At 40.9% G+C, this 127,685-nt stretch overlaps 3 protein-coding genes and 1 non-coding gene across 5 annotated transcripts in view; 1 reads left to right on the top strand and 3 right to left on the bottom strand.

Moving 5' to 3' along the window:
* Window positions 1-6,825, bottom strand: part of Tmem230 (transmembrane protein 230) — a 10,669-nt gene extending 3,844 nt beyond the window's left edge. The window contains exons 1-4 of one of the 2 annotated variants that reach the window (XM_046433666.2): window positions 6,671-6,825; window positions 4,138-4,258; window positions 2,787-2,909; window positions 1-1,370 (exon numbers count right to left, since the gene is read on the bottom strand). The exon at window positions 1-1,370 is cut by the window's left edge and continues 3,844 nt beyond it. In XM_046433666.2, the coding sequence (XP_046289622.1) occupies window positions 1,230-1,370; window positions 2,787-2,909; window positions 4,138-4,236 (363 nt within the window). In that variant the 5' untranslated portion in view covers window positions 4,237-4,258; window positions 6,671-6,825 and the 3' untranslated portion in view covers window positions 1-1,229. Of the gene's footprint in view, window positions 1,371-2,786; window positions 2,910-3,697; window positions 3,777-4,137; window positions 4,264-6,670 lie in introns of those variants that run through there. The other variant, XM_046433665.2, reaches the window with a different exon arrangement.
* LOC124086008 (small nucleolar RNA U6-53/MBII-28) lies at window positions 2,580-2,689 on the bottom strand. The gene has a single exon (XR_006849682.1). It is a non-coding gene; the product is annotated as a small nucleolar RNA U6-53/MBII-28 (small nucleolar RNA).
* Window positions 6,826-7,698: 873 nt separating the features above from the next.
* On the bottom strand, window positions 7,699-12,956 carry Pcna (proliferating cell nuclear antigen). Its single transcript, XM_046433664.2, has 6 exons — window positions 12,534-12,956; window positions 11,340-11,437; window positions 11,115-11,182; window positions 10,135-10,329; window positions 8,167-8,290; window positions 7,699-8,079 (listed from the first exon to the last, which is right to left on the bottom strand). Exons 1-6 carry the CDS (start codon window positions 12,752-12,754, stop codon window positions 8,000-8,002), a joined length of 786 nt encoding a protein of 261 aa, XP_046289620.1. The 5' UTR covers window positions 12,755-12,956; the 3' UTR covers window positions 7,699-7,999.
* A 10,883-nt stretch (window positions 12,957-23,839) lies between these two features.
* Window positions 23,840-88,470, top strand: Cds2 (CDP-diacylglycerol synthase 2). The gene is made up of 13 exons (XM_046433663.2): window positions 23,840-24,169; window positions 66,446-66,582; window positions 67,820-67,916; window positions 68,781-68,878; window positions 70,926-71,065; window positions 72,292-72,350; window positions 73,177-73,259; window positions 75,514-75,601; window positions 77,566-77,634; window positions 78,520-78,672; window positions 80,237-80,356; window positions 80,849-80,952; window positions 81,199-88,470. Exons 1-13 carry the CDS (start codon window positions 24,113-24,115, stop codon window positions 81,329-81,331), a joined length of 1,338 nt encoding a protein of 445 aa, XP_046289619.1. The 5' UTR covers window positions 23,840-24,112; the 3' UTR covers window positions 81,332-88,470.
* The last annotated feature ends 39,215 nt before the right edge of the window (window positions 88,471-127,685 follow it).

Here is a 127,685-nt window from a genome sequence, read left to right as displayed (position 1 = left end):
TGCAACTAATGTCTCCACAGCACCACCTGGATGTCAAGGAGACATCTACATTTACATATCCAAAACCAAACTCATCTTTCCCCCCAAAATTGCCCTATAACAGCCTTCAAAATTTCAGTTGATGGTACATCCAAGCTTATAGTTGTTCAAATCTATTAACCTCAGAGTAAATGAATGACTAGAAAGTAGTCTAACTCATGATGCCAGTTACCCCAAAACAGTTATTCCTGGGTACTTTATAAAATCATTAAAATGTTTTCTGAATTATGTCTAAAGTTAACTCATGTTTAGTCCAGGATTTGGATTCTGACATTTTAATTTCTTTTGAATATAAGTCACTTTTTCAAGCAAAGAAATAGAATCAACCTAAGGATGTGGTCCTCTAGGGATCCAAGCCAAGTCTTGAGATCTTCAGCAGAATGACACTATAGTACCAGGTGCTACCAATAGAGTTATACACTCTAAATAGCAACCACTTATCTTCATTTTTTTTCATTAGGGAACAGCCAAAAGTTCAGTCTTTAAAGGCATGATATATAGAACATCTTGATCTACAAAGGATAGAATGACCCAAATTATATGCAGGCCATCCTATTGGGAAACAAGATCAGAGCTGGTCAAGGATTGGTTATCAGAGACAGTGCTTATACTTTGAAAACTTACTCTGTGGCTCAAAAAATTCCTGGTTCCTGTCACTAAGAAACAAAGCAAAAAATATTACAGATGGAGCCACACCAACATGTGGTTTTAGGGAGGTCTTCCACCAGAATGTGAAAGTAGAGTTAAGTGTAGGGGATAAGATCTTTTGATATTTTAAAAATAAATTACTTAGTAACTAAGAAATTAGACATACCACACTCTTCCATTTGCTACAATAACAAATTGACAAAGAAGACTATTTAAAAGAAATGCTCAATATAAAGAGGGTGGGAATGGTAACACTTTCCACTACAGGATAATCTCCTGTTTTCCCAATTAGCATTGCTATTCTTCCATGATACATGTGGAAAAACTTGTTGAGTTTTGCCACGGCCAGATGAAAAACAGCGTTTCCTAATTAGCTAATTAAGCTCAATGAACATTTTTAGGATGGAACCATAAACTCTGGCCATTGTTTTGTCAAACATCTGCAAACTGCATAATTCCTCAGCCCTTAGCCATAGTTTCTGTTCAATATCTTAAAGCTGAGTTTAGTTCCACTGTGATTTGTCTCAGGGCTGAAGTGAGTGTTAGTCATCAAAGTCTGGAATGTCATCATAGGAGTAACCCCGGTAGCCTTTAGACGCATAGTAGGCGATGCGCAGATGGTAAAATCCTGGCAGGAACACCAGAATGCCAATAATCAGGACAGGAACGGCCCGGTCTGCCCCCTGGTGGCAGAAGAAGGAAAACATCAGAATTATACAAGTTAATAAATTTTAAGTGAAAGACACAGGCATTGTATACTTTCCTGAACATTTTCTTTGAATAGGACACAAGGGAAAAGATTTACATTTACTTTCTTCCTGTTTATAAAGTGAAGGAAAGGCAGGGCATACTTGTAATCCTAGCTGCTCAGAAGGCTGAGGTAACTCAAGGCCAACCTAGGCTACATCAAGACCCCTTCTCAGTCATTCAATCAACTGAAAGAAAACTGCAAAGTACCAAAAATTATAAAAGAAAAACTATCCATTCTATTCCAGATATATGGCTCATTTCTTTCTTCTTTTTAAAAATATTTTTGTAGTTGTTGATAGACCTTTATTTGTGCTGAGAATTGAACCCAGTGCTTCACACATGCCAGGCAAGTGTGCTACCACTGAGCCCCAGCCCCTCCTTCTCCTTTTTAAAAGTTCTTAATTGTGGACACATCATATTCTCTGTCCTATTGTCTCTTTATAATAAGTATTTGTTATTATTATAACTCTTCATATATTTAAAATGTGTTAACACTCCACCAAAATGGACATATCATACTTTTACTCTGCTGTTCTTTGCATAGCTATTGGACATGCTGTGCCTTACTTTTTATAATTGTACAGAATACCACAATAAACCCCTGCTTTTCTCTGTGTGTGTTAACAGAATGGATGTGAATAATAGAATCAGTTCAGGACAACTATGTATTGAGGACAGCCTGCGAGAAAGAGCTACTAAATATCACTTTAGGTTTCTAAGGTATACTGAAACTTAATAGGAACTCCAACCAAACCCAACATAAAAAGGAACTAAACTGATGTATGGTTCAGTGGTACCAGACCTATACATTAACTGCTTCTCCCCACTCACCAGTAAATCTGTACTGCTGCAAAGCTACCATGACAGAATGCTGCTCTAGCTAGAGCCCCTTATCAAAAATGAATCTTGGAAGCTAGGTTCAGCTATGCATAATTTGTCATAGTTCCAAACTATGATAATGGGCAAATTGTTCAATATTTCAGTGACCAAGTTTGCCTACCCACCTCACAGGAAATATAGGAAAACTTTGTTGCTCAGAGGAAAACATGTTTTATTATTTTATATACATATGTTATATACATACACACACACACACACACACACCACACACACATATGTATTTTTTAATATTTTTTTAACATGTCCCTCAGGTTTCCATTTGAGAAGTTTTGTTAAACTCACTGGCACCCAAATCAGGGCAATACTGCCCTACCTGGTGGCTCAGTATTAGCATGGCAACTCATCATTGGGACTAAAAGAAAATCTTTTTCTTCTTTCTGCTGGAAACTACAGCTGTGGCTCTTGTCTTAAAGATCTCATGGCACATTCCCACATGCCCATCAGCTTACCCCTTTGCTAATGTAGCCTGACAGCAGGAGGGAGCCTATGATAATGAGAAAGGCGCCAATCAAAAACAGCACAGTGGCAAGTGCAATGGCCTTATAAGGGATCTTAGGAGGGCTTTTCTTAAACTGGAAGAGAAAACAAAAACAAAAAAGACAAAGAACATCATTATGAAAATACCAGGGCTACCAGGGCAAAAACACTTTAAAGCAGGGAGGATAATTAAGAACCAAAGTGGATACTTCAAGTGTGTTGAAATATGTCCTACCATCCAGTGCAACTCTGGGAGAGAAAGGGAAAGGACAGGTTACTCAAAGAAATTCCAATGAAATGTCATATTTTCTAGTTTTAACTAATTCCACACACCATTCACTGTACCTTAATTTTTTTTTCAAGAAATAAAAACAGGAACTACTTTATGGTTATTTGTTCATGAGACATACATTTATTAAATGCCTTGCACAGGTACTAACTTATAACATGCTAAGGAAAAGTAAAGAAGTTAAGAGATTTTTGGCATCCAAAGTTAAGTCTGTACACCCTGGAAGGTTTTTAGAAACAGAAAATTCCATTTTTTTGGTAAGGCATTACCACTCAAACAGTTCAATTCAAGCTTAAGATTCACACACAAACTTTCTAATGTTTGGCTCACAGTTGAATCTGAGCTAACTAGCTGGAAGCTTCCCAGATCTATTTTTATCTGTCCTTTAAGTATGGGTCCAGAGAGTACAAACAATAATTGATTTATTTATATTTAAAAGGATGGGTTCTTGTTATTTCTAGTTTTATCTAGAATATTCTACTTTAAGTGGAAGTGGGCAAAAAGAGATGATATGCTACTATTTTGTAGATAATGGTCAAGGTAGAATATAAACTTATCAATATTCTGTTTTACTTACTGTTTATCAAAGAATACCTTTAATAAATTGGATCTCATGACATCAGGAAAGAATGAAGATTCCCACAATCTGCTGGCTTCAGCAGTTAGTTTCTCCCTTAAAAGATGAACTGACTTTGACTAAAGAGTAAATAAACAATCCTTAACACAAATCCACTTAAAATCTGATTATTTTTGGACAAACTAAATAAAGTGTACAACTATAGGCAACTATAGGACTCTGGCATTACAATTACACTTTTTTTTTTTTTTAAAGAAATAGATAATGTTGGAATTGGTTTGAAACTGCCCTGCCAAGGTTTGCTTCAGCAAGCTAGGGCTAAGAGTTGCAGAAATGAGTTTACTTCTCACTGTTCATTCCAATCTTCAGGGATAATTAGCAAAACTTCCACCATGAAGGTCTTCCTGCTAACTCATCAGAATAGTCACCAACCTTGTCACTTCCCTTCTGCATTTACCTGAAGGTCAATGTAGCCATCATCTGTGCTGGAGAGCCTTGAGTATTTTACTTTACTACTGGGGATTCCAGTAGCCAGATTAGTACGAGACGGCATCATAACACACGGACACAGCTACAGTCTAAAACAACAAGGAAAAAAAGTGTTACCGTCTGTAGGTGATGATAATACATTAGAGCCAACTTCAGATTCTATCTACTGGAATTCAGGGCTGCCATATCATATTGCAACTGATGATTTAGGCTTCATTGCTCTTAAAACCTGATATTCCTTTGACAGAGTGCAAAAAACCTCAGTACGTATTTAATTTGGTTTGTCCTCATAGAATGAGAACCAGGACATTCACCAAGAACCAAATTCCAGTTTACCTTACCACCAGTGTTCCCTAATTCTTCCAAAGTCACCAGAGAGTAGCTGGAAGAGAGACTTAAATTCAGGTGCACTTGATGCTAAAGAAGTACTTCTTGCCCCCTACCCCAGCTTAGAAACATACACTCAAGTGATTTTCTTACTTACCAAGGAAGGAAAAGAGGGTGGGAAATGGAATACACTCACATCAGCATTTTGCTTATTTCCCCTTGTTGGATGATATCACCCTTTTAAGGCATTCTTATAAATTTAAATAACCTCTTGGTTATTAGTACTACACCAGTGCCTTTAATATACCTCTCTCTGTTCCATTCCAAACACTGATAAGTTGTGATTCCATTTTCTGGGCTGTGTGGCTACCTAAAAATACTGAATTAAACAAACAAACCTGAATTAAAAGTCTGGCTTATTGTCCAAAATATTTGAAGACGGCAGTAATGAAATCATTCCTATATTGTCTGTTTGAAAGTGGATAAGACTTAAAAGCAATGACATTTAAATTTTAAAAATCTGAAATCTGTACACTTTTCCTCCATAAAGTCACCAAGGTATGTGAACAAGTAAATTTAAATTCAAAAGCATCTGAGAAACTTACGTACTTCAACAAGGGCAACAGAACAGACTGGCCTTTCTCCATGTGACATTTAGTAAATCATGATTATAATTTATCATGTGGCAGTTACCATTTACTTAGCCTTGGTTAGGTGTCAGGCTCATCTCTAAATGCTGTATACATATTTGACCAAAACTTGACTAATTATTACAGTCGACTTAAAGTAACAGCATTATGAAAGAACTGGTGCTAATCCTGTCATTTTTATTAACACTAGTCCAATAATCAAGTATTGAAAAAAATAAAAGTAATGCTAACCCATATGCTTTTCTAAAAGGGTCAGAGGGATGGGGATGTACCTCAGTGTTAGCATGCCCACCTATCACATACTAGGCCCTGAATTCAATCCCAAGTAAGGGGGGTTGGAGTAATCAGGGGAGTTAGAACAAGGTGCATTAAATATTAGGTTATTAGTGTAGCGATTAATTAAAGTTAATTCTATAAAACTTAAAGTTCAAACTACCAATGTGTGTTAGTTTTTAGGGCATTTGACTATACCCGATTTGTATAATCCTTTCTTTAAAAAAAAATTATCCTCCATTAATTATTCACACACTTGCATATAACAAAAACACACAAGGTGTGAGAAGGAGAGGAGAGACAAATGCTTATGAAACCAGAGTTTTGAGATGAGACTCAATTGCCCACTTCACCAATTTCTTCTGGGTTCTTGTCTCCCAAATTTTGAAGACTAAAATCCACAATCACGGAAGGGAAGGGTAAACAGAGTAGGATCTATTTAAGCAACAAGAGATAGAACTCCCGCCAAGCCGGAGGGGGACTGATAACAGAAAAACATTTTGGTGTGCCAGCTTAGGAGTTTATATATTGTTTTGAGCAGAGCGTGGAACAAAATCTATGTAAAATAGACCATCCAGTTCACTTCCATTGTCCTTCCCATGAGCCATCCTTCTTTCTTCCTACTAACTTCATCTGTGCTCACCCTCATCTTCCATTCTCCACCTCTGGGACAAAGGAATTAGCTGGAGGTGTTCCCACAGATGAGCCTCAAGGTCTTTTACATTTGAAACAGGCTTTGAAGGTGCTGCTCATTAATAGGTCTACTAGTTAGTCTCCAGGTGTGGTTGAATGGTGCTCATCTTGGTCATTTTACTATCTATTCTAGCTTATTTTCATTCACTTATTCATGGTAAAGATAAAAAGAAAAAAGTTGACAGAATATTTTCAAAGTCTCAAAGTTTCTAACAGGCTTTTAACCATCTCCACCACAACCTCCAAATTCCCTCAGCCTCTGAAGTGTTAATAAGAGCATCAGTAAAGCCCAGTGCCTGACATTACACTCCTTTATATCCTTATTTTCCTGCCCGTCTCCGGACGTCGCCACGCAAGGAAAAGCCGACGCACATTTAGACCAAACGCAAACAAAACTAGTTTCTGGAAAGAGGCCAACCGTGCGAAGCAAGCGAACGCTTCACATCTAGGACTCCGGCAGAGAACTCCAGTTTGCTTCAGGCGGGAACACTGGCTTGTAGCGAGGGGGTGCGAAGCTCCCGCCCCGCCCCGCCCCGCCCCAACCCACGCATGTCTTACCCGAGCACCGCGTTAAGACTGGAGCTAGAGAGGAACTCGCCCACGGGTACCAGCCGAGGCGTCCCAGGCCTCATGGCACAGCCAACCTAACCGCCGACCTAGCTAATACCAGCTCGCCGCCGGAAGTGGCGTGCGTATGAAGGCGCGCCGGAAGTTGCGTCACCAAGAGCGACTTCTCACCCGCTTCCTGGGCGCGCCCAGGATAGCCCTTGGCGGGAGAAGTCGTCTTGCAACAAGCGCTGGGGCTTGTCCGGGCGTATCGTGGTGGTGTAGGAAGCTGCTGCGACCTGGTCAGCCCGCGGCCACCGTCAGAGTGGCAGGCTAGAGTACATAGGGCCCCGCCCACCTGGGTCATAGTAGGGGCCCGGATAAGGCTGCAGTGATTCCTTTCTTGACCCCCGGAGCCAGTGGAGTCCCCCAGGAGGGGTAAGCCCAGGACTTCAGTGTACCCAGATCTCAATTCAGTGCTCAAGGGACTCAGACTACCACTGCACTCTAAGCAGATCTATTCTTGTGCCCTTTCCCTCCCCAGGCCAGTAGCGCTTCGCCCTGGTAAATGGCCGGCCCACAAGGGACTTTTGCACCATGTGAAGCTTTTTGAAATAAGGCCTACTAACGTACAACTTACACATGGTGAAGTACAATTAGATGAATTCAGACAAATTTTACAGTCCTGGAACTGTGACCAGTCTAGTTAAATATTTCCACGCCCCCCCACCCCCGCCAAAGTTCCAGACACCTTTGCAGCCTATTTCCTTCCCCGTACTGGCAGAGTAGGTAGTGAATACCAACTAAATATGATGAGTTATTAATATCCAGAAAATGAACTCAGTGCAAGTACGATAGAAACTAGTCATTGAATCTACTAAACATAAAAGAAATATTTATTGCCATCTTCTTAATGTAATTATACCAGGATGCTGTAGACTCCAAAAAAAAAAAAAAAAAAAAAAAAGCCACATTTACATAAAATGGTAAGACATTTGCAGCCCATCATGGTTCAAATGAAGACACTTTCCTGTGACATCTGAAATTCGGATAACTTTATTTAAATCGAAAAACAATTCTTAAAACTGCATTTAAAGTCAAGAACTTTTTGTTATAAAAATCACCAGAAGTATTTCTACGTAAGGCAGAAAGAAGTTGACTTTGGATTTTATTCTTAAGCTGTAGAGGATGGAAAGGGAAAAATAGGTTATTTACAGAAAACATTATCTACATATGTACTCAGTTACAAATTTGGTGACAGAAAAGACTTTCAGTACATGATGGCATTTTAGAAGCAGTTCTCAAAGAGCTTAGTTTTATTTCCTCAGATTTTAAGAATGCCTAAGATCCTTCTTCATCCTCGATCTTGGGAGCCAAATAATACTTTAAATGTCCCATGTCAGCAATTTTATACTCTACAACTGAAAGACAAGAAAATAGTGAATTACTGAAGGGCAGTATCAAATATACTACCTACAAAACAAAGTTCAAATTTATTATCATCTTACCAAGGGGTACATCTGCAGACATACTGAGTGTTACTGTAGGAGAGAGTGGAGTGGCTTTCGTAAAGAAGTTCAGGTACCTCAGTGCAAAAGTTAGCTGAACTGGCTCATTCATCTCTATAGTAACCTACAGGAGAAAACAAGATTTGTCATGTTGAAAAACACCAAGAAAGTTGTAGGCCATAATAAACACCTCTATTGGTAACTTTAAAGAGTACTCTGAAGTGAATTTAAGGACTCCCCCCCAAAAAGTATTTGGCTTATCTTTCCTATATAAACCATCAACTAAAATGTAATAATGGGAAAACTTCTCTTAATGAAAATACTCCTAATAAACAAATCAGCTAATAAAGAAATAGGAGGAATGAAATAAACTATTATATTTCAGCTTTGCAAACCCTAATGACAACAACTCTAGATGATAGCTAACATTCCAAAAAAGACATCCATTCGCCTTGTGTCTCCTACTGAAGATACATACCACCATCTAAAGTATTCTGGCTCTCCCAACCTCAAAGCAAACAAGAGAACACTTTGAATGTCATCAAGCTTGAGACCTGTAGCTACTGATTTACAGAAAATACAGGGTGGACATACACATTAACTGACACACAGGGATACAACTGGCAAAATTCACACTTAAGAAAACTCTAAAACAAATAATCTAGTTTTAACTAAAAGATTGTAAATGGAGAGGGAAAAAAAGCTCAAGAGTTAACCAATAAGTAAAATGAAAGTTAAGGGCAATGTCAACAAATTTCAATGTATGAACCTTATTAAAATCCTGATTTGGGCCTGGGGCTCAGTGGTAGAGCACCTGCCTTGCATGTGTGAGGCCCTGGGTTTGATCCTCAGCATCACATAAAAATAAAGAAATATAGTGTGTCCATGTACAACTAAAAAAATACTTAAAATTCCAATTTAAACAAACTGTTCTGAAATAACCAGGGGAAGGTGAATGCTTAAAAATTCCTTATAATTATTTTCTTGTATATGATATGTAAGGCTTTTAAAAATGTTGGGGGGTGTGTGTGTGTAAACACACATTTACACATTTAAAAATGTTGTGTGTGTGTGTGTAAACACACATTTTTTTTTTCCTTTTTGTGGTGCTAGGAATTGATCCCAGAACTTGGTGCATATCAGGAAATTGCTGTACCACTGGACTAAGCCCTCAGACCTAGAGTTCTTTTTTTTTTTTTTTTAAATTTTCGGCGGACACAACATCTTTATTTGTATGTGGTGCCAAGGATCGAACCCGGGCTGCACGCATGCCAGGCGAGTGCGCTACCGCTTGAGCCACATCCCCAGAGTTCTTTATGTTTTGGTTAAATGAGGCTTCTCTAGGCACTCTCTCAAACTGGGGGAAAAAAAAAAAGCTTAAGTATTCAATGCTAATCAATATTCAGCATTTAACGCAGTTCTTTCCAAGTTTTATGAAGTGCATGTTCTGGCCTTAATGAGAAAAATACTCTCATTTAAGTTTGATTCTGACACCAGGTCACTTAGTCTAAATGGTCTCTTAATCTTGCGCTTTTTGCTTTTCTACCTTCAAAATGAGCTAACAACTGAACCTACAATACATACAACTAATAGTACTACTGGGGAGCTAGTAACAGCTGGACTTTCATCCCAATCATGCTTCTGTTGAGTTGCTATCCCAGCCTAATTTGAGAAATGCAGAGTAAGCATCTCCAGAAAGCTAAAGATTGTATCAATCCTAACTTTAGAGAATGTATGGTTTTTATCCACACCCCGTTATTTTGTGGTTTGTAAAAGTGCTGAATTTGCACTCCCTTTTCACAGATGTAATTTTAAATTAAATGGCACTTGCCAACAACAGTATCTTTCAGTTTTCACGAACTATTTAGTTTTTTTCCTTTAATTTTGGCAAATAAACTAGTGGTAAACAGTAAAAATTTCTTCAAAAATTTCTATTTACTTAAATAGAAATTTAATTTTATTACTTACAGCTTCCTCTTCTTTATCAACATTACTTGTTTGAGACAACTTAATGTTTCCATTTCCAAGTTCTCCACTTGCAGAAAATTTCACTCCATCTTTTGCACAGGATATGACAACAGCATCTCCAATATGACTGAGGTCTCGGCATATACGTGCAAATTCACCAGAAGGCATCTTTACTACACAACTGTACTCTTGTTCCTATGAGCAAAACAAAAAAATCTCAAAAGTTAGGGCTGAGACCTGGCTCAATGGTAGAGCACTACTTGCCTAGACATTTGAGGTTCTGGGTTTGATCCCCAGGCACTGCCAAAAAAAAAAGATAACATTAATGCTGTAAATGTAAAGACCTGGCATCCTCACTTTAAGATGTGATATTTTAAGAAAAGCTAAAGACTTTCTGATTACTTTGAAATATTACTCACTGTATAATTCCCATCCCTGCCCCCAGTGCTAGGAACTGAACTCAGGTGTGTTCTGCCAATGGGTCATATCCCTAGCCTTTTTATTAATGCTCAAAAATTTTTGAGACAATCTATAGGAGGCTGCTGTGCCCAGCTCATTGTAATTTCCTAATATATTCTACTATCCAATGAACAAGAACCCCCTCATGATCATCTTCCAGGCCTAAATCAAGAGAACATTACAAATCAGGATGCAGTGGCACATGCCTGTAATCCCAGCTAGGTTGAGGCAGGAGGTATGCAAGTAAAAAAAAAAAAAAAAACCACTATTTTATGACACAGAATTTAGTTGCATTCTAAAAGAAAGGAGAAAATAGTATATTAGACATTTTAAATATCCCAACATCTCTTCTCTCCTTTGATATTAATAAGGTTAATACTAAAATCTGGTTTGGACCATGAACCAGCTGATATGCTTCTATAAAAAGTTCTGTTAGGAAGTAGGCTTTAAATTATTATATTCATATTTTACATTAATTATCACGACTATATGGTACTCCATAATCAGAAACTGATACTCACTGGAATTCCAAGTTGTTCAACATCTAAGTCCATTAACTTCATTTCATAATCTGAAACTTTCTCTTGATCTAACAAAAGAAAGCAAATGTTACTGAAAAAAGTGTTCATAACTAGGATGTTATACTTTATAACCACTATAGACATTCTCAAAATATTCACAGCTTTGAGAATTACTGACATACCTGACAGTAATTTTGTATAATTCAGTAAAAAGGTACAACTTACTCGGTGCTTCAAATACTAGCGCCAATGTATCCGCATTATCTTCAGCCCTTAATGTAATAATGTCTTCATTGCCAGCACATTTTAGTATTTTGGACATGCTACAATACAAGACAAAAGACACAGGATTTAAAATCAATAACACCTGCTCAAGAATCAGATTTCTTGTCTAGATATACTGCTTTGTAGTGGAGACTTGTCTAACATGCATTAGGTGCTGAGTTTGACCCCAGTGCCTCAAACATCCTAACACCAGCAATTTCATCTGAGTATAAATCAGAGCATTTTCTGAATTATAAATCCTTTCAGTGGGTAAATTGTCAGACCACAATGATCATTAAAAATGATCTAGGGCCAGGTGTGGTGGTACATGCCTGCAATTCCAGCAACTTAGGAGGCCAAAACAGGAGGATCACAAATTCTAGGCCATCCTCGGCAACTTAATGAGATCCTGTGTCAAAAATATAATAGGGCTGGAGATGTAGCTCAATGGCAGTGCACCGGAGTTCAAGCCCCAGAAGGGAGGAGTGGGGATTAGCGTTGGGGGTGTAACTCAGTGGTAAGAATGCTTGCCTAGCACACGGCAAAGCCCTGTGTTTGATCCTCAACACAGCAAGGGGGGAAAAATCTAATAGACCTATTAAAATACTGCTTGTATTATAAGTCAATATTTCTCATAAATCTTCTCTAAATGAAAACATACATGTGTACTAGATAGGCACTACTCTGGATAAATTTTCCCACAAGTTCTGGAGCTGAAAATAGTCACTGCGACTTTAATAATAAAGAGTAGAAACAACCTATTGCCCCTATACAGAGTGACACATTTTCAGTAGGGCACGTTATAGGCGTTTAAAGTCAATCAGGACCTTAAATGTCCCATTCAAGGTTGCGGGAATTTAGTGAGCAGAGAACTTGAAACAGTCTTTTTTTCAGGCAATGGGGCAAAGATTGTCATTTTCCCGCCACCACCATGGCTTTGTGACTTTGGCGCGGAAAAAAGCCGGCTCGCTCGGCTGCCAGCGCGGGCTTTTCTGAACCGCGCGCTCCAGTGGGTCCCGCCTCCGGCATCACAGGCCAATGAGAAGTCGCAGATGGCCAACGCCATCCAATGAGGGCCCGATTTGGAGGCGCTCCCGCCAAGAGCAGGGGCTGCAGGAGAGCCAGGGCCCGATTCCCCGCGGCCCTGAAACTCACCTGGTGAGGTTCACACCCATGGCCAGGTTGCGGTCACAGCGGTAGGTGTCGAAGCCCTCGGAGCGCAGGGTGAGCTGCACCAACGAGACATGGGACGAGTCCATACTCTGAAGGTTTACACCACCAGAGCTGATGTCCCAGCAGGCCTCGTTGATGAGGTCCTTGAGCGCTTCGAGCACCTTCTTCAAGATGGACCCCTGGACCAGACGCGCCTCGAACATGGTGGCGAAGTCTACGACGCAGCTACAGCTAGGTGAAAATCAGTAAGGTCTAGTCGGAGTTTAGGCTTCCCGAGGCCCAGAGAGAGCGGGCAAACTCGGCGGCGTCTGAGACTAGAGAAGACAACGACCAATGCGCCGCGCCTGCAACCGTTTAATGCCGCCGCGTCCGCAAGCGCGCGCTCTCTGCTCCTGCGCCCCGCGTTGCGACGTCACCACGCTGCCCCGCCCAACTTCTGGGCGGGGAGACCCTAGGACCAATTGTATCTCGGATACGCTCAAACCCCACCCTCCCTAACCTCTGTTGGACAACATATGCGCAGGAGCCGGAGAGGAATGCTGCTCCCCTTTCGAGCGTCCTTTTGGAGGTTGGCTGAGCAGTCTAGCCTTTCTCTGTGCGTTTTGCCTGGTTGCTAAACTTGGGCACGAGACTAGTCCGTGCGTCCCGAGGGCCAGGTCTGGATCCGGATCAACCTAAGTCCCCCAACCCCCAAAGAGTGCACTTTAATTTTGCTACTACAGTGGTGATGCTATTCTCAAAATGTCAAGCAATAAGCAGATGCTCAGTTACCTTCATTATCCAGAGTTCCTAGGCTTCATATCTACCACTTCTCACTACCAACCTCATATAGTCAATCAGTTGTTTACACAGTCTGGTTTTTTTCTATAATTTTTTTAAAAAAAATACGTTTATACCGTAAACACTTCTGCAAAGTACTTAATTCATGTCATGTACATATGATCTATATTAGTATCCCTTTTTTTAATATTTATTTTTTAGTTATCATTGGACACAACATCTTTATTTATTTCTATGTGGTACTGAGGATCGAACTCAGGACTTTGCACGTGCTAGGTGAGCGCTCTGCCACTGAACCACACCACAGCCCCTATATTAGTATCTATATTAGTATTATGTATTCCATTCATAATACATTCCATACATAAAAGATACATAATATTCCATATATGTAACCTATTTAAAGATCCTGTCTCTAAATAAAATACAAAATAGGGCTGGGGATTTGGTTCAGTGGTAGAGTGTCTCTGAGTTCAATCCTCAGTACACCCCACCCCCCAAAAAAAGATTGTGTTGTAGGGCTTAGGATGTAGTTAGTGCTGGAGCACTGGTATAATACGCACAAGGTACCAGACTCATCCCAAACAAACACCTTGAGCATGTAAATACCTTTAATGAGATTAACACCTTGAAGTAGTATTGCTGAATGGAAGAACATAATTTTTTTTGGGGGGGGGACAATATTGGAGATGGAACCTAGGGTCTGCATGCTAGGCAAGCACTCTACCACTGAGCTATATTCCCAGCCCGTTCTTTCTTTCTTTCTTTCTTTATTTTTATAACAACTGTTTTTAAAACTTCCAAAACTTGAAGGCAAACTGGATGCCCACTGATAGGCAAATATATAACCGTGGTACACCTAGATAATAGAATATTATTCAGCTCTAAAAGGAATTGATTTGGGACATAGATGTAGATCAGTGGTAGAGCATTTGCCCAGAGTGTCCAAGGCCCTGGTTGTATCATCTGAACTGCCTCCCCCCAAAAAATATTATCAGAAATTGTTATAACAATAGCTGCACACCATGGTTTATGCCTATAATCCCAGTGAGTAGGGAGGCTGAGGCAGGAGGATCACAAGTTCAAAGTCAGCCTCAGCAATTTAGGGAGGCAACTTAGCAAGATCCTGTCTCAAAACAAAACATAAAAAGGGCTGAGTATATGGCTCAGTAGTGAAGCAAGCACTCCTGAATTCAAAATAAATAAATAAATAAATAAATAAAAACAAATAAAGAAAAAGGAAAAGAAAAAATAAAAGAACTTTATGAAATAAAATATGAAGACAGCACTTTCAAATACTCAAAGTAACCAAATCTGATCTGAAAAGTCTGTGTTTCATTGGATTCCATATATAGGCAAGACCTTTTTAAAATTTTATTTTGAGTCAGGGTTTTGCTAAATTGCCCAATCTGGCCTCCAATTTGCTATCCACCTGCCTCAGTCTCCTGAGTAGCTAGACTTCTAGTCAGGTGTGCATTACCACACCCAGCTAAACTGATGGGTCACTAAACTGACCTTTAAAAGATCATTATAGGAGCCTGGTGCAGCAGCTTGGGAGACTGAGATAGGAGAATTGCGAGTTCAAAGCCAGCCTCAGCAAAAGGGAGGCACTAAGCAACTCAGTGAGATCCTGTCTCTAAATAAAATACAAAATAGGGCTGGGGATTTGGTTCAGTGGTCGAGTGCCTCTGAGTTCAATCCTCAGTACACCCCACCCCCCAAAAAAAGATTGTGTTGTAGGGCTTAGGATGTAGTTAGTGCTGGGGCACTTGTATACTATGCACAAGGTACCAGACTCAATTCCCAATATTGAGGGCACAAAAAGATTTTAATTTGTAGTCCAGTCAATACTGTGTGTATGGGGCATGCCCATTTCCCTTTATCTTCCTAACTTTTAAGTATTAGTGATCTTGTTTTTATTTTATTTTATTTTATTTTTCTGTGTTGCTAGGGATTGAACCCAGGGCCTTGCTAATGCTAGATGAGTAGTCTAACCACTGAGTGATGCCCCCCCTACCAAAGTTGGGCATCTTTCATTCATATATATGTAATATATGTAGTATATATACATATTAGATATATATATGTACATATTGCATCCCTACTCTATTCTGTCCCTCTGGCATGTATCTATTTATATCACACATATCTATTCACTGAAGTTTATTAGATGTACCATTATTTTATGTAGCACAAGATATAAAACACCACCAAACTATGATCTAGTGCTTTATCATTTAAAATTTATATTTTATAATTATTAAAAGAATGTTTATACTTTAAAAAACATTATTGTCTTATAGCACTGTTGTACATACATTTAAAAGATACATGAGGGCAAAGGGTGTGCTCAATGGTAGAATGCTTGCCTAGCATGTGTGAGGGTCTGGGATTGATCTCTAACATCATAAATAGGTTAAGGCATTCATACTATTTATTTACATTCAGAACTTCCTACCCAGTTGCTTATACTGTTGTTTTTCTTTTTTAAATATTTAGTTTTTAGTTTTTTAGGTGGATACAATGTCTTTATTTTATTTTTATGTGGTGCTGAGGATCGAACCCAGTGCCTCACCCACGCTAGGGAAGCACTCTACCACTTGAGCCACAACTCCAGCCCTGTTGTTTTTCTATATACTATCATGCTCTCTGTTGCCAAGGGTGTTGATGATGTAGCATTTCTGAAAAGTGCTACTCTTTTGTCTCTTGAATTTCTTCCAAGACCCTGCCACTCATTTGTAAGTTTTGATGCTGGCATTTTCGTGCTTTATGTGTGATCAATTATTCTTTGTGATAGAATAGCATGGGCAAGGCCCTGGGTTTAATCCTTAGCATCAAAATCAACCCCTTCACAATAACATCATAAAACAGTTTCATCTATTTGTGGGAATTTTCCTTTTTTGGGTCCCTTAAAATAGCAATTCCTCCAACCTAGGTGCCTTAAACAGATGAATGGTTAAAGAAAATGTGGTATTTATACACAATGGAATATTACTCAGCCATAAAGAAGAATGAAATTATGGCCTTTGCCTGCAAGTGAATGGAACTGGAGACTATCAAGCTAAGTGAAATAAGCCAGTCCCAAAACACCAAAGGCTGAATGTTCTGATATGTGGATGCTAACACACAATAAGGGGGATGGGGAGGGAAGAACAGAAGTTCATTGGATTAGACAAAGGGGAATGAAGTTAAGGGGGGGATGGGAATAGAAAAGACAGGAATGAATCAGACATAACTTTCCTATGTTCATATATGAATATATGACCAGTGTAACTGCATGTCATGTACAACCCCAAGAAAGGGATCCTAGTTAGAACAAGTTATATTAGATGTATATAGAATATGTCAAAATACACTCTACTATCTAAAAAGAACAATTTTAAAAGAAAGATGAATAGCCACAGTTATTAAAAATAATATTAAACACATTCCTCCTACCAAAAACAAATAGTAGCTTCTTTGGAATACGTTCATTCTTCTAGGGAGAAACATTTGTTTCACTCATAATGAATTTATATTCTTTTGCTATTCTGTTTTAGTGTTCCGGATTTACACAATGTTTTGGTTTAATGCCATATCACAATCAGTCTGAATATTTTTTCTTTTTTAATGCTGAGAACTGAGCCCAGGGACTCACACATGCTGAGCACATGCTTTACCACTGAACTACACCTGCTCCCTGAAGACATTTTAAGTGACAAACTCCATTGTACCGACGATGCATATGAATCTATTAAAATGAGGACTTAAAAATGGCTATGACCTGTGGTCAAAGAAGGCCTCTCTGAGAAAGTAGATTTTATCAGAGAAGCTAGGAGAGTAAGAACAAGCATTCTAGGCAGAGAGAAAATCATGATTAAAAGGTGGATATTAAGGCTAGGAGTATAGTGCAGAGCCCTTGCCTAGCATAAACTAGGCCATAGGTTTGATCTCTAGCACTGAAAAAAAAAAAAAGAAAGAAAAAGAAAAATGTAGGCATGCTTAGAAGGTATGCAGTCAGTGGTGTGTTGTAGATTACAGAGGTTGATATATCCAGAGCATACTGAAACATAGGGAAGTAATGAAGGTGAGGTTGGCAAAGAAAAGCAAGATAGAGATCACACAGGACTTTGTAGGCTCTCTGTAAGTATAAGAAAAAAGTTCTCAAAAGAAGGTCTTTTACATGATCCCATTTGCATTTTAAAGGGGTCACTTTAACATTTAGTAAAAGTACTATTCAATCAACGGGAGAATGGATTAAGTACATTTTTATCAAATGATGGGTTGAAATTTTAGAAAAGAATAATAATGATTCATCAAATTCAAGTTAGTTTTAAAAATTCAAATAAATATAAGCCGAATAAGAATTGAAATTATATATTTAGTAAATATTTATGAGACCTTACAGTGAGTTTCTAAATGTAAAAGGAAAAACTCCATAAAACATAAGGAATGGATATAGAAGTTCAGTGTGTCTAGGAACACAGCACTGATGAATAGACGTTAGGTTTCAGTGTTAGAGGACATGACTCAAACTGATAAAAGTATTAAGATTTTGAGCTGGGCCTGTGCTGCATCCCTGTAATCCCAGTGACTAGGGGAACTGAGACAGGAAAATCTTAAGTTTGAAGCCAGCCTAAGCAACTTAGTGATACCCTGTGTCAAAAATCAAAACAAAACAAAAAACAAACATACAAAACTAAAACAAAACAAAAAAACTGGATTTTGTAAGAGGCCATGTATTTGGACCAGGCACCTGCTCAGGGCCCAACAAACCAAACCAATATAGAGTTTAATCATAGTAAGTAAGCTTTGGTTGGTTGCAGAAGATCAATGATCTAATTAAGCTGTAAACAATTAACTAGTTAAGTTATGACCAATTAAGTGATTGACTGACTAGGCCATAGTTAAGTACAAACCTGTGATCTTCCTGCTTTAGTCTTTTGAGTTGCTGGGATTATAGGTGTGTACCACCATGCCTGGCAGAAATGGGCACTTTTATTCAATGTGAGTAGGAATACAAATTGATGCAATTTTTTTGTTAGGAATTTGAAAATGTGTATCAAAAGTCTTAGAATTGTATTTTAAGATTTTATTCTTTTTTTTCAAATGTCGATGGACCTTTATTCATTATTTATATGTGGTGCTGAGAATTGAACCCAGTGCCTCACATGTGCTAGGCAAGCGCTCCACTACTGAGCCCCAGCCCTAACCCCATAAGATTTTATTCTTTTATGTAAATGTACACTTGTGTCTATTTCTTTTTTTTGATATAGAAATTAAATCTCTAGGACTTTTTCCTAAGGAAGTAATCAGAGGTAGTTCCCAAGATCAAGCATATTTAATAATGTTTCTTACATGATCATTAATCCGTCCAAATTGGAGATATCTTTAAAGATTAACAATTTCTCCTTATCTCCCTCCTCTTCCCGCTCCTCCCCCTTCCCCACCTCCAGCCCCAATACTGGGGATTGAACCCACAGGTGCTTTACCACTGAGCTACATCCAAAACCTTTTTTTTTTTTAATTTTGAGATAGGGTCTTGCTAAATTTTTGAGGCTGACCTTGTGCAATCATCCTGTCTCAGAATCCAAGTATCTGTGATTAGATGTAGGTGCCCCTGCACCCACATATATTTGCTTTTGTTAGCAGGTAAATCTGTAAGATGGAGTATTACCCAGCCTTTAAATTACCATTCTTAAAAAGCATTTAAGGATAAAGAGAAAATTCATGTTATAAAACAACATAAATAAAGGTCTTCTAATTTTCTGAAACTGTTATTATCTCTATATATGTACATAGAAAATGGAATGGAAAGGTAAGAATATAAATATTCAAAAAAATTTTAGTTGTAGATGGACACAATAGCTTTATTTATTTTTATGTGGTGCTGAGGATCAAACCCAGTGCCTCACACGTCAAGGCAGGTGCTCTACCACTGAGGTACAGCCCCAGCTCCAAGAATATAAATATTGACAGCAATTATCTATGGCTGATGATACTACAAATAATTTTAGTTTTTTTCCATTATGCTTTTCTGTATTTTCTACACTTTTAAAGTTTTATTTATTATTATTATTATTATTTTTGGTACCAGGGATTGAACCTAGGGGTACTTTACCAGTGAGTGACATCTGAAGCCTTTCTTATGATTTCTTATTATTTATTTATTTTTGGTACTGGGTATTGAGCCAGGGATGCTTAACTACCGAACATGCTTAGGGCCTTGGTAAATTGCTGAAGTTTGCCTGAAACCTATAATCCTTCTGCTTCAGACTCCCAAGCCACTGAGATCACAGTTGTGTGCCACTAAACCTGGCATATTTTCTACACTGTAGAAATATTAATGAATATTGGGAGAAAAATGCTGTAAACTATTTTATGTAGTTTCTTTCAAATTTCTTTTTTTTAAATATTTTTAGGTGGACACAGTATCTTTATTTTATTTTTATGTGGTGCTGAGGATGGAACCCAGTGCCTCATGCATGCTAGGCGAGCACTCTACCACTGAGCCACAACCCCAGCCCCTGTCAAATTTCTTTAAAAATTAAGATCATATAGTAGTCATTCTCAATCCTTATTAGACTTACCTAGGGGTGTTTTTCAAAAAGTCTATTCCCCTTTGGTCTCCAGAAATTCTCAAATTGAGCTGGGGTGGTCCTTCCAACAGTAATTTTTAGAAGCTGCCCAGGTAATCCTAATGAATAATCAGGATTAAAAAAACTACTATTATAGCCAGGCACTGTGGTTCATGCCTGTAATACCTGCAATTCAGGAGGCTGAAGCAGAAGAATGACAAGACCAGACTTGGCAATTTAGCAAGTCCCTGTCTCAAAAATTTAAAAAGTAGCTGGATGCCATGGCAAACACATGTAATCCCAGTGGCTGGGGAGGTTGAGGCAGGAGGATTGTGAGTTCAAGGTCAGCCTCAGCAACTTAGTGAGGCCCTAAGCAACTTTGAGAGACCCTGTCTCTAAACAAAATATAAAAATGGCTGGGGATGTGGCTCAGTGGTTAAGTACCTCTGGGATCAATCCCTGGTAACACACACACACACACACACACCAAAAAAAAAAAAAAAGAGAGAGAGAGAGAGAGAGAAAAGAAAATTTAAAAAATAAAACGGACTGGGGGTGTATCTCAGTGATAAAGTGCTCCTGGGTTCAATTACCAGTATCCCCCGCAAAAAGTACTCTTACAGCATTTGTGATAAATAGGTAAATATTTGTGCTTAGAGCCTCTAGACTTATTGGTTAGAAAAAGTAAAACCTTGCTTATTAGAGAGAAGACTAATACATAATATACAGTTACCTAATAATCTAGTAGGCTTGTAAGATCATGGAAGTACAGGATTTGTATTTTTTGAAGATTATTTTTTTCAGTGCTGTGAATGAACCCAGGGCCTTGAACATGCTAGATAAGTGCTCTATCACTGAACCACATCCCCAGTCCTGAAACCTTGACAATTCTGCCTATTCTCAATTCAATGTTGCATGTCATTTTATTAAATTGGATAAGTTTTAGTTATCTGAGAACACTTGTCAAACTGTGATAAATAAAAAGGCAATATGATAAGCTAGAAAAAGCAGGTTAAGGCTGTTTTGTTTTTCAACTTTTTTTTGTTTTTTTTGGAGTTGGTGGGGGACCTTGTGCATGTTAGAGAAGCGCTCTATCACTGAGTTATATCAATAGCCCTTTCCACAATTCTTAAATAAATGTACAGTTTAAAGAAATTATTTTTGATAAGTTTTCTCCTCTAAGAGAAATGATATCATTATTCTTGGAACTCAAGAATTTTCATGTCACTTGTACCATTGCAGTTTTCAGATATTAAGATGAGGGGAGTTGTTTTTATCATGAAATAAAATTAATTATAGCAATAGCTACCCATTTACAATCAGTCTGAACATTCTGGGGATTAGGAATCCCATGCTAGTTATTTTTGTTAACACAGTATTTAACAGTAATGGAACTAAACAAGGAGTATAATGAAATCACTGTGTACAAGATATGCCACAAACCTGGAAGAAATAACTTTCAAGAAAAGAGTTAATTTAAGGAACAGAAAAGAAATCAAATTTGGGGTATGTTGGTGTATGTTGTAGTCTCAAGTATTGGGGAGGCTAAGCACAAGGGTCCAAATTCAAGCCAGTCTGGACAAATTAGCAAGACCTGTCTCAAAATAAACATTTTTTTTTTTGTACTGGGGAGTGAACCCAGGAGTGGTTTACCGCTGAGCTGTATCCCCAGTCCTTTAATTTTTTTTTTTTTAATTTGGAGACAAGGTCTTGCTAAATTGCTTTGAGCCTCACTAAACTGCTGAGCCTAACTTCGAACTTGGAAATCTCCTGCTTCAGCCTCATGAGTCTCAAAACAAAACTTTTACAAAAAGGACTGAGGATGTAGCTCAGTGGCAGAGTGAACCTGGGTTTGATCCCAGTATAATAAACAGACAAACAAAACACTATTCTAGTAGTTGTGCAACGTTTTAAAATAGAAAACAAAGTTCAGAGTTCAGGGCACCTTCAAATTTGTTAAAAGCACTATTTCAAAAATTGGGGAATATACTCTTTTTAAAAAAATATTAATTTTGTTGTAGATGGATATACAGTATCTTTATTTATTTTTATGTGGTGCTGAGGGTCGAACTCAGTGCCTCACACTTTCAAGGCATGCACTTTACCACTGAGCTATAGCCTCAGCCCCTGGGGAATATACTCTTATGGCGATCAGGATATGTGATGGTTTTGGTGGCTCACGCCTGTAATACCATCTATGTGGGAGGCTGAGGCAGGAGGATTGCAAGTTGGAGGCCACTCTGGGCAATTCTGGAGCCCCTTTGTCAAAAAGAGAAAGGAAGTAGGGGAGGAGGGCTGGGGAAGGGGGAAGTAGCTCAGTGGTGGGGCTTTTGCCTGGTTTAATCTCCAGGAGGCAGGATGGGGGTAGAGGGGAAAGAAATCAGGATTATATAATGCCTTTTTCAGAATTCTCATTTTGTTACTGAAAATATGGAAAATCTTTATGGCATTGGAAAGAGACAACTGGCCCTTGGAAGTATATAGAAGTGCAAGGTTTATTCAGCACTGGTGTGGGCTCAGTGGAGTCTTTTTCAAGGCTGAAGACAGTTCTTTGTTCTCATTATCTTTTATACAGTACATCCTACCAGGTTTCAAGACTTCCCCATGCAAGTAGCCTTGATTTCCTTTCCCTCTTTCCAAGCAGCTGTGGTTCCTGCCACAGCTGCTGAGCAAGCATGAATACAGAAGCAAACTAGCAGGTTGCAGTTATTAACAGAGATAAAAAAGAAACATCTAGGAAGGAGTTACCACTTCAATTTCTTTCCCCAAAGGCCACACAGCTCAGGTCAAAATTATAAACAGGAAATTGCAACTTCTCTAAGGCAAGTTTTTCTCATTGTTAGATAACAATACGATTAAGGATAGAGAACTCGTGTTTTGCGTTGTTTGCAAAGAAGCAAGTAGGAAGCATAGAAGGTGATGCCCAAGCAACACAGCTATTCATGAATTCAGGCAGGCTGTATGTACATTGGTTAGCTTGTATTCTGAATTGTATTTCTTACTAGGCATTTTCTACCAGGTAGGCCTTGGTTAAGTCATTTTCCTTCATAAGTTTTAATTCCACTCAAAAAATATTTAGGGGGCTGGGGTTGTGGCTCAGTGGAAAAGCACTTGTCTTGCATATGTGAGGTACTGGGTTCGATTCTCAGCACCGGATATAAATAAATGAATTAAACAAAGGTCCATTAACAATTTAAAAAAAAAATGGAAGTATTTAGGATGTGTCAGGTACATAGGAGACCCTCAGTTAAAAAAAAAAAAGGCAGCATTCCTGTTCCCAAACTCGTCTTAACAACAATCCAGTGGCTGAGGGGATAGCTCAATAATATTGCCCAAGTTTAACATTCAGTAGGCCCTGTGTTCAATCCCCAGGACCAAAACCAAAACCAAAACCTCATAAGAAATTTGAAACACTGAAGATGATCTTATTTGTAAAATGAAAATCACATCCGTTGCCAAGTGACGTGTGGCTTAAACAAGATAAACCAACTATAGCCCACTCAGCTCTATGCATACCTAGAGACTGCTTGGCAATGCACAACAGACTTCAGTTTGGGTTTCACTTTATTTTCACGTGATTCCCTCCTCGTAACCAGGTTGGCTCACGGAGCCTCACCACTTAAGGTCTGACAAATGGGTTCTTAAGTCAGCCTGGAACCCCAGCGCAGTGAATTCTTGCAGGCTAGACCCCCTGGGGGGCGCTTCTTGCCCTCAATAACCATTTACTTTCAGGACCTAGAACGCCGGAACCGGTACATTCGCGGTTAGGCGGGAGTTTCCATTGGCTAATCTCGCTCTGAAAGGCACGTTTTCCCCGCCCCCTTGTGGTGCTGTCCAATGCGCGTCTCTCTGCTCTGTTCCGCTCCGCCCCGCCCCGTTGCCCCGCCTGCCTAGTGTATTCCCGCTATTGGCGGATCTCCCGGGCCGAGATGGCGGCTGTGCGCGTGCGCGCTCTCTCCGAAACTCTTCCCTGGAGGAGGAGCGATTGGGAAGGCCGGGTCCTCTCGGCTCCGGTGGAAGAGCAGCGGAGAAGCTGGGCGGAGCTCCAGGGCTGGCGACCGGGCTGCGGAGGGGCCTGCGAGCCGCTGCTGAGCTGCGGAGTGCTCCGGCGGGCGAGCGAGCGAAGTTGGCCGAAGGAGTCCGCCCGTGTTCGAGCTGAGCTGAGCTGCACGCTCCGGCGGCTGCGCTGCTCGCCAGTGGCTACGTCGCGCCGGGGTCTCCAGCATGACGGAGCTGAGGCAGAGAGCGGTTCGCGAGCCGGACTCACCGCCCGAGGACAAGGTAGCGGCAGCGTCCGGGTGGGCGCGGCCCGGGCAGCGGAGGCCCGCGGGGAGCGCGCGCAGCGGGGTGGTCTGGCTCTCTGACCCTTTGTCGCGGCCGAGAGCATTGGGCCTGGGCAGCACTGAAGGTCCTCCAGGGCCACTGCAGGGCACGGCTGTGGATCGGGTTGGGGATGGTACCCTGGGGGCGTAAGGAGGAGCGCGCGGACATTGCGCACGGCTGCCTGCTTCGCAGGGCTGGTTGGGGCATCCCCCACCTCCCTGAGGCCTTCCTGGGTGAGAAGACTCGAGACCCCGCAGAGCCTTCTCCGACTTCAGGCTCATTGCTCTTGTTAAAAATGTTATTTTGGGGTGGGGAAATCGAGACAAGGCCATAGGATTTGTCTTCTGGGGGATTTAAATCCCTTCTTAAAAGTTAAATCCGTTGGCTTTGATCAGAGAGGTGTCTTGACTCACGCAGTGAACCAGCCGGTTAGCAAGTGTTGGAAGGTCTACTTCCAAAGGGTTGTTTCCTGAGCCAAATGTGGGCTTTGATGGGGTAAAGAAGGAGGCCATCTTGGCGGGGATACAACCGGTTGGGGGGTGAGATGGAAGTGGGGTGGACTCCTTTGATTTAAATGTAAGGTTTGCGTAGGGAAGTTGAAGGTGAAGGATAGTTGTGTTACTGTGAACGTTGAATGACGACAAGAAGATTTGGGATTTTTGCGGTAATATTTATGCTTTTCAAGTTAGTAGTGGTCAGGAGCAAAAAGAAATTGTTTCCCTCCAGTGTCTGGGGATGGAACCCAGGACTTTACACGTTAGGCAAGCACTCTACCACTGGGCTACATCCGCAGCCCAGGAGCAGTGTGCTTGGAAAATGATCATTCAGTGATGTGTAGAATAGACAGGGGGAGCCTGAATCAGAATGATGGAGACTGGTTAAGTCGGGGGTCAGGGATTGTCTGTGGGTGACCTGCAGATGTTTTCTTTGACCAACATGTTCTCTTAAAAATCAGAAGATCTCTCCTAACAATCAGAATTTCTTTCTCTTTTTGGATTATTGGAGAATGTGCTATCACGTTCTCACCTGATTAATTGTTGTCTGGAGCTGAGGGTCATCTATTCCTTAGCAATCCCTGTTGCCTTAAACTAGCTCCATAGCACCCACTCATGTAGCCTGTACTTTTTGATTACTGAAGGAAAGGGAAATCAGGAAGGAAGTGATTATATGATTTGGTGACAGGATGTCAATAGAATAGTTTTACAAGGAGGAATGCTCTCATGAAAAAAAAAAATTTTAAAAACGACTCTCTTGTTATTGTGTAGAGTGGATCATCCAAGGAGACTGTCCATTTTGATGTTTAGGATATATTGGAGAAAATTTAGGGCTCGGGATACAGATTCAGGAGTTCATTGCAAAGATAAGGTACTTTGTAGTTTACTCCTTCAGATGAATATCCTGGTTTAGTCCCAAACAACTCTGTACTCATCCTGGTTGGTGAGTGTTCATGTGTTTGAAGGTACTGTACCCTTGTTTAAGGATGAGCTCATGCTTGGTGTTAAAGGAATTCTGTGGACCAAGAAGGTGTGAGAAGAGGGAGAAGGATGATAGCTGGCGAGGCTGTATTTTTGAAAAGCTAACTGTAATAACAAGATATGGTAAAGCAAAACAAAAACAGTCCAGGGATTATGAGGTGAAACAAAAATTTTACCCTCTCCACTCCTTGGATCCATCCTCCAAAGATAAAGTGCCAGTTGATTCTTAATTTTTCACATTCATGTTTTAGGTAGGGAGGACTCCAGGAGCTGTCCAGCTAAAGGTGCCTTAATAATTACAACTGTACTTGGAACTACTTATATAATGAAAGGACGCCTGGGTCATGAGGTCCACTAGGTGCTTACCATTCTCTAAAATGCAGCAGCAGCAGTTATGCCTTCTGTTAAAAGCCCGATGTAGTGCTGGGGCTATAGCTGAGTGGAAGAGTGCTTGCCTAGCATGTGTGAGGTACTGGGTTTGATCCACAGCACCACATAAAAATAAACAAATAAAGTAAAGGTATTCTGTCCATCTATAATTACAAAAGAAAGAAAGAGAAAGAAAGAGCTAGTCCATTACCCAGAGCAAAACAGTTTCTCTCCCCATCATTATTTCTGAATTATCACATATGGGATTTTAAAATAAGGGTACATTTTTTTGACTTTGGTGAGTGTATAAAGTGTTTTTAAAAGTTGCATTTGTTCTGTTTCATAACTTGGAAAAAAAAAACTACCGGTATCCTTGTGTTATAATCCAAGGACATTAGAAATAATAAAATAAGGGTGTCTTTCTAGAGAAATGAATTGTAAAATCGGAACTTTCTTATTTCATAGAAAAATCCAGAGAACAGTTTTTCAGGTCACTTCTTTAAAAGAGCTAGAACAAGTTTGAAAGATTCCTCAAAATGCTACAGTTGCGGGCTGGGGATGTGGCTCAAGCGGTAGCGCGCTCACCTGGCATGCGTGCGGCCCGGGTTCGATCCTCAGCACCACATGCAAACAAAGATGTTGTGTCCGCCGAAAACTAAAAAATAAACACTAAAAAAAAAAAAAAAAAAAAAATGCTACAGTTGCTTAATTGTTGTGGCAAAGCTATCTTGTAAATAGAAAATCACTAGTATCAAAATAATTTGAAGAATGTGTTTATAAAAGTCAGGAGGGGTATTGTTATATTTAGCATCCCAGAATGGAAGTTTCAAAGCCAATTGCTAATAAAGGAAATGTTCTCCTCTGAAATCTGTGCTTATAATTTTAAGGTCCCAAAGCACAGTATAGTTATAGTTGCCAAGCACAGAAACTTGGAATTTAAGCTTTGGGAATGATTTTTTTCCTCTCCAACTTTTTTTTTTCCCAGTGGAGCTTAGGAAAAAAAAAAAAGGATGAAATATGGGGCAAAAAATTGACATCACAAAATTTATTGTTGGATTGGCATTTCAGGAGATTTTGAAATTAAAGTTTTAGGTTTTCTTCTTTAAGTAGATGTTGAAATGCTATTAAAATTAGAACTTTACTTGTTTCAAGTCTTCCTTTCTCAATAAAGGAAACCAATATGAAGTAAACGACATCATGTAGAAAGGGGAGTTTATACTTTAGCTGAAGATAGTTATGGTTAAGAGCAGGGGATTATAAAGAATGAAATTGTGGCATTTGCTGGTAAATGGATGGAACTAGAAAGTATCACATAAGTGAAATAAGCCAGACTCAGAAAGCCAAAGGTTGAATGTTTTCTCTGATATGTGGAGGCTAGTACAAAATAAGGAGTGGGGGTGGGGGAGAGGGAATGGGGTGGAGAATTCCATCAAAAAAGAAGGAAGACCAGTGGGCTAAATGAAAGGGACTGAGGGGGAGGAAGAAGAGATGAGATAAGAAAAGAACAGAGGAATGAATTAACCTAACCTTTTTGTATACTGTGAATATACCACAGTAAATCTCACCATCATCTATACCCACAAGACACTAACAAAAAAGAAAAAAAAGTCTAGAAGTAAATATCAGAAAGATCAGTAGAGTTGAGGGAAGGGAACAAGAAAAGGGAAGAGGGGAGAGAAAGGGGATATAATGGGGACTGAATTTGAGCAATTTATATTCCATGCTTTTTAAATTATGTCAAAATGAATTCTAATGTTATGTATAACCAAAAAGAAGCAAACAAAAAAGAGCAGGGGCTTAAGTGTCAGCTAGATCTGTCTTGAGCCTGGACCCTGCCACTTAGCAGCTGTGTAACTTTGAGCTAATCATTGAACTTGTAAAAGTCTCAAATTTGTTCATCCCTAAAATGGGAGTGATAAAATTTCCCATGCTCATAGAACAATTGAATGGAATTCAGTGAGTAATTATGTTTCATACCCAGGGCAGAGCTTGACACATTGTAATGACATGTCAGCTATTGTTGCTGCGGGTAAAATAGTTTTTTAATAGGAAAAAACTTTCAGTCTTAGAAGGTGATTAAATCTTAAAGTTATTAGTGTTTGGAATAATCTACTTACAGTCATCACTTTCAAGTTTTATAGAAAGAGTTTGGACTGCTGGGCATGGAGGTGCTTACTGTAATCCCAGTGACTTGAGAGGCTGAGGCAGGAAGATTGCAAGTTCAAAGTCAGTCTCAGCAATTTAGTGAGACCCTATCTCAAAAAGGACTGGAGATGTGCCTCAGTGATTAAGTGCCTGTAGATTCAATCCCTGGTTATCCCTCCCAACCTCTGTGCTTCCTCCAAAAGGAATTTTTTGGTACTCATATCATAGTCAGGCCTTAAGTATAGAAGAAGCACTGGGCATTGCTGTATGCGGTTATTTTCTTTCTTTCAGAACTACTGAGGACTCTAGTGAGTAATTAAAATGGTTTTCTGGTGGAGTTTGAGAATGAACTATTGAAATAAAATTTAAGAGCTATAACTTATTTTAGATGTAGGAGGATTCCCCCCCCCCCCCCATATCAGGGATTGAATTCAGGGGCATTTAACCACTGAGCTACATCCTCAGCCTTTTTATTTTTTATTTAAAGATAGGGTCTCGATAGGTTGCTTAGGCTGGCTTTGAACTTGCAATCCTCCTGCCTCAGCCTCCCAAACTGCTGGGATTATGGACATGTGCCGCCGTGCCCAGGGAGAAATGCATTCTTTAAATATATATTTGTACATATAGACGTGTGTGTGTGTGTGTGTGTATGTGTGTATATATGTATTTGTTTATTTTTTTGGTTCTGGGGAACTAGCCCAGGGCTTCATATGCAAGCTAAGCAAATACTCTTCCACTAAGCTAAACCTTCAGCCTTTTTTCTTTTTCTTTTTTACATTGGAAAGTGATTTGGGAATCGGAAAAGCAATCTCTGGTGCATTGTGGTATACACCTGTAATTCCAGCTACTTGGGAAACTGAGGCAGGAGAATCACAAGTTTGAGGCTGTCCTTAGTAATTTAGTGAGACCTTGTCTCTAAGTTAAAAATGAAAAGGACAGGGTATATAGCTTGGTGGTAAAGTGCCCCTGAGTTCAATCCCTTGTACCAAAAATAAATAAGAAAGAAAGAGAGAAAAAGGAAAAATAAAAATAGAAAAAGTAGTAAACTCTAACTATGGTTTCTAAGCTTCACTAGGGAAAAGAGGTGAAAGATTGCTTTGTCATATCACCCGTTATTCTAGGTTTCTAGTTTATGTTGATCAAACAGTATAATTTCATTTTAAAAGTTCGATTACTTCTCAATTTACAACTGTTAAAATTCATTTTTTTTCTTTTTTAAAATTTTTATTTATTTAATTTTTAGTCATACACGACAGTAGAATGCATTTTGATATATAATACACACATGGAATGTACATACATCAATCATATTGTCTATTTTATTCTGCTGCCCTTCCTATCCTCCCTACTCCTCCCCTCCTTTCATTTTTTTTCCAAAAACCTAATTTTGTTTAAAATGTTTTGTGATTGCACAGGTTAATATATTTCATTAGAAGAATTAGTATCTTTTAAAAATGTTAAATCACTCATCATATGTTAGTAGAAAGGACCTTAGAGGTTATTATTTTATAGGAGAGAATACCATAATCCATAGAATTGAAGTTTTTGTTCAAGTTTACATAGTTGATTTGATACAGAGTTGTTAGTAGTATGAAGGGCTTCTAATTCCTTTTTATTTCCCCAGCATTATGCTACATAATGCTTTCTTCAAGAATATAGAATTAATTTACAGACTTTAAAAGCATCTCCATTAACTTTGAAAAGATGCCTGAATATCACCTATTTTTCTTATGTGACTTTAAATCTGAAAAATAGCCAAATAAGTCTTTGTAAAGGACATATATAAAAATAAAAATAAGCTGGATGTGGTGGCACACACCTGCAATCCCAGCAACTCAGGAGACTGAGGCAGGAGGATTGCAAGTTCAAAGTTAGCTAGCTTTAGCAACTTAGCAAGACTGTGTCTTAAAATAAAAATAATAAAAGGGCAAGGGAATATGGCCGTGGGTTCAATCCTCAGTACCTAAATAAATAAATAAAAGTCTCAGTAAGTGTGGAGATTTTATAGAAAAGCATTTTTTTTTTTTTTTTTTGGATAGAGAATATTGATTAGATCAGGTTTTCCCAGTTATTGGGTGACTGGTGGTTTATATATTTTGAAGCCCTTTCCTGGGAGTGGCCACTGGAGTTCTTGAAAGGAACTCCCAGAGTGATGCTCGGAGACCACAAGACTACACCCAGAACAACTTAGGTGAGGCTGCCTGGAAGAGTACTTTCTGGTTGATAGCTTTTAGTACCAGAACCATTTGTTCTGGCAACATTCAGTCTTTCAGTATTCAGCACTTCTCATTTGCTGGCTCCAGTATGCTGTATTCAGTGTCAGTGCTCATGAGGATGCTACCCAGGATTTTATACTAATTTTGATTCTCAATAATCCATTCTTTTTCTTTTTTTGCTTATTTATTTATTTATTGCTTATTTAAAGGAATCATTCATTTATTTTGCATGGTACTGGGATTGAATCCACACATACCATATAAGTGCTCTATCACTGAGTTGCCCCTCATCCATCAAGTAGAAATAATGAGAAGATCTTTGTTTATGTTATTGGTACTGGGGATTAAATCCAGGGATGTTGAGCTATATCCACAGTTCTTTTTTTGTTTTTTTATTTTGAGACAGGATTTCACTAAGTTGCTGAGTAACTGTTTGAAAAAGTTTGTGTCAGTGTTTTCAATTTTCCCATCTTTTCTGGGATCTACATAGGGAGAATGTATTTCTCCACCTGGTGTTAACTTAATACATGTCATGTGTTGTGGAGTCTCCCAGACCTCCTTTACTGGTGCTGGAAGCTGTTGGGAAAAAGTACAACCATTCCTCTGGTTTATAAGAGAACAGACACCGACTCTCAACTATTAATTTTGCTAGGGTCTTGTTGAATGAATACTGATTGGATCCTGGCATTGAGCAGAGTTCCTGCCTTCCAAGTTTTGTCACATGGTGACCAGTTGGTTGGGGGAGTAATGAGATGCCCCTACAGAATCCCTATTAGCCAGCTTTTCATGCCAGTCACTGATCTTTGTCCTATGTTGTTTGCCTGGTAGTGGGAATGGCATCGGGCCTGCTAAGTTGAGTGACCTTCTAAAGAAAGTTTAACTTTGTTATGTTATTTTAACTAGGCAGTGCCTGGTTCAGAATTTGAAAGGAATGAAGAGTACTCCTTCCTCACTCACTTTTCCCCAGAGACCTCCCCATGCCAGGTAGTAGTCCTCATAAGTGCTGTTGCCTGTGTGGAAGGACCTGACCTGTCCTGCCAACATCAGACATCCTTTTGATTTGCTGCTTCTGGCATTAGCTCCTTTGTATCAGGTTCCCCCAAGCACTAGTTTGGGGCTTCTTTGTGAAGACTTTGCTGTGTTTTTTTGGGGTGGGGTGGGTGAGTACTAGGGATTGAACCTGTGGGCGCCTAACCACTAAGCCACATCCCCTGTCCTTTTTTGTATTTTATATAGAAACACGGTCTCACTGAATTGCTGAGTGCCTTGCTAAGTTGCTGAAGCTGGCTTTGAACTTGCAATCTTCCTGCCTCAGCCTCCCAAGCATCTGGGATTACAGGCGTGTGCCACTGTGGCTCTTGACTGAGTTTTTGAAAGAGCAACACTTTCTGTTCTTGAGTTTCTGGCATTGAGAGGATGTTTGTCATGAATCCTGGACCCCTCAGTGGGTGACTTTTAGAGTTTTGGCCCCACAGTCTTATGTCCTGCTGGTCTGTTCCTATACTTTCGGTGGTCTACAAGCATTCTTAGGTTCTTTAGTCATCACAGACGGACTTCCTCACAAGTTTGACTTCTGTTGCTCTCCACACTGACCCTCATTCTCCAGTTTCCTCTGTAAATAGAACCACAGATTCTTTAGTTACTTTGGCTCTAAATCTGTTAGTCCTGTGTGTTTCCTCTGCTTCCTGCCTAGTCCTGAATATAGGTTCTAACCAGGTATTAACTGTATTCCTTTTCGTTGCTCTTGCACATTTCATATCGTTTCAGACTTGATGCCTGCCTGGTAGTTAAACTTTCCTATTGAGCATTCTCTGCACTTCAGGATTTGCTCTCAGCACCTTCCATTCATGTGCATGCCTTCTATGAAGTCTGTATATTAATCCCTGTGTGTCTACCAGGAAAGTGTTATCTGGGCAGGGTTTGCATTAGCATGTGGACTTGATCTCATTCTCTCCCCTTCTGTCTTGTAGAACACATCACCTCCTCCCCAAGGGACCAGCATGAAGCCCAGGTAACTAGCCATTGTGTACAACTCAAAGTTCAGCATCACAGTTTGATGCCAGTAGTCTCCTTCCTGGATCAGGTGATTGTGCACTACAGGGTTATCTGTTCGTTCTCTCTGTTCTAAGTGGAATTGTAGAAGAGGGGGCAGGATGGAGGGGGCAGGATAACCTTTTCTGACTAGGAATGGGAGACACACAGCAGTGTCTTGGCTTACTTCTCCCCTTAGTGGAAATTTAACTTGTTTATGTTTAGGTAGAGTCTGTTGCCTGAGGGGCTTCATTTAGGTTGAGTAGATGGGGCCAGAATCCTCCAAATCCCAGAATGAGGAGAATTCTCTGTGCTGTAGCCATTAATTCACACTATAAGCTTAAATTAACCCATATGGTATATTTGGTTTACTGAAACCTTCTGGGTTTTAGACTTGGGGGATGGCCAGGTTCTCTGTAGATGAGTCTGGGGGTGGAGCAGTTGTTTCAGGTATACAGACCTTCAGTTTCTCTTACAGTCCCTACTTGTTCTGTCATTCCATATGTCAAACATTGGTCCAGGTCTTCTAGGATTCAGAGGGCAGAACGTTTCCATTTCCCCTTGAGCTTTCCTGAAGCGCTTAGTTGGCCACATGTTATTTCATCCATTTTAGCTCTTTCAGTACCAGGAATTTAACCCAGGGGTGCTTTACCATTGAGGCACATCCCCAGCCCTTTTTATTTTTTATTTTGACACAGGGTCTCGTTAAGTTGCTTAGGGCCTCGATAAGTTGCTGAGGCTGGCCTTGATCTCATTCTCCTGCCTCAGCCTCCAGTTGCTGGGATTACAGGCGTGTACCAGTATGCCCGGCTCTTTAGTCTTTTTTGTTATCTGAAAATTTGTACAACTCTCATATCCACTGATGATCCCTTACCCCTACCATTTCTGTCCAAAGCCATACTTTCATTTCTTACTGTACTCATTAACGTTTATTTTAGTGGGTTATTGGGGCCAAAGGTGTGTGTATGGGGTGGGGGTCGTTTACTTTCTTCAACAGGAAATTGAATTTAGAGAAATTGAGCTGGTATGACAACAGAGAAGCAGGTAGTTGCAACACTTTTTATCTTTTTTGGGGGGTTTAGTTTTGTTGTGAAGGATAAAGGTGGTTCCTGTTGACTGATGACACTTGTGAATTCTGGGCTTGGTCAAGAGCAAGTGCCTGTGTTTGGTTGGAGGTGGGTGATGGAAGAGGAGAAGCCAGGCAAGTGTTGTGTGCTTTGAAGTTTGAAGGAAGCTTTTGAGAGATGGAAAAGGACAGTGCCAAGTGCCATGGATGTGTCAAGTAGAATAGGAGTAGACACGATTAACCTCACTCGTGTGTTTTTCAGAGTGGCTCAGTATTCATTTTACAGAAGACGCTGTCCATCTCAGAAGATAATGGGACCTAAGTTTTTTTAAAAATTTTTTTGTAGATGAATACGTTTATTGTTTTTTTAATATTTATTTTTAGTTGTAGTTGGACATAATACCTTTATTTTATTTATTTATTTTTATGTGGTGCTGAGGATAAAATCTAGGGCCTTGCACATGCTAGGCGAGTGCTCTACTGCTGAGCCACAACCCCAGCCTAATACCTTTATTTTTACTTACTTATTCTTATGTGGTGCTGAGGATTGAACCCAGTGCCTTACCAGCTATTAGGAAAGTGCTTCACCACTGGGACCTAAGTTTTTTGAGCAGCAAACCTTTATACATGCATTTGCCTTTTTGTGTGTGTGTGGTGCTGAGGATTGAACCCAGGATTTCATACGTGCCAGGCAATCGCTCTACTACTGAGCTGCGTTGCCAGCCCATGCATTTGCCAATTTATGGATTTTGCTAAGCTCTTATTTATATTTCTTAGCTTCTATTCCCTTATGAAATAACTAGTCCTATGTATTAATAGCATGTTTCTTTAAACATTGCAGCAAAATCTCAGGCTTCTATACCAAAAGTAGTCCATGCCCTGTTTAACCGCAAGTAATTAAAAACTCAAAATCGTAAACAAGTTAGAAGTATTTTTTTTTTTTTTCAAGTAAAAGAAGTCCTGGAGGTTGGCATTCTGGCATTTTTACAGTGTGAAGGATTCGGATTTCTCTAACTTTTTCTCCTACCATTCTGCGATGTGGCTTTTACCTTAAGTTTCGGGGGGCTGCTGGAATTCCTACCATTGACATCCATATTTCAGTAAGTAGGAATAAGGAAGGAGAAAGAAACGTGTTGTTTTTCTGTAAGGCTACTTCCTAAAAATGCACTATCTCTACCCATAATTTTGTAACCTAAAATGATAATCTTGAATTCTTAAGAAATTATGTGGAAATGCTCTGTTGAAGAGAACCAGAGATGGTTCTGCTTTAACAGGTTGACTTGTGATACAAGTTATCCACAGGCACCTCCTTCCTGGCTTGCAGAAGAAATATGTGTTTCCTGGATGATGAAACAGAAACTTGATAAAGATTTTACAGGTACCTTCAGGGTTGGGTTTGAAACCCTGGTGTCCTACTTGCTATCTGAGGGTCTAATGTTGATGCCACCATGGCTAGCTCTTAACAGCTTGCTGGGACAGTTCTCTCTGGGAACTCTCTCTTCCTTAAAATTATGAAAGTTTTGAAATTATTAAATTTCATGCATAAATGCATCTTAGTAGACAGCCTTCAAAATAAGAGTTTTTTCATGGAAAAATAGTGAAAGGATAAAGTTGAGAAATAGATCTGGCCTCATTTTGTTGTGTATGGAAACTGACTCAAGGGGACAGGCCAGCCAGCTAGAGTGCTGATTGTCTCTGGCCAGTTTTTTCCCCATGGGATTAACTCTGAAGGCATAAATCATACACTGTCTCTGTTCCCTTCAACTGTAGGTTGATATTGTCCCATGTTACTTTGAGTGTGAAGATAGCTTGAGGATGAACAATGGCCCTCTTGATTGCTAATCTTTTGGCTCCTTTGAGTACAGTCTCTCCTTACAGTCTGGTCTGTGCTGTGTTTGGGCTGCTGTCTGTCTTCTGTCATCTTGGGAGAGCAAAAACCTTGTGAGTTTTGTTATCACATATACATGTCAGCCAGACACTCAGATTTCTCTTGGAACAGTTGCCATTTCTATCTTCTCCATTCCTTGGAATTCTCTGTATAGAGAATTTTCAATTTGCACATAGTGGTCTTTTGAAAATGTGTCACTGGGGAAAAGCTATTTTGAGACCTCTGACCAAGAACCATTTCTTTCAGAGATGGCAGCATCTCCTAGGGACTTTTCATCTGGCAAGTGAGATCTTATTGTTATGAGAATCCTGTTTAGTTATTGGGAGCAGGGCTTTAAAGACATATTGTTTCTTAGATTTCAGGGAAGAATTATCTGATTTATTGGGACTAGTGTCTAACGTATGACTCTCATATTTCTCAGTGGTCTCTAAATATCCAAACGCTAGAACGAACCAGCAATTTAGCAATCCCTTGTCTCAATATAAAAGTTAAAAAGACTGGAGATGTAGCTCAGTGGTAAAAATGCAATCCTTAGTGTCAAAAACAAAAAACAAAAAACAAAAAAAAACTTTCAAAAGATCCAAAAAGGGGCTGGTGTTGTTGCTCAGTGGTTGAGTGCTTGCCTCGCATGTGTGAGGCACTGGGTTCAATCCGCAGCACCACATAAAAAAATAAATAAAAGATATTGTGTCTCTCTACAACTAAATAATAATAAAAAAAGGATCAAAAAGGGGGTGCTGGTGTGAGCATTCTTCATGGCTATTAATAAAAAATAAATATTTAAAAAAAGAACCTAGGGCCTTACACATGCTAGGCAAGCGCTCCACTGCTGAGCCACAACTCCAGCCCCTCATGGCCCTTTATTTTCAGGGAAATCTGGCTCAGAATTTCCAGCCTTCATCACTTTACTTTATCACTAATCTCTCACCAGTTAGATGAATTTTTTCAGTGTTGCTCATGTGGTTGTGGAAGTTGACCTTGGGGACTTATTTTTCTGGTTGCTTTGAAGAATGTCTTGTTGCCTCACTATTCATTTGTGTGTGACTGACTTTAAGGCCTACCTGGGGTTGTATTAAGCTGGAGGATAAGAATGAATATGATTTGAAGAGTGGACAGAGAATGAGACAGCAGTCCTGAAATGTGATGGGGGACCTTGAAGACTATGTCAGCACCTACGAAGGTGTCTGCATTGAGGATGATATTTTGTCTTCCTTAAAATTATGAAAGTTTTGAAATTATTAAATTTCATGGAAATATATGTACATATTTTTTGGTACAGGGATTTAACCCTGAGGCACTTTACCACTGAGCTACAACCAAACCCTTTTTTTAAAAAATATGTTTTTAGTTGTAGTTGGACATAGTATCTTTATTTATTTTTATGTAGTGCTGAGGATTGAACCCAGTGCCTTACATGTGCACGGCGGGAGCTCAACCACTGAGCTACAGCCCCAGCCCCATCCAAGCCCTTTTTATTTTTTATTTTAAGACAGGATCTCACTAAGTTGCTTAGGGCCTAACTAAAGTTGCTGAGGCTGGCCTTGAATTTGTTGGTGGTCCTTCTGCCTCAACCTCTAGGTCCGCTGAGATTATAGGTGTGGTTCACTGAGCCTGGCTAGAAATAAATTTTTGTGGAAAATAATGGAGGTAAAAGGAAAGTATAGAAAAAATTTACATTACCTTTAATTTCACAATCCAGAATGTAACTACTGTTAATTTTTTTTTTGGTGCATGTCCTAGATAATCTTTTTCTTATGATTTAAAAATGGCTGTTTGGTATTTTCCCTATATTTGAATGATGTGAGTATTTGTTAAATTGATCATGGCAGAATTGTTGGATTGCAGGTTGTTTCCTTTATGTATTGCTATGATGGACATTCTCACATGTATTATATTTCTCTGGATGTTCACGTAAGGTATTTTTATTAACATGGAATGACTAAATTAGAGATATAAGCTCTTAAATAAAGGCTTTTAAGCCAGGCTTGGTGGTACATGCCTGTAATTCCAGCAACTTGGAAGACTGAGGTAGAAGGACTGCAAGTTCAAGGTCAGCCTAGGCAATTTAGTGAGACCCAGTCTTAAAATAAAAGACTGTGGATGAAAAAGGACACTAATGGAATAAAACTTCTGAGACCTGGAAAAAAAAAATTGCAGATGTAGCTCATTGGTAGAGTGCCCTGAGATGAGGATCCTGTTCCAAACACATACAGAAACACACGCATCCCCAGCCCTTTTTATATTTTATTTAGAGACAGGGTCTTGCTGAGTTGCTAAGGGCCTCGCTAAGTTGCTGAATTTGTGATCCTCCTGCCTCAGTCTTCCGAGTCTCTGGGATTATAGGCGTGTGCCTCTACACTAGGCTATAAAAAGGATTTTTAATACATAACTTCTAAATTACCTTTAAGAAAGATGGTGCTTATTTATAGTTTTTTAAAAAAAATTTATGTATTTTTTTAGTTGTAGGTGAACACACAGTATATTTATTTTTATGTGGTGCTGAGGATCAAACTCAGTGCCTCACACATGCGAGGTAAGCGCTTTTCCACTGAGCTACAGCCCCAGCCCCTTATTTATAGTTAAAAAAATTTTTTTTTTAGTTGTAGATGGCCATAATACCTTCATTTATTTATTTTTATGTGATGCCTAGGATCAAACCCAGTGCTTCACACATGCTAAGCAAGCACTTTACCAGTGAACCAACCCCAACCCGTTATTTATAGTTTTGTGGCGTATGAGTATACTGATTATCTTTAGCTCTGGCCCACAGTGAATATTAATCTTTTCATGTATTCATTCAATCTGATGTGAGAAAAATGCCAATTGGCTGTTTCTCTTTTTCTGTTGGCATTGACATGTTCACATTTTTCTTGATTCCTAAGAGGATTTTTGGTTTTGGTGTTGGGGATTGAACCCAGGGCCTTTCTCACACACTTTACCACTGAGTTTTGCCCCTAACCCCTGCCAGTCATCTTTTGTTTTCCTGTGTCGACATGCTTGTAAAGGCCTCACTTCCCTTTTATGGAGGTATTTAACTTAGTATTAAATTGTATGTTCTCTTAGTATTTATGTAGTTTGCTTTTTTTGGTGCGTGAGTACCGGGGATTGAACCCAGGGGCGCTTTCCACAGAGCTACATTGGTAGCTTTTTTTTTTTTTTTTTAATATTTAGTTTTTAGTTGTAGTTGGACACAATACCTTTATTTTTGTTTATTTATTTTTATGTGGTGCTGGGGGTCAAACCCAGTGCCTTGCACATGCTAGACGAACGCTCTGATGCTGAGCCACAACCCCAGCCCTACATTGGTAGCTTTTTAATTTTATTTTTATACATGGTTCTGCCATATTGCCTAGGCTGCCTTCGAACTTGTCATCCTCCTGAATAGCTGGGATTATAGTTGTGTGTCACCTTGCTCAACTAGCTGGAATATATTTTAATGAGTGGTTCAGAGAGATCTGAATTGTAAGATTTGTTTTCACAGGGTTTTAGAAAATGATCATTCGTTTTTCATAGTTATTCCACTGTGGTAGCCAGGGAATATTTAGGGCAGGGTATGGCTGTTTGTAGGCTGGCTGCTTTAGTAGAACTGTGATATTACTACTATTTCTTGGCCACCCAGTGACCACTTTGCTGTGTGAATCCATTTCTAGAAGTGATCTTGCTTCATTATCAGAAATATTTTCTATTTTTTATATTTATTTTAGTAGTAGTTAGACATAATATCTTTAATTTTATTTGTTTTTATTTTTATGTGGTGCTGAGGATCAAATCTAGGGCCTCCAACATGCGAGGCAAGCGCTCTACCTCTGAGCCATAACCTCAGCCCAATTATCAGAAATATTGACTCCTTAGCCAAGAATAGTGGCATACACTTACAATCCCAGCGACTTGGGAGGCTTAGGCAAGAGATTGTAAATTCAAGACCAGCCTTAGCAATTTAGTGAGATCTGGTCTCAAAAAATAAAAATAAAAATAAAATAAGATGGGGATGTAGCTCAGTGGTTAAGTGCCACTGGGTTCAATCCCCAGTACAAAAACAAAAAACAAAAAACACAGACAAACAAAACAAACTGCAAAACAACAACAATGAAAACCCCTCCCCAAACAAAAACAGGCTCCTATTTTATAGGGATGAATAAACAGATCTTCTGAAGTTCAATAACTTGAGAAGTTGGAAATTTGAACCCAGGTGAGCTGAATCTGAATCCATGTTCTTTGCCTTAGGCATTCTGCTTCCTTGGCATTCTGGTCTCCCAAGTCATTTTGACCCAAAGTTTTGCCAGTGGGCTCCTAAAACAAGGAGGACATGTGGGCTTCTCAGAGTCAGCTCTTGCCTTCTCTGTACTGAGTTCCTTGTGGCGGCACGCTGGAAGCAAGTATATCTTGAAGAAATGCAAGGCCTGTGTGCACAGAGCTCTTGTCCTCTAAGACCTGGCTCAGCTTCTTATGTGAAATCCTCCCAACTCCTCCACCCCATTTCTTCATCTCCCTCCCTTCCCTGGGCTTCTGTGGAAATTGGCTGTCCAACCCTCATTAGGTGTGGTCTCCTGCTGTCTACTCAGCAGATGGTCTCTGGAGTCTGGCCCTTTTGTCCTGTATTTCTGTAGCTCCCTCATGATTCAAAAGGCATGTTGTTTCATGGCAGTTCCTGGCAGGGTGGCAAAACTGTCCTTGGGGAACAGAGTCAGAGCTCACAGTTTCAGCTTTCCTGTTGAATTGGTCATGCACTTCTGTTTGGTAGACTTGGCTTATTCCTGGCACCTAACAGTTGTCAGGAGGTTGAGTTGGTGCTAAGTTAGCTGTGAAGATTAGGAACTGCCTGGGCAATGAGTACCAGGTCTCTGGTTTCAGGAGAGATATGTTGTGTTTAGTGACTAGTGTTAGGTAGCAAATAAAATAATGGCATGTTAGTATTTATTTTTGGTATTGAAGTACCACATTAATATATGTGTTAATGCTTCATTAACCTATGTGTTTAGAATTAATCCCAGTATTTTATTAAAAATTGCTTAGGATTTATGAAACTAAAAAGTAAAACGGCACAAAATTTGGACAAACTATAGAGTAGCATGTAAATATCTAAATTCACAAAAATTTATTGCTAAACATGAATTACTCTTCCTATATAGGTTACTAGATAAAGTAATAAAATTTAAATTTTAATCACTGGGCTGGGGATATAGCTCAGTTGGTTGAGTGCTTGTCTCACATGCGTAAGACCCTGGGTTCAATCCCCAGCACCACCAAAAAAAAAAAAAAAAAAAAAAAAAACACAAAAAAACCCAACTAAAATGCACTAAATTACTAAATTCAGGATTAAGATTTAAAATTCAGTCCTCTTTTAAAATATGTATCAATGGTGACATTGATTTAAGATTTTGTTTTTTCTCTGTGCTGGAAAACTCTAGAAGGAGGGGAATGATAAAACCACTCAACTGGAAGTCTTCCTCTTTATTTTCATCTTTAAAGAATTTCACCTGTTGTGTGGTAACTTTTAGGCTACTCTGGGTATGTAGAGACTGCTGCCTTTTAATTACTGATATGCTGTGGTTTTTGTCTCAAAGACTGTATTTCCTGTTTGTCTTGGTGTGCTTCAATTTCATCATTAGTATGGAAAGTCTTAAAACTGGACTAAGAATTAGTCTTCAAGTAGAGGCTCTGCTTTTATTGACTGATTTTCTTCCTCTTCCTGAGGATTATGGAAGGAAAGAAAAAGGTTTGTAAATGAGGACACCGGTAGGAAAGTCTCAAAGTATAAATGGGACAAGGAGAAAAGCATGTCATTTAGGATGTGTACCACACAGGAGTTATTTCTTTATGTTTTAGGTTGTCATTGTGTCTTGCCCTCCCCACCCTTCCCATTGTGGCTTAACAACTGAGTCACATCCCCAGCTCTTTTTATTTTTTTGAATTTTGAGACAGGGTCTTGCTGAGTTGCTTTAGAGCCTTGCCAAGTTGCTGAGGGTCTTGCTTTGAACTGGTCATCTTCCTGCGTCAGCCTCCTGAGTTGCTGGGATTATAGGTATGTACCACCACAACTGGCTCCATTTTCCTTTTGATCCTGAGTAGTAACTAGAGTTTGTATGCTGATTTAGTTCACAACATATTTTCCTGCATTGTCTCAGGACTTTTCAAGCTTTTTTAGTCCTGTGTCCACAGAAATATAGTTTATACTGCATCCCTGTACCAGCTTGCATGTGGGAATTACTTGGAAACAGAAAAGTTTCATGAACAGGTACATACTTTTACTATCTGTGAACGTTCACAAGTTTCTGTTCTGCTTGATTCTGTCTTATTCTCCTTTTTTTTTTTTTTAATATTAGTTGTAGATGGACACAATACCTTTATTTTATTCGTTCATTTTTATGTGGTGCTGGGGATCGAACCCAGTGCCTCATGCATGCTAGGCAAGCACTCCACCACTGAGCCACAACCCCAGCCCTTATTCTATTTTTTGATAAGCTATTTTTTAGAATAACATACATGCAGAAATATGTACATACCATAATTTTTCAGTGATTTTTTCATAAAGCATTCACTTCCTGCCACCAGCACCCAGATCAAACAAAATGTTCCAGTTCTCATGAAGGCTTCCATGTGATGGTATGTGTTTATTTTTTTTGTGGTGCTGGCAATCAAACTCAGGGCCTTAAACATTAGGCAGGTGCTCTACCACCGAGCTCTATCCCCAGCCCCGCAGTGTCTTCTAGTCACTGCCTTCTTTCATAAATGGCTTCTAGCTCAACTTAATATGGCAACATATTCTTTTTTTTTTTTTGCTTATTGTGACCTACTGAATTGATTTCAAGGCCCACTAGGTCCCCAACTCATAGTTTGAACAACATGGCCTTATTTTTATCCTGCCAATAATCCTGAGAATTTTTTAAATGAAAAAGCTGAGGCCCTGAAATGATTTGATTTCTCCCAAGCTCATACATTTTAGTGTACTGTTTGCCTTTTCCCTGTGCATTTGCTTGTCCCTGAGATGAGGAGTGTCTTGCTTTAGAAAGTCAGTTATGTAACTGTTTTTTGTTTTATGTCTAGTTTATCACTTCCTCTTAATATGTTTACAGAATCAGTATTCATTGTTAATGTAGCTCTAGTGATTTTCTGATATTACCATTCTTAAGTACTCAGAATACTTTTGGTCTGTGTTTTTGTGAAGATGAGTCAGGTATATTGTTCATGACTTTGAAGGTATGTGACTTGGAGGCTTTCATGATATTCATCTTCTGGCCTCCCTGATGAATGAAACTCTTCAGAGGCATAGATGACATGCAGATGTGACAAATGATGAATGTGCACAGATCCTTGTCCTTCCTGGACAGTAAAGCTCTGCTGACTTGCAGAGCTTTTCCTGCCTGTAGGCTTCACCTGTGGAGATATTTCTGTCTATTCCAAATCTCAGGCCCCAGAAGACTTAGCTGGAGGCTCAGTGGTTGAGCTGCCCTGTTATCCCCAACCTTTTCTGATTGAAAGGTCACTGATCATAGCCAGCATTTAGACACTCTTGAGAGCATCTAGGGCTGGTCCCACAGTCCATGCCCACAAATTCTTGATCTAGTCCTGAGCCTGAGGACTCTCTCAGAAGGTGAAACGCTTGCTGACTTCAGTTAATTCTTACCTAAGGCTTAATTTTAGGAGCCCCAGTGTCTGTGTTTTCCACTCTTGGTAAAGTTCTCTGGAAGAGAGGCAGCTTGGAAACTTTCTCAAGGCAGGTGTGTGCCAGGCAGAGTTGTTGGTGGCTATGAGGAAACAGCAGTGAACAAAATCTCTTCACCATGGATTTTGTATTCTAGTGCGGGAGACAAATGTCTAATACTGTCAGGTGCTAGTGATGGTATAAACAATAAAACTGGTGTTTCTTAATATGAGGGTAGCATTTTCAAATGTTAGCATCTGAAGGGACCTTCCAGAATATGTTCCAGATGGCTTAGATGTGGACAAATGTTTCTGGCCTTGCCTAGAGCATCTCCATTATTGAAGAGAAACAAGTGGATATATACCCAAACCTATACATTCTGTAGGGCAGGATCAAACCATTTAGGACTCTAAAAGCTTTCATATCCCTGTCAATATATTAGCTGCTGCTGGGAAATACAGCTCATTACTATCCTGGATTTTATGGTTATCCCCAGGGCTACTTCCACTCCATATCGTTTAACCTTTGGAGGGCTGAATCGTGGTACGTTGTCTTCATGAGTTGCATTTATATAGTTGTAGCACTAGGGTTGCTTTTTGCATACAAATGCTGACAAGCCAGTATTTTAGACCTTGTTGTGGATAGATAACAGTTGATGAATTTGATTCATTATAAAAAATAACTTATTGAGCTATTAAGGTAAACGGAGATGAATGGGGCAGTCTCTACTTTTGATGATCTTTAAATTATGGAAAGTGCCTCTTTTTTTTTTTTTTAATTACTCCAGTATTTTTATTTATTTATTTTTATATGGTGCTGAGGATCGAACCCAGGGCCTCGCATGTGCTAGGTGAGCGCTCTACCTCTGAGCCATAGCCCCAGCGAAAGTGCCTCTTAATACAAATATAAAGCATAACAAATTCTATGGGGGAGGCACAGAGGACATTTTCTGGGGACTTTATCAGAAGAGAGGAAGTTGGTGAAAAGGATGGTGTGTTAGTTTCCTGGAGCTGCTATAACAAATAATCACAAATTGGGTGGTTTAAAACAACAAATTTGGGCCTGGGGTTGTGGCTCAGCGGTAGAACACTAGTCTTGCACACACGAGACCCTGGGTTCAATCCTCAGCACCACATTAAAAAAAAAAAAAAATGAGAAGTAAAGTTATAGTATCTAACTACAACTAAAAAACAAAAACTGTACAAAACAAAACAAAAACACAACAAATTTTTATTTTTCACGGTTCTGGAGGCGGGGAAGTCAGAGGTCAGGTACCTGCAGATTTGGTGGCTTTTCATTGTGTTTTCACGTGGGGGAAGAGGAGTCTCTCTGGCGCCTTTTTTTGTTTTAAATAATGTCATTAATCTCATGCTGGGCATGATGTGTATGCCTGTAGTCCAAGCTACTTGGAAGGTAGAGGCAGGAGGATTGCAAGTTTGAGTCCCTTAGTGAGACCCTGTTTTGAAATAAAAATTAAAAAGACTGGGATGCAGTTTAGTGCTTGCCTAGTATGTGGGAGGCCCTATGTTCAATGCCTAGTAAACCCCTCTCTCCCTATAAAAGGCACTAATGCCATCATGAAGTCTTTGCTCTAGTGACCTAGTCATTTTCACTGGCCCCATCTAATACTAATACCTTGGGGATTAGGATTTTAGCATATGAATTTTGGGGTCACCATAGCACATCAGTATTTCAGACAGGGTGGAGGGCACCTGTGCTTGGACTGAACCAACCATTTCACATGTCTCTGAAAGAGCTTATCACTCACAGCCTTTAGGTCATTATTTTAAAAAGAAACCTGAAATATCTCACAAGGATTTTTCAGTTGTTTCCAGGTTATAATGGAATATGCATAATTTCTATTTGAACTGTAGTCTCCAGATCATCAGATCAAATATTTTCAGGCTGCCAACCTATAGGTAAACTTTTCTGTTAACAATTAAGTTTGTGAATCTTAGGTGGAGTGTACAAACAGAATCACCAGTGTATTTCCAAATTTCTTGTTTTATAATGCAATGAGAACACAGCTAGTTTCTGAGCAGCTTTGTTGGGCACAGTGAGAATTTCGTACCTGAATGATCCTCCTATCTGATAAGGTGCATCCATGAATGATAATGACTTTTTAGAGTTATTTTTAGAAATAATAATTATTTTTAGAAAATAAAATGTTCATGTAGGCAAACTTAAGTAATCTCTGTCAGAGAGATATGGTGGTATTGGACAGTGGTTTTCAAAGTGTATTCTCTTTGGGTATGTTAGGGTTCTTCAAGCAAAATTTAAATCTGGCAATGAAGATGGTTTAATAAGACTTTCATTTCCAATGTTGCCTCAGCATAGATGAGGCATTTATCTGATGTGGGAGAAACCTAACTTTAACCTGTGTTACTGCAGTGGTCCAGAGTGATAAGCAGGTTGTTTTGAAAATTTGATAGATATTTTGTGTCAGATAATATAGAACAGAAAATAATTAAATAATAACACTTAATATTCTTTTTAAAATTTTGTTCTAATTAGTTATAGGTGATAGCAGAATGCATTTTGATTCATTGTATACAAATGGAGCACAACTTTTACTTAATATTCTTTTTTTTTTTAAAGTTTTTTGTAGTTATAGATGGACAGCATGCCTTTATTTGTTTATTTTTATGTGGTCCTGAGGATTGAACCCAGTGCCTCACATGTGCTAGGCAAGCACTCTGCCACTGAGCTACAGCCCCAGCCCTACTTACTTAATATTCTTTTTTTAATACTCTTTTTAAAAATATTTATTTTTTAGTTGTAGTTGGACACAATATTTTATTTATTTTTATGTGGTGTTGAGGATCGAACCCAGGGCCTCGCATCTGCTAGGCAAGCGCTCTACCACTGAGCCACAATCCTAGCCCCTACTTACTTAATATTCTTAACAAATGTATTTGAAGGAGAAATTATGTGCGTTTTTTTTTTTTTTTTGGTACCGGGGTGATTGAATCTAGAGTGGTGTTTAACCACTGAGCCACATCTCCAGTTTCCCTGCCTCCCCCCTTTTTTTTGTATTTTATTTAGAGACAGGGTCTTGCTGAGTTGCTTAAGGCCTTGCTAAGTTGCTGACTTAGAACTTGCAATCCCCTTGCTTCAGCCTCCAGAGCTGCTGGGATTACAGGTATGTTTCACCATGTCTGGCCAGAAATTATGTTTAATTTGTATAGTTCAATAAATCAAAAAGTAGAACTATTATATGTGTATGTATTTATTTATTTAATTTTTGTACTGGGGATTGAACCTAGGGGCACTTAACCACTGAATCACCCCTTTTTATTTTTATTTTGAGACAGGTCTCACTAAGTTGCTTAGGGCCTTGGTAAATTGCAGAGGCTGGCTTTGATCTTGTGATCCACCTGCCTCAACTGCCTTCTTTTTTTTTTTTTTTTTCTGCCTGAGCCTTCTGAGCCACTAGGATTATAAGCATGTGCCACAGCACTATGCTTTTTTATTTTTCCTTTTTAGAAAATAACATTCACGTAGGCAAACTTAAGGAATCTCTAAAGCAGCAGAAGAAAATTTCAGGTGTTTTGATTCTTGGTTAACAGATTACTTGCACTTTATCTGAAGGATTGGTGATGTCTTTCTGTACAGACAGGTAGCCAGCTTTGTTTTCTTTTTCTTTTTTTTTCAATCCCAAAACAGATTTGTGAAAATTGTATTTGTTACACTGTGCAAACTTTTTACACATATAAAACAACCCTTTTCTGGAGGATGTTTCTAGTATTTCTTAGGTCATTTCCCCATACATATGTACATTGAAACCAGTATTAAAACCAATCCTACTTGGTTAAACCTTTTTCCCTTTTTTATTTAAAAATCATGGAATTGTGTTTCTGAATAAAATTTATATATCCAGCAATATAAAATATACATATACAAGAACAAAGTAAAAAATCAGAATCCTTTTGATGCTCTTATGTTTTTAAAATAATTTAAGTCTCAGAAGTTTGGAGTGGTTAGTGGTGTGCCTCTTCATTTTACTTTTTGACTGGCCGTCTGTGATGATTGTGATGATGATAAAAACTAAGTTGTTTGTGTTGCTGCTGTTGCCACCATAACCATGGGATAGTGCAAACATTGTAGCAGTTGTATTTGTTGTAGCTATCATTCAAGACAAAGGAGAGCTGGAATCTCTGCTTGGAAGGTTTTGTTCATGTCTGTTCTCAAGCTTGCAACTCCATAAATTTCCTGGGGATCTGCCTGTTCTTGACTGACTGAACCTTGCTTAGAACCCGATTCCCATGGCTAGTGAGGATTACATTCTCCTGAAGTATCAGCATCCCCATTTTCTCTCCCAGTGCCAGAACCATATTTCCAGCCACTTACTGACATCTCCATGAGAAAGTTCTCACAGGCATCTAAACAGAAATTTTTACCTTGCCCCCAAAACTTGATCTTGAAGTCTTGCCAGGGGCCAACCAGTTGACAGCCTTACAGTCTATATCCTACATAAGCCAGAAACTTTGGAGTCATGCTGAATGCTTCTTTCCTTATTTTTTCCCCCCTGGTATTGGACACTTCTGTTGGCTTCCTCCTAAAATCTACTCCACTTTTTCATGGTTTATAGTCATCTGCATAGGTTAGTTGATTTTAATCCTTGTCTGTCTGCCGCAGTGACAGTTTCATGAATAGGCAGGCATTAAACCACAACCAAAGCTAATGTTCACTTTGACTATTATAGAAGTAGGCACTTGACCTAGGATGGTAAAATCAAACGAGAGCTCTAGAATCTGGTTGGAAGGGTGTGGGGAGAGAAAGTTCTCCCCCATCAGCTTGAGGAAAAAGGGACTGGGAGAAAACATAGCCAGGGTGCCATGGCGCTGGCTTGCACCTTCATGGGAGCTGTTAGATGACACCAACACCTGGAAGGCAGAATGGTGTGACCAGAGACCCATGTAAGCCTGTGAGTTGTGTAATCTATTACTGGTTCACTTCTGACCTGAGACCTTCATGCCAACTGAATCTCACAGTTCAGTCATCTACCTCATTCCATCTTAGTTCATATGGATGCTTTTCAGAGGGGATTTTTCTCACCATCATATTTAAAATAATGCACAAATCCTGTCACCATTCCTCATACTCATACCCATAGAAAGCTTTCTGTGGTTGTTGATCCTCCTCTTTGTCTTCCTTCTCCTTCTGTAGAACCCAGGGATCTCATACATGCCAGGCTAGTGCTCCAGCACTGAGCTATATCCTGGCCCTCTGTTTTTTTTTTTTGGGGGGGGGTGCTGGAGGAGTACCAGGGGTTGAACTCAGGGGCCCTTGATTACTGAGCAACATCTCCAGCCCATTTTTGTATTTTATTTATAGACAGGGTCTCACTGAGTTGCTTAGCACCTCCCTTTTGCTGAGGATAGCTTTGAACTTGTGATCCTCCAGCCTCAGCCTTATAAGCTGCTGGGATTACAGGCGTGAGCCACTGCACTGGCCTTCTGTTCTTTCTAGCACACATCATTGCCTGTAATTTATGATCAGTATCAATTTAGGGAAAGGCCTTAGGGGACTGAGTAGGGTAGGGCACCACCCTCATCTGTTCTTGGTAAACATTTCTCTTAAAGTAATCACATTCCTTAATAACAAATATATGTCTTTAAAACCTCCCATAGTCCCAATACCCCCAAATAACAAACTTTCTGTTGTATTTTCTATGTGTACATGTTTTGGGGGCAAAAGGGGATAACTGTTGTAATCGCATCGTATACCAGTTCCTGTTGTTTTCTTTTTCATTTCCATTATTGGTGAGTTGGATGAAGCTATTGATGATAAACTGATAAAGCATGCAGGAAACATAAAGCTCAGCTGGATGAGTACACAAGAAGTCAGAAAAATAAGCATTTAAAATATCAGTGGGCTAGAAAGGCGGGCTAAGCCTAAAAATATGAAATTAGGCAGCAGTTAGCACTAGACTTCACTTATCAATTCAGAAGTATGAATTAAGGAAGACATATTATATTTTAGGCATATAAAGACCTAAGAACTTCGTCAAGAAACAAAGTTCACAGGTCAAATAACAAAAATACCTAATGGAATTTTCGACTGTATCAGTACAGGTATAGGTCTGGCTATGGTTAATATTGGTTAGTTTTTACCTAAGAATTCAGTATAGTGGTAAAATAAATAAGGAGACACTGAAGGAGGAAGACTGGAATTGGTGTCCAAAGTGTTTTTTTTTTATTTACAGTCAGAATTATTATCTCAGAGTTTTTTTTTGTTTGTTTTGTTTTTTTTTGTGGTACTGGCAGTTAAACCCCAGGGATACTCTACCGCTGAGCTATATCCATTCCTGCCTTGTTTTTTGGTGCTGGGGTTTGAAAAAAAAAAAAATCATACCACTGGCTGGGGAAGTGGCTCAGTGGCTAAGCACCCCTGGGTTCAATTTGTGATACAAAAAAAAAAAAAAAAAATCAGGGGCACTTTACCATTGAACTACACCTCTAGTACTTTTTATAAAGTTATTATAAATTGTTATAAAATTATAAAATGTCTTTGTAGATTATTGTGAAATTGAGGTACCCTTTTGTGCTGTGGAACATTAGAATTTATTCTTCCTGGGTTGGGGCTGTAGCTCAGCGGCAGAGTGCTTGCCTAGCTAGCATGCCTGAGGCACTGGGTTCTATTCTCAGCACCACATAAAAAATAAAATAAATAAAGGCATTCTGTCCATCTACAACTACCAAAAAAAAAAAAAAAAAGAAAAGAAAAGAGTTTATTCCTCTTAAGTCTGTTTTGGTAGTCATCACTGAGGCTAGCCTGGAACTTGGGATTCTTCTGCCTTAGCCTCCCAAGTTGCTAGGATTATAGGCATGTGCCACCAGGCCTGGCTGTCACATATGTAGGTTCTTTATTTAATGTATGAGATTGGCAATTATGTGGAGATTGGGACCTAACACAGTATTATTTGAATTAGAAATCCCTGCATTCCTGAAAACTGATTTCAAATAGCCTTCCTCTTTTTTCTTTTTAATTGACAGAATTGTCCATATTGTAGAATACAGTGTGATAATTTAATATGTAATGATCAAATTGAAGTAATTAGAATTTCCATCTCAAATATTTGTCATTTCATTGGGTTGGGAACTTTCTTTGCTTTTTTTTTTGTGGTGCTGGGGATAGGCAAGCACTACCACTGAGCCGCATCCGAAGCCCCGGGTTGAGAACTTTCAAATTCCTGTTTTTTAGTTTATTATAAAAAGATAGAGGCTGAGGCAGGAGAATAGCAAGTTCAAAGCCACCCTCAGCAACTTAGTGAGACCCTGTTTCAAAATAAACACTAAAAAGGGCTGGGGAAGTGGCTCAGTGGCTAAGCACCCCTGGGTTCAATTTGTGGTACAAAAAAGAAAAAAAAATCATAAATTGTTGTGAAATCTAGGCACCCTTTTGTGCTGTGGAACATTAGAATTTATTCCTCCTATCTAAATCTATTTTGGTACCTGTTGCCCAACTTCTTTCTTTTCTTCCAGTCCCCTACCCTAACCCTAACTCTAGTGATCATGATTCTAGTCTCTCTTATGAAATAAGATTTTTAAACTTCCTATAGGTGAGAGCATGTACTTATCTTTCTAGTCTGGCTTATTTCATATAACATAATGGCCTTTTGTTCCATCCATTTTGTTGTAAATAACAGGATTTCATTTTTTTATTCTGAATAATTTTCCTTTGTGTATGTATGCCACATTTTCTATATCCATTTACCTATGAGGGACAATTGGTTCCATATCCTTTGTTTGGTCCTGGAATTTAACTCAGGACCATATTACCACTGAGCTACATCCTTAGTCATTTTTAAAATTTTGAGACAGGGTCTTACTAATGGCTGAGACTGGCCTCCAATTTGTGATCTACCTGCCTCAACCTCCCAAGTTGCTGGGATTACAGGTGTACACCAAGTTTCATACTTTAACTATTGTGAATAGTATTTCCATTGTAAATAGTGCTGCAGTAAATATGGAAATGCAGGTATTACCCACAATTTTTGACTCTAAAACTGGGTCCTTTGTCCCTTGAAATTGTGGAACCATTACTGGAACTAAGCACTGATTGAGCAACAAAAGTGTATTCTTGGCTAAGAATAGGAGAAGTGGGAGCAAACTTGCAAATGGACTTTTTCACCCATTGGGTGTCAGGAGGTTATATATATGGAGAAGAAAAAAAGGAGGAAATAAGATAATATGGGTATTTATGTCTTTTCTGGGAATGGATAGAGATTGGGGGTATTTTGTGAACCTACAAATCCTACACTTAAATTCTCCTCTTTTTGCTTCTTTTATGGTTCTCTTTGGTTGTTATTTTCATAGCTTTTGTCAGCAGCTGTCCTGGAGCTAGGAGGGTGTCATTTAGCATGTAATATATAATCTCATATTATATGAAGTTAGAAGTTGTCTGGAGGGTACTCTGGCAGCCATTTTCGATACAGCCAGTTGACAGTATCCCTCCTGGAGGCGAGCTTCCGGTCTACAGGCATTCTGCTTTCAAAGAAGAGGAAGATTTGGGCAGGGTAGGAACGCAGTTAGGTTACCTAGGCAGTACATTTAATTTTTTTTGGATAAGTACCCAGAAATGGGATAGCTGGATCATGTGATAGTTCTATTCCTCTTTTTTTGAACTCTTTTGTGGACCTCCAGATCCTGCACTTAAATTCCCTTCTATCACATAGGATACATTTGGCCACAATAGCTAATAGAGAAGGGGAGATGAAGGTAGGAATACCAGCCACAGTCCTGTAATGTCTTGTATAGAATGCAAAAAATTTAAGAATACAAAAATTGTTGAATATGCTAAAATGTCGCCCATCTATAACTGCCATTTAAGAAAACTCTGGGATTCTCTCTGAATGTTTGGCTGTGTTTGCTTGTACAAATGTGGTGACCTACTTAGTGGCTTTGTTCCAGGTGCTGGGGGTGCAGTGGTGAGGAAGTCAACATGGCTCCCCACTCAAAGTTGCTAGTCTAGAGGAGGAGACTACACAGTGAGGCGTGCACTTGAGGGAGGATTGGGACACCCAGGCATTAGGGAGGGTTTGTTGAGAAAGGGTTTTTTTTTTTTTTTTTTTTTTTTTTAATTTTTTTTAGTGTTGATGGACCTTTATTTTATTCATTTATTTATATAAAGTGCTGAGAATCAAACCCACTGCCTCACACATGTGAGGCAAGCACTCTACCATTGAGCCACAACCCCAGCCCTAAGAAAGGAGTTTCTTAAAGGATAAATCAGAATTAGCCGGAAGAGGTGGGTTTCAGAAAAATGTGGTTTGCAGAGTGTTCTAGGTAGGAACCCATGAGCAAAAGGCCTAAAAGTAAGAAACTTTTTTAGGTACCTACTCTCAGAATGACTTCAGGAGACAAGGCTGGAAGGGTACACAAGATTCCCATTCCAGAGGGGCTTACAGGCCATTTGAAAGAGTTTAGACATATTCTGTGGGCACAGGGTATCTCTGGTAGAAGTTCATGACAAGGAATTAGACAATCAGATTTTTTTTTTTTTTAATGGGAAGGTGGACTTGCTGCTGTGTCAAGAGTGGGGTGGGAGTGGATTCTATGGCAACATCTGGTAAGCATTTGAATATATGGTTCTGCAGTTCAAGAATGGTTGAGGACTGGGAATGTAGTTCAGTGGTAGAATGCTTGCCCAGGATGTGTGAGGTCCTGTGTTTGATCCTTATCACTGCAAAATAAACCCCCAAACATTTGAGGCCTGAGAGCGGGTGGTAGAAGGAGAAGAGGAAAGCTTGGGACCAGTCCCTGAGGAATGCTGGCATTTAGGGACAGGCTGAGGAGGAGAAAACTGCTAAAGAGAAGCCCATCTACAGATGGCCAGGCCAGAGAGGCAGGTGGGGAACCAGGAGGATGCGCTATTTAGAAGCCAAAGGAAGAATGTTGTTTGTTTGATAATAGCATTGAAAGCTGCTGAGAAATTCAGCCAGACGAAAACAGAGTTCCCAGAGGGTTTAGTGATGAAGTCATTGTTGACCTGGGAGAGTCACTTCAGTGGAATGGGTGGGGATGAAGTTGTGTTGCTGTGGTTTGAGAAATGATGCACTCAGAGAGGGGATGTGACATGTCGGCTCTTCACAAAGGTTCCCCCCACCTCTCTGGTACTGGGGATTGAACCCAGGGCCTCACCCATGCTAGGCAAGCATTCTACCCCTGAGCTATACCCCCATACTTCCCAAAGATTTCTTTCTAAAGTGAGGAAGAAGGTGCATTATCAGTTAGATGTGGTATCAGAAGTTTTTTGTTATTGAACCTATATAGGTTGTATAAATAAGGGTCGTGGAGAGGAAGCAGTGAGAAGAGAACAGGGAAGGTAATCAGTGGAGTGAATCCCTGAGAGGTGGGAGTATGGGCATGGTGAGCGAGCCTACGGCCATCTCCCATATGGTTTTCCAGGGAACAAGTACCCTTCTGTGGAAGGCTTTCTGGGCCCAGGGCAGTCAGTGCTGCATCCTCTGCAGAGGCACCTATGGCCCTTTGTAAATGGTATTGTCTGAGGCAAAATAGTTCACAGCCAGTTAGTTCTTATTTTATTTAAAATTTAAAAAAAAGGGGGCTGGGGTGGTGGCTCAGAGGTACAGTGCTTGCCTAGCATGCATGAGGCACTGGGTTCGATTCTTGGAACTACATAAAAGACAAACAAACAAACAAACTAATGTATCAACCTAAAAATAAAGATACATAAATAAATAAATATTTAAAAAAAATTTTAAAAATTGTTCTTTTTAGTTACACATGATAGTAGAATGTATTTTCTCATATCATGCATACATGGAATATAACTTCCTATTCTTATGGTGGTATATTATGTGGAGTTATACTGGTCGTATATTCATATATGAACATAGGAAAGTTGTATCTGATTCATTCTACTGTCTTTCCCATTCCCATCCCATTTTCCCCTGTCCAATCTAGTAAATCAGCCCACCTTGTCCTGCCTGTTGTGAGTCAGCATCCGCTTATCAGAGAAAAAAATTCAACCTTTGTTTTTTTGGGATTGGCTTATTTCACTTAGCATTATAGTCTCCAGTTCCATCCATTTATCAGCAAATGCCATAATTTCATTCTTCTTTATGATGAGTAATATTCCATTGTGTATATATACCACCCAGTTGGATTTTAAAAAGGTGAATCTGCTGCACATATGTCTTCTTGTATCCTGGCTTAACTAAATTTACTTTCTATATATCCCAGTATCGATGTGAGGCTTTTAGAGGACAGGATGGCCATATTGGGAATGATTCTGTTGGGACTCAGAAAACAGTATCCTAAAGTATGGTACTGACAGAAATTTCAGAATACAGAAAAGGAAAGACAGACTGAGTTTCACAAGAGAAGTGCTCAGGAGCTGTTGGAATGCAGGAAATGTCCAGGAGACTTTGCAGTGAAAAACATGCATTCCTGAGCATGACAGTCCACGTCCTTAGTCTGCACCTTTGGCCTGTGCTCTTGACCTATGCCCTTGCCTGCAAAAAGTAACTTGAGGGTAGTGCGCAAGCACTGGAAGACTGGTGCCAACTGTGTAACTCTACCCTGGGTTCACCTTAGTTTAGCCACTAGCAACTGTCCCTCTATAAATATTGTTAACTCCACACCAAAGAGTTGCTGTCTCTCCCTCTGGAGATGGCCCACATTCTCCCTTGCGAGTGTATTGTTTTACCCCCAGAAGCTTTTCATTCTCAAGATGGCCCACATTCTCCCTTGAATGTGTCTCTACTTTCCTAAGTAAACCTTTGCGTCTCTGACACACGCTGAAATTGTTTTCCATTATGTAAGCCAAGGACCCTGCTTGTCCTGAGTCAAGGTCCCCCCTGGACCTCACGTGACATCTCTTCTTCTGGCAACCTAGATGGGGTGGTTCATGAGGCACTGACTTTGGTAAGTTTTCCCCAATACTTTCTTTCTATCTTGGCTGTGACTTATTCTGTGTAAGATCTGGTACTTCTAATTTCTTCCTCTGCTTCTTTCACTTTCAAAGACCAAAGAGCATAAGCTCTATTCACCTTTATGCCATGGTCCCATTTTGGGTGACTGGGGAAACCTGGAGCTATGTAGATGCAAGTGGCAGTGGGGTGCCAGCCTTGGTATCTTTGAGTTTTCAAACTTGTTTAAAACTGAAGGAGCTTAATGGTCTCCCTTAAAATCATGTCTTCTCTTGTTCTTAGACTGTATTGCAGGATTACTTGTAGGTTTCTCAGGTGTCTTGCTAAATCTGTCTCCTTTTCTTGGCCAAAAGCCCTTTTCTCCCTTAGAAGATGAGTGCTTATTCATAAAACTGCCAAAGATAGGAGACGCCTTTGGCCAGCATACCTGGTTCATGGGCAAGAGGGAACACAAGTTGCTGATCTGGAAGCCACTGGGATAGTCTCCCAGTGTGTTGAGTGTCCCCTTGTTTTGTCAAACATGAGATTCACCTGAGGCCTTGTTGCAGGGACCTGGCCTTGATGTGATAATCAAGGATGCTACCTCCATTAATCACCACATTCAGACCCTATACATTATGTGGATAATCTCTTAATTGTTTAAACTTCTGCTATAAATCTACGTTCTGAGAATGAACTCTTGTGCTAGCTTCCCTCATTCCCTTCTCTAAGCTGCCTTTGCGGTCTCATGTTTCATGCCTCAGCTAGACCGGTCTGCAGTACAACTGCTGTTGGCTAGGAAACACTCTGAGTCCTTTGTTTTAACTAAAACCATGTGATTCTTGAGTTTATTTTATATTCTCTACTTGTTTTGGAGAAATAAATTATTCCAATCTTAACCTGTTGCTTTAGTAGATATAGCCCTGAAGGAAACTGCCCTCCTCTCTGTCTGACCTCTTATTATTTTTTAAATATTTTTTTAGTTGTCGATGGATGCAGTATCTTTATTTATTTATTTTTATATGGTGCTGGGGATTAAACCCAGTGCCAGGCAAGTGCTCTACCTTTGAGCCATGACTCTGGCCCCCTGACCTCTTATTTTAGTCAAGATAAATAAACTTACTCTGCTGGCACTATCTAACAGAAATGACAGCCTCACCTTCAGGGGACAGCAATTGCTATACTTTAGACATGATTGCCTCAAGGCCTTTGAAGTCCTTCTTGGTCATGAGATAAAATGTCAGCTATAAACAAATCTTTCTATTGTCACTTACTTGACTTTGTCCTATCCCAAAATACCTCAGAAACTAAGAGTTTACAGGGCTAAAAGTTAACAGGGCTTTCTTTCCGTAGACTGGGTTTTTGTGTCCTCACTGTTTAAAAAACAAACATCAGCAGCAACAAAATTCTGAATTCTCCAGTACACCTAGATTACTTGAGATCATAGGGATATTCTTCTCAGGATATTCTTTTCATAAAGAACCTCTTTTCTTGGGGCTGATAGGGGCTGTAAAGCACCCTGAGAACTGCTTATAGGATGAGAATGCTTCTATTGCTGATAAATTTGCAGACTTAAAACCTGGAGGCTACAGTGTGGGACAGATTTCAAAGTTTGATTCCCATAGGGAATTTAAATACCCCAAGACCTATTTTTTTTTTGTTGTTTGTTTGTTTTCTCTTTCTTTTCAGAAAACCACAAGAAAACCTTTGAAGCATGCAAATTTCAAGATTATGGGTAATTCAGTGTCTGTCCCTAAGAACTCACCACTCAGGTGTATAATAAATAATTAGAGTTATTTTGAAATGGAGGATTTAAAAAGAAATTGGTCCCCCCTACCCCATAACATGTCTTGTCCTCTATATAAATTAGATCTCTGTTCATTTTCTTTTCCTGTCTACAGAACAAGTCTGTCTGTGCACCCCTCCCCCGCCCCAGTCTGCTGTCTTTTTTTTTTTTTAATATTTTTTAATTGTCAGTGGACCTTTATTTTATATACTTGGTGCTGAGAATCAAACCCAGTGTCTCACACATGCTAGGCAAGCGCTCTACCACTGAGCCACAACCCCGGCCTCCCTGGTCTGTTGTGTTTAAAAAGAAAAACCTTGGTTATTCAAGTTGTTTTCTTAAGCAGTTATTCAAGGGCTAACTCTCAGACTCATTTGGGATTAAAGGAAAGAGAAGAAATCTTCCCCTTTAGAAGATCCTAAAGAGTGGGATAAACAGTGGTGATGGTGGACATGGATCTACCTCATAGATGGACAAATGACCACCAGAACTATTGATTCACTGTGTGCCATGATTGGTAGACCTTGCCTTGTTCACCAACTGTATGGGCTTCCCCTGTCTGTGTCCTCTATTTTATAATCTATTGTTCATTGTGTCACATGATAGAGATCTGTGAAAGAACTGTTTTGGTTTCTGGAATTCCAAATTTGGGGTGTACTCCAAGTGAGCTTTAGCTTCCTTGCCCTCTGTCTTTGGGTACCCAACAGCTGGCAAACTGTAAAAACAGAGGTTCTGTCTTTATTTCTGTTCCTTTGCCTGTCTTGTGAGACATTTTCTTTTCTGCTACTTGGTTAAAGGGGATATCTGACTCATTGGTGAGTCTATGGAAAGAAAGCCCTGTAAACTCTTAGCATTGACTTTTAGTGCAGCCAGCATACAAGCTTCTAACAAAGAGTTCTAAAAATCACAATAGGCAGAAATTATATTAACTTCAAGTTTTAGAAATCTTAAAGTAGACTTTTCAGGTTGGATGAGTATTGAAAGTGCTTTTTGTTGTCATCGAAGGTCTACATCTGATTATAAAACAAATTGGCTTACAAGGACTTATCAACTAGATTTTTAAAATATGATTTTCCAAATATGATTTTTCTAACCCTGAGATGCTCTTGTACATCAGGTAATAAGTCTGTGTCCTTAGACCAAATTTCCATTTGTAAGGATCTCTCCCTGTTAATTAGCTTTTTTTCCCTTTTTTTTTTTTAGTTGTAGATGGACACAATACCTTTATTTATTTATTTATTTTCATGTGATGCTGAGGATCAAATCCAGTGCCTCACATGTGCTAGGCAAACACTCCACCACTGAGCTATAATTCCAGTCCCTTGATTTAGCTCTTAAAATAGGAAAAGATATTAATTTAAGACTGTATAATAAGCCTCACTTTTTAAAAAATTTTTATTATTTTTTTTAGTCATACATGACAGTAGAATACATTTTGATATATAATACATACATGGAATGTACATATATCAGTCATATTGTTTATTCTATTCTGCTGCCCTTCCTATCCTCCCTACTCCTCCCCTCCTCTCCCATCCTTTCTCTCTATCCAATCTAATGTGACAAGCCTCACTTTTAAACCTTTTGCTTTCAGCTGGGTGAGGTGGCACATGCCTGTAATCTCAGTGACTCTGGAGGCTGAAGCAGAGGGATCTCAAGTTCCAAGCCAGTCTCAGCGGTTTATTAAGGCCCTTAGCAACTTAGCTAGACCACCCTCTCAAAACAAAACATAAAACTGGGTGTGATGGCACTTGCCTATAATCTCAGTGACTTGGGAGGCTGAGGCAGGAGGACTGTGAGTTCAAAGCCAGCTTCAGCAACAGTGAGGTGTTAAGCAACTCAGTGAGACATTGTCTATTAATAAAATACAAATAGGGCCGGGAATGTGGCTTAGTGGTCGAGTACCCTGAGTTCAATCCCCAGTACCCCCAACCCCTGAAAAAAAAACATTAAAAATGGGCTAGAATGTATCTTAGTGCCCCTTGGGTTCAGTCCCCAATTACTGCCCCCCCCCAACACCCCCCCACAAAAACACAACCAAAAAAATCTTTTGCTTTCACTGGGCCTTTGCCTATACCCTTCTCAGGGACATTTAAACTAAGTACTGTATATCTTTGAGAGGTGAATTTTCTACTGTGTTTCATCTAAGTCATACCTTTGAAAATGCAGATTTGAGATAAAGTCTGCTTAGGACTGTGGTAATTATATCAACAGATTAGTTTTAAAAAACTGGCAAATGGTAAATCTAAATGAAAGCTATAAAATCTTTGTTTTCTTTCTCTCTCTATATTTTTAAATATTTATTTTTTAGTTTTAGGTGGACACAATATCTTTACTTTACATTTAATGTGGTGCTGAGGATCGAACCTAGTGCGTTGTACATGCTAGGCAAGCACTCTATCACTGAGCTACAACCCCAGCCCCTTCTTTCTATATTTTTATGTACATTTGTGTATGTGTGTATTGTATGTTGTGTCTGCATGGTACCAAATTCACTTATAAACAAGTGCTCATAAAATTTAAAAAATGGATCCAAATACCCTTTAGTTCAGAACTGCCTTAAAAAACAAAGATTTTTTGTGTTTTATCAAGATAATTCCTTGTGTCTCTTAGGTTTTCATTACTCAAAAGCAAGAATTAGCATTTATTTAGTCTTAAATGATACCTATATTTCTAATTAAACATTACTTAGCTTATTTTGATATATTTGACACCCTACATATCTGAGTAGAGATGTGTATTCATCTGAAGGCTAAATGTGGTATATCTGAGCTTTGTCTAATATTATAGAAATTTGTAAAGTTAAAGATATATAGGTAACTGACAAGTGCTCTCTTTTATGAAGTGCTTTGTTATTGTATCTGTGAGATACTCTTGTACATCAGGTAATAATTCTGTGTCCTTAGATCTGGTTCCTAAGCTTGTAAGAGGTCTACAGCTATTTTTGATCTTTCTCAGTGCTATTAACCGATACAAACCTGTTAGATGCACATAATTATAGTTGTCCTATGGAGACGGATTCCAAAAGTAAAAACTAAGTTCACACACACACACACACACACACACACACACCTTCTGTGTAGCTGTTCCACCAATTATTACTGCCTTCTTTTTATGTTAAATGTATTTGTTTCCCATGGGTACAGTAAGCTTTCTAAAATGGGAAATAGGAAAACAGTTTACCAAGCTGGTGTCCTTTTTTTTTTTTTTTTTTTTAAGAGAGAGAGAGAGAATTGAGAGAGAGAGTGAGAATTTTTTAATATTTATTTTTTAGTTTTCGGCGGACACAACATCTTTGTTTGTATGTGGTGCTGAGAATCGAACCCGGGCCGCACGCATGCCAGGCGAGCGCGCTACCGCTTGAGCCACATCCCCAGCCCCAAGTCCTTTAAACTAAAATTGTTAGTAGGCACAACCTTTTTTAGGTTTATGTTTGATTGATTGATTAGGAAAGATTGATTCATATCACAGAAGGGAAGATTGGAATTGACACCACATCCAGAGCCTGGATGGATTTTGTTCTCTGGAATTCATTCAACTTTTCCTTTCTCAAATTATTTACATCCTTCCACACTTCCCTATCCCCTGTGAAGAGGGTATATAAGCTTCTAAATCTTGGGGGTTAATGGGTACTCATTCTCCTGTAATTGCCCCCTTTCCCCTATAGGTAATAAATATGTATGCCTTTTCTCTTGGTCTGTCTTGTCAGTTTTTTTTCAGCAGGTTCAATCATGAAACTTCCTAGGGTAGAGAGGACTTTGCCTTTGCCCCTTTAATTCTAAATTCTTTCAGAGAAGGGCACTTCCTCTTTGGTCTTTTGTTTAGATAGTTGACTTTATCAAATGGGGGTTAGCATTAGAAAGGCTAGAAATATTTATTATTCCTACTAGTGTACACACACACACGTGTGTGTGTGTGTGTGTGTGTGTACACTAGTGTGTGTGTGTGTGTGTATGTCTCCCCCGCCTCCACTCCCTGTAATGAGTCAGAGGAAAACCTGCTTGGCTTTCTCATTGAGAGGGACACATAAGTATCCCTGGTACTTCTTAAAAATCCTCTGCTTTTAGCAGTTTATTTCCCAGAGACCTGTCTGCGTAAGTGGGGGAGTTGTCCTAGCAGATGGCCAGAGGCTTGTTGAAGATGGCAGAGTTGGTATTTAGCAGAAAGGTTAGGCTCAGACTAATGACTTTGTTCTGGGAGAAGGCTTGCAATTTGCATATAAAATAGTGTAAAAAACAACTTTTAAGTTATGGAGTCACTTAGTAAGTAAAACATGAATTTGAATACAGTGCCAGTGGTAAGGATAGAATGATTGGAAGCATAAACACCTAGTGCATTAAACTCCAATTAAAAGTGAAATTTCCTTGAACATGGAAGAAGGAAGAAATAAAAGCCTAATGGATGCTTTACCCAGGTTTTAGCTTCTCTTAGGCAGACATAAATGCAATATTAATATTTTCTAAAGTGAGATAGAAATGGAGTATGCATCTTGTAAAGAAATGGGTGTGGGCAGGGTATGTTTGGCTTGTTTAGTTAGGAGAGTGCTTTACCACTGAGCTACATCCCCAGCCACACTCTTTCAGGTCAGGCTCTGATCGTTGCCATTTGTGGCATCATTACAGAACCTGGAGAAATATTGAGGCAGGATGGTGACACTGTCGATGACCAAAGGGGAGCTTCAAAAGACTGCTGCCCAGGAAGCTTTTGTGAGTCCTTGAGAACTAAGAGGGAGTGAGAAGGTAGGAGCCAAACAGGGTTTCCGCCTAGAGAGTAATAGTGAAAATAAGTTCTACCTAGCTGTGTGGACTGAGCTAGGTCCCTCCCCAGGAAGACTCAGACCTTGACACAGGAACTTCCTCTCCCAACCGCTGTCTCTCTGTGTGCCGTGCCCTCCATGCTCCCAGCCTCCTGCTGAAAGCAGGCTTCTGTGCACTTCTGAGCCCATATGGGGCTAAGTTGGTGGAGGCATGAGGGCCCCTGGAACACTACTCAAGGAAGCTTTTTGAGTATGAATTTCTCCCAAAATGCTGGTGACTCTTACTGGGCCCTTGTTACCCAGAACTCTCCATATGTCATCACCCCAAGTGCTTCCTCCTTTCCCTACAGGGCTTCTGTGAACCAAAAGGAGGGAGGCCTCGGTCCCCCCACCCCCCACCCCAACCCTGCTGTTTGAGCAGCACTCTTATTTCCTGTTTATAACAGCATTGCTACCCTCTTGGGAAATGGCTTAGGAATTGTGGGAGGATGGGCGGTGGTTGAGGTGGAATCTGAGAGGGTCCGCCCTGATTAGCCTCTGCTCTGGGCCCTTGAGATTGAAAAGGAAGGAAGGAGGAAGCAGTTCCCCCGCTGCACTGTGCTGGTTCTAGAGCTCCATTGGGGGCAGGAGTGAGCACCAGTCTGGTCCTGTATCAGGGGCCTCTGTGGAGCAGGGGAGGGCATGTGTTAGGTATGAGCTGGAAGTTGGAGTGGGTGCTGTCATTCTCAGTGCATTCTGGACACTTGGGTCCATGGTAGGTCAAATAGAATTAAGTAGCTCATTTGTTGTAACAAATCTTTGGGCACTGCTTAATATGGGACTGGTGGACAAGTGACCCTTGGCCCCTGACAGATCATCGCATCCAACATATATATGATGTTTTTACCACTTGCCCTAGTTGACCTACAGGTATTTATTAAGATGTGCATGTGTGCTGACTTGTCCATAACAGAGATACAAGGGGAAGAAAATGAGGATGAGATAAGTGGAAATTAGGTCTAATATTTCCTCTACCTGTTCAGCATTGTGCTGAGTGAATCCCATTTGAGAGTGCTAGCATGTATTGTTGCTTTCACAGGTAACTTGCATGGTTCAGACACCACTTCATATGTTAGCTCTGGGGAGGGATCGTTTTTGAGTTAGGACTATCTATGTGAAAGAGGAAGCCAGGCAGATAAATGCTGTCCTTGAATAATTAGTATATGAGCCCCAGCCAGGCCAGACCAGAGTTCTTTGCCTTACCTGCCCTCTTTGTAAAGGCTACCCAGTTTGCCTGGGGTGGTATTTAAGGTTCTTCATGTTCCTGTGCTGTGGCAGGTTACTGAGAAGTAGGGACATGGGAGGCCTGTGCACTAGGCACCTGCTGTTATTCAGGCCCTTGGTGGCTTTCTTTTTTTCTTTTTTCTTTTTAGTTGTTGACAGAGTTTTATTTTATTTATTTTTATGTGGTGCTGAGAATCGAACCCATTGCCTCACACATGCTGGGCAAGTGTGCTTCCGCTGAGCCCAGGCCCCAGCCCCTCTTTGTGGCTTTCATAGACTTCTATCCATGTTGCATTTGATCCTGTCAACAGCATCTGAGGACAAAAAGTTCTTTCCCTACCAGGAAGACCAGAGATGGAGGTCTCTGTTGAGTGATGAGTGTCAGAGCAGGCCCTGGGGCTTGCTTCCCGGAATGGCTGCTGCTGCCTCCTAGAAAGTTTGCCTAGACTGGGCTGGAATGTATTTCTAAAGTGAGATAGAAAATGGCAAAGCATGTGCAAAGCCCTGTTCATCCCCAGTTCCAAAAAAGAAACAAACAACAACAACAACAAAACAAAACAAAGACCCCAACTGAAAGTTTGCCTGGGTATCTGCCTGTCTTGCCATCCCCTGGTAAGGGGCCTGGAGGTCAAAACCTGAAGAGTAGGATGACTTGCCCTTCTCCTTGGCTTTGCCCTTTACCCCACACAGGGATTCGCCCTTTCCATCTGTTTGATCCTGCCTCAGCTTGTTGGAGAGTGGTGGTCTGTGTAGGTGCTAGTCTCTTGCTCAGAAGGTGCCTCCAGGAATGGGCTTGCTCTGAAGTCTTACAGTAGGTCTGGGGGGAGGCCTGAGAACCTGAAGTTACTTGCTTAGAGGCAGGAAATATCTAGGAAGTTAATCTTTCAAGCTCATTGCTTCAGAGCTTTTATTTCGTTTCTTAAGTGTTCATCTCAGTCACCCTGAAGTCTTGATAATAACAACTGTGTGTTCTTGTGTGAATTCTGTATCTCCTTTTACTCCTTTGTGACTGGTTTATCCTTCCTATAAGGAGCGAGGAGTCAGTTTTGACAGGGTTTGGCGCTAGGCTTATGGTTAATAAAAGGGACCTGGAAGTTTCAGAGAGACTCTTAGCTTGGAGCTGGAGCTGTCCTTCCCTGCCTGGGGACCCAGTAGCTTTGGTGAGTTTCCTTGACAACAGGCGAGATAAGCTAAAAATAACCTTATGTAGGGCCTTCAGTGCATGTGAGAGTGCCCTCTTGCCTGTTGTGCTTGGGCTTAGTTCCTATGGCTTAGTTCCTATGCTACTGGAACACATTTGTGGCAACTTTGTGTATGTGTGTGTGTGTGTGTGGGGGGGGGGTGGCTTAGGTGCTCTCATTTTGAAGGCCAGAAGTTTAGAGGTCAGAGTTAGATAATCACGCAGTATTTTTACCTTGGAGTATTAGTGGTTGCAGGTGGGGTGTGAGTATAAATTTTAAGAATGGGAATTGGGGGCTAGGGATATAGTTTAGTAGTAGAGCACTTGCCTAGCATGTGCTAGCCCTGGGTTTGATCCCCAATACTGCAAAATAGAAAAGAGAATTACAAGACCAGGAAGCCATTTTCAGTGTCTGGTTTCCCTTTTGCCTAACTGGAGAGGGACAATCCTGGAGGTGTTGTTGTGTTTTAGAACCTCTGGAGCTGTGGAGTTTGGTTATCTCTCTTTAGAGAATCCCTCCACCTAGGGAGAGCCCTTAACTAGGTTTCTTTCCTAAGATAAAGACACCAAAGTACAAAGGCATAAGGATCACTTGTCCAGAGCCACCTGGCTCTAGTTTGCAGAAGCTGTGGCTCCTTCCATACTGAGGAGGACATATCTAAAGCCAAAGCCAGCTTTCTGTTTTGTAACAGCATTCTGCTTTAGCTAAGGCCCTCTATGGTATAAATTAACTTAGAAGTAGCTTTGTCAGGGCAGGAACTGAATCTCTCTTTACCATACCTGGAATTAATTCCTGTCTTTCTCCATCCTTCCATCCATTAGTAAACATTTGGCTGTGGGCCAGGGTTGGGGAAATAATGAGAACAAAATGTTGTATTCCAGTCTTAAGAGAGCTTATGGTTATCTGGGGGAGACAGTTACAAAGAAGTTTGCATTGTGGCCAGCTCTGATAGGCAAGAGGTCTGAGGGTTAGGAGAACATCAGGTTAAACCAACAAATTGACAGAAAGTACTGAAGTCTGAGATCATAAACAAATTCTACAAATTAATATAAAAAAAGAAGCAGAAAATTCAGCAGAAAAAAACTGACCAGTAGTTTGATGAACACTTCAAAAAAGCAGATACCCAAATGACCAATATACATTCAAATAGTGCTAATATCATGTGTTAGTCACTGGGGAAATTCAAATTTAGTTCTTCTGGGCCAGGCATGGTGGTGGTGCATGCCTGTAATCCCAGGAGCTTGGGAGACTGAGGCAGGATGATCACAAATTCAAAGCCAGCCTCAGCAATTTAGCAAGGTTCTAAACAACTTAGCGAGACCCTGTCTCAAAAATAAATAAAAAGGACTAGGGATGTGACTCAGTGGTTGAATGCTCCTGGGTTCAGTCCTGACATTAAAAAAAAAAAAAAAAGTTACTGACCAGGCATGGTGGTACATGTCTGCAATCCCAGCAACTCAGGAGGCTGAGGCAGGAGGATTGCAAGTTCAAGGCCAGCCTCAGCAACTTAGTGAAGCCTTAAGCAACTTAGCAAGATCTTGTCTCAAAAACATAAAAAAAGAGCTGGGGATGTAGCTCTGTGGTTAAGTGCCCCTGGGTTCAATTCCTGATACAAATCAAAAACAAACAAACAAAAAAACCCCCCAAATCTCTCTGAAGTAGGATGGTTCCTAGGATTCAGAGTAGCCTGATACTCGGGTGGAGTTTGTGATTGGCATGGCTCTGGCCCCTTCCCCAGGTTGGGGGGCAGGGTCAGTCCCTGCAGGTGTTTCATTTGTGGTGGGGCCTGTCTGGCAGCTCTGTGTGAGTGACATTGTGGAGTCTGCTGATGCTCAGGGTCTGTTGGCAGGCAGAAGACAGAGCTGCACCAGTCTAGCCAAGCTTTGATTTGAGTGAGCCAGTAGGTGTGGCTTCCACACTGGTGGTCTTCTCACAGGATGTTCTTGCCAAGTCCAGAGTATTCTGGATTTTGAGGCATTGTGTATCCCTGGGGGAAAAAGCCCACACACTGGGTTTCCTCTGAGAGAATCTGGTCAGTGATGCTGGCCACTGTGGCAGTCCTGAGAGTCTATAGTGTGCCATGGCAGAGCAGAGGTGGTGCCCTGTGAAAGTCAGGTCTTGGTGGAGAGGATTTTTCAGAGATGGATGGATTTTCCTGAGCGCCTACAGCCCAGTGCTTTTGGGGATACACTTGGGCCACCTATGCCAGTGCAGGCTCGGGGATAAGCTCCCAGAAAATATATCACAGCCTCTTTTTTGCCTTCTTTGACTACAATTGATCTCTCTTGTATCCCCCACCCAGGGGGCTTAAACAGATTGCATGTGGTGTAGATGCATGCTTCTCTTCCAACAGAGTGCGGCCACCTTGGCATATGTCAGAACACTGTTGAGTTTGCTGTGTGTCCCATCTGTTCTTTTACTTGACTGCCAGGCCCTGTTTGGGGTCTTTTCACACAGCTCTCTCAGAAAAGGCACACCCTTCTCAATAGTCTGTTTGGCATTTTTGATTGTTTCCTCTTCTGTGTTTCTGCCATGTAGGAATCAGAGTCAGAAGCAAAGGTAGATGGAGAGACTGCATCAGACAGTGAGAGCCGAGCGGAACCAGCTCCCCCGCCAACCTCCGTAGATGACACCCCAGAGGTCCTCAACAGAGCCCTTTCCAATTTGTCTTCAAGGTAATGTGGCTCAGTGAGGCAGATATTTGTGGGGGTCTTTGCACTATGTTTAACATGCACTATGTTTAGTATGCCATGGAATACTTTAGGTCTTAGGATTTCTGGTTCAATGTTTCGTTTTCTCTCTTTCATATACTTCCACTATGAACAGTTCCTTAAGTTCTCTAGGAAAAGGTGGGAAACATTTCAACTTATTTGAATCCTTGGGTAAAATTTTTGGCTCTTGAGAAGTTGGTCCTTCTAAAAACAGTTTTGTGAGTAGATGAAAAACACAAATTATAAGACCCCAAAGCATTATCTAAAAGCATTCCTATGCAGGCCTGCCACCTTGTCCCTTGGAGAAGCTGTATTATGCAGTGGTTAAGGGCATGGAGCCTGGAGCCAGACCCCTGGACTCTAGTCCTAGCTTCACCATTTGCTGGCTATGTGCCCTGTTCCTCTCATTTCTTCAGTAAAATATGTATGAATATTATGTGTCAATTTAAAAAAATACATTTGGATTAAAATCTATTTTAAAATTGTAAAAAGCTAGTTGTGTTGAGGATTGAATTAATAATATATGTAAAATTCTTATAAAAATGCCTTGTGCAGGTTGAGCATGGTGACATACATCTGTTAATCTCAGCTATTGGGGAAGCTGAGTTGGGAGGGTCACAAGTTTAAGGTCAGCCTCAGCAACTTAGTGAGACCTTATCTCAAAAAATGAAAAGAGCTGAGTATGTAGTTCAGTGGCAAAGCATCTCTGTGTTCAGTCCAAAGTACCAAAAAACCCAAAAGTTTATTAGTGTGTGTATTAGTCATAGTTGTCTTTGCCTAATATTATTACCATCAGTGTGATAATACAGGGAAGTGCAGTGTGGAATTGTGGAATTCTGTTGCAGGAAAATGCCCAGAGGTTTTTATTTAGCTAGATGGCCATAGAAGTCATCCAAGTAGATGCAGAAGCTGTGGGCATTACATCTCTGTTTTTTGCCTGGTCTTTACTTCAGACGAAAGCTGGGCATATTTTCTGTAGGCCCTGGAGCACCTGCTGAGTTTGGTTGTGGGTGAGACGCATTGGTGCTAATGCTCTGCTCCACCAGCCTGTGGCAGTGCCTGTCAAGGTAAAGGAGATAGCCTGATAATAACTAAGCCCAGGGCCCACCAGACTCAGAAAGAGCCATTTCCCTTAGGTTTGTGCTGTAGTTCTTTCTGGGCTCCTAACTGGTGTTTTCTCCTTCCCCCGTTTCTCACCTAGATGGAAGAACTGGTGGGTGAGAGGCATCCTGTCTTTGGCCATGATTGCATTTTTCTTCATCATCATTTACCTGGGACCAATGGTTTTAATGATGATTGTAAGTGCCATTTGCATGTCATTTTAGTTTTACATTCTGTTTATTCTACAGAATTATTGTCTTTAGTGCCAGATATTGGGTTGGCTCTGGAACTCAGTGAGGCTCCAGGCTCCTCAGAATACTTCTAAGCCTTAGACCATCTGTGACTTCTCATCTTTCAGTAGCTAACTGGAGGTTACTGGCATAGGCCAGTTATTTGTAGTTAAAGATGTCACTTTTTAAAAAAAAAATTATTTTATTATTTTTTTAATATTTATTTTTTAATTTTCAGTGGACACAACATCTTTATTTTATTTTTATGTGGTGCTGAGGATTAAACCCAGCGCCCCGCGCATGCCAGGCGAGCACGCTACTGCTTGAGCCCCCCAGCCCTCGCTTCGTTTTTAATATTGAATTTATTATTACAGTTTAACTGTGACCCTGGCTGTGTGTTTCTGTGATTCCTGGTTTTGTTTCCTGCTCTTCTGGAACCTCACTTGAGGGCTTAGAGCTTTTGTTAAGAAGTCGCAGTCCACAGAGCTGCTCTTGGTCTTCCTGCTGTTATGGAAAGGGCCAGATGATGACAGTTGGCTGCTGAGCAGAGCAGTTGGGGTTTTTCAAATATTTATTACCAAAATCAAATGGGGACACAATTGTTTGAGTTCTGGGAGGTTCTAGAATAAAAAGTTAATCTGAACATCAGCCATGGGAAGCTACTTCCTCTGACAGAGCATTGCCTTGTGGAATAGTGTTGAGGAGGAGGGGAGTGGGATCATCCTGAAAACTGAAGTTTTTATTTAGTGGTTTTGCTTAGGACCTGTGACCTGTTGTTTTTTGTTTCTGAAGATAATAAGAAGAGTGTTCTAATTCTTCTGTGTTTTGCAGGTAATGTGTGTTCAGATTAAGTGTTTCCATGAGATAATCACTATTGGCTACAATGTCTACCACTCCTATGACCTGCCCTGGTTCAGGACCCTCAGCTGGTAAGATCTCTGACCCAGAGGGCCCCTTACCTGATTTAGATGATGTGTTTTGTGGCATGTATTTACATTGATGGTGGGACACGATAGAGTGCCCACCTTAGACTTGTACAAAACCTTTGAGCCTTTCACAGACCAAACTTTGTGGCTGTTTTGAGTCTTCAGTAGCTACTAGGAGTCTGGAATCTTCCTCAGAAGAAATCAGATGGCTGTCTGAGAGGATTTGCAGTGGTATTGGGGTTCCTAGACTTTAGGGACAGGGATAGTATTTGGCCCCTCCAGCTTTCTAGCTCAGTATATTTTTCATGCTGTAGCATCCCAGAATTCCCCTCGGGTCTTTGGGGTTGTCAGGTTGCATATATTGCTGTCTTGGTAACTTGGTTTCGCCATCACTAAAACAGATGGTTAAGACTTCCTCAGTTGTTTTCAAATGATGGGATTGGAGTCCTACTTCCTTAGAGGTACTCAGGGTGCCAGTATGAGCAGGATGAAACTGAAAGCACAGGATCTGGACTCTTCCAGAGAAACTCTGCTTTTTCCTTCTCTAGAAAAGGACTTGGCTGCTATAAAGCAAAAACAAAATAAAGAACTGTACTGCAGATGATATCTGAGACTCCTTTCTGATTAGAAACTTTGTTTTCTTGACCACACTCTTTTCAAGTGGTGACATTTGAGCAGAGCATCACATAGTTCTGAGAAGACTGATAGCAAACATAGACTCTTCTACCCCACTATGCTGGAACCCCAGTTTATTTGTGACTTAGTGGGCTGGACAGTAGGGTTTTGTGCCCCACAACTTGGTCATGACTGTGGGAGTTGATGTGCTCAGAATTAGGCTGGACATATCCTTCCACGATGTCTCCCTGTCACCCAACAATACACACTGCCTCCCAGCCTCCAGATGAATCTGTGATTGCTCCCTGGCTTAGGGTGTAAGTCTCCATTGTGGCAGTTAAGATGTAGGTCTCTGTTGTGGCTGTTTTATAGGAGGACAGCTGTGTTTTGAATTTTGTTAATGTACTCAGGAGGCCTGACCTCTAGCTGTGGTCACTTTCCAAAAGACTTTTTCATGAACAGAAAATAAACTAAATATGAGTTGTTTTTTTTTTTTTTTTTTTAATTTTAAGTTGTATATGGACTCAATGCCTTTATTTGTTTTTATGTGGTGCTAGGATTGAACCCAGCGCCTCACACTTGCGAGGGAGGTGCTCTACCACTGAGCTACAACTCCATCCCTAAATATGAGTTTTTGAACTTCACAATTTAAAAAAGAAGGAAAGAGAAAATGTCTCTTCACTTCTCTCCCTTGAATCCTCAGGCTTGGGGTGGTTCTGCCTGGTCCCATACTCAGAATCATCATGGAGGCTACTATACAAGATGTGAGCCATGACTTCTTGCCTCACAGAACTCCCTTGAAAGAGGATGTAAACAAGTGCAGAGTTAATCTAGTGAAAGAGTATGTGTCAGAGCCAGGCTTCCAAGTGGGAGATGCCCTGAGATTGTGTATAACTAACTGCCTAGTGAAATGAGCAAAGACTAGACTACTTGCTTTAGAAATAAATGGAGAGGTAGATAGCTTGTTAGACCATGTAAGGTTTTATGAAGACAATGGTGTTTGAGCAATGAATGAATAAATGGATAAGTGAAGAGGATGTTCCAGGTGCGGAAGGGGGAGGATGGACCTTTTTGATAGAAGAGGAATTTTTGTGTGGGTAGAGCGGGATAGAGTCTGGGGAGGCAGAGTGAGGCACGTTTTAGAGGATTCTCAGGTTAGATATGGAAATGCCACAAGAGGGGCAAAAACCAAATCCTAAGTTTGTGAAAAGGGAAAGTGAATAAAAGCTGCCACAAGTTTTTAGATGAACTGCTCACCTACAGTGTTAGCAGAGAGCAGGGAACCGTAATCTGCTCGTCCCTCTGTGAGCTATCTCTGGGTCTCCAGGCAGATCGGGCTGCTGCTCTCTGTCCTTTCTTCCGTGCTTTCTGAGGGCTTCGCTGTAAAGGAGAGGCTGCATGTGCTCCTGCGGCACTGCCCTGTCTTCATTTCTAGGTACTTTCTACTGTGTGTAAACTATTTCTTCTATGGCGAGACAGTGACGGATTACTTCTTCACCCTGGTCCAGAGAGAGGAGCCTTTGCGGATTCTCAGTAAATACCATCGATTCATTTCTTTTACCCTCTATCTAACAGGTATGCATTAATTGCTTCACCAGTTCTTGTGTCTGTATTGTCTGTATTGTTTTCATCTGTCTGTGGAGAAGGAGTTGGGAAATTCTTTTTTTTCTTTTTAAATTATATATATGTTGTTGATGGACATTTATTTATTTATTTATTTATATAAGGTGCTGAGAATCAAACCCAGTGCCTCACACATGCTAGGCAAGCCCTCTACCCACCGAGCCACAACCCCAACCCCGAGTTGGGGAATTCTTGTTTAAAGTTTTATAACTGGGACTGTGCTGGGGAGCAAGCTGAGGACTCGGTCGTACATTGAGCTGTTATAGCTCTTAATAAGAGAAATTGAGACCCAGGGAGTCGCGGTTGTGGGGATGGCCATGGCTGTCTGTCCCACCTGCTTGAGTATCAGCCTCCCTATGAGGACCAGTGGAGCATGTGTGGCCTTGTCTCAACTCTCTTCTTGACTGAAATTCTTCAGTGTGACAAACAAAAATCATTCAGTCAGTGACTATCTTTTAGGGAAGTCATCATAGGAGCAACCTTGAGAAACATTGCAGTGTGGTGGAAGTTTCACTAGATTTGCCTTTGAAAAGATTCTATAATCTCAGTGGGCAAGGAATTTAATCTTTCTTTTTCTCTTGTGACACTGGGGATTGAACCCAGGGCCTTGAACATGCTAGGCAAGCACTCTTACCACTGAACTACATCACTTTTTATTTTTTAGTTGTATTTATTTTTTGGTACCAGGGATTGAACCCAGGGATGCTTAGCTACTGGACTACATCCTCAGCCCCCGCCTGTGTGTGTGCTTTAATATTTGAAATAGGTCTTGCTTAAGGTCTCACTAAATTACTAAGGCTGGCCTTGAACTTGTCCTACCTCAGCCTTCTGGGGTGCTGGATTTACAGGCATGCACCACCACGCCCAGCCTTGTAATTTTTTGAGACAGGGTCTTGCTCAATTGCCAAGGATGGCCTTGAACTTGAGATTCTCCTGCCTCATCTCCCAAGTACCTGGAATTACAGTTGGCAATACAGTCTCAGTTACCTCTTCTGTGATCTAGAATTAAAACTGCAGGGCTATTGCAGTAGTTTTTGTGCTCTTGTCTTTGAAATTATGCACTGGTTAACTCCTGTGAAAAAATTAAAGGGCCATTTAACACAGCTAAATGAAATGACTAGAAGAAAGGTAAACATAGAGTGTGATTTATTTAACTCATTCCTCTTCCTCCAAACTAGGATTCTGCATGTTTGTACTGAGTCTGGTCAAGAAGCATTACCGACTGCAGTTCTACATGGTAAGGGGGGAGAGGGGGGCGAGAGGTGGGGGAGGGGGGGAGGTGGGGAGAAGGAGGGAGGGAGGGAGAGAAGGGAAGGGAGAGAGAGAAGGAGAAGGAGAGAGAAAATGAATTCTTGTTTTAATTGAAGAGCTGCAGAAACTCAACAGATTTTTCATGCTTTGTGACATATCAAAATTCTGGAATGTGATCTATTCTGTATGTATCTGGAACCTTGAGACCATCTCTCTGAGTGCCCTAAGAGTTTAGTAAATACTATGAAAAAAAAAGTACCCATGCATCAGAGCATAGGACTCACTATTGGGCTATCCAGGCCCTACTTTTTTTAGTATTGGGGATTGAATCTAGGGTGCTTTATTGCTGAGCTATATTTTTATTTTTTATTTTGAGACAGGGACTCACTAAATTGCTGAGGCTGTTTTCTAACTTGTGATCCTCATACCTCGGCCTCCTGAGTTGCTGGGATTACAGGCATGCTCTGCTGTGCCCAGCCACTCCCTGCTTTTTTTTTTTTTTAATATTTATTTTTTAGTTATAGGTGGACACAATACCTTTATTTTACTTTATGTGGTGCTGAGGATCAATCCCAGTGCCTTATGCATGCTAGGCGGGCACTCTACCTCTGAGCCACAACCCCACTCCCAATACTTGCTTTTGATGGGACTCTTATTGGGAGGGACAAAGTGTTACTCTCAGCAGCCTGTTCTGTATCTTTTTACTTCCAGTAAGTCAGATACAGAAGCAGATCTTTTTTCTGTTTGTCATCAGTTTTCTGTTCTTTAAAGTTATTTCTAAGGTAAACTTGATAGTTTTTCTTCTTTTGCAGTTTGGGTGGACCCATGTAACATTACTGATTGTTGTAACTCAGTCGCATCTCGTTATCCACAATCTGTTTGAAGGAATGATCTGGTGAGTGATGGCAGCAGGAAGCATTTTCCCTCTCATTTTGTGGGTGTTTCTTACATACACCTAGGCTGAGAACCCCTGCCTTCTCTTCCAAGCCAGTGGTTCTCACCTTGAGCTATTCAGAATAGCCTTCAAGCTAGTTACAACACAGATGGCTGGTTCAGTAGATCTGGGGTAGGGCCTGAAATTTTGGATTTTCTAGTACATTCCCAGGTGATGCTGATGCTGCTGGTCAGTACCTAAATTCTAAAAATCTGTTCTAGACTAACAGGTACAGGGATATTTGATCAAAATTTATAACTGTACAGCAACCTGAAATTTGAAAACCTAGAGGGAATATTCAGGAGTTCCTAGAAAATTGTGAACTGCTAATAGTTATAAACAAACTTGAATATATCAGTGACTATAGAAGAACTTTGAAAATTGTGTAAATTCAACACCTGGAAGAAAGAAATGGGACCAAGCAGGTTAATAGCTGTATGTTATCTAACACACCAAAGCTGATGAGGAAGAAGCAAGAACCATCCTAAATAAAATATTAGCAGGTAGGATCTGGCAGTGTGTCAGAAGAACATTATACTATTACTGAGTAGATTTAATTTTAGAAACATAGTGGTTTTAACAGGAAATGTGTCAGCATTGATAGGAATCAGCAGAATGACTAAGAAGCTAGGTGATCTTAGTGGAAAGGTAAAGGCACATCTTCAGGTAATGAGAGACATGCTTAAGTATTGTGGGTCACATCCAGACTGCCTCTCTCTTCAAATGTTAGAGTTAGAATGTAGTTACATTCACCTCCTGAGGAACTGACAAGTCAGCAAATCTAAAGAGATTAATTAGCTCATATAAATGTTAGCTTTGGGCATTATTATATTTAAAACAATTATAAAGGTCTGAGTAGGCACTATTTCCTTTTCAAATTTCAGTGTTCTTATTATGCATTTCTTTTTTTTAATATTTATTTTTTAGTTGGACACAATATCTTTATTTATTTATTTTTATGTGGTGCTGAGGATCGAACCCAGGGCCTCGCATGTGCTAGGCTAGCACTCTACCACTGAGCCACAACCCCAGCCCCCTTATTATGCATTTCTTAAGAGTAGCATGTGCTAAGTCCTCAGATTCATGGCTAAACAAGTCAGTTGAGTCTATAGTGACTAATATTAAATTCTTCAGTGAAGGCCGGGTGTGGTGGTGCACACTGTAATCCCAGTGGCTCAGGAGGTGGAGGCAGGAGGATCGTGAGTTCAAAGCCAGCCTCAGCAATTTAGTGAGGAACTAAGCAACTCAGTGAGACCCTGTCTCCAAATAAAATTCAAAATAGGACTGGGGATATGACTCAATGGTTGAGTGCCCCTGAGTTCAATCCCCAGTACCGTCCCCACCCCAAAAAAGTCTCCAGTGAAGGTTTAATCATTGTTATAGTGCATTGTTATAGAGACTGTTCTACAAGCCTTGACAAAGTAAATAATGTGGAGTCTGGAAGATAGAGTAGGAAGGGTTCACATACTCCAAATTTCTCCCTCAAGCAGGAAGTTAGGAAATCGTGCCCACAGTTGCTGGGCCAGGAAATCAAGATTTATTTCTGTCATGTTAAATTAATAGAAAAACTTTAAAAAGTGTCTTGAGAAGGGTGGAGAGTGAGGAAAGAGATGGTATGAGTATAAACACCACCTGTCTTCATGGTGGGGGTGATTGGTTTAGCAAGAGGAGGGCAAAGAAGAAATACAGGTGTGCTTATTGGGGTTTTGTTCCAAGGGTTGTCCTAGGGAAAAGTAGGGCACACGAGTGCTAGAAATAAGCAGTGAAAAAAGTAAGTTAGCTACCAAATATATATATGTATATAGTTTTAGAAATGTACAGGTAACTACTCAAAAAAAATTAGGTAAGAGTAAAAGTGGTTATTTTGGAGACTGGAGAATAGGGATGGGGGGGAAGAAGGAAAAAAATTTTTCTCCTTTTACAATTTATATTTGTATTATGTGTATATATTACTGTATAATGAAAAAAGAATAGAATGACATTTATAGATACTCTCCATTTATTCAGCAGTCATTCAGTAAACATTTTAATGCCTGCTGTGTGTCAAGTATTATGTATGGATTTTGGTGTTTACTTTCTTTGTATTTTATACCACAATAGGTTACAAATGCACTATCAGCTTTTTGGTTCTGGAATTTATGAATGGCATTGTTGGTGGACTACTGAGGTACTGTCATCTTGGTAGAGTTGATTCTCACTTTGTTTTGTTTCCTAGGTTCATTGTCCCCATTTCTTGTGTGATCTGTAATGACATCATGGCCTATATGTTTGGCTTTTTCTTTGGTCGGACTCCACTCATCAAGGTAAATGATCACCCTAACATAAAATATCACCATGAGGGTAGGATGGTGCTTTCTATATGAGTAGGTTAATGTGGCAGACAGAAGGAAATCTAGCTGGTGTGCACTGTGGCTTTGTAACCATGTGCCCCTGGGGGTAGACTGGTAGTAAATTAATTGTAAGGGAAAAGCCAAAAGAAAACATTGACAACTACTCATTAAAAAAAAAAAAAAAAATCATAACGAAATGTTTCTATAGACTTAAAGCACACTCGTAGAGCTTTGATCTGATTTGAGTGTTGTGATTAAATTAGTATGTAGTTTAATAATAAGAATATTTGAAACAGAAAGGAAACTGAAGGGTATAATTTAGGGAAAAAGGAAGCCATGTTTTGGAAATTTTAGAAGGTAAGGTGGTTAAAAGAACTGGGTTTCTTTTAACCACGCCGTCTGATAGAAGAAAAAGTTGGTTAGGATCTACATACGGTGGGGTCGGGCTCCAAATTCCTCAATAGGACACCCATAGCACAAAAGTTAATAACTACAATCAACAAATGGGACTTACTCAAACTAAAAAGTTTTTTCTCAGCAAAAGAAACAATAAGAGAGGTAAATAGGGAGCCTACATCCTGGGAACAAATCTTTACTCCTCACACTTCAGATAGAGCCCTAATATCCAGAGTATACAAAGAACTCAAAAAATTAGACAATAAGATAACAAACAACCCAATCAACAAATGGGCCAAGGACCTGAACAGACACTTCTCAGAGGAGGACATACAGTCAAGCAACAAGTACATGAAAAAATGCTCACCATCTCTAGCAGTCAGAGAAATGCAAATCAAAACCACCCTAAGATACCATCTCACTCCAGTAAGATTGGCAGCCATTAGGAAGTCAAACAACAATAAGTGCTGGCGAGGATGTGGGGAAAAGGGTACACTTGTACATTGCTGGTGGGACTGCAAATTGGTGCAGCCAATTTGGAAAGCAGTATGGAGATTTCTTGGAAAGCTGGGAATGGAACCACCATTTGACCCAGCTATTCCCCTTCTCGGTCTATTCCCTAAAGACCTAAAAAGAGCATGCTACAGGGACACTGCTACATCGATGTTCATAGCAGCACAATTCACAATAGCAAGACTGTGGAACCAACCTAGATGCCCTTCAATAGACGAATGGATAAAAAAAAATGTGGCATTTATACACAATGGAGTATTACTCTGCATTAAAAAATGACAAAATCATAGAATTTGCAGGGAAATGGATGGCATTAGAGCAGATTATGCTAAGTGAAGCTAGCCAATCCCTAAAAAACAAATGCCAAATGTCTTCTTTGATATAAGGAAAGTAACTAAGAACAGAGTAGGGACGAAGAGCATGAGAAGAAGATTAACATTAAATAGGGAGGAGAGGTGGGAGGGAAAGGGAGAGAGAAGGGAAATTGCATGGAAATGGAAGGAGACCCTCAGGGTTATACAAAAATACATACAAGAGGAAGTGAGGGGAAAGGGAAAAATAATACAAGGGGGAGAAATGAATGATAGTAGAGGGGGTAGAGAGAGAAGAGGGGAGGGGAGGGGAGGGGAGGGGGGATAGTAGAGGATAGGAAAGGCAGCAGAACACAACAGACACTAGTATGGCAATATGTAAATCAATGGATGTGTAACTGATGTGATTCTGCAATCTGTATATGGGGTAAAAATGGGAGTTCATAACCCACTTGAATCAAAGTGTGAAATATGATATATCAAGAAATTTGTAATGTTTTGAACAACCAACAATACAAAAATTTAAAAAAAAATTAATTGATTTTTTTAAAAAAAATACAGCGGAATGCATTACAATTCTTATTACACAGATACAGCACAATTTTTCATATCTCTGGTTAAGAATAGGGGTTTTATGACAGAGATATTTTTCACAATAATCTTTCCAAATCCTGAGTCACTGACATCCTTTGCTAAGAATGTGCTCTCTGTCCACAGCTTTCTCCAAAGAAGACCTGGGAAGGCTTCATTGGGGGTTTCTTTGCTACTGTGGTGTTCGGCCTTCTGGTAGGTGGAGGTTCCTAGCTGGGTGGCAGAGGGGACAGAGGCCTCACTCCAACTTCAAAGGCCTGTGTAGGGCTAGGGAGTGTGTCTCACTAGATAAGGAACTCTGTCCTGCTGATTACCTTGCCCCAAAGAGATGCACGAGCATGGAACACTCTGTGAGGGGTACAGTAGTGCTGGCTGTTCTTTACCCACCAGTTTCCAGGCAGGGTTTTGGCAGTCGTGAGATAAGGAACCTTGTAAACCCTCTCATCCCTAGGCATGGTGATACTTCAGCAGACAATGTTCTTGTCCAGGCATTTGGTATTTCAAGATCAGGGTGAGTGACACCCAAGAGTAAGGGCTGAGGTGAGATAAGCTTCTCCAGCCCTGAATTTTTCCTACTTATAACCTGCCAGAGGTAGATGATCTTTCAGCCCTTTAAAGGACACCACTTCCTTCCTCGGACCTTGAGGCCAGTCTCTCCCTTTTTTAGTGTTGCCTGACTGTCCCTTAGTGCTGCTCTCCCCTAGCCTTCTTTCTCCTGGCTGGCTGCTGTCATTGTACCATACTCCCATGACCTCCCTCCAGTTGTCATTGAGTTTAGAGATCCTGAGAAAATAGATTAGAGCTCCCCCAAATGGGAAGAAATGTCTTGTAGTTAAATTCCTTTTCAGGGTCCATGTGTTTGGGCACATCTGAGTGAGACCTCAGTGAGCATAAACCTCTTTTATTAAAAAAAATTCAGGTAAAATGCACATGTGGTAAAACATGAACCTCTGACTTTGTACATAGCTTGCAGTGAGCAGGATGGTGGACACTGAGGAACAAACGTGTCCAAGCCAGATGTTGGCCATCCTGATGAACGCAGCTCGTCTTCATTCCTGTGTCTTTCTCCCTCATTTTCAGCTGTCCTACGTGATGTCTGGGTACAGGTGCTTTGTCTGCCCTGTGGAGTACAACAACGACACCAACAGCTTCACTGTGGACTGTGAGCCCTCGGACCTGTTCCGCCTGCAGGAGTACAACATTCCTGGAGTGATCCAGTCAGTCATTGGCTGGGTATGTGCCACTCACATGGGGTGAATTGGTGGGACATGACTGCAAAGAGGAGCCCCCTCCACCACCTACCCTCCAGAGCCACTAGCTTCAGGGTGAGGGCAGGAGACCTTTCCCCTCACTTTACATCTTTTAGGGCAGTGGTTCTCAAAAAGTGTGTTTTGTGGGTTCCTTTAGAGGGATCCTTCAGGTACCAACTGTTTTCATAATATTACTATGAATTTATGTGCCTTTTCCACTCTGCTCACATTCTCTATGATGGTACAAAAACAGCAGGTGGGAAAAAGGCCAGTGTCTAGACATGAGTTAAGGCAACGGCACAAATAGGGCTGGCAGGCAGTACCCTCTTCATGCCACCTCCTTACAATGCAGACAAGCCAGTTGCTCTTATATTTTTGATGAAATGGTAAAATTGCTAATTTTATTAAAGTTTGACCTTGAGTGCACACAAGGTGTGCACTTTTAATACTCTGCTGAAATGGAAACTGTGTATAAAACATTCCCTGCTAAATATTGCTGTGTGCCTGAAGGTAAAGCATGTGCAGTTGTTTGGGTTGTGGAATGAACAATCTGTTTTTTTCTAGGAACATAATTTTTATTTGAAAAGAATGGCAAAACTATCTTTTCAGATTGGGTATTTAGCAGACATGTTTCTGAGAAGGAACGAAGTGAGCTTGTCACTCAAGGAAAACGACAGCAAATGCTAACCAATGATAGAACTTGGCTTCTAAATAAAAGTTTGTATTTTGGAAACATGTACCTGCCACTGTAAGCATGACAGCCTCCTACTCCTTAAAGACTTTTCTGATGAGATCCATAGTGATTTTAGTAGGTGACATTTTGACATTGGATAATAAAATGTGTCTACATTTGGAAGATTAATATAACTTAGCAATCCTGTATTTTCTAGATGGTCAATGCATGGTTCCACAGTCACACATGGGCAAAAGATTTCATTCAAAGTGTGAGATGGATGATGTGAGAGAGCATGAAAAATTAATCTGTAGGATTTCAGATTCCACATTGCATCCAATTTTTAAGAAACAGCCTCTGTCATATTCTGGTGTAGTGTTAATATGCATTATTATTTGAGAAGACTACTAAAAATATGCTTCATTTTTGAACTATATAAGGCTGGATTTTCTTTATATACTTTCACCAAAATATTGCAGCAGGTTGAATGCGGAATATTTTTTGGGGGAGGTGGGGTCTGGGAATTGAACCTAGGAATGCTTTACCATTGAGCTACACCCCCAACCCTTTTTATTTATATTTTGAGATGTTTTTGCTAAATTGCTGAGGCTGGCCTTGAACTTAAGATCCTCCTACCTTAGCCTCTTGTAGCTGGGATTATGGGCATGCACCACCATGACTGACCTGAATACAGAATACATTAATGTCTTCCATTAAGTCAGATGTTAGAAATTTATAACAATGTAAAGGAAAAAATCTACTCTTCTTCTTGATTAAAAAAGTGTAATTAGTTTCATCAAGAGTTATTTCTCTTCACATGTAATAAGGCTGGATTTGTATGCATCTTGACTTTTATTTCACTTATTTTTTCTAGAAAACAGTCCGGATGTATCCCTTCCAGATTCACAGTATTGCCCTCTCCACCTTTGCCTCACTCATCGGCCCCTTTGGCGGGTTCTTTGCAAGTGGATTCAAACGAGCCTTTAAAATCAAAGTAGGCAGAGGTTTCCTCTTTATTCCTTTCATCTCACTCTCCTTGCCCATCTTCTGCCTTCCTCCCCTCTTTCCTACCCCATTAGCCATCGACATAGCACCAGACTCTGGCACCCTGGTGATTAATACATGCTCTTCTTGACCCAGGTGCTGCATTCATGTGGGTTAAACAAAAGTATATTGTTTCTAAGAAAATTCTGTAGTTGGTTTTCAGTTTGTTAATTTTGTTATCTCTTTAAAAGAACATTTTGTAATTTATTAAGCTTGTATTCTATAATTGCCTTATCATTTGATTTAGTTCTTTTTCTTGCCCTTGACTACCTAACACAGCAAAAGTTATTTCTCTTCACATGTAATAAGGCTGGATTTGTATGCATCTTGACTTTTATTTCACTTATTTTTTTCTAGAATAAAAAATTGGGGTGGGACAGTCAGTCTGGTGTTTGGTTGTTGACTGAAGCCAGGCTTGCCTGTCCTTCTCTGCCTTAAACAGGACTTTGCCAATACCATTCCTGGCCACGGAGGCATCATGGATCGCTTTGACTGCCAGTACCTGATGGCCACCTTTGTCAATGTATACATTGCCAGTTTTATCAGGTATAGTGCCTTTCTATCTGAACTAAGTTGGCGGCTTTGTAAGTATGGTGCATTTCTAGAATTTTGGCTACATCTAAGTTCCAGTGAAAAACCATCTCAAATATGAACTCAGTTTCAGTTGTCACTGTGCATGAGGCCCCATTCTGCCCTTAGAAGAGAATCCGCAGATCAAAGCAGCAGTTTGCATAATCAAGCCCTAGAAGCAGTTGGGCCTACTCAGGGCTGTTTCTTCATGTTCTGTTGCAGAGGCCCTAACCCAAGCAAATTGATTCAGCAGTTCCTGACCTTGCGACCAGATCAGCAACTCCACATCTTCAACACGCTCAAGTCTCATCTGACTGACAAGGGGATTCTGACAGCCACCACAGAGGACGAGTAGGGGCCACCCAGGGCTAGGAGAGCAGGAGCAGAACTGAGTGCAGGGCAGGTCTCCAAGGCAAGCCCAGCTGCTGTGACTTAGACAATGACAAGCTTCAACTCACTGTCTTTTTTTTTTTTTTTGGTTGGGGGGGGGGCAGGTTTTTTGTTTTTTTTTTTTAAAATTTGTGGGTTAAAAAAATATGTATATACTGTCTTTGTGTTTATGATTTGGATTGCGAGTAAACTGTAGTTGAGTTGGAAATAAGTCATGAGGGCAAAACCATTTGGGTATATTTAAACAGAAGTATTGAACAACCTGGAAGACAGTGTTGCCCAGCTCAGGATGTGATCCCTATCAAGCTGTTACTGGACCCAATGAGAGTGGCATTCATCTGTGTGAACCCATTTAGGTGGCTCTCCCACTAGTGCTGGGCACACGGCTTGGACACTTGCTGTTCTTGACAGCATTCACTGGCTCTTCTCTACCAGTGCCTGCCTGGGAGCTGTGGAGGGTTGCCTTCTCTAGGCTGAAGGAATGGAGGCTTATTGATCAGAGGAGCATTCTGTCCACATTGAAGCCCTGCAGAGGCTGAAAGAAGCTCTGCTTTATGTATGGTTTCACTTCATTTCAGACTGAAAGAAGGTTTTAGTTTTTATTTTTATTTTTGAAAGCATGAAAAATTATTTATGATAGTCTGGAAAAAACCCACACTGTAATATTTCAAGTGTATGCAGTAGAAGCACTGTAACTGAGCCCCTTCCCATGATTTAGGCTCCAGTGTCTCCTGGAGGACAGTCCAGTGAACTTTGTCTTTTCAGGGCTGAGGCCGTTGGCATTTGTGCTGTAGACTTGCTGCTGAGTCCTTCCTGGGGGCCCTCACTGGGGACCCTAACCGGAGGCAGGGAGAGAGGGCTTTTGGTTTGCACACCCCTCGCTGAACACCATGTAGCTGCTGTGTTGTGTATATATTACTCTTGAGGCAAGTATGTGTCTATGTTTGTTCTAAAACACCCTTATTTCTTACCATGATTTCAGTTATACCATGACTTGTTCATTGAAACCATAAAGTCCTGCTAAAAACTATGGCATAACTAACCTATGAGAGGCCTGGCTATTCTGAAGATTAAATGTATACTTTTTATATAATGTGACCAGTTTAAATGTAGTGTGTATTTTACTGGGGACCTTTTGTTGTAGTTACTGTTTGTGTAAACTGGTTTATTTTTCCCCCTCCCTACTCATCAGGGCGAGATGGGCTTTGGGAAAGTGATTAGTTCTTTGGCCAATGCAGTCAAGCACAGGGGAGAGAACCTGGTGTACAGATGTGTTAAAATTATTCCATGGCATGGTTGCTTTCATTGCCAGTGACAGCAGGACTTGCTTCAGCACCTTAGTCTGGTTTGATTTATGCTGTGAGTAAACTACAGCTCTGAGTTGGAAAGTCACTGGGGTAAGACCATTGGGTTTTTAAAACAAAGTTTTGAAGAACCTGGAAGACGGTGTTACCCCCCTTTGGAAGTCTGGTTGGTTCTGGCTCCAAGTGTGGTTTTTGTTTTTTTTTTTAAATGTTGGCCTTCCTGCCTCCTGAAGGCTCATAATCAGCCAGGTGACTGAAGCATCCACAGGGGACTCTAGAGCCCTCACAGTGTTTGAACTCACATATCTGTGTGATCCCTCCTCGTGGGTGTGAAGCAGCTGTTTTTCACTGAACTGTCACTTTAGTTTCAGCTTCATGGTTTTTCTTTTTTGGGCCCAAGGTCCCCTTAAGAACAAAACATGTTATGCTGGAGGTTTATATTCTGGCTATGTGTTCCTGGGCAGGAAGCCTCACTGTAGGGTCCTCATTTTCTGAGCTTCTTCTATTACACTGTTCTGTGATTCCCCAGAGCAAGTTCTTATTACTCATGGGCACCCGAAAAGGAAATGCTTTCAGGTCTTTTCTAAATGTTTGTCCTCAAGATGTGTCAGTGTCTTAGCAACTAATCTTCAACAGTGATTAGGAGTGAAATTAGTTTTCTGATTAAAGAATGAACTTGGATCACCAAACTAGGTATAGAAGGGTACCTCCTTTGTCTCTTGTGGCCTCATTGTGGGCAAGTGGTGGGGTCCTTATGAACGGAGGGGGAGAGGGTATCTCAGTGGGGGCCCAGGAGTAGGGACTCACTCTGAAACCAGGCTGCCTTTGGATGGGGGAGCCTGGGGCCAGCAGCTGAGGGTTACCCTCCTTTGTGGAAGTGGTCACTGACAGAGGATCCTGGGAAACTAAAGCTGGATACTCACTAGCGCTGTCAGCAAGAGGCCAGAGTGGCAGCTGGGTTTTTTTTTTTCTGATTTCCCTAAGTGCTTTCTAGTGGAGGAGGAATTTCCCAGTCAGGTGGAGAGGAGAGCAATGCCACCTTGTGTCTGTATGACAGTGTTTCTTTCTCCCACTTTCAGACAAGCTCCAGAGACTATTTTAACATGCTCCCAAGCAGATCCTAGTGACTTGCGCAACCTGTTTTAGACCCATTTTTTTTTGGTCAGAAATAAAATGTGACTGGAACTGTGTGCCCTCCCTTGTCATGAATCCAGTATTTGTCACCTCCATGCTTAGTTATGTGTGTGTCCCACTTGTTTATGTATTCATAAGTAGTATGTAGTCCTGATTCAGAAATTTTTGCTTTGTTTTGCAATTTGTATCCCATACATTCCCAGCAGCCTTCTGAGGTAACCGAGAGAGCCACGAACATCTTCCCAAGAGAGAGCTTCCGCAGGGTAATAAGGTGGAGTCGGGACTATCTCCATCTCACACTGTGAGCCCCACAGGACAAGGACGGCTGGTGCCTCAGCCAGCTCCACCTGAAATGTTACAGCATTCTCCCCCTGAGGCTCAGGAGGCCTGGCCCCTGCCAGGTTGGAGCTTCAGTTGCTGTTAGCTCACCCTGGTGAAATAAGGAGATGACGAACTAACCAGGGCTGACATGGAGGCCTGGGCCTGGGCATCCCTGGTGAGTTCCACTTGGGCTGCTCACCATGCTTGTGGGGTTCTGAAGTTTCCCTTTGCTGGTGTGTGCCACCCTCTTAAATGCTTCCAACACCAAGAAACGCACACAATTGTGTTTACTCCTGAAAGTGAAGCCTTGAAGACAGCTGGGCCTTATTATGTTTATTCCTTTTTTGCCTGTTTCATATTCGGAACCATTTAGTAGCTGTAGTGTAATCACATTTACAAAGTATTTATTCTTAATGTTGTATAGTTCTACAGTGTATGTGGGAGGTGAAGCATACCTTTAAACTACATACAGGTGAACTTTGACATGGACTTTTATCCTATAACTTGATCTGTATTATTCAAGAAAATTCCAGAAAATATATTTTAAGGGAAAGTACACAGACCCTGTGACTTGTGTGTAGGCTAGTTGTAGAATTGGCAGGAGGCTAATTTGAACGGATCTCCAAGTTCAGCTCCTCACCGTGGGCCTCAGTAAGCTCAGGTCCATCCGCTGTTGAGTGTAGGGTGGGGAGAAGGTGAAAAACTCATGGTGCAGAGCATCCTTTCTAGGAAGACTGTAGCGTGCTCCCTATGAAGCCAGCCCAGGTGGATGTCCAAGGGAGATTTCATCACTCTGCCAAATGTGGTATGTCACTGTCCAAATCTCTCCCTGTTCTAGTAATATCTTAGGTACCTTTGTCTTCTGTCTTTCAGAGTAACTCCACCTTGGCATATGGTTGTGCACACTGTGCTTACATGTGGAAAAAGGGGTGAAGTGGGAAGGGTGATTTTTTTTTTTTTTTTTTTTGAATCCAGGGTTCCTTTTCTTCTCAGGTAAGGGTGGGGGAGATGTCCAGGTGACCGTCATAGACACATCACAAGACAGTAAGCTGGTTATGGACTCTATACTTGTCTGGAACACAGGATTCCACAAAGGGCAGCAGGGTCACACTGTCAGCAAATTCTTGGTCAGAACCTCATATTCCTTTTTTAATCATGGTCAAAACCAACTTCCTTTCCCCTTTATCTCTGTCCTCAGGGCTGCCCAGCTTCCAGTTTTTAAGGAGTTGAACAGCTGTGACTTCCTGTCTCAGTTTGTGGTGTTAGATGGGGGCCTTATGGCACAGTCCATAGAGGGTACGAGGGTTTGGATCCAGTAGTGATGAAGGGTCCTCATTTAAGGGCTCTGCTGGGCCTACTTCTCCTTGAGCCTGGGCTCTCCCAACCCACATCCCTTGGAAGATGGCCCATCCTCACAGGCAGATGACTAGCTACTGTTTCCATTTGAGTGTGGCCCACCTTTCTGCCCCTTCCATTTCCCACAAGCCTCACTTTAGGTTGACCATGGTGACGGCTTTTGATGGAGATTGTATTTTCCAAGGCCAGACATTACCATTTTGAGGGCAATTTAGGAGGAATATTTTGGATGCTAGAGTGGAAGGGTTTTAGGACATGTGGGTGATTTATGAGAATAAAAGGGGTAGAATATGTGAAGTCTAGGGCTTTATGGCCAGTGGGTTTCAAATCCACTTGTTGTTCAAAGACCCTGCTCCCACTCCTTTGCCAGTGCCTATTCTCTGCTTCTCCTTATTCTCTAGCTAACGTGACATTATCAGTGTATTTATTAATGATTGTAATCATACAGTGCTTAATATGTGCCAAGCACAGTGCAGAAGGTTTGCATACATTATTCCCTTAAAAACATAAACCAGCCTTGGATTAGGTTCCCATTTTGCAGATGCAGAAACTGAGGCTCTGTGAGGGAGGCTGAGAGCATTGGTTAAGACAGACTTCAGGCTGGGATAGCGTGAGCTGTGGGCAGATTGCTAGTCTACTGTCAGCCTCCACCTCTCTGACCCAGTTGGAACTGAAATTGATCAAGAGGATTTAATGGGATAATGTGTGCCAACATTTAGCTCGGTGTCTGGCACATAGTAAGCGCTCAATAAATAGTAATTTTTTTGAGCTCAGCTGGCAGTTTGACCCACACTGGTATAATGCCAGAGACTGGGTTCTTGGCTATCACACTGCCACTGCCGTGGACACAACCTGATGCTCACGGTTTGGAAAGTGACTGCACAGTCCTTCTGAGAGTAGTAGTCCAACTGTAGCACCCTACTTGAGCATCTTGGTGGTTTACACATTGTTTAGGAGGCACACCTGATCAAAGGAAAGAGGGCTTTAGGATGTTCAGAAGTTCTCAGTTCATAGCGGGAGTGGCTTGCCTGAGAGTTGTCCGCTTGCTGTGGCCTTGGTCTGGACTGCCCATGGGGGAGAGGCCGTTTCCTCTTGCCTGGAGGTGCCTCTGCTCTGGACAGTGAGAGCTGTTTCTGACTCATTCTGGACTCCACTTCCTACCCTGGCTAAGCTCTGTGCACACAGCTCAGGAACCTGTAGTTTCCTGGATGGTTTCAGGGGCCAAGAAGAGTGAAGAAAACAAACTTGTGCTGAAGCAGGTTACGTCAGCTGGAAGCCTCGAAGCTCTGTCCCTATCCTTAAGCGGTAACAAGTCGGCCTTGTTTTTGTGTTTTCCTGAAGGCATTAGGATAGAGCAGGTGAGGACAGGTGGTGTGGATTGTTTCTCTTGGATTCTGGGTTAGCAAAGCATTCAGTGAATGAAGGGAGAACAGGCACTGGATTAAGTGAAAAATGTTTCTTTAACTTAGTTTCTGAATGGAGACAAGGGAGTTGGGGGATGTGTTGAAGTGGAGGTGTCCTTACTCTGAAGGAATGATTCTGGCCAGTGGATCCAGGGGATTCTTACGCCGGTTGAATGATCATGTAGAACTAATGGCTTGACTGGGGACTGTTTGTTGGGTGTAGTGAGCCCCTAAGGCCCATTGCTAGAATTTAAATATTGGTTTCTTCCCTTCAGTTCATGATTGAGGGTGATGATAATGACAGTGGTTGTGGAGGTTTTTAGTAAACAGCTACTGATCTGGGCTTGTCCTGGAGGCCCTCGTGTCTTTTCAGTATCCTACCCCTGACACTTCCTCCCTCCTTGTGCTATCTACCAGGCCCAGGCAGCCCTTTATCTGGAGAGGGTGGCTGGATACCCGGTGGACCGTCCTGCAGTGCTCTCCCAGGCACTGGGCAGGCCTCGCTCTCAGCTCCTAGATGACTTCCCTTTTCTCCAAGTAAAATTGTGTTTGCTGGTGTGAGCCACACAGCCATCTCTTTCCTCAGTACTGGAACACCTTCTCACCTCCATTAGGTTCATGCACAGGTTCTCCTGGGTTTTCTCGGAAGAACACCAGTATACAAAAGAGGTTAAGAACAAAAGTGGGCAGAACATGCAAGCATTTTGAGTGTCCTTTGTGTGTGGGTTCCTTTGAAATCCTCTGTACACAGAGCTAGGAGCTTTAGTAAGCCCTGTTTCTGCCCTACAGTGTGCTGGCTGGGTGTCTGGGGCTGATTACCAAGACAAAGAGCTGAGCAGACATTGGGCCAGTGAAACCAAAGGACTTGGAAGCAGGGGAGATCAGGGACTAGGAAGCAGCAAATTGTTCTTGTCTAAGGGACTCCTGAGACACTGAGAGGGCAGAGCAGGGGCCTGGAGTTCTGCACTGAGGATAGACTCTTAACAGGCCAGCTGAGTACTGACGGGCCCCAGTGGCTTGTGGGTGTGGGGACCAGGAAACAACTCAGAAAACCCATCCATGGTGATTTGAAGCTCATGAATTATCTAGCACTGATACTGATACCAAATTTTAATATTTATTGATACTTAATACCTTCCAAAATAGGAGGGGTAGGTCAAAATGATAGAGACAGGGTGGAGCACCCCCAGGGCAGATTTTTGGCTCCCCCTTTGTATGGAGGGACTTGGTGGCATTGAGTTGTCTTGCACTGGATAGGCTGGGTGTTGACAGTGTTCATGTTCTCAGACACAGCAGCCTGAAAGCAGCTCTTGGGTGCGTAGAGCCCGATAGGAGTCCTTTGGTCTCTCAGATAGGCATGTACTTGTGCGCTCCTACTGTGCCCTTTACCCACCTTGATGTTTCACTAAATCAGTGTTTTTGCCACAGCTGATCTTTCCTGTGCACTTCTGATTAGTGTTGAACAATACATGTAGGTTCTTTTTGAACGAAGTGTACAAACATGATATACTGTACATTGAAAAGTATTTACCTTATTTATATACCTGAGTGTTCCTACTACACAAATAAACATATATTAAATTCTAGGTTGCCTGTGGTTTTTGATGGGGGGAGTACATTTTGGAGGCCAAGGGTACAGCAGGGCCGTGCCGTCCTGGTGGGAATTACTTCCCAGTGCTGCTGACCCCTCTTTGCCTCTAGAGTCACCTCTGTCCATGGCCTGCACCCCTGGTGTTCTTCCCACCTTCTTGGTTGCTCCTCCTTAGCTCTCCTCCTCTCTGGGTGGCTCTTCTGCTGGCCATCTCTTAGTACTCTGCCCAAGCTTCCTTTCCCAACTGAATTCTCTCCTGGGTGTCCCTGTTTACTCTGAGGTTTCTGATTATCACACTTCCACAATGCCTGGGTCCCTGTCCCCAGCCCATGGGGGCCTGTGCAGCCTCTTCCTGTAGACCTTGCGTGCCAGACCCATGGCCTTGAACACATCTGCCCTAGATCCAGTGTTCTTTCACTCACCATCTGTTCTGCCAGGAGTGATCTCATTAGTAGCCAAGGCCTGCCCATTGTATCTTCTACATGTCCTTCAGATTCATGCCTCTGGGGAAGTCCCTTTTCTCCTTCCAGAATTTCTGTGACAGTCTCCCTGCAGTATGGACATCCCTACCAATCCTTCCCTTCCATCAGAGCTGGAATAAGCTTTCTCAGTTTGGGACCCCTTAAAATTCACACTCATTAATGCAGTTTCTAGGGCCTTCTACAAACTGGCTAGCACCAGACACATAGGCCCTACCCTTGAACAACCATGCATGGGGCTCACCCTTCATTATTCCAGGCTTGTTCTCATTTGCTGGGCTTAGCACCTGCCATTTCCTGCTTAATTTCTCCTCCTCAGCTCACCCTCAGTCTGCCTAATTCCTGCTAACCTTGCAGGTCTCACCATCAGCAGCACTCCAGTAAGCCTTCTGTTCCTCTTCACCCTGTGTTTCCTGCCTTGGGGATTTCTGGGGGGTGGGGTGGGGGATCCCATGTCTGAACTGGAGCAAATGAGCCAGCCATTCCAGGGCTAGCGCCTCAGGCCTGTGGGACCTTTAGTTTGTTTGCCTCTTGGGACTGTTTTTACCTAGAGGTATTAGGATTTCCAGAATGAATTGCTTGCCAATGCCCAAGGTACAAAAATCACATTTACTTAACTTTCCTAAATCCAACAAAATCTGACTGCAAGCTACCAGTTTTCATAGTTGATGAGAAACAATGTTAGTCATTCCCCCCCTTTGTTGTTGCATTACTGGGGATTGAACCCAGGAGCTTTTACCCCTGAGCCACCTCCCCAGACCTTTTTTATATTTTATTTTGAGATGGGGTCTTGCTAAGTTGCTCAGGCTGGCAGCAAGTTTGTAAGCCTGCCTTAGCCTCCTGAGTAGCCAAAATTATAGGTGTGCACCACTGGACCTAGGCACCCCCATCCCTTTTTTGAACTATAGGTATTGAACTGAGGGCTTCATGCTTGCTAGGCAAGCACTCTGTCTCTGAACTCAACCCCCAGCCCTCTTTAAAATTTATTTTGAGATGGGGTCTTGTTAAGTTGCCCAGGCTGGCCTTGAACTTGCTAACCTCATGCCTTGGGGATTACTCTGGAATACAGGTGTGCACCATCATGCCTGGCTATGACTCTCTCAGACTCAGTTCAGGTGGTGCCAGAGAAGTGGAGGACCATGTGGTGTCCACTCTTGCTTAAGGTTCACTCACGCAGGCCTGGGAGGTTGTCCATTCACTCTGAGGAGCCCTGTGCTATGGTATCAGGGGACCTGTGTGCTGCCTGCATCTTATGGTCTTCCACCCCAGAACTCCCAAACGTGGGCTTTGATTTCCAGACATCCAACAAATACTTTTTGAGGTGCTACTCCGCCAGGCCCCATCTAGACACAGGACGCAGCTACAAATAAAGCCCCTGTCCCCATGGAGTTCATTTTAGGGAAGGACAACAAACATGTTGAAAAGGTGATAAAGAAAAATGTAACCTGGAGAGGGAAATGGAATGCTGGTGGGGAGAGGCTGTAACTTTAAATAGGGTGATCAGGGAAGGTCTTGCTGCCAAGGTGGTGTTTGGGCAAACACCTGAGGGATGTGGGGAGGGGTCATGTGGATACATGGGGAATGGTGTTTCAGTCAGACTCACAGCAACTCTCCAGGTAATTCTAGTGTGCAGCCAAGGCCAAGGAAAACCCTCTGACACCTCCACAGGTAGATGCCACCCTCTGCTGAAGCATCCTCTGAGGTGACCTGTTGTATTTTAACAGTGAGCCGTGGTGTGAATGATATGTGCCTGTCAGTCCCTCTGCCCATTACTCACCCTGTCGTCTTGCATCTCGTAGACTGAATCTGATCCCCCTTTTGCATGACAAATGTCTGCAATGTTCTTCATGTGCCCCTGTCCCACCTCCAGCCACTTAGCCTTCTCATCCCAAGTTTCCCATCTTATTTTTTTCACTCTTCCTCACAAGAAATGACAAACCAGTCCCTTAGCTGTGCTGACCAGCATCTGGATGCGTGGGCTTATCCTTTTGGGGGTGCCTATTGCTACCTGTAGTTGTGTGTGTGCATGCTCATTGCAAAGGGTGTGTACAGGATCCTATGGGCATTGAAGCCACTGCTCAACAGGTAGCTGCTCCAGCCCATAGTTGCAAGGGGACTCCTACTAATGTGGTAGTTATTATGGAGAGAAGCCAAGGAGAGAGCCCTGTGAATGATAAACCTGTGATAAATCCTATAAATGATAGGATTTCTGATAAATCCTATACACGCCTCTGGTTGCCAGAGAATATCCCCCAAACCTGGGGAGCAATAAGAGTTGGTAGCTTCCTAGAGATATAATTATTTAACTTTGAAATAGTTTGACTTACAGAAGAGTTATTAAGGATAGTACATAAAGAATTCTCAACATACTTCACCCAAACTCCCTAAATGTTTTGCCACATTTTAAACTTGACATGCTCCTTTGCTTACTTTCTTCACACACACATTTTTTTCTGAATCATTTGAAAGTTGTAGACAACAATTCCCCTTGACTTTTGTGTAACCTTATTCAAATGTCACCAATTATCCTAATAATGTCCTCATAGCAAAATAATATGTATATTTTTGACTGGTGCAACTTGAGGGGCTCTGCAGTGGCTTTGAAAACAAGAAATACTCTCCTGGCATCCTCCCTGCTTGCCCCTTTCCCTCATCTGATGGAAAAGCTCTGGCAGCTCTTCCTGAGGCCTAATTAAAATGTGGTACCCAGACAGGGAGGCAGTACTATTGCTTGTCCAGCAGAGGGCAGTGGTGGATCAGGAGTGAAGCATAGGATTTTGGCATGAGACATATAGGGTGGAATCCTGGAACAGCATTCACTGGTTTTGTGACCTTGAACAAAACACTGCTCAACCTTCTTCTCTAGTAAGAAGTTGGAATTACTGAGAAAATATGCAAAGCACTTGTCTAGCTCCCAGCTCCTGGTAACCACTATAAGATTGGGGTACAGCCGAATGGTAGAATGCTTGTCTACCAATACCTGAGGCCCAGTAGGGCCAAGAAAAAACCATTGCAATACCATATGGGAAGGTTTGTTAGTTAATTATCCATGGCATTTTTGAAAGCCTTCAGTGAACCAAATATTGTGACTGAGCTAAATATTATTCTACATGTTTCATGGATTATGACATTGAGGTTTATAGGATTTAGCAGCAGCACCAAGTATATTGTTAAGGTTCTCAAGATAATCCTCTTTATAATTTCTAAGTTCCTCAAGTCAATGCCTCTTGGCAATAACTATTACTTTGTTATCAAACTTTCTTCCAAGTAATCTGAAGCCTGAGGCCTTAGGTAAAAAATCTGACTGTCTCTGGGTGCAGTGACACACACCCCACAATCCCCACAAGGAGGCTGAGACAAGAGGATTGCAAGTTCAAGGTCATCCTGGGCAATGTAGTGAGACCCACAAAATAAAATAAAGGGTTGGGGATGTAGCTCAAAGGTAGAATGTTCCTGGGTTCAATCTTATACTGATGTGATTATAATGTGGCAGATTGCTGACGCCATGTTTGAGAGTCAGAGTATGGTTCATTTTTATAGCTACATATTTTAAAAGGATTGATGTTGTACCTCAGGGCAGCCTCTTCTTGATGCCACACCATATAAGAAAGGTTAGGGCTGTAGGTGGCGGGCTCCAGCATTGGCTCTTCTTGTGGCACTAGATATTAACCTGTCCCTGCAAAAACCATTGCACCTGCTGAGACGCCCTGAGTTTTAAGTCTTCCTGTGACAAGAGAAAGAAGAACCCAGTTTCCTTCGAATGTTCCAGTTCTCAGTTACTCTGCCTCCTTTCTTGGCGTTCAGTGTGTGCTGTGTCCTGCCTGGAGTGATGGGGAATAGAAGCTTCTAACTTTCTTCTCCAGTGAGGGGCCCTCTACCTTCCTTCCCATGAAGAAGGTAAGAGTTGGTTTAACCTTGCTGGAACTTTACCTTTTGCCTTAGGTTGAGTTTCCCCCAGATTCTGAGGATACTGGAGTGCACTTGGTTTATTTGGGAGGTGATCCTGGAAAGCTAGATGAGGAAATTGAGAACTATGAGAAGGAAAGTAACACAGTACAGGATGTTGAAGAATCAGTTACCTCTGACATATTAAGATGTATATTGTAAGAGCAGCTGCCAAGAAAATAACTAAAAAATATGAAAAATATGATCAAGGAATTATATTAAAATATTCATACAGTATAAAACAAAATAGGAACAGAAGACAAAGGAAATGTAAATCCAACTAAATTAATAATATTAAGTGGAGGCCAGGCATAGTGGCATATCCCTGAAATTCCAGCTACTTGGGAGGCCAAGATGGGAGGAACACTTGAGGCCAGGAATTTAAGACCAACTTGGGCAACAAAGGAAGACCCTGTCTTATGGTGTGTGGGGGGTATCTAATCCACATCTTGGATTTTTAAAAGATATTGAACTATTTGCCGGCTACAGGAAATAAACTTTAAAGATACCAAATAGTTGAAAGTAAGGGATTGGGGAAAGATAGGTCTTACAAACAACAGCCATAAGAAAGTTGGATTTATTTTACTAATATTACTCAAAATAGACTTAAAAGAAAAATAGAAAATAAAGAGGAACATTTTAGCCAGTATAGTGGTGCATCCCTGAAATTCAGTGGCTGAGGCAAGAGGATTGCAAGTTCAAGGCCAGCCTGGACAACTTAGCAAGACCCTGTCTCATAATAAAAAATAAAAAGGGCTGGGGATAGTTAAAATGTTTCTGAGTTCAAACTCCACTACACTACAACAACTAAACAAAATAAAACAAAACAAATCAAAAAAACATTTTAGGCCTGGGGATGTACCAGTGGCTTCAGCAACTTAGCAAGGCCTGGTCTCAAAATAAACAAAAAGTGCTAGGGATGTGGCTCAGTGATTAAGCATCCCTGGGTCCAATCCCCAGTACCAAAAAGGACATGCTGAAATAAACTGATCTATGAAAGATCGTAAACGACTGTGTTAGCAAGTTAGCAGATAAAATAGGCAAATTCCTGAAATGAACAAGCTACTAAAACTTACTCTAGGAAAACACAAGAAATCTGAATAGACCTATAACAAATATATTGAATTAGAGAATGAGCCCCTGAATTCAATCCCCAGTACCACAAAAAAGGAAGAACATTGAAAGTGATAAAAGCATCAGTCTATAAGGATAATATAACACTTATATGAGTGTCTAACAACAAAGCCCCCAAATACACGAAACAAAAACTGACAGAATTAAAGGGAGAAACAGACAATTTCACAATAATAGTCAGAAACCTCACTACTTCACTTTCAATAATTGGTTTAGTAACTAGACAGAAGACAAACGGGAAAATAGAAGACTTGAACCACATTGTAAACCAGTTAGGCCCAGTAGACATCTGTACTCCACCACCACCAGCAGAATACACAGACTTCTCAAGGGCACATGCAGCCTGCTTCTAGAAAGTCCAATTGCCAGGGATAAAACAGGCTTTAGAAATTTAAAAGGACTGACGTCATACAGGTATGTTCTTTAGTCATAATTCCATGACAACAGAAGGACATTTGGGAAGTTCACAAGTATGTGAAAACTAAATGATTCAATTTAAAAACAAAAATGGGCCAAAGAAGAAATCACAAGGCAAATAAGAAAATGTTTTGAGAGGAATGAAAATGAAAACTCGACAAACCCAAATATACAGAATGCAGCAAGAGCAGGGCCTGGAAGAAAATTCGTTGCTGTACATGTCTCTATTAAAAAAAGAATTCCACCTGAAGACACTGAAAAAAGAAGAGCCGCAAACTAAAAACAACCAGGAAGAAGTAAATAATAAAGATTAGAGAGGAAATTAAATAGAGGAAGAAGAACAATGGAGGAGATTCATAAAAGAGCAAGTTTGGTTCTTTGAAAAAAATCAGCTAAATTGATAAACATTTATCTAGACTGACCCAGAAAAAAGTAAGGAAGACTTAATACTAAAGTCAGGAATGAAAGAGAGGACAGTTAGGTATGGTGTCACACGCCAGCATCTTGGGAGGCTGAGGCAGGGGGATCATGAGTTCAAAGCTAGCTTCAGCAACTTAGCAAGGCCTGGTCTCAAAATAAACCAAAAGTGCTGGGGATGTGGCTCAGTGATTAAGCATCCTTGGGTCCAATCCCAGGTACCAAAAAAGGACATGCTGAAATAAACTGATCTATGAAAGATTGTAAACAACTGTGTTAGCAAGTTAGCAGATAACATAGGCAAATTTCTGAAATGAACAAGCTACTGAAACTTACTCTAGAAAAACACAAGAAATCTGAATAGACCTATAACAAAGATATTGAGTTAGTATTTTGCGCCTCCCCCATACCCAAAAAAGCCCAATCCCCAATGAAATCACTGGAAAATTCTACTAAATATTCAAAGAAGAAATTTCTAACAATTCTTCATGAACTCTTTCAAAAAATAGGAGAGAAAACATTTCTCAACTCATTCTATGAGGCCAGTATTGTGCTGGTATTAAAACCAGACATCCCAAGACAACTGTAGGCCAGTAACTCTTGTAAATATAGACCCAAAAATCCTTAATAAAGTACTAACTAAATTCAGCAGCATATGAAAGGATTATATGATCAAGCATTGCTTAACAGTGGGAATAAGTTCTGAGAAATGGATTATTGATTTCTATCAATGATGTGAACCCCATGGAATATACTTACTTACACTAGGAAGTATATTAATCACTAGGCAATATAATTTTATGGGCTCATAGTCATATATGCAGTTCATCATGGACCATAAAATGTTATGCCAGACATGGTGGTGCACTCCTATAACCCCAGCTACTCTGGAGGCTGAGACAGGAGGATTAAAATTTTGAGGTTTGCCTCAGCAATTTAGTGAGATCTCTTCTTAAAATATAAAGAAAGAGACCTAGATCTAGAGCTCAGTGGTAGAGTGTGTGCAAGGCTCTGGGTTTAATATCCCAGTACTGTAAAAGACAATAACAAAATGATGTCCTTAGTACCCAAAGCAACCTACAGATTCAATGCAATCCCTAACAAAATCTCATCGACATTTATTTACAGAAATGGAAAACCCTAAAATTGGGTGTCCATGGGAGCTATGTGAGCTGACTGTGAAATCAAAATCATTTCTGCAACCCCTCTTGGTGAGCAGACCTTAGCGGGAACTTGGCCACACCCACCCTTAGCTGTTTGATAGGACGGGTCATCAAAGCTCCCTTCTCCCTACCGTTTGGCCAACTTGAGAGTCACAGTCTCCCCCATAATGCCATTTGGGAGCTCCTGAGCATAATCCTGAGGGGAAGAGAAATGGTCCCTGGTGATACCAAGTCCTCTGGCAAGGGCAGGATTCCCATAGGGTAGACAGGAATTCACCAGCAGAAGGAGGAGACCACATTCTGACACAGAGGTCAGAAAGCAGGTTTGATCCAGGGATGTGTAAGAAGATTGATTTTTCTGGGAAACACTGCAGTTCTTGAATATATTTCCAATGGTTATGGGAAAAGTGCACATAAATGTAATCCCTCTCTTGCAGGGATTACTGAACATGTTTTCAAACTCATACCTAAGAAACCTTTGTGATTCTATTTTAGATATTCTAATGGTGATATTTGGAAATCAGCTATAGATAACAAACTCTTCTAACTGGGGCAAGCCAAAAGGGATTTATGTAAGAAGTTAGGTTCTGCAAAATTATTGGACAAACTGGAGAAGCAGAATCTAGGCTGCCTGTCCTCCACAGGTGGGGAGGTGCTGCCTGTCTGGCTAGCTCTGGGGGCAAACAATCCTGCTGAGAAGACCAGGTGGTTGCTGCCACAATGCAGGCCAGCTCTAGGTCTAATCTTACCTCTTAACCTTCAAAAAATTAGGGCTCAGCACTGGGGCCTGAGTTATCACTGATGTGGAAGCATGTTGGCCCACTATAAGCAGCAGACTTACAGAAGTGGGATCTTCAGTGAAATCAGGTCATATGCAGCACCAGTTAGGAAAGGTGGTCTTCAACTTCCCTATGGTGAGTCAAGGGTAGAAGCAACCATGGCCAGGCAAGAGGCTGCTGTAGCCGTGTAGGTATGGATGCTGATGGGAGCTTGGATCAGGCTGGTCCAGCAGGAAAGGGGAAGGCACAGAATCCCTGGGAGAATATTTTAGAGGTAGAACCTGTGGAACTTGGTGATTAATTGGATAAGGGTGTCGAGGGAGAAAGGAATCAAGAACGAGTCTTATGGGTTGGGAGTTGGTAAGGGAGGGGAGAAGTGCTGGGGAGAATTGGCCAAATTATATTGTTATATTGTGTGCAGGTACTAACATGCGACAACAGACCCCATCATTATGCACAACTAGAATGTACCAGGGAAAAAATGTGGAGGAAAAAAGAAAAGTCAAGTAATAGAGTACAAGTATTTGTAAAACACGTATTTCATAAAAGGCTTGCATGCAAAACAAACAACAATAAAACCAGAACTGGTCTTAGGTTTTAGCCTTGCCCAACAGGTAGACAGGGTACTGTTGTCTCCTTGCTAGGAGTCTTGGTACTTAGTATAGGACAGAAGCTGTTATGGAGGGAGGGAGGAAGGGAGACACAACTGGAGGAAAGTTGAAAGGATGTTTCAGAGGGGAGAGGACCCTTGCTTCTCCTTGTCGCTGTTCCCACTCTGGGCATCAGAATCCCTTATAACAGAGTCATATTCATCTGGGAGTTAATCATGCTTGCCAGGGTTGATCGCTTTGCTGCGTTTGTTTCTGTTATCTTTGTTTTGACAGCCTCTCTCTTGCTGGCATTTGGTGGGTGTGAGCATAATGAGGTTGGCAGAAATAATAGTAGTTCTTACTCTGCCCACTGAGTGGGATTTGAATGTCATTTGCATATTTTAAATTCCTGTGTGAAAATTACCTCCTGTCTGCACAGGAGTCTGGAGAATGAGACTTGGAGACCCGAAGGCAGAATCAACTTATCTAACTCAATAAGCAACTATTTTGGGTTGTGATTCAGACCCTGAGAGACAAAGATCTGAGTATTCCTAGTCTATATGGAAGTGAGCTCAGGAAAAACCTGGAGTGGAGTGGAGAGATGAGACAGAAAAGTGTGTATTAAAAGGCAGGTTGCTGCCCACGTTTCTCCCTCTGCAGAAACTTGGGAGAGTGTCAAGAGCCTGCCCCAGAGTTGTCGCCACCAAAAGGTGAGGCAGTTCCTCCAGCCTGCTTCTGCCATTGACTGGGGACGTGGAACCTTGCAGAACATCCTACCTGTTGCACCTGCAAGCTGAGAGCATTCTTGCAGCTAGACATAGTGCTAGACAATGAGTCACAAACACTTGCTGTAGGGAGCCATTGCATGCACAGCCACCATTGCATGATGAAGGCCACAGGGATGATCAGGGCATGACGGCTTTGGGGGAAGACAGGCAGCTGGACTCAAGACAATGTCTGAGGGGCATTTGAGACCTCACAACTTATGAACAATAGAAACAGAATTTCCATAGTTGCTATGATCTTTGCCAGGAATGAATGTGTAAGGTATCTAGATGATTGTATCTTAATTTACTGATATGTGACACGTGTGGGCTCAGCCTTTGAATCCTATGGTACAAATTGCATGTTACAGAGGTGCCAGGGATGGGGACATGGGGGCTGAAATGCAGTCCAGCCCACTTACCACGTAACTTCTTCCTACAAGGAGCCATGTCTGAAGGGTGTGACTTTTTTCTGTTTTGCACAAAGTGGCCCTATGGGTTAATGGACATGCTAAATAAGAAAAGTGAATTTAGAAAAGAATCGTTTATATCCTCAATATGTCGTTAGGGCAACTGTTGCTACTGCCTGGAAAATGCCACTGTCATCTCACACCTGGATGATGGTACTAGCCTCCTAACTGTCCTTATCTCTTCTGTCCTTGTCCCTGCCTTCATGGGCTAGAGTGACCCAGCTCCCTTAGATCCTATTCCTCCTCTGCCTAGAGCCCGAAGGGGGCTTTTGTCTCCCTCTGCCTGTGTGGTCTGGCTTCATTTCCTCTCCTGTCTCCTCGCTCACCCAGTGCCCATCACACTGGCCCACCTCTGAGCCTTTTGGCCTGTTCTTCCTCTCTCTGCATTGCTCTTAGCCCTGAGTCTATATGGCTACTCCCTCACCTCCTTCAAGTCTTTACTCAAATGACTTCTTCTTAGCAGTCCCCATGAGGCTACCTATTTAACACTGTACACACCTGCACCCCTGTCTCCCCCTCCTCTTTTCTGGCCTTGTTTTCTTAGTGCTTCTCACTATCTAACATACTCCATATTTTACTTATTTCTGGGTTTATTGTCTGTCTCTCCCTCTGGAAGGTAAGATTCCTGTGGGTGAGGTTTTTGCCTGTCATATCTCTTTGCCTACATGCCTGGGCCATAGTAAGTGCCCCACAAATACATGTTAAATGCATACAAGTGAAGAATGGGAAACTAGAAGTGTTCATTCTATGAATTTACCAGTAATCACCCCAACTGGCCACTGGGATTGCTTCCCTCCTGAACCCCCAGGTGCATGGAAGGTCAGATGTTCTGGTCCCCATCCTAATCTCCTGCCTTTGTCTGTTGACAAAATGTGCCCTTGAATCTTCTGGGCCAAGGTTTCCTATAAAATAATGGGTTTGAACTATATGATCTAAATCTCCTAAATTTTAAATTTAGTCTCTTAAATCTTTGATATTTTATATATTTTTTTTATCTTTGACCAGACTATATTAAAGTCGTTCTATATTATCAGAGTGATTAGCGATTGATTTCTTGGGTAAGTCCCAGTCTTCGATGCTTATAACAAATACCATCAATGACTAGCCCCCAAACTTGGAACTTATTCTTCTAGGACATGCCAACAGTATTCCACTGCAGTGCCTCTGCCTTTCTGCCTGAAAGGTTTTCTTTTCTTTTTCTTTTTTTAAAAAATAGTTGTAGATGGACATAGTACCTTTATTTTATTTATTTTTATGTGGTGCTGAGGATTAAACTCAGTGCCTCATCTGTGTTGGGCAAGCCTCTACCACTGAGCTATAACCCCAGCCCCTGCAAGGTTTTCTATCCATCAGTAACAGGCAGGCTGGTGGTTCTGGGGAGGAAGTGTCCTGGGGTATGGCATTTACCCAATGAGGTATGAAAATTGGTGGTTAAATAGCCCAGCTCCTTTGCCCCTTGGTGGGTTACCTCTGAGGTGTGTTCTACACTGTCTCCCAGAGTTGCCCTGCAAGATCAGGCCCAGTTGCCCAGAATGGTGTCCTGCTAATTAAAACTTTCTTTTCTCTTCCTCCTTCTCAGCCTCCTCCTCTTCCTCCTCCTTCTTCTCCCTTCTTCTTCTTCTTCCCCCTCCTCCCCTTCTTCTTCCTCCTCCTCTCCTTCTTCCTCTTCTCCTTCTCCTTCCTCTTCCTCCTCTTCTCCTTCTCCCCTACCCCTCTTTCCTTTTCTCCTCCTCCCTCCTTCTCCTTTTTTTCTTCTTCCTCCTCCTCCCTTCCTTCTCCTTCTTCTTTCTTCTTTCTTCCTCTTCTTCTTCCTCCTTTTCTCCTTCTCCCCTCCCTTTTTCCTCCTCCTCCTCCTCCTTCTCCTCCTCCTCCTCTTCCTCTACTTCCTCCTCCTCCTTCTTCATACCAGGGATTGAACCAAGGGTACTTTACCACTGAGCCACATCCCCAACCCTTTTATATATTTTATTTAGAGACAGAGTCTCCTGGATTGCTTAGCACATCGCTAAATTGCTGAGACTAGCTTTGAACTGGTGATCCTCCTGTCTCAGCTTCTGGAGCTGCTGGAATTGCAGGCATGTGCCACTGTGCCAACTTCATTAATACTTTTATCAACCTGTACTACTCACTCCACTACCCCTTCCCAGTGCCTCCTGGGACCACATTCCTAATATTAGCTTATACTTAAATCCCTGTCACAGGCTCAGCTTCTGGGAAATCCACCTGAGATGTGCAGCTTCCTAACTTCTGCACAGTCACCCTCTGTGCCTCCTCTCAGGCATCACCTGGGTGGATTCTTCTCTGTCTTTGGGATAGATTGAAGTACTGGACAATCACTATGTTTTTTTTTTTTTTTCCCAAGCAGTGCTGTAGATTAAACCCAGGGTCTTGCCTGTGCTAGGTAAGTAGACAAGTGCTCTATCACTGAGCTATACCCCAGTACTCCCCATCCATTGTTGGACATGCCATTCTATAGACCCTTCTTTCTACCATGTTGCTAGCACCCCTTTCCTCCCACTTCTCTTTCTACAGTCTTCATTGTTTATTTTCCCCCAAATCTTAGAAGACAACACCAAATTATTCCTCAGAGTAACTTAATTGTTCTTTATTTCACCTCTCTCACCTAAATTATACCCACAGGAATTTTTAGCTTCTCTACCAACCCCACCAATCAAGAAGCTTGGATAGCTGGGTGCAATGGTGCATGCCTATAATCCTGGCTACTCAGGAGCCTGAAGTAGGAGGATTGCAAGTTCAAGGTCAGCCTGGGCAACTTGGTGAGATCTTATCTGAAAAAAAAAAAAAAAGAAAAAAAAAGGAGGGGGCAACTGGAGATGTAGCTCAGTGGTAGAGAGCCCCCAGTTTCAATCTTCAGTACCACAAAAAATGCTTGGCTAAACAAAGTAATAGTTTCCTCTACACCATCTCGCATTTTGCTTACTTCTCTGAGTTTGAATTGTTGCACAAATTGCAAGCAGTTGAAAAAAGTGCACGTTCCATATCACATCTGACTCTTTGAACTCCAGATCCTCTAAGAAAGTCAAATGCCTCTGCAAGAAAGTGCTTTTCATTCAGGGCAAGAAACAGAGTTCATTACAAGAATAATGACAAGCAGAGATACAGACAAAATATTACCAGAAAATAACGTTCCTTCTCCTAGTGAATTTTCTCAAAGGTACAGGATAAGAGTTTAGATCTTATTATTTTTAAAAATTGGCATACAGCTTCAAATTGCCAATCAACCCAAGCATATGATTGAACTTATAATTTTCCGACTCTCCTGCATACAAATGTTAGCCTTTGTGTCCTTGACTAGACAAACAGCATGGATGGACTGTGGAAATACTGATTCCTTGCTGGAAGGCAGGTTGGTTTTGCAAATAAATAATGCATTCCCAAATCCCATGCACCATAATCTATGGAGCCTGGAGCAACGCAACACGCTGCCATCACACGGTACGTCCCCGAGCATTTCTAGTGAATTCAAGGACTGTGGAGTGGGCTCCTGTGTGGGTTGAAGTAGAAGAAGGCATCGGATGTAGCACAAATCAGCTTTTATTTTTTGCCTTTTTTCTCAGTCCTAAAGTCAACTCTTTACCTTAGAAGTAAGGAAACCAAAAACAAAGAAACAAACAAAAAACTCAGCTCACTGCAACTCTGTCCATGTAAATGTCCACCCCTGGCATCCAGTTAGTTGGTCAAAATGTGACAATGGGACAGATGAGTTCAGAGCCCTTGCAGGCATGTCCTTAAGAATTTGACTTGCCAGGTGTGGTGAGCACGAATGTAATCCCAGGGGCTCAGGAGACCAAGGCAGGAGGATCGCAGGTTCAAAGCCAGCCTCACCAATTTGGTGAGGCTCTAAGCAACTTAGCAAGACCCTGTCTCAAAATAAAAAATAAAATGGGCTGGAGATGTGGCTCAGTGGTAAAGTGCCCATGGGTACCAAAACAAATAATAAATAAAATTGACTTCCAGGGGTAAGTGCTTACAGTCGACTACAGACTGCAACGCTTGTGCACAGCAGGTCCCCTTGTCAATAAATTATAAATATAATTGCAAATAACCCCCGGTTACATGACACATGCTTGTATTACACATACATGTAATAGTTGCATATACAATTCACATATACGTAAACATGGGGAGAGTAGATACCACCATATAACAGGTACAAGTGTGATTTAGGATACTAGTGAAGATACTAGTTGTGGTTTCACACCGTTTTTATACTAACCATATCTTTTGAGAGATAGATCAAGAAAAACAATACTGTCTTTCCTTCTGTTTCCATGAGTATTTGTGTTAATCAGCTTTTCATTGCTGAGACCAAAATACCCAACAAGGACAACTTAGAGAAGAAGTTCATTTTGTCTCATAGTTTCAGAGATTCAGTCTATGGTGGGCCAACTCCATCGCTCTGGGTCCAAGTGAGGTAGAACATGGTGGTGGAAGGGCCTGGCAGAGGAGTGCTGCTCTGCTCATGGTGGCCAGGAAGCAGCGAGTGAAGAGGGAAGAGGCTGAAGGTTAGAAGCACCTTCCAGAACACTCCCCCAGGGACCCACCTCCACCTGCCTACAGTTTCTACCCAGTTAATCCATTCAAACTAGGACTGGTTAGGTTATGGCTCTCACAATCCAATAATTTCACCTCTGAACATTCTTGCATTAACACAGAAGATTTTGGGGGACACCTCATATCCAAACCATAACAGATGGTTTGAGGAAAAAACTCCTCTCCATCCTTTCCTTCCACCTCAGATGTGTTTCCATCATTCATAATGATGCCTTTTTCATTAATTGAGGGCGGTAGGGGTGGGACACTGTTAAAAGGTAGTAGATTTAAGATCTAGGCTCCTTACCCTGACCCTTTATCTCTTTGAAAAACTGTAAGTCCTGTCAGACCTCACTGCTGATCTTGCTCTTCACTCTCCTATGAATCATCTTAGAAATAACAGGAAATTACTCATAACTTCAGAGAGGCCCCCAGTTAACCACAGCATTGCTCTGCTCCACCACAGGAGTAGGGCCACCCAATGGTTTAACAAAAGTTCAGCATTTCTGTACCAAAAAGGAACACATTGCCATTTGTTTGGGAGAGGATGGTAAAATCATAGCAAGGCTTCTTTCCCCCACACAACAAAGCAGAAATCAATAGCTATTTGAGTATTTCCCCATCATAATCCAACCATCAATAAGTCTCTGGGTAAGAGTGTGTTGTTACAAAGCATTTGCCCATTAATGATGCTTCATCTCCTGACACCATTGTAAAGATGTTCTGTAAACAGAAGACAATGAGCATGCCTAGCTTTTCTCTCCCACTGTTTTCCAAACCATCCTAATGCAGGAGCTCCCAAATTTATAACTCTCAGCAAGACAAAGCCTGCTTCCCAGCTGCAGAAACCCACTCTGAGTTGGGTGTGAGCAGTACACTGTGTTGGTACTTTCACAAATAAAGAACACTAGAGGAACTTGTTTTTATTGGTGGCCTCTGGACACTGGGAATGATTAAATAGCATGAGCCGGGTTTTCTAGCAGGAGATTTCCAGGCTAACCAAACATTTGGCCTGTGGAAAGCTAGTTAATATGGATGACTGTAGCCAGGCACACACCCTTCCTCTTCCATGTGCATATTACCATCTTCAGAGGATACCATGGGTGCTACACCCAAAAGGCAGCTGGGAGGAAAAGTTTGCTCAAATCACCTATATCAACCATCCCCCTTTATCTGCCAGTGCAGCCATTTCTCAGCTGCTATGAGTATTAGCTGCAAAAAGTTCACAGTTGCACCTTCTCTGCAGATTTTTTCTTGTCCCAAATCTTCCTTGTTCAGAAAGCTCTGTCCCCACTTCCCTGGCAGCCCAGTTACTTGGGATGCTGAGGTAGGAGGATCACAAGTTCAAGATCAGCTTCAGCAATTTAGCAAGGACCTAAGCAACTTAGTGAGACCCTGTCTGAAAATAAAAATTAAAATAAAATAAAAAAGGTTGGGGATGTAGCTCAGTGATTAAATGCCCCAGGGTTAAGTCCCCAATACCACCCCACCCAACAACAACAACAAAAACAATAACAATCTAAGTGGATTTGACCAGAAATTGATTAAAATAATTCAAAGTTATTAATAAATCTTTTTGGGCTATGGATTTATATCATTCTCACTAGTTTTGAACCCTGTTCTAGATGTATATTCTTAGGATATCAAGTAATGATTATGAGGCTGCATCATATGAAATTGATAATATTCAATTTTATGTATTTTGATGTAAAATTGTAGTTTGATACAGTTCAACCCAACATAAGTTATCATGGTTGATAGGACTTTTTTCCTTTTTAGAAAGCACTCAGATGATGACACAGTTTTATACTTTTTTCACTGTTTTGTTTTTAAGGCTGTGGGAAACTTTGATTTAGATTTTCATAAAATTTCATTATACTTCAAATAAATACTTAGAAAACATTTTTTGAGATCTCTTATTCAAGAGTAAACAATAGCGAAATATACACTACTATGTAAAAAGTTCTCATCCTGCTGGCTTAAAACAATTGAAAGAATACCTGTAAACAATAAAGCTGCAAAATTAAAATGCAGTCCCTAGTGAATAGATATGTGGAACACACAGAGAAAATATTGCTGGAGAGTTGGAAAATATTAGTAAAAAAATGACACAGGTAGGTGGTTTGATAAAAGATGTTCCTAACACATCCTAGTTAATAATATCTGTTGGTCTCTGTGTCAGAAAGAGACAATGAAATACAATGAAAGAACCATTTTTAAATGATCTGTGAAAGGAAAGATGAGCTAGATAAGATATAGACTCAACAGTAATGAATTTGGAACAAAAACTGTGATTGATGAAAAAGAAGAGACAAAAAAAACCTGTCACTACCCAGAATCATCTGCATTGATTTGGGAGGGCAGCAGAAAGCATTTTGGAGTGAGCATATTTAGCATCTCATAAAAATGCATTTACTATTGTTTCATAGGGCAGGTGCTATAGAGAAGAGGTGGCAGGCAGAAACACTCCCTGAATGGAGCTTGCTTTGGAAGGATGTCTGATAAGGATGAGCTTGAAAAATCCTTTGACTGCCCAAGAGTTTGCCAATTATTTTGTGTGGCAAAGTTCTTTAAAAGAGCCCCTAACTTAAAGATGAGTTACAGTTCTCCTTCATAAGAAGACAAATGCTACAAATTTGGGAACTTCTTCTGGGAAGACAATTCTAAGGCTGTCAATAGAATTGATGAACAACAATAAGGGATCAAATTGGTGGAAAAGTCCCGAATCAGAAACTGAGGAGGTAAATCAACAAGGTTCACTTTTATCATGGATGGGAAGGAAGTTGTCAGAGTCAGAGTTCACTGTGAAGAGATTAGGAATGTTAACTGGGCCACACAGGGGTACACACTTGATTGTTTCCTAGAGCAACAGTGTCACGTGACTGATCTGTAAGGATTCCCCCAGACCCTGTGGAAGCCTGGAACTGTCTCACTGGTTCCAGACTTCTGCACTAGTGCCAGGAACACCCTGTCATTCTTGGAGTTGACGATATGTAATGTTTTTGTTGCAGGTCCCAGTACCCTTGGGCATGAGCAGAGCCTCTGTGTGCCCTCTGCCTCCCCAGGATAATGCAGCCTTGTGCAAACACATTCTGAACATTGTGCTCCAATGCTGAACAGGGTCTCATGTCCCCTCTGTCTCTGGATTATAAGGGACTTGAAGGACCTAACAAGTCACAGTGTGTGGATATTGACAAAAAGGAACCAATTACAAGAAACATTTTGATGACAAGTGGCAAAATATAAACACAGATTGGGTATCAGGTGGCACAAAGGAATTCATGTTCATTTTGTGAGGTATGATAATGGTATGATGGTTGCTATGATCTGAATGTTCACCCTCCCCCAAATTCGTTATAACAGAATCACCAAAGTGATGGTATTAGAAAGTGGAGGTGTTTAGGAGGAGATTAGTCAGAGGGACTAGGGTAGGATTAGTTCCCTTATAAATGAGGTCCCAGAGAGCTCATTCACTCTTCTACCATGTGAAGACACAGAGAAGAGCTGGGCATGCAGGTGCATGCCTGTAATCCCAGCTATTCAAGAGGCTGAGACAAAAGGATCACATGTTCAAGGCCAGCCTGGACAACTTAGTGAGACCTTGTTTCAAAAGAAAATTCAAAAAGGGGTGGGAATGGAGCTCAGTGGCAGAGGGCTTGCCTAACCTGCATGAGGCCCTGGGTCCAACACACACACACACACACACACACACACACACACACACCAGAGAAGTTAGTAGTATGCAACCTGGGAGAAGGTTCCTCATTAGAAATTGGCCATGCTAGCACCTTGACTTCCCAGCCTCCAGAACTATGAGAAACAAATTCTTATTGTGCATAAGCTACCCAGTTAGAGTATTTTGTTATAACAGTTAGAACAGACAAATATAATAGTTATGTTAGAAAAAGTCCTTATTCTGGGGGAATGGGGGCAGGAAAGATGGTGCAATGAGATGGACATCATTACCCTAGATTACATGTATGACAGCATATAGAGTGCGACGCTACATTGTGTACAACCAAAGAAATGAAAAGTTGTGGTGCAATTGTATACAGTGAATCAAAATGCATTTTGCTGTCATATATACCTAATTAAAATTAATTAATTAATTAATTAAAAAAGAGAAAATGTCCTTATTCTTAAAGATGTGCATGAAAGCATTATGGGATGAAATGTCATTGTCTACAATTTGTTATAAATAAGATGAAGTTAATCTGGTAAGATGTTAAAAATGATTAAGTCTAGATAAGGCTATATAGCAGATCATCACACCAATTTCCCCCTATTTTTCTTTCTTATTGTGGTACTGAGGATCAAACTCAGAGCCCTGTGCATGCTAGGCAAGCATTCTACCATTGAGCCAAATCCCCAACTTTTCTGTTTGAAATGTTTATAACAAAAATTTTATTATAAATAATAAATTTACAATTTGTACCATCAAGGTGAAAAATTATAATTCAATATTAAAATAGGAAGAAAATGTCTTTTGGAATGAAATATATGGAGATAAATATTGAAAATTTCCACTGATATTTTATTGATGAAGAAATACACATGATTCATCTACCAACCCTCCTCTTGAGATACTTTTTAAAAAATACAACTTGGGAACAATAGCAATTAAAAAAGAAAATTAAGAAAATAATTCTATTTGCAATAGAATTAAAAATAATAATATATTTAGGAATAAACCTAACTAATAAGGCAAAAGACTTGTATGCTGAAAACTATCAAACAATGTCAAAAGAAATTGAAGAAGATACAAATAAATGGAAAGACATCCACTGTTCATTGATTGGAAGAGTAAATATTGTCAGGGTGCTCATACTACTCAAAGTGATCTATAGATTGAAAGCAGTCCTTATCAATATGCTCAAAGTGACTTTTTCTGTAGAAATAGAAAACTTCATTTTAAAATTCATATGGCATCTGAAGGGATCCCCAAATAGTCAAAGCAATTTTGAAAAAGCAAAACAAAGTTGAAGGACTCACACTTCTTGATTTCAAACATACTACAATGCTGTGGTCATCAAAACAGTGTGGTACTGGCATAAAGACAACTAGAAAAATGGAACAGAATAGAGAGCTCAGAAATAAATTCTCATGTATATGCTCAAAGAATGTGAAGACTATTCATTGGGGGAAGAATATTTACTTTAAAAAATAGTATTAGGAAAGATGGATATCCACATGTGAAAGAATGGAGTTGGACCTTTATTTTATATCACATAGAAAAACTAACTCAAAATGGATTAAAGACCTAAACACAAGACCTAAAACTATACAACTCCTAGAAGAAAACAGGGGAAAAGCTTCCTGACATTGGATTTACCAATGATTTCTTGGCTATGACTCAGAAGGCACAGGTAATAAAAGCAAAAATAGGCAAATGAAATTATATTGAACTTAAAAACTTTTGTTCATCAAAGGACACAACCAACAGGATGAAGGAAAGCATGTCATAGGCTACAACAAGGATAAGTCCTGAGGACCTTTTGTCAAGTGAAATAAGCCAGTCACAGAAAGACTGTCACTCCACTTTTATGTGGTGTTATGATTTAGATCTGGAATGTCCCCCAAAGGCTCATGTGTTGAAGGCCTTTTTCCCAGCTGGTGGTACCAATGGGAGTTGGTGGAACTTTCAGAGGGTGGGGCCTAGTTGGAGGAAGCAGGTCACTGGGGGCATGGCTTTGAAGGTTTATTTTGTCCCTGGCCCCTGGCTCCCTGCCTTGCACTGCCACCTGCTTCTTGGTTACCACCAGGTGAGCAGCCTCTTCCATACACTTTTGCTGCCATGATGTTCTGCCTGGCAGGCCCAAAGCAATGGAGCCAGGAACTGAAACCTCTGAAACTGTGAGCCAGAAACCTTCCGTAAGTTGGTTTTCTCAGGTACCTTGTCACAGTGACAAAAATCTGACTAAAGCATGTGGAATGTAATCACGTCCTCCAGTAGGGACTGGAGGGAGGAGAAACTGGGGGGGGGTGTGGGTGGAATGTTTAATAAGTACAGAGTTTCAGATTTGCAAGATTTAAAAAGCATCTAGAGATCTGTCTCTCAATAGGAGTCTACTTACCACTACTGAACCATATGCTTGAACCCGGTGAAGATGGTCAATTTGTATGTTGTTGTTTTTAACAATAAAAAAAAAATGAGGGAAAATGAACTTGGGAACAGAATTGTTGGGCTGTTTTGAAAGCTTCCAAATGAAGCATTTCAGCAGGTTTTGAACTGAAACATTTCACTAAATATATAAAAACACAGCACCCTCTGATTAGTCTGCAAGGAACATGAGGGAACATGGTGATTACCAAGTAACAACAAGAAATTTTGCATAATTGGTGGTGGGAGAGATGAAAAATAAATGTTATAATGTAGGGAAGCACATTCAATGATGTCCTTCCTATATTTACTTTTTGTAAGAAGTCTTTTACAGCTACTATAGTCATGAAAAGCTGTGGTGAGCCGCTTCTGCCGTTTCTGCAGATTATGGTCGCCATTACAAGATGACGCTGGCTCCGCTGTGGTCTGTGACAAACAACTTCTTATCTGGGAAAGTTGGCACATGATTTTTCACCACCCTGTGAGAAAGCTCCACGCGGCAGCTTTGCATTGGGGCTTGGGATGCTTTATTAAGGCTGGGAGGGGCATCCGAGAGAGAGAAGAAGAAATATCCAGGGCCTGAATAAACTGTTGAAAGAAGATTCTCGAGTTGCGTCTTCCTTTCGGGCAAGGGGTCGCGACAAGTGGTGCCGAGACCCGGGAACCAGAACTTTCAACAGTCAGGGGTGGTGCACCGGTTAGTCCCAGGTAAGTGGGATCCGCGATCAAAGCGGGGTTAGTCCCTAGTAAGTGGGATCCGCGACCAAAGCGGGACAGCTCCTCTGTAATGAAAGAGAGAGCCTTACATTTTATTGCAGCTGCACTGTGTACTTTCGCTCCTACTTTCGCTTTCTTTCTTTTGTGCTTTCTTTGTTGTTGTGTCATGGGTGCCGCATCTTCAAGTCCGCTTCTCCTGGTCCTAGATGGCCTGTTACGTTCCAAGGGACTGGAAGTGAAACATAGTACTTTACAGAGATTTTTACAGAAGATAGATATCGCTGCACCGTGGTTTGCATTTTCGGGCAGCCTTACTGTGCCTAGTTGGGATAAATTAGGCAAAGATCTTGACTTTGCTTCTGAGCAGGGCATATTAGAGGGTGGGGTGATCCCCCTTTGGAAAATGGTCCGTAGTTGCCTTACAGATGACAGATGTCAGGAAGCACTTACTAAAGGACAGGAGGTTTTAGAGCGATTGCATGAGGAAAAATCGGAGACGGCAGAAAGTGAAGTGACTCGGGAGGATGGGAGTGTGCGGAGCATGAGACGGGGGAGGAAACGGTTGTATCCAGATCTCAGTACGCTGCGTACACCCCCATGCGAAAGTGGGTCAGAGGAGGAGGAGGATGAGGAGGAAGAGCTCGGGAGGCTGTCTCATCAGCTAGGGAGTTTAGCTATAGGAGAAGGGAACACAGATAAACAAGGGCTCAAGAAAAGCGATCCCCCGGATCCACCGCCGGATGGCGGGGGCGTTTCGGGAAGAGCTTTCCATGCCCAAACATGGAGGGCTGTTCACGCTGAGATGGGTCTTGCTTATCCAGTTTTTCAGGATGACAACAGGGGAAGAGTCCATGAACCCTTAGATTTTAAAATTGTGAAGACCCTGGCGGAGTCTGTACGCACTTATGGGGTGGATGCCGCCTTCACGCTGACTCAGGTGGAAAATCTGTCTAGATACTGTATGACTCCCTCTGATTGGGCTAGCCTTGTTCGGGCTTGCGTTTCCCCGGGTAAATATTTGGACTGGAGAGCATTCGTGCTAGAGGGCGCAATAGAGCAGGCCGCCCAAAACCATGCGGCGGGACACCCCCATTGGGACAAGGATATGCTCTTGGGACAGGGTAGATTTGCAAATCAACAGACAGGATTTCCTCTTGAGGCATATGATCAAATTAACAACATTTGCATTCGGGCATGGAAGTCGCTTCCAAATAGAGGAGAGGTGTCTGGTAATTTGACCAAGATTTTACAAGGCCCTACAGAACCTTTTTCAGATTTTGTAGCAAGGATGGTGGATGCCGCTGGAAAGATTTTTGGGGATCCTGATAGAGCCATGCCCCTTATCAAGCAATTGGTCTTTGAGCAATGCACCAAGGAATGTAAAGCGGCAATCACTCCTTATAAAAATAAGGGCATAGAAGCATGGATGAAAGTGTGTAGAGAGATTGGAGGACCTTTAACTAATGCAGGTCTTGCAGCTGCTGTCCTTCGGGTGGCAAAAGGGGGCAATCCTGGTGCCGGAACATGCTTCCATTGTGGTCAGCCCGGTCATTTCAGACGTGAATGTCCTAAAAAAGATAATTTTACTGGACCCCCTCACGGTGGCCCTTCCAATGGCTTTCGTCAACCAGGGCTGTGTCCAAAATGTAAAAAAGGGAAGCATTGGGCAAAAGAGTGTAGATCAGTGAGGGACATCCATGGACAGCCTATTTCAGCTGGGCCAAAAAACGGCCGAAGGGGCCCCCGACCCCAGGGCCCACAAATATATGGGGCAATGGAGAATGTCACACCCAAACCCGAGACATGGCCATCTCTACGCCATCCCATGAGACGCGGAGAGCCACTACAGGTGCCGCGGGATTGGACCTCTGTTCCACCTCCAGACTCGTATTAACACCTAAGATGGGAGTCCAATTGGTGGAAACTGAGTTCAAAGGGCCTTTACCGCCTGGCACTGTAGGTTTGCTAATTGGACGTGCATCCTCTACTTTACAAGGTCTTCATGTCTTTCCTGGAGTCATTAGCCCTGATACTGTAGGGACAATAAAAGTTATGGTGGAAGCTCCAAGGGGCATTGTATCTATTTCCCCAGGAGACCGGATTGCCCAATTGCTACTTCTACCCAGTCTGCATACCCGCTTTCCTGCTGATTCCTTTTCAAGGACAAGTGATGAGATTGGAGTTACTGGAGGGAATTCTGTTTATTTGTCCTTAGATATGAATGACTGTCCTACTTTAAACTTAACCATAGAAGGCAAATCAATTTTGGGATTGCTCGATACTGGAGCAGATCGTAGTATAATTGCACAAAAGGACTGGTCAAAGGGGTGGCCGGTGCAGCTCTCAGATCAATCACTGAGAGGTTTGGGATATGCCCAAGCCCCTCAAATCAGCTGTAGACATCTATCTTGGAAGGACCCAGAAGGACACAATGGCACTTTTCAGCCTTATGTACTTGATTTACCTATCTCTTTATGGGGTCGTGATCTGATGAAAGACATGGGGTTCACTCTTAGTAATGACTATTCCCCGGTGTCTCAACAGATTATGCAAAATATGGGGTATAGGCCAGGTCTAGGACTAGGAAAACACCTACAGGGGCGTAGGCATCCTGTGCAAGGTCATCAAAAGCTTAACAGATTTGGTCTGGGTTTTTCCTAGGGGCCACTGGGGCTCAAATACCCATAACATGGCTCACCGAGGAGCCTGTTTGGGTGCCTCAGTGGCCTCTTCCCTCGGTTAAATTGGCAGCAGCCCATAATTTAATCAAAGAACAACTGGACTTGGGTCACATCCAACCTTCTACTTCTCCATGGAATACTCCCATATTTGTTATTAGGAAAAAATCAGGAAAGTGGCGCCTACTGCATGATTTACGAGCAGTTAATGCTCAAATGCAACTTATGGGGCCCATTCAAAGAGGGCTGCCTCTGCTCTCCTCTATTCCTCAGGGCTGGCATATTATTGCTATTGACATTAAAGACTGTTTCTTTTCTATTCCTTTGCATCCTAAAGACTCACAACGTTTTGCTTTCACCCTTCCCTCGTGTAACCACGAGGAGCCAGATCTTAGGTTTGAGTGGGTAGTGTTGCCGCAGGGAATGGCTAATAGTCCCACGATGTGCCAGATGTATGTGGGGAAGGCACTCGCACCTCTCAGACATAAGTATTCCTCCATCAAGATCATTCATTATATGGATGATGTGTTATTGGCCGCTAAGTTAGAGCAGACAGTTAATGAGGCCTATAGAGACTTAGTAAAGCTGTTAGCTCAATATGGGCTACATATCGCACCTGAAAAGGTTCAAACGGGGAATTCTATTGAGTATTTGGGAGCAATCATTGGGCATGACAAATTGAAACCGCAAAAAATCACCATAAGAACTCAGGATCTCCAAACTCTGAATGATTTTCAAAAACTGCTGGGAGATATTAATTGGATAAGGGGATATTTACATATTCCTAATGGTGTGCTCCAGCCTTTGTATGCTACCCTTAAGGGTGATCCATATCTTGCTTCTCCTCGTAGCCTCACCAAAGAGGCTAGGGCGGCCCTTATAACAGTAGAAGAAGCTATACAACATGCTACTCTATGCAGGCTCCACAGTGATAAACCTTTCCAGTTATGTGTGCTTGCCACTATGCGGCAGCCTACTGGAATACTGTGGCAAGATGGGCCTTTACTATGGATCCACCCACATATATCCCCAGGAAAATCTTTAGAATACTATCCTGATGCTGTTGCAGCGTTAGCACTTAAAGGGATCCACCAAAGCATTCAATTTTTCGGACAATCACCTTCTTCTCTTATTATACCCTATACTAAGGCTCAGCTTAATGTTTTGTGTGCTACTCTAGACAACTGGGCTATTCTATGTTGCTCATTTCAAGGGGATATTGATAATCATTACCCTTCCCATCCATTACTCCATTTTGTTAAAGAACATCCCATCATTTTCCCTAAGGTAACTTCACCCAATCCAATTCCGGGGGCTGTTAATATTTTCACTGATGGTTCCAAGTCTGGAATGGGAGCTTATGTAATTAATGATTCTCCCCCTGTTCAGCATCAATTTGCTCCTGGTAATCCACAATGGGTTGAACTGCAAATTGTTATTGAGGTTTTTAAACAATGTTCTTTTCCTTTTAATCTTATCTCGGACTCCATTTATGTGGTACAAGCACTCAAAGTCCTGGAGGCCGTGGGAGCTATTAGTAATGCCCATAATGTATCTGCTTACTTTAATCAGCTTCAACAACTTATCTGTAGCCACACTGCTCCTTTTTATCCAATGCACATACGGGCTCACACCTCTCTTCCTGGTCCGTTATCACAGGGTAATGCCTGTGCGGACTCAGCCACTAGAGGCCAGTTGATATGCTTGGCTTCCTCCTTAGAGGGGGCTAAATTATTTCACCAAAATTTCCATGTTAATGCTTTAACGCTGCGCAGGTGTTTTTCCATTTCAAGAGCGGATGCTCGTCAGATAGTATTACAATGTCCCCATTGTGTCACATTTCTTCATCCCCCTACTTATGGAGTGAACCCATGGGGATTGAAGCCATTGGTTGTCTGGCAAATGGATGTGACGCACATACCTGACTTTGGTAACCTCAAGTATGTACATGTTTCTGTTGATACGTGCTCTGGAGTTATTCATGACTCTGCTTTGTCGGGAGAGAAGGCACGTAATGTTATTACTCATTGCCTAGAAGCATGGGCAGCATGGGGTGCTCCTGCATCCCTTAAGACTGATAATGGACCTGCTTATACTGGCAGACAATTTACATCCTTTTGTTCTACCATGGGAGTGCAACTTACTCATGGTCTGCCTTACAATCCTCAAGGACAAGGCATTGTTGAGCGTGCTCATCACACCTTAAAGGAAACTTTACAAAAACAAAAAGGGGGAATAGGAGCTGAACACACTCCTAAAGAACGTCTGTCCTTAGCTCTCTTTACCATTAATTTTTTGAATTTGGATATTCATGGTCACTCTGTGGCCGATAGACATGTGTCCCCTCAGCCCTCTGTGATTGGCTATGTTAAGTGGAAGGATGTTCTTACGGGCCAATGGAACGGCCCCGACCCCGTGCTGACATGGGCACGAGGATCTGTATGTGTTTTTCCCCAGGATCGCACGGAGCCGTTGTGGGTCCCTGAACGTCTGACAAGAAGAGTCTTGACATCAACCGACCAACAACAAGAGATACCACAGCAACCCTGTGATGAGGATCTTCACTCTGCTACGTGCTCTGGTTCTGGTGCTGGTGCCGATGGCACAGACGACACCAATGCAGTGGTGGGCAGTGGCACGGGCTTGGCCAATGCCGATGCCGGTTCATGGTAGTTCTAGTGTCCTCCCCACTCTTTTCTCTACCTCATGTGAGATGTCTGCTCCCTGTGCCTCTCCTAGAGGGGACGTGGAGAGCATTTTTAATCAATCTCAGGTTAATCTCACAGGAGTTTTTTGTTTCAGCCTTGGAAACGCTAATTGCATTAGCCTTAAGACCAAAAATTTGACTAACTGGGAGGACCCATTGCGGTCCAATCAGGTCTCAGGGAGTATTATTAATGCCGTACTGAGCCAAGTAGTTTCAGGGAAGCAATCAGGTTCAGGGACCCCTGTAAATAGCTCTGCTTTAAACATAACTACCTTGGCTATGATCTCCAAGGTACTAATCCCAGTGCCTCCTTCTTCTAATAGTACTTACAATGCCACTCATTTCAAGGCCTCTCCTTACTGTACCCCTAATCTTGGTTTCCCCCCAACATTTACGCCTTGTCAGGATCATTCTTGGGAGAGACTTCAAGTTGCTAAGGGTTTCTCCTTTTCCCCCTCTCTTAAGAGGTATGTTTATAACTTTAACCATAGTGCCAACTCCTCTACAGGAGTAGGTTGGTCCTGGTTTCAATGGCTGATTTCCAATGAGAAGGGGGCTTCAGCTGATATTTCTGCATTGGCTCAATTGCTGGGAGTCAGAAGCTGGCTGGCTAATGTTTCTGGTACTGTTAGGGAGAGTGAACGGGGTAATAGACTTACATCTGTTTCGTTCAACTCTTTGCTATATAATGCCACATTGCCCCCTGCGATGGTCTGCATCCAATCCCCGTTCTTGCTCCTTTTGGCTAATGACACCTCGTCGGGGATGCTGGATTGTTCTAGTGTTACCTGTCTCTTATCTGAGTGTTGGAATGGTTCTTGGACTGTAGCAGTGGTTATGAAAATTCCAACCTTTGTCCCAATCCCAGTCACTGCGGACCCAGATAAATTCCCCATTGTTGAGCTACTTAGAGTCCGCAGGGATTTTGGAATTACGGCAGCTATAGTGACAGCTGTGGCAGTGTCTGCTGCTGCAGCGGTTACAGCCGGAGTGGCCATGGCCAGTCAAGTACAAACTGCTGCCACCATTAATCAAGTTGTTCAACAAACTTCCACCATACTTGAGTCCCAAAATTCAATTAATCAACATATTTTGTCAGGGATTTTAGCTGCCAACCCAAGAATAGATTTACTCCAAGCTCAGGTAGAAGAATTGGCAGACTTGGTGCTTTTGGGTTGTGTTGACCAACGTGCACATTTATGCATAACCTCTGTCAGATTTAATGATTCCAGGAATGCCTCCCGCATCATTGGCGAATATTTGGCCGGAAATTGGTCCATGGCAGCAGAAAACTTGATCCAGTCTCAACTAACTCAGATTGCTGTTTTGAATAGTACCCGTGTTGAACCAGTGACTTTGGGTCAATTCACCGATTGGATATCTTCTGCTTTTTCCTTCTTCAAAGAGTGGGTGGGAGTAGGCATTTTTGGTGCAATGTGTTGCTTCGGTGTTGTACTTTGTTTGTGGCTTCTCTGTCACCTTAAAACTCGCCATGCACAAGAAAAGGCTATGATCATACAAGCTCTTGCAGCTTTAGAAAATGGCAACTCGCCTCAAGTCTGGCTTGCGCATCTTAAGCAGTAAACCTTTGTCATGGTCGTTACACCCCAAGTTATTATAACATTGCACTGGGATCGACATGACTTTCCTTGTTATTCTCTTAGTGTTGGAAAGCCCTTGCACTCTGCCGGTCTTACTGCCATTGCACGCAGATGGGTTTCCACACTAGTGCTTTTCTATCATCTTAAAGTCCGTGCCTTTCTTTCAGGGTGCTGTCAACTTGTTTGTCGTTATAAACAGCCACAGTTCAGCCTCAGCTATCCCCCTTCGTCCACCATCGTCACGATACAGGATGCGAGGCAAGGCACTGCACTTGAGTGATCCTTGATGAGGACCTCAAGGAGAGCATGTCCTATTGCATGCGGGTTAGACGCGTCCACGCCCCGCCCCACGAAAAAAGGCGTCGGCTGATATGGCCTCAGATCTGGGGAAGGGCCCTCCTTAGGACTGAGCCATACTATGCAGCCACTTCTACACAGTGGGATAGGACCTCTACTCTCACCTATATTGTTTTAAGAAAACAGAAAGGGGGAACTGTGGTGAGCCGCTTCTGCCGTTTCTGCAGATTATGGTCGCCATTACAAGATGACGCTGGCTTCGCTGTGGTCTGTGACAAACAACTTCTTATCTGGGAAAGTTGGCACATGATTTTTCACCACCCTGTGAGAAAGCTCCACGCGGCAGCTTTGCATTGGGGCTTGGGATGCTTTATTAAGGCTGGGAGGGGCATCCGAGAGAGAGAAGAAGAAATATCCAGGGCCTGAATAAACTGTTGAAAGAAGATTCTCGAGTTGCGTCTTCCTTGCGGGCAAGGGGTCGCGACAAAAAGCAAATAGCAAAAAAACACACCTTCAAATTATTTTATCACAAGATGTAAATCAGTATTTTAAAAACATTAGAGCAGATTGAATTATATCAACTTCAAAATACTAATAGCCTTACATTTTCTTTATTTCTCTCTTAATGAGAACTATTCATCATAATAAATTATTGAGCCCATTAATACATTTATAAAAATGTTTATTAAATATTTTTCTAATTTAATCCATCTTTTAAAATGTCCTATGATTTTGGCTGAATTTGTTCTTTATTCTGATGAGGTACATGGTAAAACAATTTGAAGTTATTGCTGTAGAGTCCAGGAGTTTCTTCACAGTCATAAACCCTTGAGTGTCCTTGCAATGTTATAAAGCTATAATGTGATTAAGGTGTTGATTTCCCCAAATGGAGCTATAAATTCAAAGCAATTTCAGTAAAATTGCCAGTAAAGATATCCTGTAACCTGACAGGCTGATTCCAAAGTTTATGTGGGAGAGTAAAGAGCCCCAAATAGCAAGACATTCTGGACAGAACAATATAGTAGTGAGGTTCTGCTCTACTAAATATCAAGATTTATTAAAAGGTTAGAGTCATTAGGGAGAATTGTATCGCCACAAGAAGAGACAAGTAGGCTATCAGGGCATAATGGAAAGCCCAGAAACAGAAATAGGGTCTGTGGAAACTTCATATGTGTCACTGGGGGCCCCTGGAGAGAGGAGGAAGGACATGACTGGTCAATACATAGCTCCATGACCATATAGTAGATCTTTCACTTTCACCCAGACATTATTTCTTTTTTAAATATTTTTTAGTTGTTAATGGACCTTTATTTTATTTATTTGTATGTGGTGCTGAGAATCGAACCCAGTGTCTCACACACAAAATGCAAGTGCTTTTCCACTGAGCTATAACCCCAGACCACACTTAGACATTATTTTTGATGATTATTGCTTGGTTTTCTTTCTGTCTCTCCCACAAAAATTGTCAGCTCTGACAGCATTTTCTTTCTCCTATTTGCATTATTTAATGTAGTGTCCAACACATGAGAGAGCTTTCCCAAGATTCTGTTCCATCTTTAATAGGCAATTATGAAAATACCTGAAGCAAATGAAAACAAATAGTCTCAGCAAAGACACAGAAGATATAAAAAGGAACCATATGGAGATTTTAGAATGAAAAACTACAATAACCATAATTAAAAATTCAATGGATAGGTTCAACATCAGAATGGAGAATGAGGAGAGAATCATCAGTGAGTGGTAAAAATAGAATAATATAAATTACCCAATCTGAACAAAAGAGAGAAGGTAGACTTTGAATAATGAATAGGACCTCATGAACTTGTGCAATGATAATAAAAATTCTAACATTATTGCCCCTGTAGTCTCAAAAGAAGAGGAGAAAGAGGATGGGGCTGAAAAAGTACATGAAGAAATAATCACTGAAAACTTCCCATGGTTGACAAGGTATATAAACCTATGGGTTCAAGAAGCTTAGGGGACATCAAACAAGGCAACTCCAAGAAATTCATACTAAGACACGTTATAGTCAAACTTCTGAAAAGTGAACACAAAGGCAAAAAAAATCTTGAGAGCAGAAAGAAATGCTACAGAGGAGAACACTGCATGTTTAGTTGATTTGTCATTGAAATGACTGGCATCTAGAGGAAGTGGTACAATCTTTTTCAAGTGCTGAAAGAAAAGAAAAGATCTGTTAACCCAGAATCAGAATCCTACATACAATGAAAATATAGTGGGATAGGGAGAGGGAGCATGGGAGGAATAGACGAACTCTAGATAGGACAGAGTGGGGGAAGGGAAGGGAGGGGGCAGGAGTTAGCAAGGATGGTGGAATGTGATGGACATCATTATCCAAAGTACATGTATGAAGACAGCAATTGGTGTGAACCTACTTTATATACAGAGATATGAAAATTGTGCTCTATATGTGTAATAAGAATTGTGATGCATTCCATTGCCATGTATTTTAAAAAATAAAATCAATTAAAAAAACAAAACAAAACAAAAAACAGTGAAGGAGGACTAAAGGCATTCTTAGATAAGGAAAAACTAAGGAGATGTGACATTAGTAGACCTACCTTAAAAAAAAAAAGGTTAAGGGAAGTTCTTTAAACAGAAATAAAATAAAAAATAAGGGCTGGGGTTGTGGCTCAATGATAGAGTATTTGCCTATCATGCTGAAGCATGGGTTGATCCCTAGCACCACATAAAAAAGCTAAAAAATAAAAAATAAGAAAATAAATAAAGAACCTTCTAATATGGTGGGGGGAGGGGAGTACAGAGCAAGATGAGCCCAAATATGAACAAAACATAGATTTTCATTCTCCTCTTGAAGTTTTCTAAATTGTGCTTGATATTTATAACTCTGTCTGATGTGGTTCTAAGTATATTTAGCATAAATAATTAAGACAATTAGATTATCAGGGGCAGGTAGTAAAGATACATAAAGAGAGGTAGGTTTATACACTTCATTGGAACTAGTAAAATGATGATGTCACTAGACTAAAAATCATTATAGAAAAATCAAAATGAAATTTTAAAATGTTCAAGTAATTCACAGGGAGGCAAGACAAAGAGAACAGAGAGGAAAAAAAGAGAACAAACAGATAATGGAAAAGCAAAATGACAGACTTTAGCCTTACCATATCATAGTTATATTAAATAAAACCGATCTAAATATACTAATTAACTGACAGAGATTGGAAGAATGGATTGAGAAAGCATGGTCATCTGTATACCATCTACAAGAACTTTCAAATATAAATATAACAATATAGGCAATTTGAAAGTAAAAAGATAGAAAAAAATATGCTATGGAAACATTAATCAAAAGAAAGCATGGGGCTAGGGCTATATAGGTCAATGGTAGAGCACTTGCCTCACAGTGTGAGGCTCTGGGTTCGATCCTCAGCACCATATACAAATAAATACATAAAAAATATTGTGTCTGGGTTGGGGTTGTGGCTCAGTGGTAGAGCACTCGCCTGGCACATGTGAGGCCCTGGTTCAATCCTCAGCACCACATAAAAATAAATAAGTAAAATAAAGGTATTGTGTCCAACTACAACTAAAAAATAAATATTTTTTTAAAAAAGATATTGTATTCATTTACAACTAAAAAGAAATTAAAAAAAAAAGAAAGCAGAAGTTACCTTATATAAAATAGAGTGAGTGGCCTTCAAAGTAAAAAAAAAAGTTTTAATTATAGATAGAGAGAGACATTATGTAATGATAAAAGGATGGATTCACCTAGAAGACATAGCAGTTCTAAATGTGTATGCAATAAACAACAGTGATACAAATATATGGAGCAAAAACTAATAGAACTTAAAGGAGAAATAGACCGATCTGCAATTACAGTTGAAGACTTCAACACTCCTCTCTTGACAACCGATAGAAAAACTAGACAGAAAATTAACATGAATATGGAAGAACATAACACCAGAAACAAAAAAGACCTAGGTGATGTTTATAGAACACTATCTAACAACAGTATTCTTTCCAAATGCAAATAGAACATAAGCCAAGATAGACTATATCTTGGATCATAGAACAAGCATCAACAAATAAAAGAACTGAATTCATACAGACTATATTATCCAGCCATGATGAAATCAAATTATAAATCAGTAACAAGTATAACATGAAGGCATTGAAACACTTGGCAGCAATACACTTCTAAATAATCAGTGTGTCAAAGAGAATAAAAAAGTACATTGAACTGAATGAAAATAAAAACACAGTATGTCCAAATGTATGGGACAGATCTAGAGCAGTGATAAAGAAGTTTACAGCACTAAATCCATACATTAGGAAAGAGAAAGAGCATTAATTAATAGCCTAAGCTTTTACCTTAAGCACCCAGAAAAAGGAGAAAAAGAAACCTAAAGCAAACAGAGAAAAGGAAATAAAGATAATAGCAGAAATCAATGAAATTCAATGAAATTGAAAATAGAAAAACAATAGAGAAATCAGTGGAACAAAGTGTTATTTGAAGAGAACAATGAAGTTGACAGAACTCTAGCAAGAATGACAAAGGGAAAAAAAAGACTTGAATTACCAAATTCTGAATAAAAGAAGGGATATTACTATACATCATGCAGACATCAAAAAAACAAAGGACTATTACAAAGAACATACACAAATTTGACCACTTAGATGAAATGGGCCAATTACTTAAAAAAAGAAAAACATTACAAATCACACAATATAAAAGAAATAATTTTAATAACCCTATAACTATTAAGGAAATGGAATTCATAGTTTAAAAGCTGCCATTAGAAGAAATCTCCAGGCTCAGATGGTTTCACTGGAGAATTCTACCAAATGGTTTGAGAACTAATACTAATTCTTCGCAATCTCTCCTGGAAAACAGAAGATGAGGAAATACTTCCATATTCATTTTATGAAGCTAGGATTACCCTGATAATAAAACCAAGAAAAGAACACTACATAAAAATAAATTATAAGGTCAATCCACTTTATGACTATAGGTGCAAAAATCCTTCACATATATTTACAAATAGAACTCAGCACTAAGTAGGGCTTATTCTAGGGACACAAAGCTAGTTCCATGTTCTCAATCAGTATTTACCACTAATAGTTTAAAGAAGTCACATGATCATCATTAATGCAGAAAAGTATTTGATGAAATCCAACACATTTATGATAAGAACAGAAAATTAGGAAGAGGATCATTTTCCTCAGCTTGAGAAAGAGTATCTGTTAAAGTTGAGTGATAACATGGTGGAAGATGGAATGTTTTCCCCTAAGGTTGACAGCAAGGCACAGATATCTGCTGTCATCACTCTTATTCAACATAGTGGTAAAAACTGTAGCCACAACCTTAAGACAATAAAAGGAAATAAATGACATCTAAGATCAGTAAAAAGAAAAAAAAAAACTGTCTGTATTGGCAAATGAAGTAACAAATCCCAAGGAATATAAAAGTACTCCTGGAAATAAGAGGTGAATTAGGCAAGGTCACAGGATATAAGAAAAACACAAACAAGCAAACAAACTGTATTTCTCTATACTAGCAGTATATCATGTGAGCTCCAAAATTAGAAGTACAATACCATTTACAAACCCTCAAAAAATACTTACATGGAAATCTATCAAAACACATACAAAATGTGTATGCTAGAGACTATACAACACTGCTGTTGAAAATCAAAGATCTAGGTGTTTTTATGGTTGGAAGCCCAACAGAGTAAAGATGATCAGTCTCTCCAAATTTAATGTTCAGATTTAACACAATTCCTATCAAAACCCTAGAAATATTTTTTGGAGTACAGAAACAAAATTATTCTAAAATTTATATGAAGAGACAAAAGAAATAAAATATTTAAAACAATTTTGAAAAAGAATAACAAAACAGGAAGAAAACAGTCCTCGCAATTTCAGTATGTCATCGTTGGGGCTGTTAAGACAAAGTCCCATAGACTAGGTAGCTTATGAACAACAGAAATTTATTTGTCACAATTCTGGAGTCAGAAATCAGGGTGCCAGCCTGGTCATATTCTGGTGAGGGCCCTCTTCTGGGTTTTAGACTGTGATCTTTTCACTATACTTCCACATGACAGAAACACCCCAAGAGCTTGGTGGGGTCCCTTTTGTAAGTGCGCTAATCTCACTCACAAGGCTCCATCCTCATGGCCTAATTATCCCCAGAAGCCCCATCTCCTAATACTATCACATTGGGGATTAGGATTTCAATATATTAATTTTGAGGGGACACAGATTTTCAGCCTATTGAATAGGAACATCATGTAATGCTAGTAACTGAGATTGTGTAATAGGGGTAAAGAGATAGACACAAAGGTCAATGGAGGATCTGGGAAGATGGCGGCGAATAGAGTGCATCACCCCCGTGTACCGCATCACTGCGCAGGTGAATAACGAGTTAGAACGGCCAAAAGCTATCTTATTAGGAATTCCCAGCAAAATTGGGGTGCACCGAAACCTAGAGGAAGGACTTCCATCACCTGAGGATCAATTACTGGGGCTCAATCGCGAGTGAACCGTGCGCCCGGAGATTCAGGCTGATTGATCGGCGGCCCGCCGTGCAGCCAGAGACTTTGGGCTGAGAAACGGCGTGCCAGCAACACAGAGAAACGGCGCTGCGGATTCTGTGGGGTCCTGCCAACTGTGCCCTCACTGTGCTCCAGGCTGAGTTCTGGGTTTGAGACGGGGGAGAGAAACAATCCAGATCTGTCCTCCACAACGGACAACCCACCGAGGAAGCCAGCGGCCACCATCTTGGAGAGCTGACGTCACCATCGCCAGTTTCTGACAGATCACAGCAAGTTCAGCAATAGAACAGGTGTGTGACATTTAGCCCTTCTCCCATACAGCAGGGAAATCACATAAAATCTCTCCCCGGCTTTCCGGGGGCGTGAACATCAGAGTGAGTGTGAGTAGAGGCGTGGGGAAAGGTAAAGGTACCTGACCTCCAACTCCCCCCTCCCACCAGCAGTGAAAACGAAACCTGTCTTGCCAGCTCTCGGAGGAGTGGCTATCAGAGGGAATCAAAACAATAGGGGGCCGGTTCCCAATAACCGAGCTCCACATCCAGGAAACTGCAGGCCCAGAGTGTAGCTTGAACTGCGGAGAGGTATCACACTGGGGAAGGCCTGTCTGGCAGGAGAAGCGAGGAGACTAGAGACCAGGAATAAATCTAAGCTAACAGGTTTGGAGAGACACCAGGTGGGGGAGGAGGGAGCGGCCTCACATGGATTGTTTCCTACAGCCAGAGGGCAAAATTTTGGCCCAGAAGGCACAGCACCACCTACTGGAAGCGAAGAAAATAGAAGCCTAACAGTGCCTTTTTAAAAAAAATTTTAATTTTTTAATTTTAATTTTTTTAAGTTACTTTTTTAATTGTAATTTTTATTTTAATGTATTTTATTATTTTTTTATCATTTCTTTTTCTTTTCTATTCTTTTCTCTTTCTTTCTTCTCTCCCTCTCTCTTTCTTGGTTTGCTTCCTTACCTTTTCCCCATCTTTCCTCTTAAGCATGACCACCCCGATTACATATAATTTACTAAATGCAAATAGATGAATACTATGAGTTGGTCTATAGTCCGCCTAAGCCCTTAACTACCCCCAAGTACTCCTGTCTATTCTCTTGTTAATATCCACCTGCATTTGAGCAAACCCCCAAAGAAGCTAACATATATAAACCTCCATACCATCAAATCGCCCGACCTTAACATAAAATCCTAAGTTCAAACCTCAATTCTCTATATGCCATCAAAATCTGTAGGCCTTTAATGAAACTAATGAATTTACCTTAAATCACAATTAAATCCAACATCTCTAAACATTGTCTCCCAACACAAAGGAGAGATATTGGAGCTATACAAAACCAAAACAAATTTATAGGAGAAAACAGAAACACAGCAGTCAAACAGAGTTGGAAAGTAACATGAGCACCATGAAAAAACAAGGGAAAAAAGATTACAAACAATGCAGGACAACTTAAATTTACAGGAGAACCTAGAGGCATCAGAAAAATGGACAGAGAAAGAACTCAAGGCATACCTGACTCAGATGGAATGGAATCTTAGAGAAGTCATTAGACAGCAAGTCCAAACAATGAAAGAATACTTTGAAAATGAATTACATAAGCAAATTCAAATGGCAAAGAATGAACTCTACCAGGAGATAGAGATTTAAAAAAAATCAAACAGTAATCCTAGAAATGCAGGAAACCATAAACCAAATTAAAAACTCAAACAAGAATATTACAAATAGACTAGATCAAATAGAAGTCAGAACATCAGATAATGAAGACAAAGTTTATCAACTCGAAAAGAATATAGTCAACACAGAAAGGATGCTAAGAAATCACGAGCAATCCATGCAAGAGATATGGGATGTCATAAAAAAACCAAACTTGAGAGTCATTGGGATAGAAGAAGGTATAGAGGTTCAAACCAAAGGAATGAACAAACTATTGAATGAAGTAATCTTAGAAAACTTCCCAGATATGAAAGATGGAATGGATTGCCAAATCCTGGAAGCCTACAGGACCCCAAACATACAAAACCATAATAGATCAATTCCAAAACACATAATTATGAAGATATCCAACATACAGAACAAGGAGAGAATATTAAAAGCTACGAGAGAGAGGAGGCAGATTACATTCAGGGATAAACCAATTAGGTTAACGGCTGATTTTTCATCACAGACGTTGAAAGCAAGAAGATCCTGGAACAACATATTTCAAACGCTGAAAAATAATGGATTCCAACCAAGAATACTGTATCCAGCAAAATTAAGCTTCAGATTTGACAATGAAATTAAAATATTTCACGATAAACAAAAGCTAAAAGAATTTGCAGCCAGAAAACCAGCACTGCAAGGCATTTTGAGCAAAACACTACAAGAAGAGGAATTGAAAAACAGTACCCAAAATTAACTGTGGGAGGTAACTCAGTAAAGGGGGGAAAAATAACCAAAGAGGAAAAACTAGCCATATTAAAATAAATAAATAAATAAGCATGACTGGAAGTACAAACCATATATCAATAGTAACCCTAAATGTTAATGGCTTAAATTCACCAATCAAGAGACATAGGCTAGTAACCTGGATTAAAAAAACAAATCCAACAATATGCTGCCTTCAGGAGACTTATATGATAGGAAAAGACATACACAAACTGAAGGTGAAAGGTTGGGAAAAATCATATCACTCACATGGTCCTCGGAAGCAAGCAGGAGTGGCCATACTCATATCAAATAAAATCAACTTCAAACCTAAGTTAATCAAAAGGGATAAAGAAGGACCCTATGTACTGTTAAAAGGAACCATTCACCAACAAGACATAACAATTATCAATATGTATGCACCAAACAATGGTGCTGCAACGTTCATAAAACAAACTCTCCTCAAGTTCAAGAGTCAAATAGACCACAACACAATAATTATGGGTGACTTCAACACACCGCTCTCTCCATTGGACAGATCCTCCAGACAAAAGCTGAATAAAGAAACTATAGAACTCAGTAACACAATCAATAACCTAGACTTAACTGACATATATAGAATATATCAACCATCATCAAGTGGATACACATTCTTCTCAGCAGCACATGGATCATTCTCAAAGATAGACCATATATTATGCCATAGGGCAACTCTTAGTAAATATAAAGGTGTGGAGATAATACCATGCATCTTATCTGATCATAATGGAATGAAACTGGAAATCAATGATAAAAGAAGGAAGGAAAAATCCTGTATCACCTGGAAAATGAACAATATGTTACTGAATGATCAATGGGTTACAGAAGACATAAAGGAGGAAATCAAAAAATTCTTAGAGATAAATGAAAATATAGACACAACATATCAGAATCTATGGGACACAATGAAAGCAGTTTTAAGAGGGAAATTCATTGCCTGGAGTTCATTCCTCAAAAAAAGAAAAAACCAACAAATAAATGAACTCACACTTCATCTCAAAACCCTAGAAAAGGAAGAGCAAAACAACAGCAAATGTAGTAGAAGGCAAGAAATAATTAAAATCAGAGCGGAAATCAACGAAATTGAAACACACAAACAAAAAAAACCATTGAAAAAATTGATAAAACTAAAAGTTGGTTCTTCAAAAAAATAAATAAGATTGACAGACCCTTAGCCATGCTAACGAAGAGAAGAAGAGAGAAAACTCAAATTACTAACATACGGGATGAAAAAGGCAATATCAAAATGGACACTACAGAAATACAGAAGATAATTAGAAATTATTTTGAAACCCTATATTCCAATAAAATAGAAGATAGTGAAGATATCGATAAATTTTTTAAGTCATATGATTTGCCCAGATTGAGTCAAGATACACACAATTTAAACAGACCAATAACAAAGGAGGAAATAGAAGAAG

Source organism: Marmota monax, unplaced genomic scaffold (genome assembly GCF_021218885.2).
Source record: "Marmota monax isolate L192 unplaced genomic scaffold, Marmota_monax_Labrador192_F-V1.1 WCK01_AAM20220418_F8-fsc00014, whole genome shotgun sequence".
Lineage (NCBI taxonomy): Eukaryota > Metazoa > Chordata > Mammalia > Rodentia > Sciuridae > Marmota > Marmota monax.
Note: the sequence above shows the minus strand (reverse complement) of the source record. Positions and strands in the feature narration are given on the sequence as shown.

Bases quoted from the DNA above. Each gene is read 5' to 3' on its own strand.
- Cds2 (XM_046433663.2), top strand. From the start codon at position 24,113: ATGACGGAGCTGAGGCAGAGAGCGGTTCGCGAGCCGGACTCACCGCCC. The intron at 24,170-66,445 runs GTAGCGGCAGCG...TCTGCCATGTAG, and splicing joins ACTCACCGCCCGAGGACAAG to GAATCAGAGTCAGAAGCAAA. The intron at 72,351-73,176 runs GTAAGGGGGGAG...CTTCTTTTGCAG, and splicing joins ACCGACTGCAGTTCTACATG to TTTGGGTGGACCCATGTAAC.
- Pcna (XM_046433664.2), bottom strand. From the start codon at position 12,754: ATGTTCGAGGCGCGTCTGGTCCAGGGGTCCATCTTGAAGAAGGTGCTC. The intron at 11,438-12,533 runs GTGAGTTTCAGG...CTTGTATTGTAG, and splicing joins ATGGGTGTGAACCTCACCAG to CATGTCCAAAATACTAAAAT. The intron at 10,330-11,114 runs GTGAGTATCAGT...TTTTGCTCATAG, and splicing joins TTGAACAACTTGGAATTCCA to GAACAAGAGTACAGTTGTGT.